General features: G+C 37.8%; 1 long non-coding RNA gene across 2 annotated transcripts; it reads left to right on the plus strand.

Moving 5' to 3' along the window:
* The first annotated feature begins 6,927 nt into the window (after positions 1–6,927).
* LOC101674778 lies at positions 6,928–95,886 on the plus strand. Of its 2 annotated transcripts, none has more exons than XR_001178731.2 (3): positions 6,928–7,168; positions 93,157–93,222; positions 95,698–95,886. It is a non-coding gene; the product is annotated as an uncharacterized LOC101674778 (long non-coding RNA). The 2 variants fall into 2 exon arrangements; XR_006602625.1 differs by lacking the exon at positions 6,928–7,168 and adding an exon at positions 77,204–77,438.
* Positions 95,887–144,179: the final 48,293 nt, after the last annotated feature.

Raw genomic sequence — 144,179 nt, forward strand, 5'->3', positions numbered from 1 at the left:
GGCTTGGTTCATGAGACCTACCTAACAACGTCACAGGTATGTCTCAGATACTTCCCACTATAGGAAAGATTCATGTTCCACCTCTAGAAACCATTTGCCTAATCACTAAAATGCACACCGGCCTCTTTATTCTCTGACACTATTTCATTTGTGCATCTCACTGGACAGAATGCACAGTTCCGCATTCAGTTACACTATCATTATTCACCTTTCTATATGGTTCTCTTAATCTCTATGGCAGGCAGCCCATGAGCCAAATAACGGCCTATTTACTTTTGTAGTTTTATTAAATGCAGACATGCTTATTTACTCACATATTTGTCTATGGCCGCTTTTACACTTACTGGTACAGAAATCATATGACCTCATTTCAAAATTATTTACTATCTGCCCCTTTATAAAAAAAGAACTTGTCACCCTCTGGTCTACAGGTCTGTAAATTTCTCCACTTGATCTTAGCCAAAAGGCCGAGAAGCGATACAGGTCTGTAAATTTCTCAAAGGCAAGGTCACACCCTGTATTTCTCTTGCATCTCCATGAGCACAACTCTAGGGACATAGGGGGTGCTCAACAAATACCTTCTGTCGGGCAGAAATGAAAATCAAAGGAGAGCTCAACTCTAATAGTTAAACTCTGATATAAGTGCCACATATTTGGTGTTTCATTAATGTTTGCTGAATTGATCTAGGAATTAATCAAGTAATTGACTACTTAAGGAAAAATGCCTTACTACTGAGAGTGCGGGCTCTGGCTGCAGACTTCCTGTGTTTAAAATGCTGTGTGTCCTAGGCAACAAACTTAACCTTTCTGTTTCCTTTTGCATAAAATAGAAGTAATAAGATTCAATAGCTTGGAAGGTCCTTAAAACAATACATATCACATAGTAAGTTCTCAAAAAAAATGGTTATTAGTAATGCTGTGAAGGAGAGTCTTTAAAATATAGAATGTCATTTTAATGCGCTGTGGGATCTTCAAACCCATTCCATAAAAAAAAGAGGGACAGGATCAAGAAAAGCTGCAGCTTTTCCTGGCACCACTAACCCACGTGTGAATCAAACGGAAATCTGATGTAGGTGTTGCGGGGACGTCCAAGGAAGTATTTGCTAGTAGCAGGGTCAGAGAATAAACTAGCACATGCTGAGGGGGGTGACCAAAAAGTCACGAGCGTGTCAACACAGAAAGCCTGAACTCTGCTTCTGCGGATGAGAAGCATCATTGTCCCAGACGTGAGGTGAATGGCAGGAGAGCGCTTTCATTGAACTGTCAGCTAATGAAGTGGTGAGAAATTAGCAGGCCCTGTGATTTACACGCTAATGTCCCCTAACGCCACCTGGGGGCTTCCTGCAGGCAGAGGCACAGAGGAGGGGAAATGGTGTCCTCCATCCAGCAGCCAGCCTGCGCTGCTATTCTCTCTTTGCCAAGCAACACAGCAGCCCAGCTTGTTCCCATTCACTATTCAGCAAGCGGTTGGCAGACTTCCCTCAGAGCATGGGCAAGCCGCAGCTCTAAGAGCAAAATGAAGACAATGAAAGGAATTTTAAAAGGCTTCCACCTTTTTGCACTTTCTGTATGCTCTCTAAAAGTTGACTCAGCAGGCAGTCCTCTACCTTTTCTGCAGTCCTGCCAACCTCTCCCTCACCGCAAGAATAGGCCAGTGGGAATGGTCACTGTAATCAAGGCGCTCTGTGAAACACGACTCAGAAATAGGATTGGTGAGACATAGCCCCCAGAAGCTGTTCTCGCTGCATTTATCATCATTACTTAAAAGAGAGGAGTTTCTTTTTGTGAAGCTGCGGCACGTATTCCTCTACCCCGACTGCAGCTCTGCCCACCCGCCGGAGCCCTAGACTCTCCCGTTATGAAAGAAGTAACAGTTCTCACCCCAAAAACACATGCCAGGGAAAAGCAGGAAAGGACTGTCTTAGTCTACTGGCATCTTTCAGGCAAGAGGCCAAGTCAGAACTGAGGAAACAGTGTGTGATTGTGTATAGAACAGCCTCCCGTATTATAATTATATATTTCCTTGGACATCCTCTGACTGTCAAATGAATAATGCTGCATTTTAGCTCCCCCTGGTAAGCAAGGCCTGATTTTAAGACCATTAGGAAGGGGGAAGAATGCTATAGTCTTCTCGGTTTCTCTAGGGTCACAGTGTAATTGTGTGGCGGGAGGAACAGGGCCCTAGAGATGGTGTGACAGTCACTTCTCATTACCTCCCACTTGGTTCATTACATCTGTAGACAGCGATTGCCCATGTGTGGATACTTCCATTACACAGAAGGATGTAATGTGCCATAGACCTCAAATGGCTTTCAAAAGGGGAGAAGGCACTTTATTCCAGGCACATACCTATCTTGTTTCCAGGGGCCACGCCAAAGGAATAGAAAGTGACATAAGGAATAGATTAGTGGTGATCAATACAGAGGGACAGGCCCCGTACATGCTAATACCCAGTGGGGTATGTATACATGTGAATCCCACAAACATGTAACAGAACAACACAAAAGACAGAACCCTCACTTACCAACCTACAAATTTTACTCTTAACAAACAGACCCAATTCATTCAGATGTATGTACATAAGCTCTTCTGTGGGCCCTCTGAACTGGCATTGCTCCTCTCTCACACATTGTGTGTGTGTGTGTGTGTGTGTGTGTGAGAGAGAGAGAGAGAGAGAGAGAGAGATACATTTTTCATTTGCAAGGATGAGTCCTAGGAATAGTGAAATGCAGATATGTTATTTTACACTTTTCTCAAGGATGCAAAAATCCCCAATTAGATTACAAACTGAGGAGAATAAGCAAAAAAGAAAATTATAGAATGTTACAATCAGGAATGAATCTTAGGTGTTATCTCCAACAGCAAAGCTCAGACTTTTTCCTTAGAACAAAACAAAATCACCTCTCCCTAAAAGGTAGTAAGAGGTACCTAAAAATATACCCACAATGAAATAAAGGTGGGATGTTACATACTATATCCTGCTACTGGGAATTCACAGTGATGTCAACTTATTAAAGGATCTGAGAATTCCTATTACAAAAAAAAAAAAAAAATCTATTTAACTCAGAGTTTCCATTATTCATTCTAGGAACACTTTTTAAAAATTCCAATCTTATCAATATCTTATGGAATAACCATACTATAATAAGAGATCCTGTTCTACTACAGTCCTCATTTTCTATAGATCTATACACTAGTAATTCAGAAATTTTCATTCATCTGAAATACCTGAGGATCTACGAGTAATCTCTCAGAGATTATTCAGTAAACTAGGTAAGGTTCAGGAACCTTAATATTAATCAAGCAACTCTAATGCAGAGGGACTCAGACCCCACTTTGGAAAAATACCAGACTCCACACGTGCTCTGTGTGTGTTCATCAGGGATTGAACTACATGTTAACAAGAGTTAAGACTTTAATAGTTAATAGGTTGGATGTCTGCAGCTTGGACTCTGAAAGTTGGCCAAGTTCATCATGAATTACAAGAGATTCTGAATATGAAAATAAATGTTTGCCTCTATAAATTGACCACAACTGACGGTTCACCTTCATAGCTGGCTTGAAAGGTGTATCCTTTTCACTTTCCGACTCATCTATTTACTGGATTCATTAATCCACTTTTATTAATCATTCAACAATTATTTACAGAGCATTCTCTATGTGTCGGGCACTGGATGGAATGCTAGTGATATTAGTGACCAAAAAAAAGACAAAAATCTTTGCCCTTGTAGTCTAATGCCTTAGGAAAAGAGACACAAACAGCAAAACATCAAAGTAATAATTAAGTGAATGATATAGCAGGTTAAAGTCAGAAGGTGGTAAGTGCTAGGTAAGACCAGGCTGAGGAAGCTCAAAGGTACAGGTGGGCAGGGGACAAGGGAGGACAAGAACAATGGAAATAGGACAATAAAAAAATGACACTTGGGCAGAGTCTTGAAGGAAGTAAAGCTGGTGGCCTTTCAGGGATGTAGAGTAAGGGCCCAGGCCTAAAGAACAGCCGAGGGTCACAGAAAAGGAGTAGAAGGAGGGTACATGGGGAGAGAAGGGGGAATGGAGACGAGCACCATAGTGTCTCAGGCAGCAGGCAGCAAATCACCTGGCTTAGGGCTTCGACTTGAACTCAGAGTGGAACGAGAAGCCATGGCAACATACTGAGCAGAGAATGGAGATTGTTTGGGTCCTTGTTAAAGGCTGAATGTATTCCACGGGATTCACCACTGAGTGGATTTCTAGTGCTGTGCCAGGCACTGAGGATGGTGCTGTTTGCGAAGATGAACACACAGCTCCTGCTTTCAGAGTGCCGCAGTCTCTGGGCCTGAGGAGCTGCTTGTTGCAGTCAACACGTGAAGACTTAAAACCTAGTATCCTTGGCCCTTGCATCACGAGCCCTCAGCACAGTATTGGCTCTGTGATCTGGGCATTGCATGCTGCCCTGTCCTGGGCTAGCACAGGAAGAGCTCCAGCAGATCAGTCCAGAGGGGCAGGTGCCCAGCCTCGCCCTAAAGACACTGTGTGGACTTTGACCAGACATTAATCCCCCCTTTTCTTGGCTCTTCTATCTGTTTACATAATTTTCTGCAGAAATATATTTGTGAGGTCTGATGAGATAACCGGCACTGAGAGCTTTCGTATGTAATGGAAAACTGGCAATTTTAATTTTCCCTCAAATTATCATACTCTAAAATAAATAGAGAGTCGAGGAGATTCTCCAGCTCTTCATTCTGGCAGCGCTGCCTCAGCTGAAGATCGTCGACAAGCTGGCAGCCCAGAAGCGAAGAGAGACTTCGTTCCTGGAGATAAAACCTGCTCGTTTTCAACAACCGAAATTCTGAGAGAGGGTCTTCTGGGGAAGAGCCATTTGTAGCGACAACCTCTTTTTAGAATTTTAACTTGCTTGCCTCCTGCTAGCTAACTCCTTTCTGTTGGGAAAGGATGTGAAAAGTCTCATTTAATTTCAGCCTCAAACATAATTCTAAAGGATCAGACTAGCTCACCTCACCTGTCACTCATCAAGAGACACGTCAGAAACAAAACCTCCATTCCAAGGAGGTGGGAAGTGAAAGGACAGGTTTCAAGAAAGCCAGAAGAATTAGCATGATGGTTGTGTTTGCCTTAAGCATGCATATGCAGCCTCTATGAACAGCAACATGATTTTTAATCAAATGCTTATGATGTAACCTCCCTGAAATCAGGAAAATTCAGGGACTTGGCAGGCAACTGGGGAAAGAGGCACCCAATGCAACACTACTTCAAACCACACTCTGCTTCGGAGCTAGCTACTCCAGATGTTTTTCTTTTGTCTTCATTTAATAGTTTCCCTAAATACAATGTCTTACTAGCAGCCAAGGCAGCAAAATATACAACATATTAATTAATAGCAAGATGCTTAGCTAAGCAATTCTGTCTCTGAGTATGTGATTATATTTTTAGAGATTTTTTTTTTCTTTTACCTTTCTTCTGTGAGATTTTACTAGAGGAATAAGTAAGGGGCTATCAGGAACCCATAAAATCTTCTGTGGCTGTAGCACGATTACTCCTACTCAAGCAGTAAGAAATAAGCTATACTGCTTACTCTTAACCATACTGGTTCTAGATGTTACATCAGTTATGAATTCACGACAAAACCAAGTTGTCCTGGGAATGACAACCACAACTCACAACGAGCAATTAGAGGTGCAAAGGGGTTTCTCGCCATTATAGACCAGCTTAATTTAAACTTCTTTTTCTTTTTTTTAAGATTTATTTATTTGTTTATTTGACAGATCACAAGTAGGCAGAGAGGGAGGCAGAGAGAGAGAGAGAGAGAGAGAGAGGAGGAAGCAGGCTCCCTGTTGAGCAGAGAGCCCAATTCGGAACTGGATCCCAGGACCCTGAGATCATGACCTGAGCTGAAGGCAGAGGTTTTAACCCCTTGAGCCACCCAGGCGCCCCCAGACCAGCTTAATTTAAAAAATTAAAAGTTAAATTAGTCTTTTCTGCCTGTTCAGAGATCCTTGAACTTCCTATTATCAGCAGAACATGTTGCCACACCTGCTCTGCCAATCCCCAGCCCCAGATCCAATCCAACCATCAACTTTCTCAGCTTCTGCTTCCAGGCAGCTGAGCATGGATACGGAAAAATCCCGTAACTCTGTGTACTGGCACCACACCAAATCTATGTTCTCCAACATCAGCCGGACCCTCAGTGCTGCTGGCAGTCCTTTCATTTGTCCCCAGTCAGCTCCGTTTCAGATTTCCCCTACAGCTGTTCCGAATTGTCAACATACTCCACGATCTCCTCAGTGTAAGTAGCTGCCCTTGTCCATCTATCAGACAAAATAGCGGTCCTCTCTTTCCCCTCCCCCTGCAGCCTGAGCTGTGGGAGTATCGTCCTTTCCCTACTCCCGCTCCCCTTTCCTCCTTAATTCCATCGGGGAATTAGCTGATCCCCAGAGCTAACACTTGTAGAGAATATTGGATACCTTCTCCTCAGACATCTTCTGGGGCTTCAGTCACTTCCCCTAACCCTTTGGGGTCTTTAATCCGCTGCTTTCTGCTCTCTGCCTTCCACTCTTTGATCTATGAATTTGCTCAATGTCTGCCTTATCACCACACACACACTTGCGTGCACCTAACAAATGTGCACACAACGCACGTGCACACATCCCCACTCACAACATTTTAATCATTTCAGCCTTTCACTCATGCTGCAAATTGCCTTGTATAGCAATTATCTGTTTACATGACAGTTTTCAACTGGTCCAGCGGTTTTTAATCATTGTTGTGTCACGGATTCCTTTGAGAATCTGATTAAAGCAATAGACCTTTTCCCTGAAGACGCGCACCCCCTCACCACTTGTACATGCAATACCAGGTCATTCACTGACCCACACAGGGAACATTATTACTTCCGCTCATCAATACTTCTAGCTCTACTCGTCTCCCAGGCACGCTGGAGAGCCACACTCCCTTCCTGACTTGAGATTAGTCACTGCTTTGGCCAATGAAATGCAAGTGGAAGCGACGTTTGCTAAGCTTTAAGAGGCTGCCCTGGATGTGCCGGGCTTGCTTTTTACTCTGCACCGTAACGGCTGTGTTCCCGGTCATGACTGCCGGGTCAGCGAGGGTCCTGGAGTGAGGAGCACGCCGAGCAGAGCACGTGGCCGACGGCAATGGACAGATGGAGTGGGTGAGAGAGAAATCTAGTTGTTCGAAGTGGCTGCAATTGGGGATGGTTGATTACTGTACTGCAACCCAGGCTCTGCGGCTTGACAGCGGAGCATTCTCCATTGGATATGAAATCACCTAAGTCAGAAAGATTCTTTCCAGTGGAGCATAAATTACCCTCCTTCCTGTTCCTAACCAACGCGCTCCTTTCACTGCCTATTTCTGCACTACTAGTTCTGCCTGCCGGCAACATTCTTTCCCCCAGGGCTCCTCATCCTTTGGACCTCAAGTTAGGTGTTGCCTCCTTGGAGAGCCTCTTTTTGACTTCCTTCCCACCCCCTCCAGCCCATTACCATCATTCGCATCACCCATTTCTGTCTTTCACGGAACATGTCACAGCCTATGGGGATCTTAGCTATTGTCTGTCCCTCAGGTTCTGAATTCACAACATCTGCATTCTTGCTATCAACAATGAGGCATAAATAACTAATGCCAACCAACTTGAGCCCCACATGAACTTAAGGGAATGCATTCAAAATATGGACTGCTTTCATTTGTTTCATATAATGATAAAAATAGTATCATAAATGTTCAGCTCCTACTTTACACTTTCCTAAACTGCGTTAATAGAAGAGAAAGCTCTAACTAAAAATGCTGGACAGACATCCAAATGTTTGGATGCACATCAAGAACAAACCACTGAACCTTGGTAATTACCCAGTCACCATTAAGAGGTCAGCTTGACATTTTGGGCTCTTTTCAGATAGTTGTGGCCAACAGCACTAACAACCTTTGTCCCAACCCAGTTAAATAGTAGTTTTTGTAATTCATCAGTATACTTTTGTTTTGTTTGCTCCTTTTTTCCCTTTTACTCAGGACCTGCACCAAATGATCTTACTACACAGTGATAGTAAGAATTAGTCCTCAGGTTTCAGAAAGTATCGAGTAGCTAAACTTTTGTTATGTATCCAGAGATATAGGTAGAATATCTTGTCACAGAGTAAATAATTCATACATGTTCAATGAATTAGTGAATACATTTAGTATGAAATTACAAAGTTTTTGTTTTACTTGCTTTTATTATATGTAACTAATACCATACAAGACAACTATTCTAATTTTAAAACCCCAGGGGTGCCTGGTTGGGTCAATGGGTTAAAGCCTCTGCCTCTGGCTCACATCCTGATCCCTGGGTCCTGGGATCAAGCCCCGAAGCAAGCCCCACAGAGAGCCCTGCATCAGGTTGTCTGCTCATCAGGGAACCTGCTTCCTCCTCTCTCTCTCTCTCTGCCTCTCTGCCTGCTTGTGATCTCTGTCTTTCAAATAATTAAATAAAATCTTAAAAAAAACAATTTTAGCCTTGTTTCACCTAAATACAAAACATGTTTTAAAATGTTAAAAATACAAAATTTAGTTAATATATAATTTTTCTATTTTTATTGCTTTTATGAAATGTGTTAAGCAGTCTTAACATTTGATAAGAGACTTAGAAATTGCAATGTTATCCTTCCAGCATACAACAGATTCTGAAAAACAGTCATTAGAAATCTAAATCTTGTCAGATCTCAATCTCATAAGCAAAAATTTTCTGAACCTTCTGAATTAATTGTCTGAATAAGATAAATTTAGTCCTGATGAGAACAACTGAATAAAATGTTTTACAATTGCTAAAAAATAAGCTTAGTTTAGAAATAAAAATAAACTTAGTTTAATTTTGTTCTTTCATAAACCATTTTATGTTTCCTTTGAATTTCCCATGTGGCAGTGTGCATTGCATAATAGTATCCCTTAAAACATGGAACACATCCATTACCCTATCTCTTATGTAACATGTAATTGGCATGTGATAGCTACATTTTTCTATTTATAATTTTACAAAAATCCACATGGGTAACTTAAAAATAAGATGAGTTTTGGGGTTTTTTTTTTAGATGAGACTGAATATCTCTGCTCTCTGAATTGTTTCCTATCAACTAATTTTTAAAAGGGAGATTGTCATCTGCCACCCCATTTTAAGTGAATATGAATAATCAGTTGAGGTTTATGGTCTTTAAAATGAGACACACATCCAGTGTGTGTTTGCACACACATTTAAACACATATAAAGAGATTTTTTTTTTTTTTTAATTGCTTTGCAAACAAGCCCGGTCCTTTCTCAATTCCTCATCACTACATTCAGCCTTCAGAAAAATTTTACAAAAGCTTCTTTTTTGTTCTACTGGGACATTTCAACCAAACACATAAATTCCACAGAAATAGTTGCTATAGAAATGCAAAGGGGATAAACAAGAATGAATTATGCAATCAAAAATTGCAACTGAAGTAGGGCAGTAGCAAGGTTTATGTTTAATAATGCTGACTGTATTTATTCTTGACTTTATATATACTCCAAATTGAATGTTCTGAGTCCTAAATTGGAAGGTCCTTTACTACTTAAAATAACACATCTTAATGAAAATATTTTAGCAGGCATTCCAGATTAGGAAATCAGTATATACCAAGCCAAAAATAGTTAAATTTAATGAATAATGAATTCAAGTGATGCCAATTACTCTCCTTTATTTCACACAAAATGGTCTTTATATGAAATGAAAGAAAGAGAGGTTTCCTCCACAAGTTCTGCAGACACCTTGGCTCTGAAGCATAAATGCTTCTTCAGGTTTCTACATGTCTTTCATTTATTTTGCTAAGGGGCTTATTTTGAAATAGTGCTCTATAACAGCACTTAAGATTTTCCATTAGGTTTATTGAAGTAAAAAATCATAAGTTAAATCTCCTAAAAAAAATTTGTTTCTGTTTTTTACTTGTTTAGGGATTATATTCTAAAAGCTAAATTACTAACCAGGCATCTGGTAAATGTGACTGTGGCTATTAAGCTCTTCTAGTCTTTGATCTTACTAATTAAGTTTTATACAACTTTAGAGAAAAAAGTTCTATCAATCATCTTATTTAGACATAGTTTTAGGGAAAAAGTTTACTTCAGCAGACTAATACAACCTGTGTTCTAAAACCAACATAATCCTATTAAAAGTGTATAACAGTGACACACCCATTCATGTTATAAAATTTAACTCCACATTACCAACAAAATCCATAGAATCAGCTTAAGGTAAAGAAAGCAGGGAAGGAGGAATGAGAGGGGAATCATCTCAGAAAATATAGAAAAGTCACCGATACCTTTCTCTCTGAAAATATTGACCTTTACAGTTTCTGTAAGCCTTCTATTTTATACTGCTTTAGCAAAATGATAATCAAAATTATATCTGAATAGCATCTTTCTGTGTTTGGAAGAGTGGAGGAGCACAGGTTGTAGTCTTGGATAGGCAAGCGTTCCAAGCCAAGTTCCAATATGTACCATGGACCTTGGTCAAGATTTAACACCTTCAGTCTGTTTATTCATCCATAAAATCATGAGGCATTTATCCCACAATGATTTGAATTTTACATCAAAGCTGTATTAAAATTATCCTGATGAAGGTCACCAATACCCTCTTAAATTTAAAATTAGAACTCTTTGCAATATTTGACTCTAATATTTAATAATTCTTTGAACTGTTTTTTCTTCAAAATGGACTAGCCTTTTGCTACCATTTTGCTTCCCTTCTGGGAGTTTGCCCTTTCTGGGAGTATTCTCTTTTATGCATTCTACTCTTAATTAGATGGTCTCTGTACTCTTCTCCCTCTCAGTAGTCATCCCAACAAATTCCATCCACCACTGCTCCTTCCCATGGCTTCAGCCATCACCTATACCTTGATGATTGTCTTGTATGTTCCTCCTTTTGAGACCTCTGCCCTTGGCTCTTAGCCTCCATATTACTACTGCCTATTGGACAACTTCACTGGATTGTTCTATTGGTACCATTCAAAACTTCCACCCACTTAGACATAGAGAGCTAGAACTCATCCCACAGCCCTTGCTGTCCCTTTTGCTCAAATCTCCTCAGTCTCCAGAAGCTTACCGAGTCTACCTCTTTACTATGTATTCTGATTCTGCCACTGCCTCAGTTCATTTTCTCATGTTTCAATCAATGGAAGAGACTCTACTTTCTTCAGAGTCGTTGAAATGCTGTAACAGAGAACATTTGTAACAAGTGTGGTAACAAAAATCTCTGGCTTAGCACAATAAAATTTTCTCCCTGCTCATGTCACAATCCAATTCAAGGTGTAGGGCAAGATTATGCTCTGTTGACTAATCAGGATTCCTCCATCCAGCGGCCACACCACCTCCTTATGGCGTGGAGTCCCGGCTCAGACCTTTGTACGTGGCAGGCAGGTAAGGAAGAGAGTGGTGTTGTTATGAGCCTAGTCTATGTACAGTGGTGGATCATGAACAGAATAAATGCAATTAGAACTTCTATTCCAAAAGGGGAATAATGGGAATTACAGTATTCACTGGCCTATTGCAATTCTGAAATCCTGCTTGGTAGGTTTTATTAAAGCCCTTATCCTAGGGAGAAGGTGAGTTATTTAATTAAGCTTTAATTCTGCTACTTGGGAACAATTCTCTTTCCCTCTTTACTCCTTGGACTCAGCTTTTAGGAGTTCTTATTGTGTATTTACTCCCTTTGGTAACAGCTGAAATGAGTGTTACCAAAAGTCTGAGAACCCAAAATGTGATTTTACAGCTCAGCCAGTGAGTTTTTTAGTCTGATATTTTGGATTTCTTGACAATAAAATTTTCATCAAAAACATGCTAGGCTTCTGTTGCATTTGCTCCAATCTGTAAGTCTCAGGTCTTTCTCTTTCCTCCCTCTCCTTAACAGCTACTTTTATTATGGTTTCATATCACAAGGCTTCACTCTTAATCAGATCCTTGACCTAAAACTAATTCATGATAACCAACTAAAAAGTTTTACCTGACTTTCATGGCTCTATTTAGGATCTGGAGGCAGTTGGCTTCCCAACCACTTTTTACCCCAAGTCTTTGACTGTCTATTGTTTTCTGGTCAGCTTGAAAACTGAGTAACCCTGTCTGAACACATCTCTTTTTTGAAACACCTTACCAGAGGAAGCCAACACACTGATGAACATGACCTAAAACAAGGGTTCTCAAAGTATGGTTTACACAAACCTAGGAATCCTGGAGATTCTTTTAGTGGATCCACAAGTCAAAATTACTTTTATAAAAACTCTAAGAGGTTGTTTGCCTTTTTCACAGTGTTGACAACACTTGCACAGATGCCACACCAGCAGTGGTGGGTGAAACTGCTGGTGCCTTAGCACAAATCAAGGCACTTTCAGCAAACTGCATCACTGTATCATTGGACTTTGGGTCCTATTTGTCACCATAAACTTGCTGCAAAAAAACCCAAAAAACAAAAAACAAAACAAACAAACAAACAAACAAAAAAAACACCTTTCACTTAAGAATGCCCCTGCTGAAACAGGAAAAATTATTCACTTTATTAAATCTCAACCCTCGAGTACAAGTCTTTTCAATATTCTGTGGGATCAAAAGGAAAGAACACGTAAAGCGCTTCTGCTGCATACCAAAATACAATGGTTGTCTTGGAGGAAAAGCAATATGTGATTGTTTGAGTTGCAAACTGAACTCATCTCTTTTTCATGGGACACCATTTTTACTTGAGAGAACAAGTGATAAACAAAATATGGTTATTCAGACTTGGGTATTTGGCAGTCATTTTCTTGAAAATAAATGAAGTGAGCCTGTCACTTGAAGGCGAACAACCTGACAGTATCTGTTGCCAATGATAAAACTCAAGCTTTCAAGTAAGAATTAGAATTTTGGAAAAATCATCTCTGACACCATGCGCCTGACAGTTCTGAATCTTTAAAGACTTTTCTGAAGATATCAGTACTGATATTAACAAATGTGATTTTTAGAAATATTATATAATGAGGTGTGTCAATGTGTAAATCAGTGAAACAATATTTTCTAAGAAACCGATGAAAGATATCACAAAATTATTCATGGGTAAAAAAATCCCTTTGAAGTACAGTAAACTAATAGATTTTAATGTAATAATGTGCAAAAAGTTCCTTGATATGATTTCAGAATCTACATTGTAATCAATTTAAATTATCACCTATTTTGAATTATTACAAAAACTATCCATAGTTATTTGAAAAGGCTATTCAAATACTCTGACAAAAGAAGATTGCCCTTCTCACAGAAAATATGTCCACATCTGTGTCAGGCCACGTTTTCCTCATATACTTCAACATATCATAACAGAGCAAATGGGAAGGCAAATGAGAATCTCTATGCCTATTAAACTGGACAGTATAGAGTTTTACAAAAAATGTGAAACATTGTCATCCTTTAATAAAGTGCTTTTGAAAATTATTTATTTTAACATAATGGATTTATGATTATTTTCAGCTCATTAGTATCTTTAACTTCTCAGTTTTCATGTGGTAATTTTTCCTAAATATAGCTCATAAACAAAATCTTTTTGTAATTCTCAGTAGTTTTTAAAAAGATAAATCAGTCCCAAGAAGAAAGTTTTTGAGAATCACAGGCCTAGAGAAAGGATCAGCAAACAAGTGCCCACAGGTAAAATCCAGCTGTTTTGCCTGTTTTGTAAACAAATTTTACTGGAACACAGGCTACCCATTTGCTTACATATTGTCATGGCTGCCTTCATGCTATATCAGCAGAGTTGAATATGTGCAACAAAGATGATAGTGCTCTCAGAGCCCAAAATATTTACAATTTTGACCTTTACAAAAAAGCCAATTGCTGATCTCTGCCTTGAGCTTTGGTTCTCAAGCTTGGCTGCATATCAGAACTACCTGGAAAACTGTTAAAATGCTACTAATGATCTTCCCCTTCTCCAACACATACACACACGTTAAGTCAGAATCTCTGGGGGTGGGGACAGAGCATAGATAGTTTTTACAGTTCTTCAAGTGATTCTAATATGTACCCACGGTTAAGAATCACTGTCCTAAAGCTATAAGATTTTCAAGTATAAATCATGCCTTCTGGATTCCCAGACAACATCCAAGGTTCTTCCCATTCATGACCATATTTTCAGCTTCTAATATCACAGTCCTCGCTGCCCACTGGCAAACACTAAATCAGTGCCACATTTGTTGTTATACCGGTGCCCCACTGGTAGGTACAAATTTCAAAATCAGTTAGGATAAGCTATCTGCTGTAGCAAACACTTCTCAAATTTCAAAGACTAACACAATAAAGGTTTATTTCTCAAGCAAATCATGGTGCAATATGCTTTGGTAGGGGTCTCTGCTCCACAAAGGAACCCAGCTGCTTCTAGCTAGAGACTCTACCATTCCTCAGGGCCTCAGAGTACATTGCTGGATCCTCCTACATCTAGCCAGGTGAGGAGAAAAAGAGCATGGAAGATTGAGTGAGAGGTGTTTTATGGGCCATGCCTGGAGAAGGCATTAGTAACTCCTCTTGGCCAGAACTTAGTCTTCCTGGTCACAAGTAAGTGCAAAGAAGGTGCAAAACATAGCCAACCTTTCTGCCAAAGAGGTTAAGCAAAATCGTTTTGGTGAACTAGCTTATCCCTGTGGCAACTGCTTCCTTACCAGTCTTAAAGTCCAGTGCTGTGAAGTACCTTCAGGACCCCTGTGATAGGTAGAATGGCCTCTAGACTCCCTCCTTTATTTTTTACTGCTAATTTGATATATCCAATTTAGTACTTAGCTCACTGACTTCATCTGCCCCTTCCTCTGCTTTTAACAGATTTGGAGAGAAATTCCTAGCAAAAAGACTAAGAGTTTGTTCTTTCATGCATTCATTCTCTGAAAATAAGTTCGTCGTGACACAGACTTCATCAGAACTTAATTCTGTGGGAAGGTGTTCAGTATCACAAAAACAACAAAATAGGAAAAACAGACAAGCTTCTAAACATCTTTTGCAGTATCTTTCCTGGGATGGATCTCCTATTCATTTCAAAGAGCTTCTTTCCTGAAGAAATGCAAAACAGGAAGGAAGTCTGAGAAGCCTACATAATGACAATCCTACCGAAGAGGATTACCATGAAACTTATATTCTGCATGTTCCTCTTTCAGTGAATTTCTCCAGTTTACTCAAATTTCATGAAGGTGTATAGCGCCTATAATTTCAACACATACCTATAGCCAATAACCCTTCAGGGGGCTGTTTGTATGAATCCTTTCATTTGGATGGATTTATTTCATCTGCCTATATAAGAACTGGAAGAAAAACTCAGACTTTTAAAATATTCTGAGTATAGAATATTAAACTTATATTGTGAAACAGTTTTGTTGTGGATTAGGGTTGAGTTTTTCTTGAAAAAGACACTGGTCAGCTTCATGCACTGACACATTTTTCTGGTAGAGTCAAGCACTCCATGCAAGATTCACATTCTATTTAATTAAGTGGACAAGGATCTTCCTCATCAATTACTCAATTTCCTTGCATCTGGATAGTATAGGTTCACCACAATGAACATTAATATATTTTACTCAGTAATATAACTGTAATATAGGAATTGTGACCTGCTAATTGATTTACCATTTATAGAGAATATTTTGATAAACTATAGTCATTATTGCAGAGCCATTCTGCAGAGCCAAATTCTAATGGACTTTCAACCATTTCTTGAACTATTTTGCACCTACTATGTATAAAGGCAGATAAGAAACACCTGTGGAATAATTATCATTTGGTGGATTGAGTCAAATTTATTCTAACCATAGACACATAATTTTCAATATGAGTCCTAAATGTCAGTACATCAAGTTTCTCTGAACATCATCCCTTATCTTTTATTAAAACCTCTCATTCAGAATCTGGAAGACATTGAATTCCTACTGGCCCCTGTGGTTTAGTGTTCTTGCACACTAGATATTAATAGTAATTAGCTATTGGGGCACCTGGGTTGCTCAGTCATTAAGCATCACGCTCCCTGCTCCTTGCTCCCTCTCCCTCTTCTACTAACCCTACTTGTGTTCCCTCTCTCGCTATGTCTCGCTCTGTCAAATAAATAAATTTAATCTTTAAAAAAAAATAGTAATTAGCTGTTGTCCTCATCCTCATCTCTCAACACAGTATCAGTTTTCCAGTGGCCATTGATTCTGTACTAGGAGCTCTAAACTGCTAACCACAGTGGTAGAGAGTAACCATGGAATTCTCCTTCTCGGAGGATAAGAGGTCTTTCTACCCTTTAGTCAGTGATCATTAAAGCCAACTAATACACTGTTAAGCTTAACAAATCACAATGCCTGTAGGGACCCATTGGGACTTCACCACTGAAACTGCAACAGTGAAGTCACAATTATCCAGCAATTAGGTTTACAGCTGTATTCACCTTTTAATAGTCAAGTCTACAAAAATGTGCCCACACTTCTTTCCATTGAACTTAATCTGGAAGGTTTATAAAGCCTTCATTTTTATGTAGGTTTCTGAAACCAAGGAAGCAATTGCATCTGAATGAAGTAATGACAAATTTTATGAAGCAGAAAAAACAATTTTTCCACCTAACATAAGCCTTATTTTAAAAAAATGGGGTATTTCCAAGTTATATTTCCAAATGGAATATGCTCTGAGCCATCATAAAAATCTGGCTGCCAGAAAAGTATCTAGTTTAGTAAATATGAACATGGATACCTAATGTTTTAGGAATGCTTTCAAATATAGGTAACAAACAGCCTAACTAGAGTGACTTTTTTCCTTAAATTAGGGAGTTATTTTTCCCCCTACAGTGAGAAATCCAATTACTAATGCTTGATTGGTTCAGCAGAGCAGTCATGCCAAAGACTGAGATTTCCTTGATCTTCCTCATTATTACAAAAAAAAGACTGCTGCACCTTCTATAAATACATCCTCTTTCCCCCAAGCAGGAAGATAGGCCAGCAAGAAGGGATGGTGCCAATACGTTTTAATAGGTAAAATCCAATTTTAACGGAAAGATCCCAGAACATGTTTGTATCTCTTTGGCCAGAATTTTGTCCCAGAGTCACTGCTGGCCTAAAAGTGGCAAGAGAGAAGATAACACAGATAAAAAGGAAAGCAGCTTCTTACATTCAGAAACTGGCCTAACACAGCCAGACGTTAGCAGTGTTAAGAGCTAATGCATCACTCACAATAGGCCTTGATATTCTACAGTTGATCATAAATAAGCTTCTAAATCACCACCAATGCCTGTGACGAAGAAAGACAAAACTATTCCATAATTTCTTTAAGCACAGAAACAAGGTCATTGTGCAAACCATAGAAATACCAAACATCCCCATGTACTGGCTAATATGGAAACTTGCTGCTCTTTTCCCAACTGCCGCTTTGGGCTTACTTTACTTTTCCCATCTTATACACAGGATTTTTAAAAATGTCCAGTCTTAGTCCAGACTTAAGTCTTAGTCCAGTTGGGTACTGGGTGTCTCAGTCAGATAAGTGGCCAACTCTTGATTTCGGCTCAGGTTATGATCTCAAGATCCTCAGACAGAGCCCCATATTGGGCTCTGCACTCAGTTTGGAGTCTGCTTCTCTCCTTCCTCTCCCTCTGCCCCTCCTCATGCTATCTCTTTCTCTCTCTCAAATAAATCTTTTTTTAAAAATGTCTAATCATAGAATTATCCCCAACTATGGATAACATCCTAATGAGGGCAAAGCCACTTCCTTAAACCATCCCCCCAAGTCATTTCACATTTGTCTTGATCCTGTGATAAGTCCTTCAAAAACTTCTGAAATGTCTCACATTGCCCAATGAAATTCTCCCTTCCTTGCACCCAGGAATAAATCTAGCTTGTCCAGTCATAGGTATGTCATATTGTCCAGTGCTTTCCCTGGACGGCACTGAGAGATTAGGTCAACTAAACAAGTGTATTCACCACACCTTTGTTTCATTCTAGTATATTTTCAGTTAAGATGCTATAGCTTGATATGCCATGCTTCGAGATCCTTAATTAAGAAAGAGAACTGGGGTACAGTGAACTGAGCATGGGATGAATAATTAAGAGATAAGGATTCTAGTCTGTTTTGTCCGGTTAATTAGTAAAGTGACCCCAGGTAAGTCATTAGAGTACGGGAAAGCGACTGACCTCACAATAGTCTAATGAACCAGTTAACATTAACCATGTTTGAGAGATGGCAAAACCAATGTTCCAAGAGGTTGAGTACATTTTCCTATTTACTTTCGGTAAGTGACAGAACTAGGATTTGAACAAGGGTTCTAACTCTAAAGTCTAGAGGTTCTCCACCTTCTTCCTCTGTGAACCAACCAAATTGTTGAACTAGAGCTTTAAAGGTCCTTTCCATTCAACATTCTAAGACTTTGAGTGATGTGTCATAATATTTGCATTGACTCTTTTTTAATCCCATCTGATCTGTAGGTGAAAGGTACAGGAATAATGTGAGATGATGTATGTTTATAGAGTTCTGAATTTAAGCAAGCCCTTTTTTAAAGGGCATAAATCATAAATTTGATCTACCATTTGAAGTTCCAAGTCGAATCAATTTTCAGTTCCTTTTAAGTCAAAATAGGACCACTTCACTTAAGGAACTGTGAGACCCAGTACAAAAAGGGCTGAGAACAGCAAAGCAAGAAATGAGAAAAAGCAGGAAAGCAAATAAGCATGTTCCTTTTTTATATTCAGATCTCAACTTTAACACCTTAACATTTACATATTCATGTGGCATACCTTTACAAATCAGTAATAGACAAATACAAGAAAATATAATCACATAATTGAATAAGGACAAAGTAAAATCATATGCATTTTAGTCTTACTGATTTAATAAAAAAATTTTTAATAGAAATAATCGAGGCTTTGGGAAAATAAACACTGAAGGACTGGAAGAAGTGATGTCCTTTTGTACTTGCTTTTGAAAGGCAATTTGAGATATATATCCAACAGTTCTAATATTTTTACATATCACATTTGACCCATAATTTACTTTGAACAAAACCACAGAAGTATGCAGAGTTAGCCACAAAAATGTCTGTGGAAGTACGATGTAAAATTGAAGAAAATTAGTAAAAAGTTAAAAGGTTAATGATAGAAGATTGATTAAATTGGGGTTTATTCATGCAATGGAAGTCTTTGGATGTTAAAAATATAAAGGAAAAACTATATGGACAAACATGCAAAACACATTGCTAGGCAGATAAATGTAAATTCCAGATGTGTGATTGTGTTGTTTTAAATAGATGTAGATACAAGAGTGATTATGGATTAAGTATTTATGTGCCCCAAAACTCACCCATCGAAATCTAATTCTCCATGTGATGGTATTTGGGAGGTAATCAGGTCATGAGGGTGGAGTCTTCATGAATGGGATTAACCCAACTTTAAGAAGTGGCCAGAGGGCTAGTGCGCTCCTTCCACCCCTGTGAAGATATAATGAGAACTCAGCAGTCTGCAACCCGGAAGGGAGCCTTCACCAGAACCCAACCACACTGGAACGTTGATCTTGAAATTCCAGCCTTCAGAGCTACAGGAAATAAACATCCGTTTTTACAGCCACCTGGTCATTGGTACTTTTTATAGCTGCCAAAACTGAGTAAAATGGTATAAATGAATTTTTAAAAGACTCGAAGATATCCAGTAATTATCTCTGACTGATAGGATTACCGGTAGTTTTGTCTTTTTATTTATCTACATTTTCCAGATTTTCTATGAGAAATATAAATGTTTTTATAATAATTTTTTTAATGTATTAATTCTTAAAACAAATACTAATATATATTAATAAAAATATACTGTTTGGATGTTAGCTACACTTGTGAGCATAGCTTAACACAGAGAAGTTGAATCACTATGTTGTACACCTGAAACTAATGTAACTTGGTACATCAGCTATACTCAAAAAAGAATTTCTTTAAATATAGTCTTCAGTATCTCAACTGCCACATTCACTTGTCCTTGAAAAAAAAAAAAAAAATCAAAGATAAGCCCTTAACATCATGACCATCAGATCACAGTCCCCATGGTTGTAGATACCAAGCCATTTCTATTCTAAGAAACACAAATACACTTAGCTCAAGGAGGCTTTTCAAATAATTATATTAATTCTCTTTCAAACTTGGAAATCCAGCTTGAAAGGAATACTGTGTATACAAACTGAAATTTTTAAAAAGCAAAATTATTTTTAAAAAGTGTTATTTATTTTGTAAGGTTTTCCATTGTGGTATTAGCCACATTGACTTTGGAATTATAAAAGAAATTTATTTACTTGGAATATTTGCTTTAACAAATATTGCATTTCTTTTTTTTAAGCCAATGCAATGTTGCAAACCAACAGTTGTGCAATGATATTTGGCAAGAGTTAGTATCACAGCAGAAACTTGTATTTAGTTGTTTTCCTTTGGGCATTTTTTCTTTTAACAGAAAGGACTTTTAAAAACAAAAGTATGTGCTTTATTAAACAGCAATATTAATGGCATAAATTTACACCCTATTAAAAAAAGTTGAAGAATTAGTTTGCCTTTATAGAAAATAGTGCAATAGCTACCTTGTATTTGTTGCCTATTGTTATTTAGGTTCTTAAATAAACGCTATCTTATTTTATCCTCACAGCCACCCTGTGAAGGAGATATGATTACCCCCATTTTGCAGATGAAGAAGTTGAGGCACAGAAAGTTTTGAATAATTTGAAACTTTAAATTACTTGAGCAAAATCATACAGCCAAAAGGAGGAGAATCAGGATCTGAACTCAAGTCTCTGACACTAGTTTTTGTTCTGTTCACTAAGTAGGTTGTTCACAATACACTACTTTTCTTTGGGATTACATTGTATTGTTTGGCTATTTTTCTTCTTTGGAAAGATACCTGGGTGGGTCAGTCCATTAAACATGCAACTTTTGATTTTGGCTCAAGTCATGATCCCAGGGTCCTGGGACTGAGCCCCACATCAGGCTCCATGCTCAACAGGGGTCTGTTTGAAGATTCTCTCTCCCTCTCCTTCTGCCCCTCCCACCATTCCTGCTTATTCTCTCTCTCTCAATTAAATAAATCTTTAAAAAAAATCTTTAATAAAAAGCTTAAATAAATCTTTGGGGAAAAAATGATGCCACACTTATTCTTCTGTCTGTGACTTGATTTTTCTCTCTTCCCTTGTGAAACAAATACCAGAGGATAGCCCATGGGGGATGAGTTACCTTAGGAACCCATGTGTACTTTGAAAGCTCATAAAGAAAGACTTCTGACAGCTAAGTGAACTTCCCAGGGTAGAAAACATGGGTAGGTTATACACCATACTGGGCAGACAGTATACCAATCTTGGGCCAGGACTTGTGGGAGCTACAGTACTTTCAAAGAAAATTGATACAGGGAGTCAGGTTGCTGGGTGCTAGGAACTGTAAACCTGGGGCTCCAAGGAAAAGCAACCTGGATTGAAAGTAACACTCAGCTACCTCATGTGCTCATGCCGTGAACAAGGCCAGAAAGATTAACACTCTCCTGCAGTGTCAACGAAGGGTGGTCATCTGAAGAGAGATGATCAGTTTACAGAGCGGCAGGGGTACAGCAGGAAAAATGCCAGCAGCAAAATAACCCCAGATGGATTTAACACCAGGACTCTTCCTGTTTGGGTGTGGAAATCTAATGGACTCCTCCTGGGAGAGAGAACCTCAATCAAGATACTAAATCAGCATATGGATGCTTTGATCCCCTTTTAGCTTAATTTGGGGAAATAAGGGGTATGAAAACTGGCATAGCCATTGTTTCTCCATGCCTTTCTCTCTCTTCCAAGTTAACTGCAAGGGGCATGCATTACCTTTTCAACTTAGCATTATTCCCTTAAAATCATTAACCAGACAAATTGTATTAATTAGTTATGTATTATCTTGCATGTTAGTTCAGTGTTTTAAAAATATACTATTGGTTTAAAAAAAAAAATTCATTGTACTGTCAAGCCACAAAGCTATCATACAGAAAGTTTTACCTCAATGTGCTAGAAGATAAGAAATGTTACTAGAACACACAGTGAACTAAACAGGCAAAGAGCCCTTAGGACAAACGCTTCTCACAGACATAATGGCCCTCATGTTACACATTCCCTCATCTCCTACAGGAAAGTTTTAGGCAGAGAGAATGTAAATATTTTGCTTATTAAATGTTGGGTCCTGTTTTATGTAATTCTGAAGATTTCTTCCTAAGAACAGTCATAACAATAAAAACCTCCCTTCTTTTTCTTTGGGTCACTTTGGATATACAGCTCATTCATCCTTGTGCCAGAGAGAAACTTTGGGTTTTTTGTTTTTTGTTTTTGTTTTTAATTAAAAAATATATTCCTCAAGTGTCCAACTCTTGGTTTTGCCAAAAGTATATATATATTTTTTTTTCTTGTCAACTTTACCCTATATCTTCTTATGTACGTTGGCCATGTCTACTCATAAAATGTATTGCCAATGACTGATTATTGTTATGCAAAATAACCAAGGAGAAATTTAAACACATACACCCACACGAAGTTTGCACTTAGACTCTCTGAAATAGTACATTCAACTGTACTTTGACTTCCTTAAAACTATCTAATGATTTATTTTAACTCTTTTTCTTTAAGAATTTTTTTTTATTTATTTGACATAGAGAGTGAGAGAGCACAGCAGGGAGAGGGAGTGGGAGAGGGAGAAGCAGGCTCCCCTCTGAGCAGGCAGGGAGCCCAATGCAGGGCTTGATCCCAGGACCCTGGGATCATGAACTGAGCCAAAGGCAGATGCTTAACCAACTGAGCCACCCAGGCACCCATATTTTAACCTCTTGTATATAGAAGACATTCTGGCAACGAAGTGTATGAATTATTTCAGAGAAGGAATATATAATGTTATTTTAAGAGAAATCTGATTTCTGGAATAAAGTAGAATTAAAATTTACCACTTCTTACTTTACTTATATTTTAATTGCTTTTGACAGAAACTTTCTGTTTGTAAACTAACACACTGGGAAGAAATAAGGAGAAATAGCAATTATTTACTCTCACAGTGCAAGCTTTCAAGGACTGTGGTAAAACTACTCATCAGTTGCTGAATCTCAGTAGCAAAATATCAGTCAATCAAAACCAAAACACTTTGGCTAGACTCTATAAAATCAGAATTTCCTGAAAGACCCTCATTGCTTCTTTTTAGTTTAAACTCATCTACTTCATCTACCATCGACTCCCACCCACCGTGGTTGTATAGAACAGTAGAACTGCAATTTAAAGTAAAAAATTAATATATTACAATGGATTTCAGAGTGAAGCATTGGAACTAGTCAGACAACTTTCTGTGATGAAAACCCACAACTAAGAAAATTAAACTTCCTATAATTTTGTAAATTATAGCAGGAATACCTGTAATTACCCACATAAATGATGACAAAAAAATTTGCCCTTAAGGGGTTGGATTACATTTGAAGGGAGGCTGCCTTATTTGCTATGCTCAAGAAAGAAGGCATGTTGACACACAGAATAATAGCTAATGTGTTTTGGGCACTGAGAAGAAAAGGATTTTTAAAGAAACCTGATAAACAGGACATGGCTCTTTTCTATAAGGAGATTCAGCAAGCCCAACAAAACAAGAAGCCACCTATGGTAGCCAAAACTATCCCTAAATCTACACGCACACACACACGCGCACACACACACACACACGCACACACACACATTTTCAGCTACCTCTATCGACACAACATTAACTGGCAGATTGTAATCAGAAGTGAATCCAGATCTAATGTTTGTTTTCCTTTTTGTATCTGGCTGCCAAGCCTAACTCCCCTCAAATAGGACAGAGTACTATGTGCTCAGGAAACTACAGAATTCCTGCCCCTGGGTGACTGACAAAGACCGCAAATGTTAATCCCATCACAAAAAAAAAAAAAAATCACTTTACTCCTGCTAAATTAGACATATAAGATAATGAAAATGGCATGCAATATCCCTATAACCAGTCATCTAAAATACATGGGCTCATTTATAGATAGATTTGCAACTTAAGAGATATTTGAAGGCAGACAAGCTCCAAGTTAGAACATGTTATGTTCTAATGTGGAGAATGTGGAGAATCCCATAACTCATGTTAATTTTTTCCCTCCACATACAGTTCCCATTCATCATTCCAGATAGAAGGTCCATCAGTATCCTCCAGCACATTATGAAATCCTGGTATAAGTGTCTTCCATCTATAAGCAAGGTATTTCTCCTCCTTAACTGTACACAACACATGAATTGTGGAGAGCAAATTTCCTCTAACACTTTATTCCCAAGAAGGCTCTTTCCACCACTCTTCCCACAAAGTAAGCACCGATCTTTGTGCAAGGTTTTGACATTTACCGACTTAAATACAAAGATGGTTTGAAAATTCTTGTTAGGTTTGTTATATAATTCTAATGTGCCAACACCCTTCATAAACAATCCAGTGTTCTTCAAAACAGAAGTAGCTTATTTAGCACAGCCAAACACATGTGGGAAGTATCACCAAATGGAGCTATTCTCTAAACCACCAGCTACAGTCCTCTCTAGTTCATTATTCATAGAAACACATCTATGTTTAAAATTTTAACCAATCCATAGAAAACTGAAAGGAGCAAACTATAAACTGCTTTATTAGAGATAAAAAAGGTAATTATATATGTATGTGTGTGTAATATTAAAGATCTTAATATAAGAAATAAAGTTATACACACAACCTAGATATGCAGGGGTTTTGAGCTGACCAACAGAACACATCTAGAGCTACAGTCTTTATAGCCACATCCTTCTACATTTGGTCCAAAAATGTAGTCTGGACTTTTGCTGCATTAGCTTGCCCCAAACTATCAAAGTTCCTAATTTCCAATGGACGGAGCATAACCTCTGTTAGGCTGACAGTACAGGAATCCTAGCAAAATGCTTCTGGATGGCCTTTTAAGGTCGTTTAGACATCACCAGATGTTTTTGATTACATTGTCACCAGAACTTATATCTCTGTTTATCTGTCATTGCCTCAAGTCTTGGTTCCTGCTGATTAAATCTGTCTTAGCAACAGTTACGTAATTTTGCTTCTAGATATGAAATGGCCATTGGGACTCTACTTCCTGGTTAACCTGTCTTAATGAAACATCACATTTTCATATCTTCCCACAGGAAAGGAACAGGGTATAATAGAAATGAGTTAAGATATAATGATCTCTCCCCCACCTTTTCCCTGCACAAGTCTCTGAATATTCTTGTATCCTTTCATTCATAAATAAGGAAACCAATATGGATTTTAGCTTTTAAAAAGCAATGCTAACAGTGGTCACATTTCCTACAAAGACCTAGAACCTATTACAAACTTTTTAAAATGAACAACAAAAAAGGAACTGATTCTCCAAAAGGTCAAAGTTTCAGCTAATTTACATAATCACTAAAAATCAGCACCAAGTGATACTGAAAAAGTTAGAAAGCACCTCACCCCTAAATCTGTCATTCCTAGACCATACACATACATATTCACTAAATAGGAAAATACCTGGCACAACTCTCAGATTTTCTTTGTAACACTTCAAAGTATTTTGCCAGAATTACATAAATCATGGTCTCTTAAAACTCCTCGTATCTGCTGTATAAGGTCAAAAATTATTGGTATTTAATGGTAAGTAAAGTATATACGCTGGCAAATTCTTTGTATACAGATAACATTCCAGAAGCATCCCATTGTTATTTTCACGTCCTATTTAGACAAAAGGTACTGAGAATGAATGTGTTGAGAGAGTATTCACAAAACCTCTTAAGGGCAGGCTGTCCACACGTTGGAGGAAAAACAGCCTGCCAGGCACTTAACACTGTCAGGTTTTAGGGGACCCCATATCTCTATGGAATTCTGAGACCATATAGGCTGCTCCAGGATAAATCTGGCTTCTGGTGGATCAATGATAGATGCATCTTTTGTTATATTTTCCTGCTTATTTTGCTAAATAGGTTGCAAAACTCTCCTTCTGTAAGGCCTATTTGGCAAGCATTTTTTTTCTAGGAGATAAAACTGGGATACCAAGAAAATTCTCAATCACAATAAAACATAAAATCCTAGCAATGTTCCAAGGTTTATGACAGTCAAGCACCTAATCCATTTATAGGAGACTCCTATCAAATACTAGGTATTTGTTGAGAAAGCCTAACCTCTTAAACTTGCCTAGAGACCTCAGAGATTTTGCCACCAACTTCATTTTCCTCCTCCTATGTGGAATACTGTAGACTGACTTCAAACTGCCAATATGCCTTATTTCTACTGGTAGAAGCCCAGTCTGCATGTGCTCCTTACAATCATTCTAGGACAAAAATCACAATGTTTCCCTTTGCCAGAAAGTCATTCTTGCACCTACTTTTGCAACTAGGAGTGATTGCATTTCCTGATAAAGGGAACAGATGTGGCTGGAAACTTCTCTTGCCTCTTCTTCCTTTTTAAAAATATTTTATTTATTTATTTGAGTGAGAGTGAGAGAGAGAAAATGAGCTAGGGAGGAGCAGAGGGAGAGGGACAAGCAGACTTCCTGCTGAGCATGGAGCCTGATGTGGGGCTCAAAATCAGGACTCCGAGATCATGACCTGAACTGAAATCAAGGGTCAGACACTTAACCAACTGAGCCACCTAGGCATCCCTTGCTTCTTCCTCCCATATGGAAATGACACTTGGTGCTATGGTAGCCATATTAAAAATCAGGGAGCATCAAGCAGAGGAGGAGAGAGCCAGCAGATGAAGAAAAACGGAATGAAAATCTAGAGTCTATATGCTTGCTAGTGAAAACAACAATGGAAACAAGACCAGCAATCACCCATCATCTTGCTTCTTGCTATGTGAGAGGGGAAAAACAAACAAACAAACAAAAAAAAAAAACCCTATTTACTTAGACCACTATTAGTCCAATTTTCTGTTACTTGTAGCCAAAATCATCCTATGTAATAACTTCTGCTTCATGGCTTCTGTGCAGTCCTGTCAGTCAATATGTCTCACCCCAAACATCACACGCTTTCCTACCTTCACCTCTTTTCTCCACTTGGCTTTGCATTTGGTGAGGATTTAATAAATATTATAAAATGAATGATGTGAACTGATTGATGAAATTTTAAGTTTAAATTAGTGGCCCATGTTTAGATAAATAATAATTATTCACTAACTATGGTATGTAAGGCATGGTGCTATAGTTATTTTACATTTTGAGCTTTCATTTATTCAGAATTATTTCATACATTCCAAATGAAAACTTTTGTGCTTTGCTTTTATAAAGAAACAAAAGGCCTCAATATATATATATATATATATATATATATATATATATATATATATATATATATACAGGGTGGTTGTCTAGAGGACAGGAACTAGCTCTCATGCAGTGTTTTATAGAAAGTCTAGCTCACTGCTGGCACTCAATGAATATTAAATTATAATAATACTGCTATGGGTATCATTCAGATTCTGACATTGTTATAACTTTCGACTCTGTTTCTGAAGTGTATGAGATCCTGTAATAAAAATGTTTTATAGAAGTGAATGCACATTACATACAGTTTGTCAGTCATCTTAGCCAGGTTGTATTAGGAACGTGTTGGGCTCAAATAAAAATGTGCTTTAAAATTCTATGTCTAAAATGTTGATGTGATTCAACTGCTAGGGTGTAAGTTTTCTAATTTACTATAATAAATTTCTTTTCAAAAACATTCTAAGATTGCAAGTATCTTCAGTATCTACCCTTTTCTACAGGAAAACTGAAATAGGGCAAAAAAAGATTTTTAAAGTATAAAATCTTGGGACACCTGTGTGGCTCAGTCAGTTAAGTGTCTGCCTTTGGCTCAGGTCATGATCCTAGGATTCTGGGATCAAGTCCCACATTGGGCTCCCTGTTCTGTGGGGAGTCTGCATCTCCCTCTGCCTGCCACTCCCCCTGTTTTATGCCCTCTGTATATGTCTGACAAATAAATAAAATTATATATATGTGTGTGTGTGTGTGTGTGTACATATATATATAAGTTTAAGTCATACTTCTTTTTTTTAAATATTTTATTTATTTATTTGACAGAGATCATAGATAGGCAGAGAGACAGGCATAGAGAGAAGGGGGAAGCAGGCTCCCTGCTGAGCAGAGAGCCCGACTCGGGGCTTGATCCCAGGACCCTGAGATCATGACCTGAGTGAAGGCAGAGGCTTAACCCACTGAGCCACCCAGGGACCCAAGTCATACTTCTATTTAAAAGAATTCCTGCGTGATTTTGTTTTAATAATTTTAAAACTATTGCATTTAGAAGAAGCATATAATTATTAAAGAAAAAATTTCAAACTCATTCATATAACTACCACTTAAATAATACAGTCAAAGTCCTGAGATGGTTCAGATGGCATTCGCCATATGTCAAAACTTCCAAAGATATCTTAATGCTTTATGGAATTTTGCTTGAAATTGTCCTTGCTTATCAACCTAAGGAATTATTATGATGATCCACTGTATTTTTGATGATCCACTGTCTTTTTAACTATTTGTTCATCCACTCCATTTCTGAAACTCTAGCTAACAAACTTTCTCTTTGCTTACTTACCTCTGTTTTCATAATCAGCCCTTCTTCTGAAGGACACCATTGAAAAAAATATTTAAACTTTAAAGTAGTTCCTTAATATGGAATAATCTTCATTTTAAAACCACATTTATTTTACTTCTGGGCATTTACCCTAAAGAAATGAAAATCTGAGCTCATACAAAAACCTGTATACTAATGTTCATAACAACTTTATGTACAATAGCCAAAAATTGGCAACAACCCAGGTGTTCTTCAACAGGTGACCAGTTAAACAAACTGCAGCATATCCATACCATGGAACACTACTCAGCTATAAAAAGAATATTGATACATGTAAAAACCTAAATCAACTAGAGAACTGTGCTGAGTAAAAAAAAAAAAAAAAAGCCAATTCCAAAAGGTTACGAAGGGTAGGATTTCATTTACATAACATTCTTGAAATGACAAATTTATAGAAATGGAGAACAGATTAGTGGTTACCAGGGTTAGCATGGTAGAAGGGCAGAAGAGAAGCGGGTGTGGTTGTAGGATGGCAACCTAAGGGATCCCGAGCTGATGGAAACAGTCTGTATTTTGACTACACTAATTTCAGTATCTTGATTGAGATATTATCCTATAATTTTGCAAAATGTGACCATTAGGGAAAATTGGGTTAAAAGATCTCTATTTCTTACAACTGCATCTGAATCTTTATCTCAAAGTAAACTCTAAATTTTTGCCTAGCTTCCATTCCATCTCCTTATAACAACTTATTGATGTTTCTTGGAGATACCTGTCTTATTTTTTAGTCCACATGGTTCAGATGGTCTAATCCAGCCTAAATTTCATGGCATTTAAATGATCAACCAGCACAGTCCATCTCATTTCTAGCAATTGGTTGAGGATTAGTCACTGCAGTGGTATTCAACTGAACTGTGGAGGAAGAGAAACTTTCTTTACTGCAGTTGCTTAATTTGGAAGATGAAAAGTTAGAACCAACAGGCTGACCTCGACACTGAGCCAGTGCAGGGGAAGCAGAGCCAACACATGGAGTCTTGGGTCCTAACAACAGTTTGCGCCCCTGAATCCAATTATGCCTAAAACTTGTATACCTTCTAGACTTTCCAATTATGTGAGCCAGTATATACATTTTAAAAAACCTTTATTTTAAAAGATCTTCAGTGAAGATTAGAATCACATTCAGTATATGACAAATATTTCTATATATTAGATATATATATCTAGTGAAGTTAGAAATACTTCCCACTGTAAGGAAAACATTTTATTATTCCATTAGTAAAAATTCATTTCTGTACTTTTATTTCAGGTTTAATGTCAGTTGTCCTCTTCTGATCTTAGTCTGCCACTAATTTTCTTGAACGAAGTTTCTGGGATATACTATATTTTTGTGTTTTGCACATATTCTTATCAATTTCTAAGATTTTTGTATATTAAGGATAGTAGACCTCTGTCTCGTGCCCATGTAAAATACTTCTGTGTACTGGCCATTTGTCTTTCAATCTCACATGGCGTGTTCATTCCATAGAGAAGCATTTAATTTTTATAGTTAAATTCATCAATCTTCTTCTTTTATTGTTCCTGGCTTTCATATCATACTTAGAAGAGCTTCTCTACGCCAATATCATCTTTAAAATCTACCCATACTTTCTTCTACTAGTTTTATAGTTTCCCAAATGGTTACATATTAAACATTTATTCACTAATGCATTTTTTCCTCACTGGTTTAAGACTCTTTCTCAAATGCTAAATCCCTATACAGAAAAGAGTCTAAGGATGGGTGTTCATTTGTTTCTTAACCATCTATTTCTCAGTTCATATTATTTCAATTTCATCAGCTTTATGATACATAATATCTGGTTAGGCAGTGTTCCTTTTTAGTATTTTGTGTTTTTTAGAACCCTTTCAGCTATACCTGCACATTTATTCTTCCAACTGAAAGTAGAGTCTTAACTCTGTTAAGATTAACATTTTGTCAAGTTCCACCACACGTCCCCACAACACATCAGAATTTTGGCTGATGACCACCTTGTGTATAGCATAAATTTAAACCAGGTTGACCTCTTCAAAAAAATTAAGCCTACTTTTCCTAAGGCATGTCTGTCCATTTATTCAAATCTTCTGTCATGTTCTCAAATCTTATTGTCATGCCATTCCATATGTTTTAATTTTATTCATCTAGTTTCTGTACATTTCTTAAGAATTTTCCAGATACGGGTCCCTGGGTGGCTCAGTGGGTTAAGCCTCTGCCTTTGGCTCAGGTCATGATTTCAGGGCCCTGGGATCAAGCCTCATATCAGGCTCTCTGCTCAGCAGGAAGCCTGCTTCCCCCTCTATCTCTGCCTGCCTTCCTGCCTACTTGTGATCTCTCTCTGTGTGTCAAATAAATAAATAAAGTCTTAAAAAAAAAAAGAGTTTTCCAGATATTAAATGCTATACAGCTGTAGAAGTAAATGCAATGTTTCCCTTTATATTTTCTTTATAAGAATGTGATATATCAGAAAACTATTGGTACTTGTTTGTAGCCATTTACCTTAATGAACATCCTTGTTTTCTTAAAACTTTAACAAGTCTGGAAGATGGATCATTTTTTCAATATTTTCAAAGATCATATCACTTAAAATAGATCAAGAAACAACTGGGTCATCAGAATAACTTAAAATGAAAAAAAGCGATGCTGGTTTAAAATATACACACACACATGTCCTACACAAATATATACAGATGAATCCTCTAGATTGGGACATGCTTTCTTCTAGAATTTAAATATTAGCAAAAGCAAGGATTTCAGTATTTTTATAAAGCACTCACACTGTTCAGAGAGCTCTTCCTGTTATACCATACTATTTCTCCAATGAGAAAGATTGCCCTAAAGAACTATTTTTTCTGTGATTCTCAAAAATCAAATATTGCAATTTTAAAATTGGTATAAGAGAAACATCTCATCTGATGCTTTTGCTACTTTAAAAAAAAAAAAAAAACAGGTTCACAACATGTGATTAACAATGCACATAAACTTGCCTCTGTGATTTTGTGTTGAGATAATGGTTAAAATCCATTAAAGTATCCTTTTATGGTTGATGATCTGTCAGCTGAACATCCAGCAGTTTCTTTTTATAGAAATATGATTTGATCTGCAATGTCCTGGAACATGTTTTTCCTGCTATTTGGCTTCAAGTTTATGCTAATTAATGGGCTTTATCTCACAATTTCCGTGGTACATTAAAACCCCCTCCCTCTAGAAGCATTATTTGAAAGACCAATGGAATTTCTGCAGCATTTTCTGTAGGTACTACTCAAATGATAAGACTTTTTTTCTTTAAATCCTTTGTTGTACTAAATTTTTACTTTCTGTATGTCTTCTTTCTCTATACCACTTACAAATTCCTTGAGAGAAGAAGAAATTAATAGTTTTTGAACTCCTAAGTGCCAGAGTAGTCTAATTGTTTTAAATACACTTTTTCATGGTAAATATTGGTTCCTATTAACTGTTCTATCTCCTAAGAGAATCTAATGCCCAGTAAATAATAGATGGCTGTTACTTATATAATTGTTACTTAAACAATTATTAGTATTTCTTTCTTAAGTAATTTCCACCTAAGTGAAATAATAGTTTCCTTATTGGCCTGATATTACTGTAAGTTGCTGGTATTAACAATCAAAGTTCATTGCCAGTCCAGAAATGTAAGGAATTTGAGGCTTTAATTATGAAGAAAATAGGTTTCTATTAGAGAATTATATTTTCTCAAAGAAACACCCTGAGCTGTAACAAAGGCTGTGGAAAGCTAGAAGATTCATTTGTCCTTTTGTTACTAATCTTTTGTCCAATAATTACATTGTAATTTTAGTTAACTCCTACTACATTTTTTTTCCTCACTGATTGAGCTAATGATCCATGGATTAGCTTGTATCTGAATCCCAAAAGTATAGATGAAACTCCTTCATATATACATGAAATGAGACTAATAACAACCATTTATTGAGTGACTATTATGTGTCAGGTACTGAACTAAGGGTTCTACATGCTTAATTTGATTTAGTTATCATGACAAACCATGCAGTTGATATTATTATCCTGATTTTAGTGCTTAGAAAAATGCTTAGAGGAATAACTTCAAATAGAATGCAAAGCCTGAATTCATCCATTTTCATGCACAATAAAAGAGTCTAAGACTTGAATCCCCACTAGCATCGGGAATGAACTGTCTACCTTCTCCATGAACTCTAAAAAAGCAGGGAATGTCTATCTGACAGATACTATGACTGGAAACAGAAGCTAGGATAGTGAGAATGAATTCCCACTGGAAATATTTTCAAAAATATTTTCTCACTGAAACTTCATGACCATTCTATTAAATTAGTGTTGCTCCCATTTACAGATGGGAATACTTCAAAGTCACATACCTAGGAAATGACAGAGACAAATCTATGTCTGGGTCTTATAGATCCAAGACCAATACTCCCACCATTTAACTCTAGTTCAAACATGACAGAAGAGATGGCAAAACCTGTCCCTCACAGTGGTATCACAAAGTTCAGATCACCTTCAGTCTAGACACTGTCTCAAGCATGCATCAACTAAAGTAACTGCTGATCTCTAACTTTATAAAAGAAAATACATCTCTTAACAGTATATTTACTTTAACACCCTGTTTTTCTTCTTCTGGGGTATCAATAATGTTCAGTTCAAATTCTGTAAATAACTTGTAGTCCAATTGATGCTATACAGATTGACTATATTTTATCAAAGTATCTATTTGAAAATCATGTATGTAAATTATTTTAGCTTAACTATTGTGTACAATTCCAACATGCCACTCACCATGGACATTTTTAAAATCTTCCAGTTGCTTTCCAAATTCTCCTACATACTCTGGGCCCTATCTACCTATGGCCAAGCTAGCTGTGCAGCCCCCTCCACCTCAGTCTCTCAAGCAGTTAGACTGAGGACATAAGACCAGGTTGAGCTGGTGAACTACTTACATATTAAATCATCAAATGTCACAATAAGGTAGGTATTATGTGTTTTATTAGATTCAGTCTGTGTCTATTTGACATCCATGATTATATGTCCAATTATATTAACTATATTTTCTGTATGTCTGATGCTCTGGTATTTGGTTACCTCACAGAACTGGAGAGAGATGCCCTCCCAGGACTAGCCAATTCTTAGAGATAGTAAAAAGTTTGTCTGGGAGCAAATCTCCTACATGCAAACCAGCCAATCCTGAGTCTGTACCTCCAACCACCTCTTTATCTCATATACAGCAAGCTTATATTTCCCTGCCTGAAATTACCTCAGGGCCAGATAACAGGCCACATGAAACCACCCCTTTAGCCTGAAGCCCATGAGAATTATTCAAACTGGCCAATACTAAACTGTTTACCCTACCCTTCCTTACCTTTTTTGTGGAAACCCCGAGAAAAGCCCTGGTGCAGATTTTCCCTTCCCCCCTATTTTTTGCCACCTGACCAAGACCTGGCACTTTCCATATGACCCCTCTTTGGGACCTGTGAGTCTCATAAACTTCTTCCTTCCAAGCCCCTTTCCCTTGGCGGTATCATCTTTACCATACCACATTCAACAGTCACATTATTGGAGCTGTAGTTACTATCTTTAACCTCATTTTAGAGATGATGAAACTGAGGTACAGAGTGTTTAAACAATTTGCCAGAGATAACATGATGAACCAATATTCTAAACCAGACAGGCGGGTTCCAGATAGCACTAAATCAAGGCTTTGTCTCCTTTGTTGTCCTCTCCCCCTCTGCCATACCTGGAATAGTTCCTGGCCTTATGGTTTTTGTTTGCACTCAACTGATGGAATATAAAGCCACTCATATTTTTGGTGTTCTCAAAAAGCAATAGCCATAGGGAGGAGCAAGATGGCAGAGGAGTAGGAAACCTAAATATTATCGGGTCCTAGGAATTCAGCTAAATAGTTATCAAACCATCCTGAACACCTGCAAACTCAACAAGATATCAAAGAGAAAAATAGTAGCAATTCTAGTAACAGAAAAGCAACCACTTTCTGGAATGTAGGATTTATAGAGAAGTGAATCTGATATAATATACAGGAAGATAGACTGTGGGGTGAAGGGCGGGCTCCCAGCAAGTGGTAGAGCAGCAGAGCACAAAAATCAAAATTTTAGAAGTCTGCTCCACTAAAGGATGTTGTTCCAGAGGCTAAGCAGGGGGTGGAGCACACACTGAGACACTGGGGTCTCAGAACCTGTGGGGTCACAGAAAACCAGAGGTATCTGAGAGTGTCAGGCTACTAGGTATTGGAGTGGGGAAGCTGACTCAAGAGACAGAGCTGAGGAGGGGGCTCTCAGCTCAGAGTTACCTTAAACTGTGAGCTGAGTCACAGTCAGGCCACCACTCTTCGAGCAGGAAACCTACAAGCTGAAGATATGGGGATACCCCCCATCCTCCTCTGGGAGGAGCAGCACAGGAGTATGCAGCAGGAATCTGCTGGGTTTGGAGACTCCAAATGGGGCTGTGTGCCAGAGATAGAAATGTTCAATCACAGGCCACATCGGCACAAAGCACAGCTGAAGACCAGGGAGATGGAAGTGATTGCATTTTCTGAGGGTGCGCTGAGGAGTGGGGCCCTGAGCTCTTGGCTTCTACAGGGCCGAAGATTGGGAGGCCTCCATCTTCATTCCTGTCCTCCAAAGCTGTATGGAAAGCATTCAGAGAACAAAAGATGCCAAGAGCAAACCAAACAGATTACTCAGCCTGATCCCTGGCAAAGGCGGTGCAAGTCCACCTCAGGCAAAGACATTTGAGACTCACTAAAATAGGCCCTTCCCCCAGAAGATCAACAGGAACAGCAAGCCAAGACCAAGTTCACCAATCAATGAAAAGTGCAAAACTTCAGAGCTATGGGAATACAGCACATAGAATGCATGGCTTTTTTCCCATGATTCTTCAGTCCTTCAAATTAATTTATTTTATTTTTTTTTCTTCTATTTTTATTTATTCCTCTTTCCTATTTTAACATTTTTAAACTATTTTATCTTATCAATACCTTTTTAAAAATCTTTTTAATTTTTCATTGTTACAGTCATAGTCTATCCCTTCATTGTATTTAACCTTATTTTTGTAGACATCTAGGTTTTTCTTTCTTTAAAATTTTGGTATACAGTTTTCTCTAACAGATCAAAATATACCCTAATTCTGGCACATGACTTTATTATAGTCTCCAGCCTGATCACATTCTTTCTATTTTATTGCCTTTTTTCAAACAACTTCTTATTAATTCCCTTTTTAGAATCATTTTAATTTTCATCTTTACAATCATACATCCCATATATAAATATATGTATACACACACACACACACACACATATATATGATTTTTTTTCTCCTTTCTTCTCCCCCTGCTTTCAGATCTCTTCTGACTTCATTAGTGAATGTTTTTCTGGGGTCATTGATACCTACTATTAGTATTTTGTACTCTCATTCATCAGTTCTTACCTGGATAAAAAGACATGGTAGAAAAACTCACCTCAAAAAAAAAAAAAAAAAAGAGGCAATAGTGATGACTAAGGACCTAATCAATATGGATATAAGTAAGATGTCAGAACCAGAGTTCACAATGATGATTATCAAGCTGCTAGCTGGACTCAAAAAAACCATGGAAAACAATAGATAATCCCTTTCTGGAAAAATAAAAGGACTAAAATCTAACTAAGTTGAAATCAAAAAAGTTCTTAATGAGGTGCAATAAAAAATGGAGGCTCTTAATACTAGGATAAATGAGGCAGAAGAGAAAATTAGTGATAGAGAAGACCAAATGATGCAGAATAAAGAAGCTGAGAAAAAGAGAGATAAACTACCAGACCATGAGGGGAGAATTTGAGAAATAAGTGACACCAGAAGATGAAACAATATTGGAATATCTGGAATCCCAGAAGAAGAAGAAAGAGAGAGGGGGGCAGAAGGCATATTGGAACAAATAGCAGCAGAGAAATTCCCTAATTTGGTGAAGGGAACATCTAAGAGTATAACTTTTAAGTCTCAGTGACAAAGAAAATCCTGAAAGCAGTTCAGGACGAGAGGTTGGTAACATGCAATGGTAGAAATATTAGATGGTCAGCAAACCTATCCACAGAGACCTGATAGGTCAGAAAGAACTGGCATGATATATTCAGGGCACTAAACAGGAAAAATATGCAACCAAGAATACTATTTCCAGCTAGGTTGTCACTGAAAATAGAAGGAGAGATAAAAAGCTTACAGAACAAACAAAAACTAAAAGAATTTGAAAACACCAAGCCAGCCCTACAGGAAATATTGCAAGTGGTTCTCTAAGCAAAGAGGGAGCCTAAAAGTAAGAGACCAGAAAGGAGCAGAGACAATATACAGTAACAATCACCTTATAGGCAATACAATAGCACTAAATTCCTATCTCTAAATAGTTACCCTGAATGAAAATGGGCTAAATGCCCCAATCAAAAGACACAGGATATCAGAATGAATAAAAAAAAGACTCATCAATATGCTTTCAGCAAGAAACTCATTTTAACCCAAAGACACATTCAGATGTAAAGTGAGGGGGTGGAAAACAATTTATCATGCCAATGGTCATCAAAAGAAAGCTGGAGTGGCAATCCTGACATCAGATAAATTAGATTATAAGCCAAAGACTATAATAAGAGATGAGGACGGACACTATATCATACTCAAAGGGTCTGCCCAACAAGAAGATCTAACAATTTTAAATATCTATGCCCCTAACATGGGAGCAGCCAATTATATAAGCAAGTTAATAACAAAATCAAAGAAACACATTGACAACAATACAGTAATAGTAGGGGGCTTTAACACCCCACTCACTGAAATGGACAGATCATCTAAGCAAAAGATCAACAAGGAAATAAAGGCCTTAAATGACACACAGGACCAGATGGACATCACAGATATACTCAGAACATTCCATCCCAAAGCAACAGAATACACATTCTTTTCTAGTGTGCATGGAACATTCTCCAGAACAGATCACATCCTGGGTCATAAATCAAGTCTCAACCAGTACCAAAAGATTGGGATCCTTCCCTGAATATTTTTAGACCTCAATGCTCTGAAACTAGAACTCAGTCACAAGAGGAAAATTGGAAAGAATTCAAATACATGGAGACTAAAGAGTGTCCTACTAAAGAATGAAAGGGTCAACCAAGAAATTAAAGAAGAGTTGAAAAAACCATAGAACCATAGAAGAGATCAATGAAACCAGGAGCTATTTCTTTGAAAGAATTAATAAGACTGATAAACCTCTGGCCAGACTTATCAAAAAGAAAAGTAAAAGGACCCAAATTAATAAAATCGTGAACGAAAGAGAAGAGATCACCACCAACACCAAAGAAATATAAACAATTATAAGAACACATTATGAGCAACTATATACCAGCACATTTGACAATCTGGAAGAAATGGATGACTCCTAGAGACATATGAACTACCAAAAATGAACCAAGAAGAAATAGAAAACCTGAACAGACCCATAACCAGTAAAGATATGGAAGCAGTCATCAAGAATCTCCCAACAAACCAGAGCCCAGGGACAGACGGCTTCTCAGGGGAATTCTAACAAACATTTAAAGAAGAATTAATTCCTACTCTCCTGAAAACATTCCAAAATATATATATAAATGGGAGGAAAACTCCCAAATACATTTTATGAGACCAGCATTACCTTCATCCCCAAACCAGACAAAGACACCATCATTTACAGAGCAATATCCTTGATGAACATGGCTTCAAAAATTCTCAGCAAAACACTAGCCAATAGGAACCAGCAGTACATAAAAAGGATTATTCACCGCCACCAAGTGGAACTTAATCCTGGGCTGCAAGGTTGGGTCAACATCCACAAGTCAATCATTGTGATATAATACATTAACAAAAGAAAGAATAAGAACCATATGGTACTCCCAATAGGTGCTGAAAAAGCATTTGACAAAGTACAGCATCCTTTCTTGATCAAAACTCTTTACCGTGTAGGGATAGAGGGTACACATGTCAATATCATCAAAGCCATCTATGAAAAACACACGGCAAATTTCATTATCAATGGGGAGAGGCTGAGAGCTTTCCCCCTAAGGTCAGGAACATGGCAGGGATGGCAACTATCACCACTGCTATTCAACATAGTTCTAGCCTCAGCAATCAGACTACAAAAAGAAGTAAAAAGCATCTGAATTGGCAAAGAAGAAGTCAAACTCTCACTCGTCATGGATGATAGGATACTTTGTGTGGAAAACCCAAAGGAGTCCACCCCAAAACTGCTAGAACTCATACAGGAATTCAGCAAAGTGTCAGGATATAAAATCAATGCACAGAAATCAGTTGCATTTCTAAACACCAACATCAAGACAGAAGAAAAAGAAATTAAGGAGTCAATCCCATTTACAATTGCACCCAAAACCATAAGATACCTAGGAGTAAACCTAACCAAAGAGGCAAAGACTCCGTACTCAGAAAACCAGAAAGCACTCATGAAAGAAATGGAGGAAGACACAAAGAAATGGAAAAACGTTCCATGCTTATGGATTGGAAGAACAAATATTGTGAAAATGTCTATGCTACCTAAAGCAATTTACACATTTAACGCAATCTCTATCAAAATACCATCAATGTTGTTCAAAGAAATGGAACAAATAATCCTAAAATTTATGTGGAACCAGAAAAGACCCTGAATAGCCAGAGGAATATTGAAAAAGAAAACCAAGGTTGGTGGCATCCCCAACCCGAACTTCAAGCTCTATTACAAAGCTGTCATCATCAAGGCATTATGGTACGGGCACAAAAACAGACACATGGATCAATGCAACAGAATACAGAGCCCAAAAATAGACCCTCAGCTCTACGTCCAACTAATCTTCAACAAATCAAGAAAGAATGTCCAATGGAAAAAAGACAGTTTCTTCAACAAATGGTGTTGGGAAAATTGGGACCGCCACAGGCAGAAGAGTGAAACTAGACTATTTCCTTACACCACACACACAAATAGACTCCAAATGGATAAAGGATCTCAATGTGAGAAAGGAATCCATCAAAGTGTTTGAGGAAAACACAGGCAGCAACCTCTTCAACCTCAGCCACAGCAGCTTCTTCCTAGAAACATCGCCAAAGGCAATGGAGGCAAGGGCAAAAATGAACTATTGGGACTTCATCAAGATGAAAAGCTCTTGTACAGCATAGGAAACAGTCAACAAAACCAAAAGACAGCTGACAGAATGGGAGAAGATATTTGGAAGTGACATATCAGTATAAAGGCTAGTATCCAAAATCTATAAAGAACTTATGAAACTCTACACCCAAAGAACAAATAATCCAATCAAGATATGGCCAGAAGACATAAACAAACGTTTCTGCACAGAAGACATCCAGATGGCGAACAGACACATGAAAAAGTACTCAACATCACTTGGCATCAGGGAAATGCAAATCAAAACCACAATGAGATACCACCTCACACCAGTCAGAATGGCTAAAATTAACATGTCAGGAAACCACAGATTCTGGCAAGGATGCTGAGAAAGGAGAACTCTCCTACACTGTTGTTGGGAATGTAATCTGGTGCAACCATTCTGAAAAACAACATAGAGGTTCCTCAAAAAGTTGAAAAGGTAGCTACCCTACAACCCAGCAAGTGCTCTACTAGATATTTACCTTAAAGATACAAATGTAGTGATCCGAAGAGGCACCTGCACCCCAATGTTTATAGCAGCAATGCCCACAATAGTCAAACTATGGAAAGAAACTAGATGTCCAAGAGCAGATGAATGGATAAAGAAGATGTGATTTTACACACACACACACACACACACACACACTTACATATACAATGGAATACTATGCAGCCAGCAAAAAAACCCTGAAATCTTGTCATTTGCAACAACACGGATGGAAGTAGAGAGTATTATACTGGGCAAAATAAATCAGAGAAAGACAATTATCATATGATCTCTCTGATTTGAGGAATTTGAGAGGCAAGTCAGGAGGTCTTGGGGAGGGCAGGAAGGGAAAATTATGAAACAAGATGGGACTGGGGAGGGAGACAAACCATAAGAGACTCTTAATCTCACAAAACAATCTGAGGGTTGCTGGAGGGTTGAGGGGAGGGAGAGGATGGCTGGGTTATGGGCTCTGGAGAGGGTATGTACTATGGTGAGTGCTATGAATTGTGTAAGACTGATGATTCACATACCTGTACCCCAGAAACAAATAATACATTATATGTTTAAAAAACAAAAAAAGCAATAGCCTTTACTTCAACTGGCAGTCTGTTATCATGAATACTAGCCTTTTTTTTTTTTTTTAATTTTACTCCATTTTCTCAGTTTCAGCTTGACATGTCTAGATACCTTTCTATTCCATTGTCTTCACCACCTCCTGGCCACAAATCTTTCTCAGTATTCTTGCCCAGCTCTGACAAAAATCTGGTCCCATTATTTCTGAAATACATAGGGGGAGGAAGACAACAAAGTCTGGAAGTTTATTCATAAAGTATATTCACAAAGACAGGTAAAATAGCATATAGGAGGATGAGAGCTGCCCTTTTTCTAGGTTAAACTATATCCAAGTCACCTCTACATCAAGGTATCAATATTTTCACCAGTCTCATCAAAGCTCCCAGGATTTCTGCTATACTCAAGCAAGCTAATCTAGCATGATTGGATGTAAAACCAGATACTATAGCCCCAAGCTTTGGTGGAGAAAGAAGCAGGGCAAAAGTGATTAACAATGTATTAAGTTAGTTCCTCCCAAGAAATACGATCTCAAGACATCTAAAAAATTCCTTGACCTCCATGAGTAAAGCTTATATTAACTCATCCCCCCAAGGGTCCTTTGGGAAAAGGCCAAAATACTTATATGGAATTCTTAGGCAAAAATTCATGCGTTCATATTAGATCAAGGCCAAGAGCAGGGAAGAAAGGTTTCATAATAATCAATGTACAATTATTTATAAACAGCAGTTTTTCCTTGTATATATTCAGCTTTAGTGTTAAAATCTTTTTTAGTGGGGGTAAAAAGAATTTTTAATAAATATTGTCAACACAAGTAGAAAGATAAAGCTTTTGTTAGAGAAAATTACCAATACCCTAATCTCCTGTTTCTAAGAAAGAGCTTCTAGAATAACACTTCCTCCAGCTTCTCTACATTCCCTTCTGTGTTCCCCAGACAAGAAGAAAAGACACAGCTGATGGGGTAGATTAGAACAAGGAGCTGTGTAAGCATGGCTCAGCCTTTCTACCTTCAATCTTTCAGGACTACAGAGAATAGAGAATTTTCTGTAGGATGATAGAGAACAGCGCAGTCCTGGAAAAAAATATTTTGATCGCTTCTCGGCCTTTTGGCTAAGATCAAGTGGAGAAAAATATTTTGGAGGTCCCCAAAAAGGGGTAGACTAACAAAACTCCTCATGGGATTCCAAATGCAGACCCACATCCTTTTCAGACCAGCAGCCCCAGGAGCTTCTACTGGCTTCTTCCCCCTTTCACTGACACTGGCCTTCTTCTCCAGATCTTAAATTTTTTGTGGTGAATATTCATAGGTCAGGGTCCCAAATTCTTTCTTAAAGAACCATCTCCCTCCTTGTCATCTACTATAGTTCAGCAGATGTGAGGCGGGAAATCAAAGTACATCTTCTTTAGAGAATTCTAGCAGATCACCCCAAAGCCTATACTTACAGGAAAATAGTCAGAAACAGTAAAATTTTCCACTACTAAGGGAATATCTAAGAAATACACCCAAATCTGGCCTTGTGAGTCTATCATTTGATCCTGATCTATCTGGCTTTACTTATTTCTCATTCGGGTCCAAACTCGGGATTTATGGGATAGAAACAATGATCCTCTACCTCTTCAAACTTCAACAAAGTTGTGCCAAAGGTAATCTGAAAAGCTCTAAAATGTTTAACACCTAGCCTGTATTGAAGAAAAAAGAAATAATCAAATCTGTCTCCCTCAGTCCCAAGTTCACTTCCTCATAACATCAGGTATAGGTGTATGCTTTCATTCTGACTTGGACTTCCCTGTTGAACTCCCAGAATCTTGGAACTGAAAACGACTGTATGGACTACTGGAGTAAGGATCTCACTCCAGGTCACAAAGCTAGTTGTAGACAGAGTTAAAAACTGAGACCCAAATTCTCCAGTTCCTGGTTGGGTTCTCTTTCTGTCATACTAGACCTCCTTCTCAAGTTTTCTTCATAAGCTGATACTATGAGTGCCATCATTCCTTAATTAACATCAAAGATGTCTTGCAGTGGCAAGTAGAGAATGTGAGAACCACTTGCTTCAGAACTTGAAGCAAAATTAGAGAAAAATACCAGCCCTCTTTTCATTTTACAGATGAGGCAAGAGAGGGCCATAGAAATGGCCCTGCTCAACTAGACCATGCATCACCTGCCTCTCAGCTCACTTCTCTTTTCTACACAGAAATGCCCACTTTAATTATTGCAAGCTAAAACCCAAGTGTCCTTTCTCTCTGCTTGGTCAGTATCAGAGAAAAAAAGTAGGTATTTAACCTCCTAAGTAAAAAAGTAGGCAGTACATTATTATAATTTTCATGTAATGCTCTAAAGAGACTGTTTTATTGATTGATTTAAGTTAGTTTCCTCCTAAAACTTACTATGCACCTTCTTGGTAATAAGATCCCTATTCCTAGCATAGACCCCATTTGGAAAACAAACCCCATGTCTTAGGTGAAAAACAATTCCATGATAAATGCTGATGAAAACCATTAATTGTGCAAAGCCATATTAAGTTGTTTCAGTAATGAGACAGGAACTGTTTAATGAAGCATGTCTCAACAATAAATAACAACAATAATAAAGGGAAATTTACTGCTTTTAGCTTCATTGGACATTTGTCTCACATCCCAGAGCACTGTAAATTAAAATTGGAAATACTTAATTCCGGGTATAAGTAAAGAGGTAGAAAATGTTTAAAAGAGGTCAAATTATACTTTGGTCACCACAGTTTTAAAAAATAGGTTCATTTCTAAGGCAAATATATGAACTAAATAACCATCACATTTATTATACATGCATTTATTATATCTGCTGAATAATAATGTAAACATTGACACTCTTACCTAGTTGTTACAGTTTTGGAAGGATTTGTTCAAAGACTGATTTATTATTTTCACAGAAAATGCGAGAATGAACGAAGTGGTGACCTAAGAACAGCCACATTGTGTGCATCTCAGGCCTGAGGTCTCTGTTTCTAGAGAAATAGACCAAAAGAGCTCACAATCTACAATGAGATCACCACATAGAAATGGCAAATAAATAAATAAATAAATAAATAAATTAAAATAAAATAAAGAAAGAAAGGGGTCAGCTCCCAAGGTTTGAATCCTAGGCAGAACCAATCAACACTCTTTAAAGTATGGCTCACCCACCTGGACTAGAGGCTTTTTATGAGCTGGGATGGCATATCATTAACCACTATGCCCCAGGACCAACCTGGACCAAACTGCCACATCCCAGCCACTGTTCAGAAGCATCCCATCTCTTTCCCCTCTGACCTAGAGCAACTTCTGAGTAGATTCACTCCTTTCCTACCTTTTCTACTTTCTAGCTCTGCCAAACATTATGCTCAATATAACCTCTGGAAGGGAAGGACTGTGCCAGTCTTATTCTTTGTAGTATCTGCAGCATCCAATGCTAAGAAATCTGTAACATCATTGAAAATTGGTTGTGTGTCTATTTGAACACCTTTAGGAAAGAAGTATTTGAGATGGTCCCACAAATCCATCTTAACACAATCCTAAAAGATAAAACCTTCTTGAGAAACCTCAGATGTGTGGTGTCTTATGGGTGGAAAAGGGTAAGGGTAGAATTATTTTTCCTAAAGGTAGATTTTCTATTATATTTGAACAAAAATGTTCCTATTTTTTCTTCCCTTTAGAGCTATACAAGAATAACTATAAGCCTCATCCCCAATATTCAGTTAACTGACAATAAATAACATGTCCCCAACTCCCCAGTATGGTTCAGATTAGATATGGCCAATTTTTTGTACAGACCCTCATATTAACTTCTACCCAACCACCTCACCACCATTGTATGTTTATAGCTCCACTACTTTAGTCCAGCTGTATTGCTTACTAACAACACTGGATAGGTTTCTTAACCACTCTGATCATCAGTCTTTTAGTTGTAAAATGGAGACAACATCACTTAACTCAGACTTGAGGATTGAAATCCAGGACATACACTCAAATTGTGGTTATCACATAAATTCACTACATAAAAATATGCACTCAAAGTGTTTTGAGTCCTGGTGTAACTTTTTAAATTGCCTCTCAGATACAGGACACTGGCTACCCTTTTGGAGAGAACAGAACTAGTAGAGAAAGGAAAAGGAAACAGAGAAAGAATAGATCAAATATAGAGAAAGGAATATCCATCAGGATTAGATCACTGACATTTTTTTATAAGATTTTATTTATTTATTTGACAGAGAGAGATCACAAATAGGCAGAGAGGCAGGCAGAGAGAGAGGAAGGGAAGCAGGCTCCCTGCTGAGCAGAGAGCCTGATGCAGGACTCGATCCCAGGACCCTGAGATCATGACCTGAGCCAAAGGCAGCGGCTTAACCCACTGAGCCACCCAGGCGTCTGATCACTGACATTTCTGAAGGAGAAAAATAAGTAGGAAAATATATCAATAGGTAAACACTTTGAGGAGATTCTCAAAAGAAACCAGCATGATTGAATAAAGTCCTGTCAGACTCGCCTAATCTCCTCTGACAAAGTAAAAGATCAGATTTCAAATTTTAAATTCTGATCTTGGAGCATACTTCCCAACAAAGGTAAATTCCACCTATCAAATAACAATTATGGTGACATAAAGCTGATTGGAGAGCTGCACCAACAGTGTGGTTGATACTATCTTAACTGAGGAACATAACAACCATGCTCCACAGACTGGAGTCATGCAGTAATTAGAACCAAGTCTAGTGAAATCACATGATTTTATCTATTTGAATCTTGCACATGCATTTTCTGAACTCTATCTGATTGCACACTCCCCTTTACACACTTAAACCTTACACACAAGAATGAGAAAAGCAGAAAAAATAAGGATACATCTCACATTTACACAAAGGTCTCAAGTTAGAAAAATATGGCCCCTTTCTAAATCAGAAGGGGGGAAAAAATGAGGTTAAGTTTTTTTTCCAATTACCAAGCTCTCAGAACGCATTTTTAAAGCGCACAAAAAGTACAATTAAGGGTATGTAATACAAGGTTCTTTTGAGTGTTTTACCCACATTGACATTAACAAGTAAGTCAAAAGTCAAAATTTCAATTCCTAAAACTAAACCAACAATCTTAGCTACCAAGGATTTACTTTAAAATTCTCTATTTGTAGGCCAACCTACTATTGCTAAAGTGTCAAGTTGTTGCTGTTGGTCAGAAACACTCTAGTCTTCTGTGTTGCTGTTTTTAACATGTCTATAATGGGGAAGAAAAGGAGGGTACACAGAGCTCTTGTAAAGCTCTTGACCTTGTAGCTTCAGAGGGGGTTCATACAAGAGGGAGGCAAATATTCATTATTGTGAGATCCTGGAGGAATAGGTCCATCTTTGCAAAAAGATACATTAGGAATACTAAATTAGAAATTATTCACTCCAACAATGCCCACCTCCTCATTCACATTCTATACAGAAAAAGTTTCCATCATTCCTAGGAGCTGCAGTTAATAAGAAGAGACTTGGACTCAAAATAAGAACAAGCTTTCATAAATGAAACAAGATGTATTAAAGAGCTGAGTAACAGATCAATGGCAAAGAGGATATAAATTTGAAGTGTTATAACTAATCATTCAAGTTGTCTAAAAATGGAAAAGTCTGCCTGAAAAATTCTGCATGTCCCATAACTAAAAGAGTTCAAGTAGTTCCCCTAAGGCCAGTGGCAGAGGGAATCCCCACACCACATGTTCTGATGAAATTTTAAAAGTTTCTCCCAATAGCAAAGAGATGACCATACCAGAACCTAACTTACTACTCCAAACCCATCCACTGTTTTTGTAAATTATAAATGCATGTTTATGGCCTGTTCTAATTGTGTTCTGAGTGAACTCCAAAAAAAAAAAATCATTTTTAATGAGAACTTGAAAGCAGATATCTGTTCTTTAAACAATTATAAAATTCCTTGCAAATGGGCAAAAAAGGAATTCTTTAAGAAAATCCAAGTAGTATAATAAGGTTGTAAACTTTGTTAAGAAGGCAAGAGTTTATTAGCTGTGTGAACTTGGACAGGGTAATTAAACTGTTGGAGTCATTTCATCATCTGCTAAACAAGAATCACAATCCAGTGGGCTTGTTAGAAGGACTGTATGAGTTAATACAGCAAATTCCTAGGGCTCACTGTCTGCCCAACAAATGATATCCATTATTATTGCTGTTCTTGAAATGGAGTAAAACAAAGATTTTGTGATGTTCATTTGTGGAAGTACTGAACACCTTGAAAAGAAAAATTATTATCCTGGACTTACAGGAATTTTTCTTCCTAACTATTTTTCATTAAAAATCTTCCCTGGAAGAAGGATATGATACAGGAGATAGAATACTTCTTTGGAGCCAGACTGTTAGACAGTGCTATTTATTGTTGAAGCCTTTTAATCCCATTCCTGGGAAAATGATGGGTGGTCTTGGCATGAGGGCAGGGATAGTCTGTTGTAAAGAGATCTGTTAGGAATGATCATTCTTAGAGCTCTTGCAACATTCAGGTTCCCAAGAACAAGGAGTTACTAGAGAGTACCTCTCATGCTAAAACAGAAAATATAGGAAAAAATTAAAAGTGACACATTAAAATCTTTCAGCATAATTCTAACCCATCAGGTGCATAAGCGGAAAAACCATCCAGAATATTCCTTTGTTAAATGCCAAACTTTCCTATGAAAATGAAGACTTGCAAACTTTAACACACACACACACACACACACACACCCCAATAGTATATAATCAGAGTGTTCTTCATCTCCCTAGAAAACACAATACACATTTAAAGTATGTCAGCACTCTCTAGAAATGGAACAGTCGGATGTATAATGTATAATATTATGAGCTCTCAAACACCAGAAGAATTTAGCAGGAGGTGGAGCTTCACATGTTAAGATACAAAGTTTTCCCTGAGGCAGAAGAATAAACTGCCATATTTCTTCAGATCGCCAGAAATGTCCAATTGGTTGTGTTTCAATCTCTCAAAGACCATCTGTGGAGCACTATTATTCCTTAACCAAGTTTGATATCCTTGTTTTGGTTATCAAGCAGCCTACCTTCAGGTTTCAAAACATCGTTTCATCTCCTAGTCCCAATTTCTCAGAACATTCATGACTTCTTATTCAAACCAGGAGCTGATAAAACTAGTTACTTTTCTCCCCTCAATATCCAGAATGCTGTCAGAAGTTGGATTAAGCCTAACCACCTGCCTCTTAAGAGTTTTTACATGAGTTGATAAACTTGATTCCAGTGTATCTGCCAGTGAGACCACAGAAGATTTAAGAAAGTACAGGGAAATACTCTAATAAAACTTAAGAGAAAAGCATTCTTCACTGTGACTGAACTGGGATTAAACTTGAGGTGTTCTAATCCCACACTTCATGTTACTGATGAGGAAATGAGTTGCACACACCCAGCTTGTTAAAGGCAGATCTAAAATTAAAACCTGACACCCAACCCATAGTTCAGTTTTTACTAATGCACCTACATACCTGCATGCACACAAACACACACACACACTCAACTTCACTTGAATTTCTTCCTTGTTTGATAAAGAGTGAAACCACTAAAAAATTATTGTGAAAAACTGGTTTCACAGTTGAATGATTTAGTTCCGGGGGAGAGGAAGGGATACCTCAAAGATGCCATGATTACTGGACTCTCATCTAGTCAGGCACATTCATGGCAGACGTGGGAGTGTAGGAGATCCCTGAGGGAGAAAATATAGGAAAAGAAAAACAAACATCCTATGATTTAACCATGATTCAACCATGGGAAAAACCTCTATTTGTGGCATGGGGGAGGATGAATAACATTAATTGCCACCTTGGGCTTCTTCCCCAAAGTACTCTAGGACTGGTTTTTCAAGCATAAAGGAACCAGACAAGCTACAACAGCCCACAGCATGTTTTCTCACCTCCCATATCTGTGCCTCACACCCTTCCTTCCCAAGACTAGTTCCTGGTCCCTGGTCTCCATTTGGAATGCACACCAGGGCAGGATTTCTATAGAAGAGGGAAAAGAGGTGGTTCACAAGAAGACAAAATGTATGGCAAGACTACAGTTCTGGTGTTTCTCAGTATGCATTTGTTGATTTTTTAGGAGTTGCCTGCATGCTCAACTAGGTCTCACCTTTAGTACTGATTCTAGCTTTATTTTTTTATTTTTTTTGTCCCTTTGCCACTCAAATGAGTAGGCCATCTGGAGCTATCACATCAGCTCCCTGTTCAAGAAAACTTTGCATTCAGACATTAATAGAGTTCTGGGTCAAAACCAATGGTTTTTGTTTTTCTTTATCCTTCTATATATTTCCAGCAGGTTTGCCATGGTTGACTTTATGAAGATTTCTGAAGTTAAATTAGGCCTGAAGGAATGGGTAGAATCTGTTCCACCATATTCCAGAAAGTGAAAATAACATAAATCACTATTTTTATGGATGTCAGCTATTCATGTATTACCTTCAGTTTTTCCCATATTACATATTTAACATCTTATTTAAATTGATCCTTTAAAAAACTTGAATATTTACTTTAGTCTCAGTCTAAGTCACAAAAATCTGTCAAATCATTGATTTGAAGTACATGTGCACTTTTCTGGTTTACATTAAACTTAAATATATAACTAAACACTCTTGAAGTGTATTCATATACCACCCAAAATCATTTCAAGTGCCATCAGTTAGAAGCATCAACTTTGGGAAACACTGAATTAATCAAAGCATGCTGAGTAGCATACATGACAGACGTCCCAGACAAAAAGAACAGCATTAAACAATGTTAGGTGGAAAGTCTTAGGTCAAATTATCCAGACCTTTGACATGAGAAAATAAATAAATAAAATAGGAATCAATGCCAAGTGGGAATGAAATTAAAGCAATGCTGAAATTCACCTGCTAATCATACAGAGGATACATCAAAGGTCAGAAGGCCTACATTTGGGAAGGCTAGAAAGCTGTTACAAATAACCATGCCAGCTGGTGAGAGCCTTGGATAAAGGTACAGACTCCAGGCAGAAAAGTCTGAAGAGCTATACTTAAAGGAAGCAATCAGAAGGAAAGGAAAGGAATTTGGGAGGAAGAGATAAGGGCAAAGATGATTGCAGACTTTCACAGGGGGGACTGATAATGCTGTGGAAATGATAATGGGATGTTTGAGGGGAAAAATTTAAATAAAAATGTCCAATAAGCATTTGGTGATACCATTCAAGACCTCAGATAAGAGACAGGATTGCAGTGATTTTGAGTCACAGCAGAGATTTGACAAATTCATGAAATAGATATGTACCCCAAGACATAGAGTAAGAAACAGTGCAGTTCTGTTTAGGAAACCAAGCCTCACCAGCTGAGAAGGTGGTTGTTAATCAATAACAACAAAAACCTACACTAGAACAGCTTTCTCAACCTTGGGAGAATATTAGAAAAACTGGGGAACTCTAAGAATTACCAGGATCAAGGGTATGTACTATGGTGAGTGCTGTAAATTGTGTAAGACTAATGAATCACAGAGCTTTACCCCCCAAAATTGTACATTATATGTAAATTTTAAAATTCAAAAATTAGAAGGAAGCAAAATGGCAGAGAAGTAGGAGACTGAAATATCATTAGGTCCCAGGAGTTCAGCTAGATAGTTATCAAACTATTCTGAACACCTACAAACTCAACAGGAGATAGAAGAGAAGAAAAGCAGCAATTCTTGAAACAGAAAAATCAACCACTTTCTAGAAGGTAGAACATGAAGATAAGTGAATCCCAAGCAATGGGAAGATAGGCCTGTCTCCTGGCAAGTGATGGAGCAGCTAAGCAAAAAATCAGAACTTTTAGAAGTCTGCTCCACTGATGGAGATCACTTCAGAGGCTAAGTGGGAGTGGAGCTCTCATAGAGACAGTGTGGTCTCAGAACCCACTGGGTCACAGAAAGACTGGGGGTGTCTGAGTGCAGCAAAGTTGCCAGGTATTAGGGTAGGGAAGCCAGCTACAGAGACAGGGCTAAGGAGAGTGCTCTCAGCTCAGTGTTACCTGAAACCATGATCTGAGGCACAGTTAAACCACTGCTCTTTGAGCAGGGACCCCAAAAGTGAGAGATCCAGAGAGATTCACCTTCCTCCTCTGAGAGGAGCAGAGCAGGAGCATATGGCAGGAATCTGATGGCTTTGGAGACTCAAAACAGGGCAACAGAGATAAAAACACCCAGTCACAAGACAGGTGAGCACAGAATGCAGCCAGAGACCAGGGAAATGTGAGTAATCAATGGCTTTTCTCTGAGGGAACTCTGAGGAGGGGGGCCCTGAGCTCTCAACACCTCTGGGCAGGAGATTGGGAAGCTGCCATTTTCATTTCCATCCTCCAAAACTGTACAGAAAGTGTTCATGGGAAAAAAAAAAAAAAACTACCAAGAGCAAACCCAAATAGAGTGAACCAAGCAGATTACTTAGCCCGGCCCCCAGCAATGGAAGTGCAATTCTGCCTCGGGCAAAAACATTTGAGAATCACTATAACAGGCCCCTCTCCAGAAGATCAGCAAGAACATCCAGGCAAGACCAAGTACACTGATCAATGAGAACTGTGGAACTCCACAGCTATGGGAAAGCAACACATACAATTCATGGCTTTTTAACCATGATACTTGTCTTTCAAAGTGAAATTTTTAAAAATTTTTTTATTTTTTTAACTCTTCATCTTTCCTCCATTAACATTTTCAACTATTTTATCTTATCAATACCATTTTTTAAAAATATTTTTAAATTTTCATTGTTATATTCATATTTTAGCCTTTTATTGTATTTAACCATTTTTTGTAAACACATAAGGTTTTTTTCTTTAAAAATTTGGGTTACAATTTTTCCTAATAGATAAAAAAATAACCTAAACTTAGCAGATGACTTTGTTCTCACCTCCACACTGATCACATTCTTTCCTAATTTTTTTGTCTTTTTTTTACCAACTGCTTATCAATTTCATTTTTTGAATTTTGTAAACTTTCCTCATTACAGACATATTTCATCCCTTCATTGTGTATAAATTTATTCTTGCATATATAGAAGTTTTTCTTTCTTTAAAATTTTGAGAGGTAGTTTCTTCTAAGACACCAGAATAGACTCAAAAAAAGTGCGAGGCTCTGTTCTACTAATAACTTATATATATATATGTGTATATATATACACATATATATATATAATATATTCTATATTATACACCATATTATATATTTATATTTATATATACATATAGATAAATAAATGTATATATAAATATATATCTTACATATAATTATATTAAATCTATATATTTATACTATGTAAATAGAATGTAGAATATATTATAAATAGAAAATATACATATATGGAATTAAGGGGAGGTTATATATAGATAACCACCCCTTTATTCTCTCACCCCTAGGTTTGGGTCTCTTCTGATTTGGTTAGCACACATTTTTCTGGGGTCATTGCCTCCCTTTTAATATTTTATTTGCTCATTCATATATTCTTATCTGGATAAAGAGACAAGGCAGAAGAACTCACATAAACAAAACAAAACAAAACAAAACAAAAAGAACAAGAGGCAGTACCAAGGCTAGGGACCTAATCAATACAGACATTGGTAATATGTCAGATCTAGAGTTCAGAATGATGATTCTCAAGGTGCTAGCTGGGCTCAAAAAAGGCATAGAATATATTAGAGAAACACTGTCAGGAGAAATAAAAGCCCTTTCTGCAGAAATAAAAGAGCTAATATCTAACCAAGGTGAAATTAAAAAAAGCTACCAATGAGGTGCAATAAAAAATAGAGGTTCTTAATGCTACGATAAATGAGGCAGAAGAGAAAATTAGTGATAGAGAAGACCAAAAGATGCAGAATAAAGAAGGTGATGAAAGAGAGACAAAAAACTACCAGACCACAAGGGGAGAATTTGAGAGATAAGTGACACCAGAAGATGAAACAATATTAGAATAATTGGGATCCCAGAAGAAGAAGAAAGAGAGAGAGGGGCAGAAGGTATACTGAAACAAATAGCAGCAGAGAAATTCCCTAATTTGGTGAAGGGAACAAGCTTCAAAATCCAGGAGGCACAGAGAACCCTCCCCCCCCCCCAAAAAAAAATTTGGTCCATACCCCATCATCTAAGAGTATAACTTGCAAGTCTCAGTGACAAAGAGAAAATCCTGAAAGCAGCTCAGGACAAGAGGTTGGTAACATACAATGGTAGAAATATTAGATGGGCAGCAAACCTATCCACAGAGACCAGACAGGCCAGAAAGAACTGGCATGATATATTCAGAACATTTAATGAGAAAAACGTGCAGTCAAGAATATCCAGCTAGGCTATCATTGAAAATAGAAGGAGAGATAAAAAGCTTCTAGGACAAAGAAAATCTGAAAGAATTTGCGAACCCCAAGCCAGCTCTACAGGAAATATTGAAAGGGGTCCACTAAGCAAAGAGGGAGCCTAAAAGTAAGAGACCAGAAAGGAGCGGAGACAATATACAGTAACAGTCACCTTACAGGCAATACAATGGCACTAAATTTCTCTCTCTCAACAGTTACCCTGAATGAAAATGGGCTAAATGCCCCAATCAAAAGACACAGGATATCAGAATATATAAAAAAACAAAACCCATCAATATTCTGCCTACAAGAAACCCATTTTAGACCCAAAGACACCTCCAGCTTTAAAGTGAGGGGGTGGAAAACAACTTACCATGCTAATAATGGGCATCAAAGAAAGGTGGGTGACAATCTTTATATCAGATAAATTAGATTTTAAGCCAAAGACTATAATAAGAGATGAGGAAGGACACTAGCTCATGCTCAAAGGGTCTGTCCAACAAAAAGATCTAACAATTTTAAATATCTATGCCCCTAACATGGGAGCAGCCAACTACATAAACCAATTAATAACAAAATCGAAGAAACACATCAAAAATAATTCAATAATAGTAGGGGACTTTAACAGCCCCCTCGCTGAAATAGGCAGATCATCTTAGCAAAAGATCAACAAGGAAATAAAGGCCTTAAATGACACACTGGGCCAGACGGACATCACAGATATACTCAGAACATTCCATCCCAAAGCAACAGAATACACATTCTTTTCTAGTGCACATGGAACATTCTCCAGAACAGATCACATCCTGGGTCATAAATCAGGTCTCGACCAGTACCAAAAGATTGGGATCATTCCCTGCATATTTTTAGACCTCAATGCTCTGAAACTAGAACTCAGTCACAAGAAGAAAGTTGGAAAGAATTCAAATACACGGAGACTAAAGAGTGTCCTACTAAAGAATGAAAGGGTCAACCAAGAAATTAAAGAAGAGTTGAAAAAATTCATGGAAACAAATGAAAATGAAAACACAACTGTTCGAAATCTGTGGGGCACAGCAAAGGCAGTCCTGAGAGGAAAATACATAGCGGCACAAGCCTTTCTCAAGAATCAAGAAAGGTCCAAATACACAACCTAACCCTACACCTAAAGGAGCTGGAGAAAGAACAGCAAAGAAAGCCTAAACCCAGCAGGAGAAAAGAAATAATAAATATCAGAGCAGAAATCAATGCAATAGAAACTGAAAGAACCATAGAACAGATCAATGAAACTAGGAGCTAGTTCTCTGAAAGAATTAATAAGATTGATAAACCCCTGGCCAGACTTACCAAAAAGAAAAGAAAAAGGACCCAAGTTAATAAACCCATGAATGAAAGAGGAGAGATCACAACCAACACCAAAGAAATACAAACAATTATAGGAACACATTATGAGCAACTATACACCAGCACATTTGACTATCTGGAAGAAATGGATGATTCCTAGAGACATATGAACTACCAAAAATGAACCAAGAAGAAACAGAAAACCCGAACAGACCTATAACCAGTAAAGATATGAAAGCAATCATCAAGAATCTCCCAACAAATCAGAGCCCAGGGCTAGGCGACTTCCCAGGGGAATTCTAACAAACATTTAAAGAAGATTAATTCCTATTCTCCTGAAACTATTCCAAAAAATAGAAATGGAAGGACAACTCCCAAATACATTTTATGAGGCCAGCATTACCTCATCCCCGAACCAGACAAAGACACCATCATTTACAGAGCAATATCCTTGATGAACATGGATGCAAAATTCTCACCAAAATACTAGGCAATAGGAACCAGCAGTACATAAAAAGGATTATTCACCGCCACCAAGTGGGATTTATTACTGGGCTGCAAGGGTCAACATCCACAAGTCAATCATTGTGATATAATACATTAACAAAAGAAAGAATAAGAACCATATGGTACTCCCAATAGGTGCTGAAAAAGCATTTGACAAAGTACAGCATCCTTTCTTGATCAAAACTCTTTACCGTGTAGGGATAGAGGGTACACATGTCAATATCATCAAAGCCATCTATGAAAAACACACGGCAAATTTCATTATCAATGGGGAGAGGCTGAGAGCTTTCCCCCTAAGGTCAGGAACATGGCAGGGATGGCAACTATCACCACTGCTATTCAACATAGTTCTAGCCTCAGCAATCAGACTACAAAAAGAAGTAAAAAGCATCTGAATTGGCAAAGAAGAAGTCAAACTCTCACTCGTCATGGATGATAGGATACTTTGTGTGGAAAACCCAAAGGAGTCCACCCCAAAACTGCTAGAACTCATACAGGAATTCAGCAAAGTGTCAGGATATAAAATCAATGCACAGAAATCAGTTGCATTTCTAAACACCAACATCAAGACAGAAGAAAAAGAAATTAAGGAGTCAATCCCATTTACAATTGCACCCAAAACCATAAGATACCTAGGAGTAAACCTAACCAAAGAGGCAAAGACTCCGTACTCAGAAAACCAGAAAGCACTCATGAAAGAAATGGAGGAAGACACAAAGAAATGGAATGGAAAAAACGTTCCATGCTTATGGATTGGAAGAACAAATATTGTGAAAATGTCTATGCTACCTAAAGCAATTTACACATTTAACGCAATCTCTATCAAAATACCATCAATGTTGTTCAAAGAAATGGAACAAATAATCCTAAAATTTATGTGGAACCAGAAAAGACCCTGAATAGCCAGAGGAATATTGAAAAAGAAAACCAAGGTTGGTGGCATCCCCAACCCGAACTTCAAGCTCTATTACAAAGCTGTCATCATCAAGGCATTATGGTACGGGCACAAAAACAGACACATGGATCAATGCAACAGAATACAGAGCCCAAAAATAGACCCTCAGCTCTACGTCCAACTAATCTTCAACAAAGCAAGAAAGAATGTCCAATGGAAAAAAGACAGTTTCTTCAACAAATGGTGTTGGGAAAATTGGGACCGCCACAGGCAGAAGAGTGAAACTAGACTATTTCCTTACACCACACACACAAATAGACTCCAAATGGATAAAGGATCTCAATGTGAGAAAGGAATCCATCAAAGTGTTTGAGGAAAACACAGGCAGCAACCTCTTCAACCTCAGCCACAGCAACTTCTTCCTAGAAACATCGCCAAAGGCAATGGAGGCAAGGGCAAAAATGAACTATTGGGACTTCATCAGGATGAAAAGCTCTTGTACAGCAAAGGAAACAGTCAACAAAACCAAAATACAACTGACACATGGGAGAAGATATTTGCAAATGACATATCAGATAAAGGACTAGTATCCAAAATCTATAACAAACTTATGATAGTCCACAACCAAAGAACAAATAATTCAATCAAGTAATGGGCAAATGGTTGCCTGGGTGGCTCATTGGTTTAAGCCTCTGCCCTCTGCTCAGGTCATGATCTTAGGGTCCTGGGATTGAGTCCCACATTGGGCTCTCTTCTCAGCAGGGAGCCTGCTTCTCCCTCTCTCTCTGCCTGCCTTTCTGCCTACTTGTGATCTCTGTGTGTCAAATAAATAAGTAAATAGCTCTTTTAAAAAATGGGCAGAAGACATAAACAGACATTCTGCAAAGAAGACATCCAGATGGCCAACAGACACCGAAAAAGTGCTCCACATCACTCAGCATCAGGGAAATACAAATCAAAACCACAGTGAGATTCCACATCACACCAGTCAGAATGGCTAAAGTTAACATGTATGGAAACCACAGATTCTGGCGAGGATGTGGAGAAAGGGGAACCATCCTACACTGTTGGTGGGAATGCAAGCTGGTGCAACCACTCTGGAAACAACAGAGAGGTTCCTCAAAAGCTTGAAAATAGACCCAGCAATCACACCACTGGGTATTTACCCTAAAGATACAAATGTAGTGATCTGAAGGGGCAAGTGTGCTGGAATGTTTATAGTAGCAATGTCCACAATAGCCAAACTATGGAAAGAACTTAGATGTCCATCAACAGATGAATGCATAAGGAAGATGTGGTATATATACACAATGGAATACTATGCAGCCATCAAAAGTAATGAAATCTTGCCTTTTGCAATGACATGGATGGAACTAGAGGGTATTATTCTGAGTGAAATAAGTCAATCAGAGAAAGATAATTATCATATGATCTCCCTGATATGAAGAATTTAAGAATCAATTTGGGGGTTTGGGGGTAGGGAAGGAAAAATGAAACAAGATAGGATCGAGAAGAAGACAAACCAAAAGGGACTCTTAATATCACAAAACAAACTGAGGATTGCTGGGAGGAGGGGAGTAGGAAGAGGGTGGTTGGGTTACGGACATTGGGGAGGGTATGTGCTATGGTGAGTGTTGTGAAGTGTGTAAACATCACGATTCACAGACCTGTACCCCTGGGGCTAATAATACACTATATATTAATAAAACATTAATTTTTAAAAAAGAAAAATCTCAGCAGGAAATGTACATTAAGAGTATAAAAAATGAAGCAGGTGATATTTTTCTCCCTGTAAGTTTTGATTGAACTTCACTCAGTAGCACATTTGCTTTTGCAAGGCACTAAGTTCAGGAGATGCAAACATCTTTAGGAGTTCAGGGGAGAGTAACCAGGAGGAGGAGATCTCAAGAGGAACAAGTCAATGAATGTGGCTGTTTGGCTGGCAAAAGAGAGAGTTTACAAGGGGACACAATCAATGTTTTCAAATATTTGAAGGGCTCATGTGTGGAAGCTCCACCCAACTTGTTCTGCAGATGCTAAGGGGGAGAGGCTAGGGGCAAAGGGTTCATTTAAAGGATGTGAAGAATTCATGATATAAAATATCATGATCTCCAAGAGAACATTTCTGATTCTAGGATATACACGACTCTCCTACACATTGATTTCTTAGTGAATTGTCTCCAAGTTAATTTAGAATTTAACAATGGGCTATTTATTTCTTCTTTAGAACACGTCTGTAATCTTAGGCTAAATTATCTTGGACTCTTTTCCTCATCTTAACCACCTAGTAAGCTCTATATACCCTGATTATCATCGTTGCTTAGAAAGACATTTTAAAAAGTGTTAAATCCTTAACATGATTTGGTCTGTACAGAAAAGAAAAATGATTTTGATGATCTGAAACAAGTTGTTTTGATAAGTGAGTAACGAGGTTGACTTTCCAATATCCTAGCCTTATCTGTACATATAATTTGAGTAAATTACCTCTACCCATTGAAATGCACATCTGAGGGGCACCTGGGTGGCTCAGTGGGTTTAAGCCTCTGCCTTCGGCTTAGGTCATGATCCCAGGGTCCTGGGATCAAGCCCCGCATTGGGCTCTCTGCTCAGCGGGGATCCTGCTTCCCCCTCTCTCTCTGCCTACCTCTCTACTGCTTGTGATCTCTGTCAAATAAATAAATAAAATCTTAAAAAAAAAAAAGAAATGCACATCAGAAAATATTGTAGATGAGTATCAAGTATCATTGCTCAGGGCAAATGGAGGAACAGAGGCATGGTTATTTCCCCTGATGAGTGAAAGTGAAGTAAGGATGGACATCTTCTTTTGAAAATTTACTCCTATCCTATAGAGTGTGAGATAATCAGGAAATAAAAATTGAAAAAAAATGTTTGAACTTTTCATTGCTTAATTTTTTATTTTAAAAGTCTTGAAAAAATGAGTAAATACCAAGATTCCCTTAAGAATGTTTCTGAAAGCACTAGGTGTGGGCAACATTCAAATGGGTGTAAAGAAAACATTAAAACATAAAGAAAAAAATCTCTTATGAGGCCTTAGAACTTCAGAAGTTATTAGCAACTGAGGGATGCCTGGGTGGCTCAGTTAGGTAAGCATCTTCCTCTGATCCCAGGGTCCTGGGATTGAGTCCTACATCGGAATCCCTGCTCAACTGGGAGCCTATTTCTCCCTCTCCTGATCCCCCTGCTTGTGTTTTCTCACTCTCTGTTAAAATCTTAAGAGAAGTATTGACAACTGAGATATAACCTGGCAATGTGCACATAGAATAATAACACTTTTTTCTTATTAAAAGACTGGATACTCTAGTCCTTCTAACTGAAACAACTAATATGAAAATAAATTGAAAAAAAGTCATAAAAATTTCAGAATAAATGAAAATAATTGAAATCCTATGCAGATAAAATCACTATAAATATATTCAAGTACTTTGTTTATGTAGAAAGCACTCTAGAAAACTAGCATGCTTCTTATAGAGAAGATTAAGAGACATGACTTAAAGTTTTTTGTTTTTCTAGAATTTTCCATACTTATTAGGTATGGAAAGTATTAGGTAATACTTTACCTAAGGTAAAAATATTACCGTTTTGGTCCCAGAGACCTGTAATTAGTTTGGGGTGGGATCCAGATCCTTTTAATTATTTTTTCTTTTAAATTAATTAATTATTTTAGAAGTTTTTATTTACTTATTTTTTATTGACATATATTAGTTGCCACAAGTGTGTAGGTCTGTGAATCATTAGGCTTACACATGTCACAGTACTCACCATAGAACATACCCTCCCCAGTGTCCATAATCCAGCCACCCTATCCCTATTCCCTCATTCCCCAGCAAACCTCACTTTGTTTTGTGACATTGAGACTCTTATGATTTGACTCCCTCCCGATCTGATGAATTTTTTTTCCCTGTTCAGGGTTTCTGTTTCTTCCTGGTTCGTTTTTGATAGTTCATATGTCTCTAGGAATCATCCATTTCTTCCAGATAGTCAAATGTGCTGGTGTATAGTTGCTCATAATGTGTTCCTATAATTGTTTGTATTTCTTTGGTGTTGGTTGTGATCTCTCCTCTTTCATTCATGAGTTTATTAACTTGGGTCCTTTTTCTTTTCTTTTTGGTAAGTCTGGCCAGGGGTTTATCAATCTTATTAATTCTTTCAGAGAACTAGCTCCTAGTTTCATTGATCTGTTCTATGGTTCTTTCAGTTTCTATTGCATTGATTTCTGCTCTGATATTTATTATTTCTTTTCTCCTGCTGGGTTTAGGCTTTCTTTGCTGTTCTTTCTCCAGCTCCTTTAGGTGTAGGGTTAGGTTGTGTATTTGGACCTTTCTTGATTCTTGAGAAAGGCTTGTGCCGCTATGTATTTTCCTCTCAGGACTGCCTTTGCTGTGCCCCACAGATTTCGAACAGTTGTGTTTTCATTTTCATTTGTTTCCATGAATTTTTTCAACTCTTCTTTAATTTCTTGGTTGACCCTTTCATTCTTTAGTAGGACACTCTTTAGTCTCCGTGTATTTGAATTCTTTCCAACTTTCTTCTTGTGACTGAGTTCTAGTTTCAGAGCATTGAGGTCTAAAAATATGCAGGGAATGATCCCAATCTTTTGGTACTGGTCGAGACCTGATTTATGACCCAGGATGTGATCTGTTCTGGAGAATGTTCCATGTGCACTAGAAAAGAATGTGTATTCTGTTGCTTTGGGATGGAATGTTCTGAGTATATCTGTGATGTCCGTCTGGCCCAGTGTGTCATTTAAGGCCTTTATTTCCTTGTTGATCTTTTGCTAAGATGATCTGCCTATTTCAGCGAGGGGGCTGTTAAAGTCCCCTACTATTATTAAATTATTTTTGATGTGTTTCTTCGATTTTGTTATTAATTGGTTTATGTAGTTGGCTGCTCCCATGTTAGGGGCATAGATATTTAAAATTGTTAGATCTTTTTGTTGGTTGGACAGACCCTTTGAGCATGAGCTAGTGTCCTTCCTCATCTCTTATTATAGTCTTTGGCTTAAAATCTAATTTATCTGATATAAAGATTGTCACCCACCTTTCTTTGATGCCCATTATTAGCATGGTAAGTTGTTTTCCACCCCCTCACTTTAAAGCTGGAGGTGTCTTTGGGTCTAAAATGGGTTTCTTGTAGGCAGAATATTGATGGGTTTTGTTTTTTTATATATTCTGATATCCTGTGTCTTTTGATTGGGGCATTTAGCCCATTTTCATTCAGGGTAACTGTTGAGAGAGAGAAATTTAGTGCCATTGTATTGCCTGTAAGGTGACTGTTACTGTATATTGTCTCCGCTCCTTTCTGGTCTCTTACTTTTAGGCTCCCTCTTTGCTTAGTGGACCCCTTTCAATATTTCCTGTAGAGCTGGCTTGGGGTTCGCAAATTCTTTCAGATTTTCTTTGTCCTAGAAGCTTTTTATCTCTCCTTCTATTTTCAATGATAGCCTAGCTGGATATTCTTGACTGCACGTTTTTCTCATTAAATGTTCTGAATATATCATGCCAGTTCTTTCTGGCCTGTCTGGTCTCTGTGGATAGGTTTGCTGCCCATCTAATATTTCTACCATTGTATGTTACCAACCTCTTGTCCTGAGCTGCTTTCAGGATTTTCTCTTTGTCACTGAGACTTGCAAGTTATACTCTTAGATGATGGGGGTATGGACAAATTTTTTTTTTTTGGGGGGGGGGAGGGTTCTCTGTGCCTCCTGGATTTTGAAGCTTGTTCCCTTCACCAAATTAGGGAATTTCTCTGCTGCTATTTGTTTCAGTATACCTTCTGCCCCTCTCTCTCTTTCTTCTTTCTTCTGGGATCCCAATTATTCTAATATTGTTTCATCTTCTGGTGTCACTTATCTCTCAAATTCTCCCCTTGTGGTCTGGTAGTTTTTTGTCTCTCTTTCATCACCTTCTTTATTCTGCATCTTTTGGTCTTCTCTATCACTAATTTTCTCTTCTGCCTCATTTATCGTAGCATTAAGAACCTCTATTTTTTATTGCACCTCATTGGTAGCTTTTTTTAATTTCACCTTGGTTAGATATTAGCTCTTTTATTTCTGCAGAAAGGGCTTTTATTTCTCCTGACAGTGTTTCTCTAATATATTCTATGCCTTTTTTGAGCCCAGCTAGCACCTTGAGAATCATCATTCTGAACTCTAGATCTGACATATTACCAATGTCTGTATTGATTAGGTCCCTAGCCTTGGTACTGCCTCTTGTTCTTTTTGTTTTGTTTTGTTTTGTTTTGTTTATGTGAGTTCTTCTGCCTTGTCTCTTTATCCAGATAAGAATATATGAATGAGCAAATAAAATATTAAAAGGGAGGCAAAGACCCCAGAAAAATGTGTGCTAACCACATCAGAAGAGATCCCAAATTGTCAGAAGAAAGGGGGTAAAAAAAGTTCAAAAACTTTTTAAATTAAATTATATATATATATACACACATACATACACATATATGTATGTATATATTAGACTGGTGAATAGAACAGCTGCCCACTTGATTTTGGATGTATTTTGGTCTCTGAGAAGGAACTACCTCCCAAAATTTTAAAGAAAGGAAGAAAAACTTATATATACACAAAAATAAGGGTAAACACAATGAAGGGATGGAATATGACTATAAAGATAAAAATTTTTTTTAATAAATTCTAAGAAAGGATTTGATAAATTGGTTGGGAAAAGAAAGAAAAAGTGGAGAGAATTTTCTCAGGCTGGAGAATAGAACAAAGCCATGTGCTAGATTTGTATATTTTGATCTATTAGAAGAAGTTGTATCCCAACAATTTTTAGAAGAAAAAACCCTATATGTATGCAAAAAATAAAATTAGATACAATGAAGTGTAAAATATGACTATAATAATGAACGTTCAAATGGATTTTTTTAAAGAAAGGTATTGTTAAGATAAACAAGTTAAAAATGTTAAAAGAGGAAAGAGTAAAAGTTAAAAAGTTAGAATAAGAAAAAAATCAAAAATAAAATTTAAAAAATTTAATTAACTTTGCAAGTCTAAAGAATCATGGGCAGAAAGCCATGAATTCCATGCTTTGCTTTCCCATCCTCTGGAATTCCACTGTTCTCCTTGATCAGTAAGCCTCGTCTTGGATGGATATTCTTGCTCATCTTCTGGGGACAGGGGCCTATTGTGCTGATTCTCAAGTGTTTTTGCCCAAAGCAGAATTTCCCCACCCTTGCCAGTGGATTGTGCTAAGTAATCTGCTGAGGCTTGCTCTTGGGAGCTTTTGTTCCCTGAATACTTTCTATAGAGCTCTGGAGGATGGGAGTGAAAATGGTGCCTCCCAATCTCTGGCCCAGAGGAGCCAACAGCTCAGAACCCCACTTCTCAGTGTGCCCTTGGAGAAAAATGCTCAATCACTCCCATCTCCCCAGTCTCCAGCCATGCTATGACCAAACATTTCTGTCTCTGGCACACAGCCCCATTTGGAGTCTCCAAATCTGGAAGATCCTGCTGCTCTGCTCTTCCAGTGGCTCTCCCAGATCTGCCTCTTGTGGGGTCCCTGTTCAAAGAGCAATGGCCTGATTGTGCCAGAGATCACAGTTAAGGTAACCCGGAGCTGAGAGTTCACTCATCAGTTCCATCTCTGTAGCTGGCTTCTCCACTCTGATACATGTGAGGTTTGCTACACTCAGACACCCCTGATCCTTTATTGACCCTTCGGGACCTGAGACCACACTGTCCCCAAGAGGGCTCCACCCCCATTTAACCTCTGGAGCAATGTCCCTCTGTGGAGCAGACTTTTAAAAGTTCTAATTGTGTGCTCTGCTGCACCACCACTTGCCTTGAGCTGGCCCTTCCCCCTATAGTCTATCTTCCTGTCACTTCAGATTCACTTCTCCACACATCCTGTTTTCAGAAAGTGGTCAATTTTCTGTTTCTAGAATTACTGCTCTTCTAATCTTCGATCTCCTGTTGGATTTGTAGTTGTTGGGAATGGTTTGATAACTAACTGAACTCCTGCAACCTGATGTCATCTCAGCCTGCTATTCCTCTCCCATCTTGACTTCTCCTCTGCATTCCTTTTGGGATTTTTCATACTGAAGTCCCATTCTGGATTCATTGCTGATGTGCTCTGTGAATAACCACAAGTTTTTCCCTCACAGGTGCTGAAGCCATGCCGTATGACGTACTTGTATGCTTATAAGTTGTTTCTTTTTATAGACATTAGAGGACATTAAAGTCCCTTTAACTCACCATAAGAGTAGCCTAGACATGGCAAGAGAAAAAAGATATAGAACCAAACCCTACATAAAATTCACTGAAGAAAATGTAATACCAGTTGTCAAATACTAAATTTTTAGAGTATTTATCTTATTTGAAGATTTCAGAACATTTTTATTATGATTTTTATAGCAAATGATACGTTCAAGTGCTTTTTTTCTCCCTGGAGGATTTCTAAAATTATCATTGGGGTACCCTTACAAAATTGACAAAACCAGGCCATATTCTCTAGAAACATGTCCTTTAAGGTTTTAAGACTGGTTTTCATTTGACTGGGGCAAGGTAACTAGTATTGCTATCATTTCATCAGGAAACAAAATCCACACTCCATTTTAAATGTAGAAAGGGATATGGCAGGATTAATAAAAGAATGAAAGTTTCTTCAAGCAGGAGCCAAGCCTTCACAATCTCCAATAGCAGCTCTCACTGTCTGACTACTCAGTGGGCAGAACAGAAGCCTGTGTGATGGCAATGGGTCAGAGCTGCTTAACAAAGAGAGTGAAGACTACCAAAGTTGAAATAGGAGCCAAAAGTAAAGATAAAGGAGGAGAAGTAGCATATTGAGGTGAGGAAAGTAATAGTTGTCAAAATGATGAAGTTAGAGAGTCAAGAGTTAGGAAGCAATGAGAAGTAATAGAGGATGATTTACAGAAGAGGTAGAGAAATTCACAGAAAATTGCTAGAATAGAACAGAACAATCAAGGGCACAGTAGCTAAAAATCCCAGCTTCCCAGGAGAAGAATTTTTAATATAGATGTTTTCTAATATTGGCTTGATATGAAATTAAGAAATGTTTTACTTTCAGGAATCCTGGCTAAGTGAGCCAAAGAGAAGGTCGTGTGTCAAAAGAAAAGCAGAATTTCTTAACTTTGACAGGATATTAGAATCATCTGTGGAACTTTAAAAAAGTGGTTTAAATTGTGTTTCATTTCATTTATTGTCTTTAAACTTTAAGTAAAACAAACAAACAAAAAACCAAAGAACAAAAAACAAGATCCACAAAACAGTAATACTTCCTTTTCAAGTTTAAAGCTTAACAAGGAGATATTACTAAAGCTATGGAAAATTACTTTTCTAGTTTTATTGAATTTTTCTTGAGGGTTTGAACCTTAAGACATCCTCCTTCCCTTGCAACTTCCTTGTAATTTTCATTTTGAATGTTTTATGATGTCACACTGCACTGCTTCTTCAGTATTTCTATACTGAGTCAACAGTTTGATTCCCTACTCAAATCATGTCCCCACTGAGAAAGACATACTAATTTCAAGATTTGCATGACTAAACAGGGTCAAGTTCAAATTCCCCATCACTATCAACAGATTGTGGAAAAGAGAAAAATACTGATTAAAATACTAAAATGAAATTACTGCTTGCTGGAAAAAGCATGACTTTCAGAGAAAAATAAGATGCTTTACATGAAAATATTCCTGTTAAAACATATTTTTAAGAAAATTACACCTTTTTGCCATAGGACTTGATGGTCTAGAATTCACATTTTTTCCTGAACCAAAATTAAGTATCAAAGTTTTCTTTGCAGTTCTAAGATTGAGATAATCTTAGAATATTCCAGCTTTCAGAAAAAAAGGGGGGGGGGCAAAAGACCAGGAATTCTACTTTTTATATTTAAGTACATTTTTAAAGATTCTCCTTTTGATACTTGTAAAACACTCCCATGTGTCCAACTATACTTTCTGATTAGTTGTATTGAATGTTGACCTGAAAGTTTAAAATAAATACATTTCAACACTGTAGTGTCACAAAAAGGGGAACTATTATAATATTGAGGTGTAAAAATAGCAAAAAAAAAAATCAGCTTAATAAATGTGAAACATGTAATTGTTTTCTATATCACTAAGTTTTGCCAAACTGTCTTTGCTGTCACTTTACACTACATAGATTGGTGGCTTGTGTATCTTTGGTGACTTTTAAGAAACAAAACAAAAACTCACAAAGGTTTGATCAATTTCATTCAGTGGAGTGTTTTCCTTTATCCCCCAAGGATGAGCTCTCCCTTTCTCACAAGAATTTGATCATGACACATCTCTTGGATTTTGTTTGTGTTTTTATCTTTGATTGGGTTATTACAGTATTTCTCTAAACCCAACTATCCTTCCTTCAAGTAGCACATCTTCCATGATAGCTTTCAAAACACCAGGCTCACCTTTCCCCTCTTACTAGAATCATAAAACCACAGCCAGTGAAAAACAAAAGTGAATAAGACACTTCACTGGTGTGTTAGATATAGTCATTCTCTTATAATAATCATCATGGCAATCAGATTTAATGACAACTCAAATGCGGTCTAGGAGTTAGTGCCTTGGGAAGTAAAAGGGGATTCACATTCACTGTGCATTGACTATGTGCAGGTACTTTCTACATGTCTTAATCTCCACACCTCTCCACTAGATACCATGCCTGAAAGGATATCTTTACATTATCCCTTATTGAGCATTCCTTCATGAACCTGGTGTAGACCTCGATCTGCTGCAGGAGAGAAAGGGTAGACATACCCTAAATCATGGTCATTGACAAACTTCATCAAAACTCACTTGATCACTATAGGGTCATACCATGTAGCAAAACAGTTACTAGAAATTATTATAGCATAAGCATGTCTGAACAGCATAATTCTTAGAATCAGAATTTTCCAGTCCTACAGATATGTTTTCTAGGTCAAAAGTAAATTTAAAGCATCTGCTTTAAAAATCCTTTCAGATTAAAATATCATATGTCCTACTCCATACTTGTTCCTTGTACAAATCTGTAAGAGTTAACAGATACAGGACAACTAATAGATATGCAAACCATTCACACTCTAGGAATCTAGTGCATATCCCTGAATCTTACACACTAGAAAGTTGTATATTCAGTCCTTACAACCTCTGACATTAAATTTACATTTTATTGTATAGTCCTTAACTTCTCAAAACACCCTTAAGAAATCATCCTTGAAAGCACTGTCATAATTGCTATAATGTGTTAAGGTTGATAAGTCTAACACTCTGTGCACCAGTCATAAAAAGCTCCAATGTGATTCAAGATTGGAAGATATTCCTTCTGAAGAAGTAGTTCCTTCTCCCCTACATTCCTCTTTCTAGTTGGGAAACTGGACATCCTGGGAATAAGCTTAAAGCTGAATCAAAGAAACCATCCACTTACTTTTGCAGAGAGATTTTTTTTTCCCTTGGCCTCAATTTTCTACTTACATTTAGCCAAGTTGTTTAAAGTCATCTGGAATTAAAAATTCTCTTATATCATTAGGACAGAGGAGTTTGAACATATGTAAATTTAATAAATAAAGGCTAAGCACTTACCAGGATATGTAATTGAAGTAACTGTAGATGTTTGACAATTTTATGAAAGTAAACATTCTAAAATGTAAACCTAGGTCACTCCTTGATTACAAGTCCTTCCATATCTGTCACAGGTTTCAGAATAAAGTCAAAGTTCCTAAGTGTCCAAGTTCCTACAGCCACGGTCAGCCCTTAGTTCCTGCCATCTAAAAAATGTTCTACCTCCTGCAGGCTTGTTTTGGGTCTTTTGGGATGTCAGATCCAGTGGTAGTCAAAGAAATGGCCAGAGAAGGAGAAAGACTCAAATAACTAAAGAAAACTGAACAAGGAGATGAGAAAGGAGGTGGGCAGTGGGGTGTTGGGGGAAGGCAGGGAGAAGAGAGAGATGAAGGTTGGTGCCAAGAAAAAACTGGAGAATGAGAGACACAAGGCCAGTCTTGAGGTGTTCGAAAGTAAGATGTGATTGGGAGGGAGACAAACCATAAGAGACTCTTAATCTCACAGAACAAACTGAGGGTTGCAGGGGGTAGGGGGTAAGGATAGGGTGTCTGGGTTATGGACATTGGGGAGGGTATGTGCTATGGTGAGTACTATGAAACGTGTAAGCCTGATGATTTCCAGACCTGTACCCCAGGGCAAATAATACATTATATGTTAATAATTTTAAAAAATAATAAAAATAAAGTTAAATACCCTGTAAAAAAAGGAATTCAGATTGGGGACAGATGAGGATTTTAGTGTTCTGAGAAACACAAGTAGAAATCAGAACTACTTGATCCCCTTCTGTGATTAGACTGAGCTTTCTTACATGCCACTACATAAAGAAATTGGGCTGTGTGGGACTCTGGGTTCTGTTCACACTAGAAGTAAAACACACTAACCTTCTATTTATTTGACCACTAGGATTTCCCCTGACTCCAGCACCACACTCACCCTGACTCTAAGAGTTCTATAAACATGGGTTTATAGAACCCATGTTTTTCTTGCATCAGAGTCTCTAAACTTCTAAAACATTGCTCTATCTAGAGCATTCACTGTCACCCCTCTTTTATACTAGGCTAAAGCCTGCAGCTTCCTCAAAATCAGTTTAAATATTCATCCTACAGGAAGCCTTCCTTCCCACCCCATCTCAAATCAGAGATGCATACACAGAGAAAGCACATCTGCTCCATCAGTCTGTTTCCTTCAATTTCTCCCATTGCACTAAGCTCCATGAGGGTAAGACAGTGAGAGCAAGAAAATGAACAACATTTAAAGTGAAAGCAGGAAAAACAAAAACACTTGGCATCAAGAACTCAGAATGGTTATAAAATTAAGCCTTCTTTCACAAAATATACTATCAGAAAATGACTCATACAGAGGTTTTCTGGTTTATAGTAAAATACTACCATTGAGGCTTTGAAGATATGGGGCACTTATGAAATCTCCAAAAAATTATCTTACTTCTTAAGCAAAATTCCAAAGATACAAATGAGAGTAAACACAGAGGCTGATTTGATTAAATATCTGGAATTTTAAAACTGATCTGAAATAAAGACGACTCAAAAAGACATACATAAAAATGTTTTAAAAGACTTTCAGACAAGATGGTAGTATGGTAGCAGATATCTAAAATCCTTCCTAGAAATTGAGCTAAGTTCTAAAGGAAAAATAAGAATAGCGAAAAATCCTACCTTGAAGTTCACATTGGTCAAACTCTAAGAGACAGTTAGTGAATTTAATTAACTTTAGCAGCAAGAGTTCACACAGTCTATTAGATGACTATCCAAATCATTAGAAAACTGAATCAGCAGGCAAGTTTTCAGAAATGACAGAGAATAGCACTGTAGAACTGAGCTAGGAAGGAAATGGCAGCTCTGCCATCAGACTCTGACCTGCAAACCTTGGAAGCTGAGACCCCCTCCCCTCCGCAATCAAGCACCACAAAACTGGATACCCCAGCATGGTATTTGCCAGCAGAACCTAGAACAGCCAGCACCTCACTCTTCTCTTCCAAGTAACATGCAAGTGCATATGAATGAGAAACCTAAGTCCCATTTAGAACTCCAGCTAACAGTATCTAGGAAATGTATTTATTTTTTCAGCTCTTGCACACAAAAAGGCACACTAGAAATAGGGGGATACAGATCCTGAAAGTCTGTCCCCCAGGTCACACACAAACATGTGGGTGTCTCCTCAATACATCATGGCAAAAACCTCAAGGGTTTTTGCTGCCTATAAAGAAGGTATTAGCTTGAAGGGCTCCACATACTCATAATTCCCCCTCCCCAAGAGTAGTGCTGTGACATAGGGAAGAGCTAAGGAAATCCTTGGGGAGTGAGGGGCAAAACCAAAAACAAATACTTCTAAATTTGAGGTGATAGGGCTAGAGGTGAGACTGGCACTTCTCCACTTAATGTCCTATCACCAGCACAAACAAGGGCCAGGATATCTCATTCAGAGAGGGCCCTGGTCATATCAAATAAAAACCTGCAATGGAAGGTTCTCTGATCTTGCTTCTCACCAATGTAGCAGAATTTTTCAACTAGAAATACGCTCTCCTAAACTATAAGAGCATTCTAGATTTCTACCAACAAGATATAGCTGGCTCTGGTACCATTATATTCCTGGATTATAAGAAATGTGACTTTTGGCCCTACTAGAAGAGTTTCAAGTAATGAAACTGTAAAAATCATGTTTCCTGTAGATGTATTTATCTTTCTCTGCACACCCCTCAGACTGATAAATCAATGAAAATTTAAAAGAATTCAGTTAAACACCTTAACTTCTGAAAGGAGAAGGCCACCAATAGCCTTGTAAATACTATTTGGAGGAAATGGGATTCAGCAACAGATCTGCTCCAGCTCAGTAATGAACACATGAGGAGAAGCAGCCATACTGAGGGGGGTGGGGGTGGGGGTAGTCAACCATTTATATCACCTGCAGTGAAATTAAAGAAAATTAATGGGACCAAGGAAGGATACAGAGAGAATGCACAAGACTAGAGATAAAAATACTAACATTAAGTTAAAAAAAAATGTAATAGTACAGTGACATTTTAAATGGCACTAGAAATAGCCAAGATCAGATCCAACTACAGAAAATAAACTGCAGGGACTCTTTCACAGTTAGATTAAAAAGATAACAGCAAATGAGGCACGTAAAATATATGAAAAACAGCTTACATATTTAAAATGTGAATGAGTATTAGTTTAATACACGTTTTTGGACATCTTTGTACCTGGCTTAAAATGAAATGTAGGACATACAAAGATAGAATATTTTCCTAACCTGAGGAAAGATTCAAGCAGATCAAAAGGGCTCACAATCTACTAAAAAAAGTAGCAAAATAATAAACACTTGGTTATATCATGAGGAGATATTGGTTCAGGGGGCTGGGTGGGAGGGATGAGGCTGTCCCTGAGGTGTTTTTTGTTCTGTTTTGTTTTTTAGAATTTTTATTTATTTAAGAGAGTGTGAATGAGTGAGCCAGTGAGAGGTAGAGGGGGAGAGAGAGAGAGAGCAGGAGCCAACACACACATAAGAATGGTGGGGAGGGGCAGAGGGAGAGGGAGAATCAAGCTCTCCAATGAGAAGGAAACCGACTCTGGGGTCTATCCCACGACCCTATGATCATGACCTGAGCCAAAGGCAGATGCTTAACCGACTGAGACACCCAGGTGCCCCATCCCTGAGCTTTTTAATGTGCACAATAGATACAGGAAACAATGGAGGAAATTTGTATGAAAATTTCAGGGAAAATATTGGGAGCCACAAATGTGGAATCTTAAAAAACAGAACAACAAAAATCAGAAGCAGATTCAAATCCAGAGAACTGGTATTTGTCAGAAGGGTGGGGGCAAAGGATGGACAGAATAGGTGAAGGACATTAAGAGTACAAACTTTCAGTTACAATGTAAGTAAGTCACAGGGATGAAGAGTACAGCAAGGAGACTATAGTCAATAACATTGTAATAATGTTGTCTGGTGACAGATGTTAACCATTTATCTTAGTGAGCTTCCTATAATGTATAGAATTATCAAATCACTATGTTGTACACTTACAACTAATGTGACATTGTAGGTCAATTACACTTAAAAGAATTCTGAAATGAACTGAAATGAATTTTTCACACAAAAAAGGCAAAAAATATTCCCAGATATACTTCCTGAAATTTTTTGTATACCACTCTTGCAATCTTCCTGGAAAAAAAAAATCTTAAATATTCCAGTCAACCCACCAACACAGCAAGATATAGATTTCAAAAATAAACTGTGATATTAAAAAGAGGCAACTCAGAGAATACTTCTCCAAAAAACTAGCTCCAAACATAGAGCTTTTATAGCCACACAGGAATATGAAGGTACACGATCCTTAATTTTCTTTTCAGTAAACTGAGGAAATATTTTCCTTAAAGTCTTAGATATTTTCAACCCATTAACTCCTCATCCTAGGCAGGTTGGAATTCATCTTCATAACTGCCACCTTGTGAAAAAATGCTTTCTACCAGGACAGACATCACTCCTTACACATCCGTGAAGGACAAAAGGGCTAAAAAAAGACCTTTCTGACCTATAGGTCCCTCCTTTTAATCAAAAATTCTTGGGGTGCCCAGGTGGCTCAGTCAGTTGAGCATGTGACTTGATTTCAGCCTAGATCATAATTTCAGGGTTGTGAGATGGACCCCCCATCTCGGGCTCTGTGCTGGGCGAGGAGCTTAGGCTCCCTCCACCCTTCCCCCTCTCACTCTAAAAAAATAAACTTTCTCAGGAGTTCCCCAATAATATCTTTTTATATCTTACTGGTCAGAACTAGGCTATATGTCCTTTGTAATGGAATAGAAGCTAAGAAAATATTTGCCACTTTCAGGCTTTCTCATAATTGATCTCAGAGTTGAAAAGAAGACTGTGAGCCAAGACTATAGTGTCCATCATCAGGTAAATATTATAGTCATGGTAAAGTTCTGCAAAACATTTCTATGTTAGTTCTTGAGAGTTGTGTTTTTTTTTTTTTTTCCAATTACATCCAGGCAAAACTCAGGATATGCCAACAATAATAAAAGAAAAAGGCTGGGGGGGGGGCGTGCTTACAGGGGTGGGTGGGAAAATGTGGAGATCATGGCAAATGCTAAAACTTAAAAGTAAAATAGTGTCTCTGTCTTGGGGAGTCCCTCTCCTTTGTTGATGGGAAACCTACATACATAAGAAGGTGTAATCCTCACCCCTGGGCATGGTTAAGGGACAGGACCATTATTTACACCATATACCAAGACCCCTCTTGTTAGCTTGGCATTCCCCTCACTCCCCACCTTCACACTTCCCTCAGGCAACACCAAATCAAAATCCCCACTTATTTAAGAACTTCAGACACTGAGTTTACACGGTCAGTTTTTCACAAATTCCACAAGCAAGTTTCTATGGAAGGGGAGGTGGTATAGATTAGGAAAGAAGAGAAGACACTGACTGCCTTCAGCACAAATGACCCTTCAAGCAGGCAGTTTTGGAGGACACAACCTGAAGTCTTCTAGAAAGTGGACTTCTTTCCCAGCTGACTCCTCTTAAGCAGGGTAATTTTCTGGAGATAACACTACCCTCACACTCTCACCGCCACCTCCCTTGCCTTGAGCCCTTAAAAACCATCGGTTTATCCATTGGTAGCCTGACCCAAGGTTTATTCCTCTCTTTCCACTGCATGAAAACTCAGTGAGAATGCCCCAAGGGCAGCCCAAAAACTCAAACACATCCCTGTCTAGCATGGTCAGCAACTGCGTGAGTTCCTCATTTTCCCTGAGAACTACTGCCTCCTGCTTCTCAATGATTTTCACCACCTGTGAAACAAACCTCTCTCTTTTCTACAAGATACAACAGGACAGAAAGAGAAACAAGAGTTCAAAACCCATCAAAGCATTCCTGCTCAATTCTGCCAAAAGCCTTTATACCCTTACCTTCCCGCCTGCTATTTATTAGCTTTGCCAATTTTCCATATGGTCTGCCTCCCATCTGACCACTTCAGGTTGTTGAGAATGTCAGTTTCTGGTGGAGAAAGGGAAGGTGCATGGGTGCTATAGATTTCTGAGGAGCTTTCTTCTAAGAACACTTCCCTTCACCTCCAGAAACTTGCTTCCTTAGTGGTTTCACCATTCCCCAGTATCTGCCACACCTGCTCCAGGAGCTTCCCCAGCTCCTTCCCCTTCCTTTACACCTCATACACTGCACCTTCTACTGGTCATCAACTGCTAGCATTTTTTTTCTAGATGTCATTGTCTAGATGTCATCTAGAGGATGGGACCACCAGTTGACCTACAAACTAAATGCAGTCAATAGGAGGCTCCTAACCCCCCCCATCCTTGAAATACACATTGTGCCCAGTGTTCCGACCATGGGAATGGCTTCAAGGATGTGGTCTTGAGAGAACAATGTGTTGTTGATATTATCTGAAGACTACAGGCTACTGAACACTATGAGAGCCTTTATAAACTTTTAAGATTTGGAGGGAGACAGTGGAGATCTACCCCTGCTGCAGCCACCGACAATCCTGTGACTTTTCTTGACTACCAATCTCTGTGCTCTCCCTCTTTCTTCTGTCTCCCCTTGTCCTATGTTAAAAGGGACCAGTTTGTGAACCAGCAGCAACTGTTGCAGTTTCTTCACCTGGTGGGACAGAGGGGACCAGTGAGCATGAAAGGCACACAGGACTCCCAGATCCACCAACCAGTAGAAATATATCAGATCCTACACAAATGGAGAAAAAGAATAGGACTTTCCCCTTGTAAATGTGTAGGACACAGATATGAGAAACATGCCATACACGCGCTCCCCCACCCCCCACCGCTGAAGCCAAAGCCTGGTATTCAACCTCCTGCCCAGCCTGGCCCAAGTCACAATAGCCCCTGGTTCCATTCTTCAAACTCCAGTTAGGAATCCTTCACAGCAGTAATCCACTTAGGTGTCTCCACCTAGGCCTGGATTGGGGTAGGAGAGGCAAGCTGTCCTTTTAAGACAGTGGTTTTCAGACATTAGTGGATAGCAGCATCTCCTGGAGAACTTGTCAAGCCTGATGACCAAATCCACCCCCAGAGTTTCTGATAAAATGGGTCTGGGTAGGGGCCCAGAATTTGCATTTCTAATAAGCCTCCAGGTGATGCTGTTGTGATGATGAAGAAAACACACTTTGAGAACCACTGCTGTAAGCTACCCTGACTTCTTTTGACTTCCTATTTTCCTCCTTCCAGATTCTAAGCACCTTTCATTGTCAGGAAATGATTCTAAGTACTTTAACTCCTCTCTGTACCCACTCTATCTGATTCTAAACCATAAGCAAGTGATAAGACATATACTCAACGCCCTTGAAGGTTGCTTTGTAGAGCAGTTAAGAATGAGCAAACTCTCAGGATGCCAGGGTGGCTCAGTCTGTTAAGCATCTACCTTTGGGTCTTGGGGTCCTAGGATCAAGTCCCATATCAGGCTCTCTGCTCAGTGGGGAGTCTGCATCTCCCTCTCCCTCTGACCCCTCTCACTGTCTCTCTTAAACAAACAACAACAACAAAAAAAAACAATGAATGAAGTCTGATAACTGCATTGAGTCTTGTTTCTGCTGTGTACAAACTAGGACCTCAGCCAGTGACTTCTGAGCTTCTCCATTCCAAGTGCTTTATCTAGTGCCCTATATACAATGTGTGCCTCATCATTGTTTTTAGCATTATTGTCAGAAAAATCTTTTCAGATAAAATCTGCTTCCACCAATCTTCTTTTCATTACACATCCTAATTTAATCTAATAGTCCCATTGGAGTCAGTCAACTGTATGGTTTTCGAAGATGCCCAGGTGATTTCAATGCATAAGTTTTCGAAACCACAAGGTAGACTAATTATTTCCCACCTTCGCCAGGTGAAGAGAATCACTGCCACTTGCCCCTCCTTGAGCACCTACCACAACATGGAGCTTCAGAGACTACATGCCCACAGGATCCACCATACCTCCTCTGTGCTCTCCAATGTGGAGCACACCCTGTCCAAACTTCTCCTCCTATTCTGTTCTGAGATCCTGAGAGTTCAAAGTGGGGTCCATCCCCCTCCCCAGAGCCACCCCTTCCCAATAAAGTGCAGAAGGCCCGGGGAGAAGGGAATATCATACCCTTTGCTGAGTCATGACCACGTTATGTCCATGAGAGATAGGAATAGAGAAGTGGCCAAGGTTATTAGTTACAAAGAACACCACCAGCCTTTCAGCCCCTTCACCTCAATGGAAAGAACTCTCTATTCATTCCCTGGATTCAGGAAAAACATCTCATTGGGGTAAGCTCGACCTAGCTGAGCACCAGCAGTAGTTGAGCAGGAAAGTGTAGGTATCTGGTAGTGGGGGGAAAAAATGCCACCTAGATACAAGGTCAGGGCTCCTCTAGGGTTAGGTTATCAAGGAGGTACAGGAATCATACCTCCAGAGCAGAAAGTCCATGTCACCCATGGTAAAGTGTCAGGGAGATGGAAACTAAGTAATGGGAAAGCCCCAGGTACTACCTGGGATCAGAAACTCTTCCTTACGATGTTTCACGATGCTTTCTGAAAGGAGCCAAATGTTGGATGAAGCTGGATTGCCTCCAGCTTTCTGAAAGCCAATATAATTCCACAAAGGGGCCAGAGACTACCCAAGCACTGCTTCCTGAAATTCAGGTAGAGTTTCCCTCCTCTTCTCTAATGAAGCTTTTTTTTTAAACCAGGAAATACTTCAAGGATCAAAGAGTCAGATCTTTTCTTTGGCCAATAAGGAAAAAGAATCAGTCACAATAAGTGGAAAAGCCAGGAATGAATTCCATGTTTTAATTTCAAGTTAATTTTTCTCACTGTACCATATTTCCTTAGTCTCTAATTCATCTTTCACCATCTCTAATCTACTTGTTTCCCAGCCAGTCAGCCAAGCCAAAACATGAATTCTTATTCAGGATAGCCAGTCTCAAAAAGCCCGATTTCCCAAAACACTTTGAGTCCCATTCTCTTTCTTATTGGACCATCTCAGTTTCTTCAAAAAGAAAAAGAAAAAGAAAGGAAAGAAAGGAAGAAAGAAAGGAAGGAAGGAAGAAGGAAAGAAGGAAAGAAAGAAAGAAAGAAAGAAAGAAAGAAAGAAAGAAACTGAAGAAATCACATAAGAGGAAAATAGCAGGAGTAGCTACTAGTTAGTGTCATTTTACCTGACAAATTCCAAGGATTTCAGCGTAGAGCCTCCTAGGGCTGGCCTAGTTGCTCACTAGTTCTCAATTTTGGCTCCACATTAGAAATGCTTGGCGAGGTTTTAAGATCCCCTGTACCCAGACCAATTAAATCAGAATCTCTGAGCAGGAAACCCAGATAGCAGAATTGTTAAGGTTTCCCAGGTGATTCCAATGTGTAGAATCACTTCTCTAACAAGCCATGTGTTGGCTCCTGATCCAGATTCTAAGGCTGCCCAGCTGGGGTATAAGCTTTCTGGGTGAGAAACAGCTGTGGATGAGAGAGGGCAGTTCTTTGGCAGCAATATAAATTGTTAAGCAGCCACCTAGCAGAGAATAAAGTCACACTAAAATTTTAAAATAAAGCCTCTAATTTTATTGGATCAAACTTTACTGCTCTTCTAGACTTTTTTTCTCCTTTCATTTCATAAAATTATAGAGCTAAAGCAATAATGCTAAAGAGATCAATACTGTTCATCATCAGGGGTGGATGTCATGCCTTTTCTTAACAGTCTTCAGTGAACCCGCAGAGCTAAAAATAAGTTAAATTAAGTTTTAGACCTCCATCTGTCTGCTAAGGTGACTGCCTGACCTACTGGTTGTTTTTTTTTTTTTTCCTACTCCCCCAGACCAGCTCTTCCTCCTATCGAGTACTACCTAAGAGATCATCTGTAGGGAAGAAATTGGGAAGACTTTCTAAGAGAAGTATTTACCTGGTTAGCATTTAGGTATTACCACCTCAAAAAAACAAACAAACAAACAAAAAAAAACAACAAAAAAAACAGCTTCTATGCATATTGGCTGGCCAGGACCTGGATAGTAGAAAAGAGTTGGCAAAGCAGTTCCCAGGAAGGAGAATACACAGAGGTAAGGTAAGACACATTAATGTATGTTCCGGATGCCCATGATATTACTCTACAATTACTCAAATATATTGCTGAGAATTTCTCTTTGATTCCAGGTAAGCAAATGAGACTGTGACTCAGATATGTCTTTATAAATGAGTTAGAGGCAGCATGATGTAATGAAGATAGCAGAACATGACATCGGATTCATATCTGATCTCTGTCACTAATTAGTCCTATTTATGTCCACAGGAGAAACTTTTCAATCTCCCTTAGCCTCAACCTACTACTCACCTGTAAAATAGGGATAATAATATCTCCCTCACATCATTTTTTTTAAAGATTTTTTTTTTTAAATTTGACAGACAGAGATCACAAGTAGGCAGAAAGGCAGACAGAGAGGGGGGAGCAGTCTCCCTGCTGAGCAGAAAGCCCAATGCGGGGCTTGATCCCAGGATCCTGGGATCATGACCTGAACTGAAGGCAGAGGTTTTAACCCACTGAGCCACCCTGGTGCCCCCACATCATTGTTTTAAAGATGAGTATTCTTTTATGTAAGTATCCAGTATGGTGAATGGAAATAATAGGCATTCAATAAATAATTGTGGCAACAAATAGAATAATGATAGCAATCGTATTTGCAGTCATTATTGTTAGCTGTTGTTATCTGTACATACCAACAGAGAAATTATTAGCTTATATCCCAAATCAAAAGCTCTCACTTTATGTTTCTGAAGTATTTGTGACATGGGAAATATTCCTAGTCATGCAACTGAGGCTTACAGTTATTTTGCACAAAATTTCTTTAATAAGGTCCTTTTAATTTTTAGTTCTAAGGTACTGGAATGATAACATTTCTCAGTCCTTAAAACAATAAGACCAGGTTAACCAAATGGTCTCTGGTTTTAAAAACAATGAGAAAATAAGAGATAAATTCTATAAAAAAGACAGTGTACAGAAATGGATAAATAAGTGTAAAATGAAAGATTTTGAAATCAAGAGAGACATCTTGCCAAATATATGAATAACTCATTCCTTAGCAGAGTATTTATTAGGGAAAATAATGACAAACACAATCTTGGCAAGACAAACTTACTAATTGGGAGTGTATTGGGCAAATTTCCAAGAAATGCATAAATCATTTTCTAGATCAAAGAAAACTATTAAATACTTGTGTGGCCTTAGGAATGTTTCTTAATCTCACTGAGCATCAGTTTCCTCACCAGTAAAATTGTGGTGATAATAATAAGTCGCTTTGTGCATGGAATTAATTAGCTGGTGGTATACATAAGTCACTTCATATAGTGCCTATTGCTGTGTTGGCTATCATTTTTATCTCTGAAGCTAGGATTAAAGTGATTTAGTAGAAGAATTTGAAGACCTATCAGAAAATAATGATTTGGCTAATTTCCAATACCTGAGCCTCCCACAGGATTAGAGTGAGGTTTTGGGCATATCACATGGGATCCTCACTTATTCTTAGTTTGTCAAGTAGGAATTACTAAATGTAGGAGGGTATCCAAAAGGAGTTTTGGGGTTTAATCAAGCAGACTAATTATGGTAAGGGATGACACCTCTTACCACTTGTATTTTTCCTACAAAATTTTGATCAGAAAGCTGTGTTAACAAAGGATTTTTAATTCCTAACAGTGGGAGATCCCTTTCTAATTGGTTACAAGTTAGTTTTGTCATATCTCTGAGCAACATTTGGCATATGTAAAGGGGAAGAAGCACACAAAGAATATGCTGGAATGGAGTCTGCCTATATGGGCATTCATCCTTAGGCAATGACACAGCAGTCTTTGCAAAGAGCATGACAAGCCTCTTTCTTATTCATTTATTCATCAATTATTTCGTAAGCACTTAGGACCAACAAGCAACCCCTAATTTCATTTGTTTTTACACTACATGAATTACTTCTCATACACAGTCTGATCAGATATTCCTGGTCAGCAACTTAAACTCAAGTGAGGTCAAAATCCCACAAATTTCCCTTAGTGACTCTGCCTTGTCCTAGAATCTCTTCAGAACCTTCGGCTGGATGCTCTACCTGCAGCCAGACAACAGGCAAAAAGAAAGAGACCTTGGAAAATGGAGTGCCTTTCACTTAATAACCTCAACTCAGAATAGAAACACATCACTTCTGTCCACAGTGTGTTGGGAAGAACTAGTTACATTGTCCCACCTAGATGCAAGGGAAGCTGGGGAAAGTAGCTAGGTAGCCACTTCCCAGTTACAATTCCAGGCTATGGAAGGCGATTCTGTTGCTCAGCAAGCTATCACTGCCCTAAGTACCCAGGTGCTGATGAAATTCCTTTCATCATGGAACTTAGAGTCTAGTTCACTCTTACTCTGATAAGAGCTTCCTCCTAAAGTTTCAGTGCACTAAATCATCTTTCATCAATTTTACCCTCATCTCGGTCTACTCTATAGAACTACAGTTCCCAGAATCCCTTTCTAGTATCAGTCAGGGTTTGATTCTGCCAATGAGGCATTCACAAAGATTTTTTAAAAGGAGCCATTTTTCTCAGCAGCAGCTGTTTGCAGACCGATGAGATCATTGTTGGCAGCACTCCTTAGCTTTCAGCACTTCTCCCAGGAATCACTTGCTATAAGCAAGCAGCTGAAATCATCAGAAGCTTCCAGTGCTCGGCCATCCTCTTGAGAATAAGTACTCCATGCCACTAGGATCACTGATAGTGGCTCTCCTGCAATTCTTTCAAATTTGCTGAAAATAATCTTCCAGACCTCTCCCAAAGCAATTCCAATGCTTTGAATTAATTTTCTTCCTACCCAAAATACTAGAATGACTTCTATTTTCTGGAAAAATCTGAACACACTCAGGATTAAAATGTTCAGTACGTTTAATCAGTAATTCAAAGAATTATTTTCCTGTGCCTGTTATATGCTAGGTCTTATGCTAGATACTAGGGAATACAATTTGACAAGCTAAGTAGATTAACTTCTGCCTTCATTGGGCTTATTTTCTTTAAAGATTTTATTTATTTATATTTAATATTTATTTGACAGACAGAGATCACAAGTAGGCAGAGAGGCAGGCAGAGAGAGAGTGGGAAGCAGGCTCCCTGCTGAGCAGAGAGCCCGATTCGGGGCTTGATCCCAGGACCCTGGGATCATGACCTGAGCTGAAGGCAGAGGCTTTAACCCACTGTGCCACCCAGGCACCCATTTTGTGCTTATTTTTAATAAATAAATATTATTAAATATAGTAAATATTAATATTATCAAATGTATTAAATATATATTTTTATATAAATATATTAAATAATAAATGAAGATTTTAATAAACTCATTAAAAACATATAAAACATTTTAAGCCTGTAAGTATAAGTGTGTATGTGTGTATATATATATATATACACACACTTAAGTGTATATACACGCGCACACACACATACACACACACCATCAAGTTTGAAAGGAAAAAGAAAATCAAGAGTAACTCAATGCTGCTTTACTCATCAAAAGAAATTTGGCAAAATTCTTGGAAGTATGTCACTAATTAAATATCTTTATTGCCTCTGAGTTGTAATGAAATGACATATCACACAACAGGGGCCACAATTTGTCAAGGTCATAATAAGTATCTTCCAAAGGCAAGAAACCCTACCTTGTTTTAATGTGCAGGATGAAATATTGCATATTGGTTATGCTGCTAGAGGATTTGGATCATCAGTAAAATGGAAAACACTTGGCTGCAAATGCAGTTTTTTTTTTTTTTTTATCTGTAAATGTTGGAATTTTACAGTAAAATTCTTTAGAGAAGCAGTACCAAGTAAAGCAGAATAGATCACTGTTAGGGATAATTCTGATCAAGATAATATGGTGTCTGTGCTCTTCCCACATATTAATTTGTTAGTCAATGGTAAAAATGCTTATTTTCTATTCTTTATACTAATCTAGGTTAGAGAAAGACCATCAATTTTCACTATTAGGGTGTGTAATAATTGTATGAAGATTATAAAGTATAACTATCATGCTCCCCTTTTCCTCAGTGTCAGTACTAATGTGAACATAGCTAACAATAATTAATATTCTATTAGTGGCTTGTAAGAGAAAAAAAAAAACCATGTGTAGGAAACCATCAGGCTCCATCCTAGCCACAACTAAGACAAGCAAAATGTTTATAAGAATCTGCATCTGCTTAGCTCTTTGTATCTATTCACTCCTCAGAAGTAGGACTCATAATTTACCATTCCCAACCTCTGAATACAATCAAGGAGATCTCTTGTAAACTCTGTTCAGTACTTCAAGCCTCAGCATTTGGCTAGTCTTATTGCTTACCCTATATTAAAGCTCAGAATCAAAGACCAGCCATGTTCTTTATAAACAAGCTTCTACCATACATTTATTCACTCAACAAATATTGATTGAACATATAATGTGTGTTGGGCCCTGGAGATATAACCAAAGATGACATAGATGATCCCTAACCTGATTGTATTTGGGGGTGAGTGATGAAGTTACAAAGAGGAGGTAGACTGTTCATAGAAGGAAGTATAAGGGCAACTAAATCAAACTTGACAGTTTTGAGACCACTTCCTAAAGAAATGCCTTTAACCACAATCTAAATGAGGCTTAAAAGTTATCCTGGCACAGAAGAGAGGTAAAATTATCTGGCAGAAGGAAGAACGTTGAGAAACCCGGAAGTGAGAGAGACCATGGCAGATATTCTATTGGAGGAACTGGAAAGAGTTTAATATAGCTGGATTTTAAATTACAGTGTTGAGTGGTGAGTTCAGAGAATTAAGGAATATATTTTATAGGAACTGGTAGACCACATAAGAGAGTTTGAAGTTTAGGAGCAATTTGGAGCTCTTGAAAGGCATAAACTAGGAGAACAGTCGGCTCACTTTGGCATTTTGGAAGTTTTATTCTGGCTGTCCTATGAAGAATGGAAAGGAAGGGAAGAAAGACGGAAGGAGGAGGAGGAGCCATATAGGAGATGATTGCCGTAATTCAAGTATGAAAGTATGGTAGTTTAATCTATGGCATTGAGTTTTTCTCTGGATTGACCGACTAATACACTGTTTCATTTAGAATTGGTTTCCTGCCTTACTTCTCACAGTCCCTTCCAGATGTTAAATTTCTACCCCATGTTAGTCTTAATAGCAGCACTTCTACACGATATCAAATATGCTTGATAGTAATTGATTGCCAGGGTGCCCCTCTACTGATTGTCTTAATCATGTGTTCCCCAACTATGATATGCTATACTCACCTACTGGGAAATGTAGTTCTTGCTACCACCTAAACAACTCCTATTAACCACTTCCTGTTTTCTGATGCTGAGACCTTTCAATTTGCTGTCTTTCCTCTGTGAAAGCATATTCTTTACCATGGCTTTACTATGTTGTCCTAGTTTTCCTATGATCTAAGCTCCAATTGAAACACTGGCAATATCATGGACTCTAAGATAAACTGACACAGATTTTAGGATTTTGAACTTGTAGCCTCCTATAGTCCTTGTACTGCTCTCTAGTATCACAGAAATTTCTTCAGCTTGTATTGAATAGCTATTTAATCTGAATAGGCATATTTTTTTAAAGTTTGTATTTAAATTCCAGTTAGTTAACACCCAGTGTAATGTTGGTTTCAGGTATACAATGTACTTATTCAACAATTTCATACACCTGGTGTTCATCCCAACAAGTCACTCCTTAATCCCCACCACCTTTTTAACCCATCCCCCATCTACCTCCCCTCAGGTATCTATCAGTTTGTTCTCTATAGGTAACAGTCTGTTTTTTGGTTTGCCTCTCTGTGTCTCTTTTTCCCATTGTTCATTTGTTTCTTAAATTGCACATATGAGTGAAATCATATGGTATTTGTCCTTTTCTGACTGACTTATTTAGCTTAATGTAATACTCTATAGCCCCATTCATGGCATTGCAAATGTTAAGATTTCATTTTTGTGTGTGGTTGAGTAATATTCCATTATATATACCACATCTTTATCCATTCGTTAGTTTATGAACACTTAGGCTGTTTCCATATTTTGGCTACTGTAGATAATGCTGCTATAAACATCAGGATGCATGTGTCCCTTTGAATTGGTATTTTTGTATTCTGTAGATAAATACATAGTAGTAAGATATCTGGATAACAGGGTGGTTCTATTTCTAACTTTGTGAGGAAGCTCCATATTGTTTTCCAAAGCAGCTACACCAGTTTGCATTCCCACCAACACTGCAAGAGTGTTCCCCTTTTTCCACATCCTTGCCAACACCTATTCTTTCTTTCTTGTGTTGTTGATTTTAGCCATTTTGATGGCTGTGAAGTGATATCTCAGCGTGGTTTTGGTTTGCATTTCTCTGATGATAAGTGATGTTGAGCATCTTTTCATGTGTCTGTTGGCCATCTGTATATCCTCTTTGGAAAATGTCTTTTCATGTCTTCTGCCCATTTTTAATTGGATTACTAATTTCAGTTAGTAATTACTAATTTCAGTTACTAATTTGAGTTTTATAAATTCTTTATATATTTTGGATACTAACCATTTATCAGGTAAGGCATATTTATCTTTAAATATTATGAGAGCATTATAACTTTACAGGTACACTGATTCATTCATTCAGTAGTCATTGAAGTTCAGCCCTATGGTTAGAATCTGGCTGACTCCAAGAAAGGATACAAAATGTTGAATGACACATAATTCTTCTTTCCAAGAAACTAAAAAGTTAGTAGGGAATCCAAAAAATTGTATAGTCAACATTTCTGTAATACTATAAGATATTTAATTCTCTCAAGATGATAGATATCAATTTAATTTGAATGCTTACTATGTGCCAGACTCTACCAAACACATGATATGTCCTGCGTTTTTCAATTATTATAATAATCCTTCAAAGCAGATGTTATTCCAATTTTTTTTAAGTTAGGAAATAAGACTCAGGGAAGTTAGGTGACTTGCCCAAGATTACATAGAGGGTAAGTGGTAAAAGTGGATTCAATCCCAAGCTTGTTTTATGAACAGAGATTTGCTTTTTACTCATATGCTATAGATACTTGCCTTCTAATGTCCACGAATCATAATATATCCCATTCTAAAACCCATTACATCCATTTAAAATATCTTCTGGAAAGGAATACGATGGAATAAAGCAAGAAAAGAATGACAGAATGCTTTCAACTTTTATGTTAACTTCGATATATTTATTGTGGCTGACTGAAACTCTGTCTAAAGAGGACTTATATGGGTTGAAATAACCTATAAAAGTATTCTGAGGCTGCACTTGAGCTCTGTGGGAAAGAGCACCATCTTTAATTTGTGATGTCTGCCCTGAAGTCAGAATAGAGAAGTTGTGATTATCGTACCAAGTTAGTAGCCATCCTGTGCAAGGAAGTCTATGAGAAATCAACCATATGATTGCCTAGTTACAGTGAAGACTCAAATGAATTCTGCTTTCTTATATCTGTCCTGACCAGCATCTACAGCTTTATCACATTTGTATACAGCAATCCGGGATGGGGGTGGGGGGAGTGAAAGAAAACTGGGAAAGAATTATAGACCAAACCTGCTTTTTCTAAAATGGTAACTGCCAGCTAGATAAGGCTTTTAAGCACTTAAAATCTACTGAGAATGACTGAGAAACTGAAATTTTAATTTCACGTAACTTGAACTAATTTCAATTTAAACTAAAATACTGGACACTATATTTGGTTATTGGAAATGTTTAAATAAGTTTAGGATAACTTGGAGATGTGACTCTACTTTTTAACCATTTTATAAAATCTAGAAACAGATCAAGTAATTTCAATGAATATTGAAATATGCTATAAGTACAAAATACACACTGGATTTTGAAGATTAATCCCACACAAAAAAAGAATGTGAGCTATTTAATTGATAATTATTATACTTGCTATCTCTTAAATCTTTTGGATATATTAAGTTAAGTCAAATATATTTAAATCAATGTCACCTGTTTCTTTTTACTTCCTTAATGCAGTTAGTAGAAAATTTGAAATTGCATGTGAGACTCACATTTTATTTCTATTAGACAATATTGGACACTACAGAAGATCACAAGGACAGGGAAAGAGAGGGTGAAAGTAAGTAGGTATTGAATTAATTGAATATTCAGGTAGGTGGTTGTTCTAGAAAGTGTTTCTTGGCCTTTCTTTTTCTTTTATAATTATTTAAGGTGTCTTTTTAGACCATGTTGTTGTTGTTGTTGTCAGTCCTCCATGAAATTTAAACCAAAAATATACTATATATCTGTTTATGTACCATGGCAGATCCCAAATCACTCAAATATGCAAGATGTTCTTGCCCAGCTTATATTTAACAGCTTGTCCCTTTGAGAGTGATACTTCTCCCACAGAGTTTTAGGAGTTGGGAAGGGTTAAGGGAATAGAAGTCCCAGTGAGGAGAGAATGAATCTTCAGACAGTGTGAGGCAATGACAAATAAGGTATCATGAGTTAACTAAAGAACTATGTTGAAGAACAATGAGGCAGAGGTACCAAAATGAGGATCTGGGGCAGGGTATGAATTATTAGGAACCATGGTGATCCAACACATTTTTTTTGTACCTTTAGACTGTAGATTTTTCTAGACATGTGAAATGTTGGGGCTACATCTAACTCACTTATACAAACTTATATGGTTTGTAGAACGACTGCATATCACCAGTATAACAGGTGTTAAGTTATATCACTCATTCCTTCCATAAGTGTAGATGTCAAATCTATATTTCAAATCTTTCTTTCTAAATATTTTATTTATTTATTTATTTATTTATTTGACAGACAGAGATGACCAGTAGACAGAGAGGCAGGCAGAGAGAGGAAGAAGCAGGCTCCCCGCTGAGCAGAGAGCCCCACGTGGGGCTCCATCCCAGGACCCTGGGATCATGACCTGAGCCAAAGGCAGAGGCTTCTGAGCCACCCAGGCACCCCTGTCAAATATATATTTCAGATGAAATGAAGAAATTAGTGCACATAACGTGTAATAGCTTTATTTCCAGGCTTTGGAATCTAATAGAAGAAAACATGGATTCCTCCTTGATTTTTGCTGTCCTTTGGTCTCCATTACTCATGTATCTGTATTAGATGGCGAACCAAGGATAATGACAGTAAAAGAAGATGTAGGCCAGAATGTGGGGTGAATGTCAATTGATGCCATTTTCTGTAAATAAAGATTTATGTGAATAATATTTATTTCCATAGTAATCTATCTCATAAGGCTATTTCATATAGTTTATCTTATGAGGCAAAAGGGCAAATCCTTTGATACTGTCAAAACATAACTTTCTTAAATATATAGAGTATAAGCTTGAAATTTATAACATGTCCTGAAATGATTACGTAAGACAAAAAAATAGGGACTCTGTGTTGGGTCTTGGGGATAAAAACAGAGGTATTTTCCAGATTTTTGCTCTGACCAACTGGAAACCCATTCAAGTTTTCTTGGTGATTTGTCATTGTAGTCAAAATGAGTGTCACAGCTTCATGATAATTAAAAAGCACTATTTAACTAACTTATCCTGACTCAAGCAAATTTTCAATTTTAATTTGGTTTCATGAACAACTCTTCCAAGCAGAAAAATTCTTCAGATGCCCAACTGTTTTAAGTTTTCCTGCCTATTAGTAGTAATATTTTTATTGAAAGTTTTTTAGCATTCTAGATTTTTCAGTAAGTACATTATATGCACTTGGAATATAGTATGTTACATTAAATTCTTCCCACTTTCCACCTCTCCCTTTATTCCCTAGCTCCATAAGTAGCTTCACTATCTTCCTATATCACCCAAACCAAATGTTAACAAGTTCATCTGAGGATCCTTTTTCTCCTTGGTTCTTGCATTATACTCGTCATTTTAGCCTGCCATTATTCCATGTAACATTTGTACATCTCCATTGCTACTATCTTAGTCTCTCATCAATTCTCCCAACTTCTATAAAGTTCTCTTTACTCTTCAAATCAATTATTGTCTTAAACAGAACTGTTTCAACCCTGACTGACATGGCTCAAGTGGCTAGGTCAGAAAAGGGAATTGACTGGCTCAAGTAATTAAGAATGACAAGGGTAGTTCTGCCTTCAGGTGCAACTGGGTCCATATACTCAAGCCTAAGATTAAATTTCTTTTTCCATCCCTCAGCAGTGGTTTTGTCCATGTTCTGGCCCCGTTATCACCTATTGCAGTCAGATTTTCTCCATATGGTGGGTATTATAGACATGGAGACATACTGGCCAAATCCCTCTTCCAGAAAGACTTGCTGTTAACTGTGGGAAATGCAAAGAGCCAACAGCCTCTAGTTGTCAGTTCCCTTAGTATCTTTATCAGCTACAGAGAGCCACCTCACCCAAAGTCACGCATGCATCTGGTGACTGAATGAAGCTGACCAGCCATCTGGAACCTATGCAGGACACTGCTGGGCTTTCCTCACACCAGAGCTTCTTGCCAGGTTGGCTGAAGCCTTGTCAAGCCTGCATCTCAATCTACTCCTCTCTTTGCCCAACTATGTGTCTTCAATCCTTTTTCTGGGGTTGATCCCTAATAGACATTTGCATTACAAACTCTATCTGTGTCTGCCTCCTCACCCTATAATAGTGAATTAGATGGCCTGAGTGACTAGGACTTTCTTGTCCCAGAACTGGAGCTAAGCCTTCTCCCTAGTGCTGACTAGAACAATCCTAATGATGGATTCTGATTGACCTTCCTTGGTTCACATTTCATTCCCTGGGCTAATTACTAGGGCCATGCAGTCAGGAGGGGTGTTTGACCCTCACCAAGACCACATAGAATGAGAAAGGAAGAGTTATGTAGGAAGGAAAATGTTGTCCTCTTTAAACTTCCATATATCCAACTCCGATCTCTTTCTATAATACAGATCTAAAGTGGTTTTTCCTTTGTTTAAACATCAACTTTCACCATTGCTTATAGCAGAAAACATTCAGAACAGCACAAAACACTGTAAAGGACACAGATTCATCAAAGCTCCCATCATTCTTACTCGGGCATAATACTTAGGAATGTTCTCTGCCTTGATTGGGGATTGCATTTTGCATGAAAAGATATCCAAAGGAATGCAGTTGCTACCTTTGCTTCAGCTGCTCCAGTGTATCCACGCTGACCTGCATCTGGACAGTTCTTTCTCGTGGTTTTTCATTCATGGTTGAATCATGGCTGCCAAGGCTTTAGCCATCATAGACTCATTAATGTCAGGACAAAGGGGTGGGTGGAGATTTCCCAAAACCATCGCCTTTACCCACACTTGCCCCACCAGGTTTTCTATTAACAGTTTATGGGACAGAAATGAGTCACATGAAAACCCCTACCTGCAAGGGAGATGACTGAGAAAATCAGGCTCTGCAGGAGTCATCAAGGGAAAGGGGGTTAGAATTTAAGTTAAATAAGAGGGAAAGTGAGAATGTGAGGGGGCTAAGAATTGACAGTGAAACTGTTGTAGATTATAGGTTCTGATGAGGCAAAGGAACATCTGAAGTCAAGGTTCTGAACAGAGGAAACTAGAATGATCGGAGCTGGTGAGCAGAGCAGGAAAAGCTCGAAATTGAGATTGTGGAGTTAGTTGAAGTTATTTGTAATGACACAGAAGTCAGGGGCTAAGTGGAGGAGTGAATGGAGGGCAGGAGACAAACCAGCATTGACAGTCCCAGCAGGTGCTTGGCACTCAGCAAGTGGTAGATAAACAAACGATAGGCTGACTTTCCTGTCAATATTTATCTGCAATCTCTGCATCTCTCCTGAAAGAGACTCTCTTGTCAAACGCTTTCTCCTCTCTGATGTCCTATAGGGGCCTATATGTCAACATATTCAAAGGTCAAACCGTAACTTCTCAGTTTTGACATCCCATCTCTTTATTATGTTCTCTGGTTAGCTACGTATATTCACTTACCTCAGCCAGTGATCTAGAAGGTGCCCTGACTCTTCTTTCTCATGGCCGCCTCTTACCAGTTACAAGGTTTAAACATGGTAACTTAGAATCATCTTCTTTATTCTTTCTTCTCTTCCTCCAATACCTTGGTCAGATAGGCATCATTTCTTATGTGGACTATTGTAGTAGTCTTTAAAGGAATCTTCCTATATAGAAATATGATTTTTCCTAATTAAAAATTTCTCAGAAATCTCAAAAGTAACATGTTTAACCCAATCTGTGAATGTAGGGGAAAATGTACATAGTATCATCTCTTCATCCTGCCAACACTGTGAATAAATTGGTAACCATCTTTCACCTGGTCAACAACACAATTAGTCACCTATAGGATTATTTTTAACAACATAATTAGTCATCTATAAGATTTACTTTACAAAATGGAATAGATTCATACACCCTGTACTCTAATTTAGAAATTCCAAAAGCCAGTATCGAACACAGTAATGTATCTCAGTAATTTGTGGGTTATGCTTTGATTACTTTGTTACTCCTGCTTATTCTAGTAGTTATCTAGTTATAATTACATACGTAATTCCCTGTTAGGTTCTTAGCACTGTGAGGATAGAAGCCAGGGCTGTCATGCTCATTGATTATGTTCTTACTAAGTGGAGCAAGGTCTAGTGTCAAATGAAACTTTTTGAGTGAATGCATGGATAGTTAAATAGCAGTATTAAATAGTGTGTCACTAAAACAAGAGAGGAAATTTATTAAGAATGTGCTATGGGCTAATACCATGAGGACAAACTATGTGCATTATTTCTTTTACTACTCAAAAGATGTAGATATTATTATTACTCTATAGACGAGGGAATTAAAGCTTAGAGAAATTGTTACTTCCCAGAGGTCATGGTTACTAGGGAAAGGATCTAGGACTTTAATCATGATCTGATTTCATGCTGTTAATGACTATAGAGGTTCCAAATGAATTACTGTTTTATATTATTATTTTTAAATTTTATTTTATTCTATTTTATTTGTGTTCCAAAATTCATTGTTTATGCACCACATCCAGTGCTCCATGTAATACACGCCCTCCGTGATCCCCACCACCAGACAAACCCACCCCCCCACCCCCTACCCTCCAAAACCCTCAGTTTATTTCTCAGAGTCCACAGTATCTTATGGTTTGTCTCCCCTTCCTATTTCCCCCAACTCGCTTCTCCTCTCCATTTCCCAACGTCCTCCATGTTACTGTTTTAAAAGTATAAATTTATCGGGGCACCTGGGTGACTCAGTTTTTGGGCACCTGCCTTCGGCTCAAGTCATGATCCCGGGGTCCTGGGATCAAGCACCACATTGGGCTCCCTGCTGAGTCGGAAGCCTGCTTCTCCCTCTCCCACTCCTCCTGCTTGTGTTCCCTCTTTTGCTGCGTCAAACAAATAAATAAAATATTTTTAAAAAGTATAAATTTATACAAAGTATAAAATATAAAAATATTTCGAAATTTACTCAAAACACATATTATTACTCATATCTTATTAATTTCATTTTTCTAGTTTTCAGCTTTTTTATTGAGGTATAATTGACATAAAATATATTTTAGGTGTACAATATAATCATTTGGCTTTTGTATATATTGCAAAATTATCATAAGTCTAGTTAACATCTGTCATCATACAGTTACAATCTTTTTCTTGTGATGAGAACTTTTCTCATAGCAACTTTCAAATACGCAATAAACTATTAACTATACTCACTGTGCTGTACATTATATATATATATACATATATAAAAATAATTTCTTTAGCCGTTATTCATTCATAACAGACACTTACATTGTTTCCATTCTTGGCTATTCTAAATAATGAAGGTAGGAGTGCACATATCTTTTTGAATTAGTGTTTTCCTTTTCTTCAGACAAATACCCAGATACAGAATTGCTGGATCATATAGTAGTTCTATTTTTAATTTTTTGAGGAATTTCCACATATTATTTTCCATAGTGGCTGTATGAATTTATATCCCCACCGCTAGTGTACCAGTATTCTCTTTCCTCCACATCTTCACCATTACTTGTTAATTCTTGTCTTTTTTATAATAGCCATTCTGACAGGTATAAAGTGGTATTTCACTGTGGTTTTTGATTTACACCTACCTGAGCAGTGACATTGAGCATCTGTTCAAGTACCTGTTGGCCATCTGTGTATCTCCTTTGGAAAAATGCCTATTCAAATCCTCTGTCCATTTTTTAATCAGACTGGGGTTTCTTGCTATTGAGTTGTATGAATTTTTCATATATTTTGGATATTAACCCCTTATCAGATATATGATTTGTAAATATTTCCCCCCACTAGGTAGGTTGTCTTTTTCATTTTGTTAATGGCTTCCTTGGCTGTGCGGAAGCATTTTAGTAGAACTACATATTAATTTTTATTAGAGCTTCTTTAAGAGGGTATTTTAATTGAGCAAGGGGAGTCAGAGAGCAGCTTGGCATTTCTCATTCCTACAGCCTCTCTGTTCTCTGCTGTGGTCTATAGGGAGTAACCTTTAATAAAAAACAACAACAACAAAAAATTCTTCATACTTATGAAGATTATAAATTAGCATATGGATTATTTCTTTTTTTGAGACAGAGCTTTAAGTAATTGGACAACTTTTTAAAAATCTGGTCAACAGATCAAACAGCTAGTGATGATATTGTTGCTACAGTAAGCCCTGTTTTCAAGAAAAAGTTTATTCTATTAAGTGTATTTTGCTCTAATACTGAAGCAGCTATGACAGAGTATACAAAAGGTTGCTTAAAGATTACACAAATAAAAGCCCCTCTTTTTTTTTTCCAGTAGGAATTAATATGGAAAATACTTTGTTTTCCTGACAGTTTGAAGGTAGTATTAGAGAATTTTGGATCTCCTGACATCATTCCTTATAAAAAATAAATGATCCTGAAAAGCTTCCTAATGAAATAGGGGAATGCAGGGCTGTGTGATGTTGTATCAGAGACTTCTTTTTTTTATTTTTTTTTCCAAATTGGCATTAAAAAAAAAAGGTGGAAAATGAGGAACTTGGACAGGGGATTAGGAATTTTGAAAACAGGGATTAAGTGGAAATTGTATTGTTTCTCTATGGGATATGTAATATAAATCAGAGCAGCAGAGTTAAAATGGCAGATCTGACTTCTAGCCTTTGAAAGTAAGAGATCTGTTACAACAAGGTTGACCCTTGATCTTGTCTGAGAACTTGGATTTTGGGGTATAGGGTTCCCACCATTCCTAGAACTGATGAAAGTGGCTCACTGTGCCTAAATTGTGCAATCAATATGGTTTACCCTAAACACCTTTTTTCACTCTGAGAGTCTGATATCTATGTGCCGCTCAGAGGATGCCTACATGACCAGCTAACAAAACCCTGAGCACTGAGTTTCAAACAAACTTTTTTGGATGACAGCCACTACCAAAAAGAGTTGTCACAACTTGTTGCTGGGGGAATTTAGTGCAACCCGTGTGACTCCACTGGGAGAGGATTCTTTGAAACTTATACCTGGTTTCCCCCAGACTTTGCCCCACATGCCTTTTCCCTCTGCTGATTGCAGTTTGTGCCATTTGTAGTAATCATAGCCATGAATATGATTATATGTTGACTCTTATGAGTTCTCCTATCAAATCACCAAACCTAGAGGTGATCTTGGATAACTTCAACACAGTACCTTACTCACTATTACTAAAAGTCTTCAGGATATCACACAACTGTTGAGTTTTCATTATGTATCCAAGTATTTTTTTAAACACTGGGAATATAATAATGAGTAAGATATAAACTATGTGAAAGATTCTATTGCTCAGGATTTTGGATGATTCTCATCCAAAACTAATTTTGTCTTCCAGGAGACATTTGGTAATGTCTGGAGACATTTTTGATTATCACCACTGGGACAGTGCTACTGGCATCAAGTGAGTAGAACCCAGGTACATTGCTAAACATCCTACAATATAAACAGAACAGTTCCCCTCAAGCCTCCAAAAATCATCCAGTTCAAAATGTCAATAGTGCCAAGGTTGAGAAACTCTAATATAGTGAGAGAAAGACACACACACAGGTAATTTTAACAGAATGTGAAAACTGGTCATTGACCTCCTGCCTTCCAGGGACCTTATCCTTTCACTTACCTTAACCACTCATTCCTACAACCAGGGCCCCCCACCTATCACCTTTGTATTTCTTTTACTCCCTCATGGCCTCTGATGAGGTTAAGTTCCATTGTCAATTAACAGTAACCATTCCTTTTAATACCCCCTATTTCCCCATATCTAGCTCTCTCTCTCTAGGCCCTCTTGACCAACCTCAATAATAGTAACCTGAATTTATATTGACTCCAGACCCATGATGCAGCTGACCTTGACTGATTTCACTTTAAATTCATAGTCCTCGACCATCACATGGATCCTGCATGCTATGCTGCCACCACATATCTGCAGAGCCTTCCTTCTTTCACCCATTTCATACTTGCTCTCTCTCTCCAAATTCCCTACACCTGCTAGCCTTTCTTTATGCTCAAGTTGCTTGCCCTGTTTGCAGTTTCGCTGAGAAAATAAAAGCAACCAGAAGAGAACTTCCACAAGCTCTCATTGCCACAGCCATTGAAGTTGACACAACTGGCACACATTGTCTGCCTTCTTTCTGGGACAAAGGATGAACTACATTTATCAACCAGCTCTAGAAACTCCTCTCACTTGTTCAAGGAAATCACAACTCCAGGACTCCATCTCTTTTCTCCCACATAATTGTTTCCCTCTCTATGGAATCCTCATTACCAACATCAAAATATGCTTCTTTCCCCATCTTAAAAAAACTTCCTCTCCGGACTCCACTTTTCCCTCTCATCACTATACCATTTCTCTCCCCTCACATCAAAACTACTTAAAATAGTCGATTATATTTACTGCTTTAAATTTCCCTTCTATTCTTTCCTGAACCAGTTAAGGTGTTCACTATTTTTCCAAATCCGTTCTCACCATCCTGCACTGGTAAGTCATCTTTCAAAATCAGATGCATGAGGGGTACCCAAGGAACTCCCTGCACCGCAACATGTGTGGGAGCCCTCAGCTTCTCTATTAAACTGATTCCCCTACTTCTGTTTATTTCATGAACTGCACAGTCCCTTCTCAATGCTCTGAATTGTGACTTCACTTTGCTTCCCCATGCTAATCACTTTGTTCTCTTAGTGGCTCTAAACTCAATTCCATTGAAAAAATGAACCTAGGGGTAAATTTGTATTTTTAGGTCAGACTGCATCATATATTATCTACCAGGTTATAGGCTAAGTGATTTGTTTCTGGGATACACTGTAAGTCCAAACACTGGCCACACCAACAAAAAAGCCTTTTATTGCTTCTCTGACTTGGCAGTTGAGGGCAAGGCAACCTTATCAAGAAAGGAACAGTGGGTATTGAAGACAATGGGATATAGCCAGTGTAGTGAGAGTAAATTTTCATTGCCTATCCAATGGCATGGGTCACATACTATCTTGTAATATGGTGGTCCATGCGTATTTCATGTAGTACAACCTGAATTTAAGAACCTGTACTCCAGGACTATGCCTTAGCTATAATCTCTGTCTTTCAGCCATTGACTGTGTGTCCTCAGCTTCATAAGACCACATTGTATAAAGGAAACATTGACACTTAAGAGGGCCTTGAACCTGAAGCATATTTTCCCAATTCTTATCATGCTTCATTCTGTCTTTGTGACCAACCATATTTGCCACTACTCCTGCTACCTCCTCCTAGGTTCCCAGCTCTCTACTACACAATAAACTGGGTGGAAGGTACAGTAATCTCATATTTATTGCTGGTCCCCGGAACCTTGTTCCACAGCCTAGGCTTCGTAGGTGATTGGCAAATGTTGATGAATAATGGCAACTGAGCATTGGTCCCAGTTCAGTCCCTTTGGCTCCATTATTATGGCTTTCTGGAAGGCCCTTTGTGATCCAGTATTTTTGTAGCTTTATCTATTAATCATAAGCTTTCCTCCCTATCATTCCATACCCTATCCCAAAATCTATGCCGGGAAGCCTTGCAAGGTAGAGTGCGTTGAAAGGCGTGGAATATATTTTTAGCAGATTATATTCCTAAAACTGCAACCTACCACCTTATAGGCCCAATGCTATTAATATGTCTATCTGCTTTTCTTCAGCCCAACATTCCCATGCACAATAGAAAAGAAGCCCTTTAACAATCATGTAAATGTTACTACTAATAAAAATAAGCACTACGTTGAAGCCAAATTACATGTCTTTTACTGGGAAATTTTAATATGGTTCCATGTCCAAGTGCTTATTGTTCAGAGAGGGATTTTTGGTGTATATGGTCGCTGAATTATTTTTTTCTTCTTTACCCATTAATACTCATATTTTGGTCATTTCACAGATCATTCGTGTCTCTACTAGAGAAGAAGAAATATAAATAGAAAGGAACTAAAATTCAATTTATAAACTGAGTTGTTTGTGCATAACTCTAATAGTTTAAAAAATAGGAAGAAGAAAAAGCTGTATAAGGGGTAAGAATCTGAAATCAGTGATTAAAAATGAAGTATGAACTTTTGGGACTTCATCAAAATCAAAAGCTTCTACACAGCAAAGGAAACAGTCAAGAAAACAAAGAGGCAACCCACAGAATGGGAGAAGATATTTGCAAATGACAGTACAGACAAAAGGTTGATATCCAGGATCTATAAAGAACTCTTCAAACTCAACACACACAAAACAGACAAGCATATCAAAAAATGGGCAGAAGATATGAATAGACACTTCTCCAATGAAGACATACAAATGGCTATCAGACACATGAAAAAATGTTCATCATCACTAGCCCTCAGGGAGATTCAAATTAAAACCACATTGAGATACCACCTTACATCAGTTAGAATGGCCAGAATTAGTAAGACAGGAAACAACATTTGTTGGAGGGGGTGTGGAGAAAGGGAGATCCTTCTTACACTGTTGGTGGGAATGCAAGTTGGTGCACTCTTTGGAGAACAGTGTGGAGATTCCTCAAGAAATTAAAAATAGAGCTTCCCTATGACCCTGCCATTGCACTACTGGGTATTTACTCCAAAGATACAGATGTAGTGAAAAGAAGGGCCATCTGTACCCCAATGTTTATAGCAGCAATGGCCACAGTCACCAAACTGGAAAGAACCAAGATGCCCTTCAATGGATAAATGGATAAGGAAGATGTGGTCCACATACACTATGGAGTATTATGCCTCCATCAGAAAGGAGGAATACCCAACTTTTGTATCAACATGGACGGGACTGGAAGAGATTATGCTGAGTGAAATAAGTCAAGCAGAGAGAGTCAATTATCATATGGTTTCAGTTATTTGTGGAGCATAACAAATAGCATGGAGGACATGGGGAATTAGAGAGGAGAAGGGAGTTGGGGGAAATTGGAAGGGGAGGTGAACCATGAGAGACTATGGACTCTGAAAAACAATCTGAGGGGTTTGAAGTGGTGGGGTGGGAGGTTGGGGGAACCAGGTGGTGGGTATTAGAGAGGGCACGGATTGCATGGAGCACTGGGTGTGGTGCAAAAATAATGAATACTGTTATGCTGAAAATAAAAAAATTTTAAAAAAACCATTACTTTTCGTGGAGGGAAGAGTTGAGGGACAGTGAAGAATTAACTCTTTCTTCTACATATATTTTTGTTGAATTTTTCACAATAAAGATATATTCACAGGTTAAAAGAACAAACCATAAGTGACTCTTAATCTCACAAAACAAACTGAGGGTTGCTGGGGGGAGGGGAGTTGGGAGAAGGGGGTCGGATTATGGACATTGGGGAGGGTGTGTGCTTTGGTGAGTGCTGTGAAGTGTGTAAACCTGGTGATTCACAGACCTGTACCCCTGGGGATAAAAATATATGTTTATAAAAAATAAAAAATTAAAAAAAAAGAAAGAAATGAAGTATGAAACCTATCCTATGGCATTCTTTTTGGTATTCTTTACATGATAGGTCACTTTTTCTGGGAAAGGGGCACATATTCTCAGCATGGAGCATATCACTTGTGTAAAAGAGTCTGGATTGAGAGTGTTGATGTGATGGAAATAGGCCAGATGAGTAAATTACACACATGTTTGAGTTGAAGCTGCTCCTGGCAAGATGTAAATTATGACACATTTATAAAAGAGTCCACAATTGCTGGAGGAATTTCTGTGTTAATCATCAGGAGACAGATTAAATAAAATAAAATTTTTTTTAAAAAATCAGTGCCAACTTATATAATATTCTCCTTCCCTTCCGAAATCAATTATTGGCTCTTCTCTGTCAATGACTGAGAATTGATAGCAACTTAATTAGCTATTTTTCCACTGAAGAAAATCACATTTTTTTTTATTCAAATACACCCATACAAGTTATCCAGGAGGTATGTGGCTACCATGTAGATTCCAAAGAATCACAGAGCCAACACCTGAGTTCAAATAAAGTGACATTTTAAAATATAATTCTAGCTCCTATTTGAGAAGATTAAATTCTATTTTAATATAAAATGCCCTTTTTTTCTACAGTTGCTATATTAGACCAAAACTTCATGTCAAAGAAAGTCAGTAAGTATTTTCTCCAGAAAAGGTGTCTTTTAATAATTTTAAGGTGGCTAATATTTTCTGTCAACTTGATTACCTAGCGCTGTAAAATAGTCCTATGGATTTTGAAACCAGTTTTTGAGTCCCCACTCTTCACCAATAAAGTGGCAGTGATGTCAATGAAAATATTTCTATAATTCTTTCTAATCATGATATAAAACTGGAGGCCCTAAAAAAAGGATTGATACATTTGACTTCATAAAACCATAGAATTTGTATATGAAAATAATACTTTTATGTAAACAAAGGTAAAAGATACCACAAAGTGGAAGAAAATATTTTCAGCATATGTGGTAGAGGGTAATTATCATTTTAGAGAGAGAGCTATTACAAATAGATTAAAAAAAAAACTGCTAAGCATATGAAACTGTTCCCAACCTCACCAATAAGTCCAACTTAAACAAGAAGAAATTAATTTTACTTACAAGACAGGCCAAGATGAAGAATAATAATTACATTCAGTATTGGTGAGAGTAAGGGAAAATCAGCACAATTGTACCCTTTTGTCGAAGTATAAATCACTACATTTCAGCAAGTTCTTTAACAATGTTTCTCAAAATTAAAGTACATCATCACTTTAACACAGCAATTCACTTCTATGAAGCTATCCTATGGTAATACAGAAACATGAAACATATGAACATGGTCACCTTAAGGCATTTGTCATTGCAAAAAAAATTAAAACCATGTAAAAATGTGTCAGTAGGAACTGATTAAGTAAATCACCATAGAATCTTACAACAGGCATGTATCCATTTTGCAATTTCAAGAAAACCTTCAGGTATGACAGGACAGGATAGTGAAGAAAGAACAAAATTGCTTAACATGTTAACTTTTAAAAATTAACTTTAGAATAAAGTACAAAATATGTGACGTCAACCCCACTCCCACAGGCTGGGCTGTCAATAGCTTACTATGTATCCTTTCAGAAACAGACTCGTGTATATTTTGAAGCCATGGCCAACTCTGCTCTTACTAAACAAAGTTATAGTTAAATATTAGTTTTTTAAATCTCATAAGATACAAAAGGAAACAGTGCCAAAATAATTACATGTCTCAGGTCTACAGTATCCCAAAGGACTGAAATCCCAGCAGAGGCATCAGGCATCACTATAGCTATGCTTGCTAAAGAGAAGAGTTTAATTTTTGCACTTCCTCTGTGGTGTCTTAAATGTCTTCACTAACACAGGCAGTGCAGCTTCTCTAAGCCCTCATATTTGTCTTCCAAACTTCCTGGTTTCACCTTATCTGTTACAGGTGATTTGCTTCCTTATTTTAGAGCAATGATGTTTTAACATTGCCATCATCTCTCTTTGCAGTGGCTCCTTTTTATTCTTGGCAGCCCGACCTTTTCTCCCTCCTCCTCTCCCCTGTAAAACAAATGTTTATTTAAATGATTTTTTTTAAGAATTTATTTGTTTATTTGATAGAAAAAGAAAGACAGAGAGAGAATAATCAGGGAAAGCAGCAGGCAGAAGGAGAAGCAGGCTTCCCACTGAGCAAGGAGCCCTACATGGGGCTCTTGATCCCAGAACCCTGGGATCACGAGCTGAGCTGAAGGCAGATGCTTAACCAACTGAGCTACCCAGGTGCCCCATATTTAAATGATTTTAATTCAACAAATATTCCACAATGATTAGAATAATTGCTATAAAGAGTGTTTAGAACCCTGGCTGACCCACATGTCTCATTTAAACCAGTCAACAATTGGAATTAGTTCAATTTATTATTTTTTTTAGAGCTGATCTATCTTCTTTCACTGCCTTACAGACTTTCCCGAGTTCCCTCTTCCTCCTCCTCTTGTTTGCTGCTTCCTCCTCCCTTCTCTTTCCCTTCCTACCATTCCTGTCCCTCCTCACATCACCACCAGCCTTAGTTCCTCTTTCCATAAGGTTTCAGCCACAATATTTGTTAAAACAGAACTTGAGGGTTGATCCGGGAACTAAAGCATGATGTATACTATGGTTTCTTCTATGGGCTTTAGCAAGAAAAGGTCATGAGTACACTTGGTCCTCATCCTCCTCCTGGCTATAGTCTACACTGGGACAGGAAAGGAACCTGGTCACTGGAGGGGAAAACGAATCTTTTACTGCAGAACATAGGCCTGTGTAGGTTGCCTTCTGCACACAGGGACCTCTTCGCTTTGATCATTATCTTCTATTAAATTTTTTGAGACATCCTGTTGCTCTCAGTTCTACCAACCCTATCTCATTATCTATGACTCCTATCCCCATGCTTGTTTTACCTCTTCAGTCATCTGCATCTGTCTAATTGTTATCCTAACCTCACTTCTGCTTTCATTCATTTATTTAGCAATGTAATGGCAACTTGCACAGTGAAGATACTCCTCAACTGATCAAGAGATACTTTAAAGTTCTGTTTTAACATTCTTACTAATTAGGCAATTTTTAATGCTTTCTAATAATATGAAAAGGTGATATAGAAGGGAATAATGTCACAAACGAACCTTAGCCCATGAAAGCTAACAAAGGTTTAACTGTTGGTTCTTAATATTTGGCAGTCAAAAGAGTCAGGTCTGCTTTAAGATGTTGTACTTGTGAGTTTGCAAAAGGAACATAGGAGTTGTGGGAAGAGAGGTTACTATAGCCACTTAAAATACTAAATTTACTAAGAGAAACACCACAATGTTAGCTGGCTTCTTTGCCTTGTGGTTTATTCTCATCCACTCTCTCCTTTCCAGAAAGATCTTTATAATAATCTAATCTCTTCTTCAAATTCTCAACCCCTTCATGTGACATCCACCTACCTTGTTGTGACATCCATCTACCCTCTACCTAGAACCCTTTTCCCACTCCTTTGCTTGTCTACTTCCCACTCTTCCCACTCCTCAGCTCTGGAGTCCTGACTCTGTGAAAGAGCCTGATTCCTAAGACAAGCACAGGCACACATTTCTCTATTCCTCTTGTCCCCCACTCTTTACAAACACCTCCATTATAGTTCTTATGCATATTATTATACATGTATACATGCTCTTGTCAAACTTTTGCTTAGTATATCCAGCTTGTTACTAGAGTGTACTTTTCAGCATTCAGAAACCACACCTTTTTCTGTCTATGACCTCCATATCTAAAATTGTACCTGGCATTTAGAAGGTACCTGTATCAGTGAGAGTTCTTGTTCATAGGCTACTATGGCTAAATTGATCAGAAAAGAGATTCATTGATAAAAAATATTTGGTGGATTACAGATAGGCTCAGAAGATAAGTAGCAACCAGTTGCTTCAGGGCAGCAGAGCCAAATCTAAAGCCATAACACAAGAAAGTCTAGAGACCTTGGTATCACTGGTGCCTCCGTCCCTATCAGACATGTGTGTGGTGCTACCAGCACTGGACTCTTTTAATACTTTCAAATTATTTCTAGTACTTGGCTTCACTGCCTCCGCATTCAAAATTCTTTTTTTTTTTTAAAGATTTTATTTATTTATTTGACAGAGAGAAATCACAAGTAGACTGAGAGACAGGCAGAGAGAGAGAGAGGGAAGCAGGCCCCCTGCTGAGCAGAGAGCCCGATTCGGGACTCGATCCCAGGACCCTGAGATCATGACCTGAGCCGAAGGCAGCAGCTTAACCCACTGAGCCACCCAGGCGCCCTGCATTCAAAATTCTAAGTAGAAGCATCCAGAGCCTACTTCATGAACCTATACTTTGACTTATAAGTAGTGGTAATAGGGAGAGTATAGAGAAGTAGACTTCACATCTTAACAATCTGTGCAATGGAGAATCCCCCACAAAAGGAAGGAAAATTGTATACTCAGCAGTCACCAAAAAATTACAAATGCCCATGAGAGTTACCAAGTATTATCATGCTGTCACCTTGAACTACAACAATGAACAGAAATCATTTAAAGTACATTTAATGATTTTGAACCCAGCTTTAAAGATAATGAAATGATATTTTTATTACCTTTGTTTATTACACAACTCTTCTATAGCTCAAATTTTTATTTGGAAATTGTAGATAACAAGTATATTAACTTTTTTCACTGTTGTAACAAATTACTACAAACTTACCAGCATAAAAGAACACAAACTTCTTATCTGAGTTCTGTAGGTCGAAAGTCTAGGTGGGCTTGGCTGGCTTCCGTCTTCCGTATCCCATAAAGCGGAAATCAAAGGGTCAGCAGGGCGGCAACTCTTTCCAGAGTCTCCCAGGGAGAATCCATTTCCTTGTTTATACAGTATATCAGCAGAATTCGGTTTCTTGTGGTTATAGGTCTGGGGTCCCATTTCTAAGCCATCGGCTGAGGGCACTCCCAACCTCAAGAGGTCTTGTGTATTCCTTGCCTTGTGCCTCCACCCCCTTTCTCCATCTTCAAAGCCTATTCCTGCAAAGCAATTTGCCTTGTTTTTTCTTTTTTGTTTTCTTCTTTTAATTAGCCATAACAGTAATAACAGATAACATGTTACTCTTTATCAAGCACTGAGATCAGAGTTTTACTAATGAATCCCCAGTAATCTTCCTTTACCGCCTCTCAGGGGTGTGAGGGAACCTGCTCCTGTCAGTTTTATGGGCAGGACAGCTTCATAATTTGCAGGGCTTCATGCATAATGAAAAATGTGGACATAGCAGGGACAGGAAAGTCAATCTTCCCTTCCCACAGGCCTATACCCTAACCCATGGCAGATGAACATTCCCAGAAGAAACATGCAGTAACTTGATGAGGAGTGGGTGAAAGGCCCCAACAGAGTTGCCACTAAAAATACGGTGGCAAACTAGCCCAGAGCTAGGCAGACCAAATCTTTGCCCTGTTGTGAGATGCTACATGGTGCTCACCTCCAGACACCATGTGGTCAGCTGGTCTCTTCAAAGTATATCCATATTAGAGGTCGGTGTTGATATATGTTGCTACAGGTTGAACATTTGGTGGTGATATTAGAAAGAATAGTCTTAAAAAGGGGGAATTCCCCCACAGAGCCTCCATCCCTATCACAATGGTGGCTTGGTTCTCATGCCTATTGTTCTAGCACTGAAGTAGTTGTTCACACTTTGTTAACATTAATAAGCCAAGTTATTTGAGCTACTTTTGTTTTGAGTGACTATTCTGTGATAATTACTCTGACAGAGATTAATAATGAATTAATAATTAAAGAATGCAAATGTTTTAAACTTTGTGTGCATTCCTGTATATCCATCCATATGCTTCTACCACATACTTCTTGGTCTCTAGCCACCCAATGTTACTCCCTACAAGCCACTGTGCAATGGCCTTTATACTCCTTTATTTTTTTTTTTAAAGATTTTATTTATTTGTCAGAGAGAGCGAGCGAGAGCGAGCACAGGCAGACAGAGTGGAAGGCAGAGCCAGACGGAGAAGCAGGCTCCCTGTGGAGCAAGGAGCCCGATATGGGACTCGATCCCAGGACGCTGGGATCATGACCTGAGCCGAAGGCAGCTGCCCAACCAACTGAGCCACCCAGGCGTCCCTATACTCCTTTATTGAAAATATATGACTAGATACCACGCAAAGCTCTGTCTCTTGGTAGGAAGCAGTGGTGGTTTCTCTCACCATTGTCTTAAAAAGCCACTCAGTATGGTTGTAGTGAATTTGCAGTCCATTGTGAGCATCAACATACCAAGCTGACATTCATACACCAAGCTTGGGCTTTGTTTTTCTCAGTCATCTTATTATAACTAAATTATAAGTGAAATTATGAACTAAGTGGTTGCTGATGCACTAATAGCAGATTAAATGGGAGCCAGCTTACTTTTGCCCTTTGTTTATCCCTGATTCTAGATGTACTACTTTTATTTTACAATGTATTATTGGATTATTGCTGTGCATCTCAATTGTGCATCTCAAAGATTCTGACAGACCCCAGCTTTTGATGGGCAGTTATAATACATGGTCATGCATTCCTTTTCTACCATTGTCCAATAGTGTCAAAAATTGTTTTCAAAAGGCATAAAATTCTCTGGATGATTTTGATGTTCTTCAATTGTACTATGCTATACTGAGGTGTGAATTTAAAATTTTCTTGGAATTTGTTGGATTTGTTGAATGATATTGGTATCTTTCATTATTTCTGGAAAGTTCTAAACTATAATACCTTATGCCTCAGTCTTTCTCTTTATTCAAACAAAAACCTTAACCCTATATATATATATATATATTTTATATATATATATACACATATATATGTGTGTGTATATATATACATATATAGTTAATATCTGTTATATATAAAAATATATTATATATCAAAAATATTATATATCAAAGATAAGTCAAAGTATAAGGAAAATACGTATATGTATTCTACATTTTCTGTTCATTTTCCCTATGCTTTGACCTATCTTTGATATTTACTATCTCTCTATCTCTTTGGGTTACTAAGGTTATCTCTTCAGTTGTTCTTTTTTCTAATATACTATTTCTTTTATTAGATGAGTATAATCTGTTATTCAACTAATCAATTGAGTTTTTCATTTTTAACAATCATAGTTTATGATTCTAGTTCTGTTTTATGCTTTTTTGAATTTGTTCATATTTTATTTTACTTATTAAAATATATTCATACACTTTTATATTCTATGTCCTGTAATTCCAAAATATGAAGTTTGAAAACCTGCTTCTGTTTCCTTTTTCACATAGTGTAGTTTATGTGTTTGTATTTAATGATCTTTTTTAATTATATGCTGCTCTTATGCCTTAGAACTTTATCTGTAGAAACATGTTATTGCCTTGCATGAAGGAAGGTTATTCTAGAAAAAAATTGTCTTTGTTCCCTTCAGGGACCTGGGGATTTTGGGCTCTCCAGGTAGCATATATTTGGGTCAAAAAATTGAATTGTGTTTGCAAATATCAAAGGATAATGTTTAGTTTTTCCTACTAAATACCAAGTTTTGAGACTGGCAGTTTTCCTGATAGTTTCCTGAAGAGTAAAAGGAGGCAGATTTATTTCTAGTCAATACACACTATGAGTGTAAAGTTCTTTGTGATCCCAGCTTTCTGTGAGGGATTTCTTATTAGACTCACTTTGTATGCCTTCCAGAATGTTTTTTTTTTCCCTTCCTTAAATTTCACAATCTCACCAAACCAGTGTTCAAGTTCTCATGGTGTAGTTAATGCCCTCAAGAAACAAACAAAATCTGTTTCCAGTGCTATCCATGCTCTTCTCTTGGTACCTAGGTACACCACAAATTCTGGCCTGCATATTCCGTATTTCTTGCCATTAATGAAAGCAATTAAGGAGTATTTTTCTGTATTTTACACAGCATTTTGTTCTCAGAGCGTTTAGAGGCCTAGTCTGCCATTGCTCCAGAAATCTCTTCTGGCCTTTTCTCACTCAACCTGTTAGTATCCTGTTGTTAGAACTGCTCATAATCTAAGTCTGGTATGAGATATTTGACTTTGAGTAACAACAAAAACAAAAATGACCAAAGAAATGCTAAAATAGTTGCTTTTTTCTCATAAAACAAGAAGCCTGGAAGCAGGCATTCCAAGTCAGCACCTGCTCAGCAGCAATATTGAGGACAAAGATGATATAGCTAATCCTTGAGGAATTAGTCCATTTTACAAGCAAAATAAAAGGAAAAATCAAAAGGAGAAAAGCTTGGGCCAACAAAGTTTTTTATTTAATTAAGAAATTTTTATTAAGAAATAATAATTTCATTGGCAGAACTGAAATACATGTTTACCTCAAACCAATCAAAAACCATGGCAAAGGGGCACCTGGGTGGCTCAGTGGGTTAAAGCCTCTGCTGTCGGCTCAGGTCATGATCTCAGGGCCCTAGGATTGAGCCCCGCACCTGGCTCTCGGCTCAGCAGGGAGTCTGCTTCCTCCTCTCTCTCTGCCTGCCTCTCTGCCTACTTGTGATCTCTGTCTGTCAAATAAATAAATAAAATCTTAAAAAAAAAAAAAAAAACTATGGCAAAAGTGCATGAGAATACCATCTCTAACGTAGACCAATCACATTACCTGAAGCTAGGATAAGAGGCTGCTCCACTGGAACTCAGAAGTTCTCCATTGCTACCTGAATAAGTAGGGATTCTGTGAGCAGAAAATAAGGTGTTGGAAAATGATTACTGGGGAGGCATTAGATTATGTCTGTCAAAACACTTAATGCTCTCTTCAGCATCTAGAGTTTCCTGCCTAGAATGCCTTCTCTTCTCCTTTCATCTGTTTATGTAAGTCCTCATGTCCTCAAGTCCAAGCGTGGGCCTACCTTTTGTTAAGCCTTTGCCATCTCTTTCCATGTATCAATTGTTAATAACTATTACAGAGTGCATCTTTCTTCTGAGTGTGATCACTTGCTACATTAAGTTATTCTTCCCATCTCCCAAACCAGAATGTCAGCTTTTTGAGAGTATGACTCCTATCTCATGTCCCCTAGCCTAGCACTTGAATATACTCTATATTCAGTAAGTCAAAGCTCCTTGTTTACTAACAAACTAATTGATTATTTAATTGCTTATGTTCTCCGTAACTCCTTCTGCTTAGTGACACATCTTTGATATTTACCCTAAACCCTAATCCATTGACCTTCTTTTATATCTTAATTTTATTGACCTCTCTGTTTTTTAAATTCTAATTAACTATTCTCACGTAGAAAACCTGTTCTGTCTCACTCCTGACTATCCTGGTGATTTATTATAGACTACGATCTCTGCTATTCTACATTCTAGTTATTCTCCTAGGTTTCAGTCTTTTTCCTGCCTCTTTCTCTGGTTTCTTTTCACCTTATTTCTCTCTTCCTTTCACTCTAATCTCCTGAGGTTCATATTTAAACCTTCTTTACTCCTCAACCCTTTTCTTTGGGCAGATCCATTGGATTTAGATGATTCCCCAAACTAATGAAAGCAGTCCTGATGATTTCTGTACCTGTATTTATTGCATTGTTGTCATTTCAGGCTCAAAGTTTTTAACACTAAATTTATCATCTTTGTTCAAATATACTTTGTATTCCAATATCCCTACTTCTTCCAATGGTGCCACCACTTTTCTAGTCCTACAGCATGAAATACTTGAGGCAGTTCTAACTGTTCCTGTCATGTTGATTCCATCTTTGAAATGTCTCTAATACCTATTGATTCACTTTTTTCCTTCTTCAAAATTCAGAAATCTATACCTCAATTAACTAAATAACATCAAGCAATTCTCTCACAAATACCTCTTTTCTCCAATCTCCTAAATGGATTAATCTTTCTTAAAAATTTACCTTAAATGAAGTCCTAATTCTGAGCCACAAAACTTCACTGATTCTCAACTACCCAATTTAGTGAATTTTCTCTTGCTTCTCCCACAGAGGATTTCTGAAAATCACCTTTAAGGAACAAAAGAATCTTTTTTCTAATGTTCAGAAGTCAATAAAACATCTCTTCTGCTTTCAGTAGATTTGCTTCCCAGATGAATGTACAAAAGAACAGATCACATGTACTATGGGTTCTTTCAGCAACCATTCTTCTCATGTCTTTCTTGTAGTTTGTTTGGGGTTTTGCTCTTGCTGTCACTGTGACAGTCTCTTGAGCTGCCCTCACTTTTTTAAAGTTATGCAGGTTGTGAAATTTGAGAATGAAAAGAAATTGCTTGAAATCACTTAGCTGACTAGGGACTTGTACATATTTACATAACTCTAGTTTTGCTTTTGTTTTTTATTTAAGATTGTATTTATTTATTTGACAGAGCGAGCAAGAGAGAGAGAGAGAGATAAGCAGAGAGGCAGGCAAAGAGAAAGAGGGAAACAGGCTCCCCACTGAGCAGAGAGCCCAATGCGGGGTTCAATCCCAGGACCCTGAGATCATGACCTGAGCTGAAGGCAGAGGCTTAACCCACTGAGCCACCCAGGCGCCCCTCTAGTTTTTGTTTTTAAATAGAACAATTCCAACTGGATACTGGCCTTTGGAGGGACTTTGTGCAGGTGGCAGGCCAGTTAACATGGTGGAGACTTCCTTTTAATTACGTTCAGGTTGAGTGGCTCCCACAAAGTAGGTAATTTGGACTGATTTCTTTTTTCCATTGTAAATTAATTTCATACTAATATTTTGTCTTTCTTTAGAAGATTGTTGATGAGCAAAAGCAGTTTTGATTTTCAAGAATCTGATGCATTTGATCTTAATGTATTTTCTTTCCCCATAGAGCAGAGATATTTTGAAAATGTTTTACTTTAATGGTTTCTTATCTAGACTAATTCCTTGTAAAAGAGCAAACTGTCTGCATGTTAAAACAAATGTGCATTTGAATGCACAATTGATTAACCAATTTTCAAATAATTAACTTTTAGATTTTGCATGTGCATTTGTTGCTCATTTGACCATATAATAATTAATTAGCCTTAATTATAATGGATTGCACCTTCAAATCATGCTTGCATATTCTAATAGAATGACAGCATTTGTTACCACTTTGTTTTTTATATTTTAGTCAAACAGACAAGCACTCACAAGCAAAGGAAGAGAATTTTAAAAGTGGGGGACATTTTACATCTGCAGAAGTTGACATTTTGATTAATGAAGTGTTACAGTTGTTTTTAATGTATTTATTTGGTGGTGCATTCAGCAAAATTAATCCTGATAGATGAAATGTGTTTAAAGCACTGCTTACAAAATGAATGGTGTCTCCAAGCTAATAGAGTTATAAATGAACAGAAAAAAATGAAGAAGACTTTAAAAATGAGTCAAGTGAAAATAAATGCCAGATTAAAAAACAATTTATTCTGTGTGTCTAGGAGAACCAAAGGGAACTCAAGTGCAAAGAATTTGACTTATGGACTAAGTGAGGAACTGAAATATTTATTTATTTATTTGTTTGTTTGTTTGTTTTTCCAGCTGAAATATTTAAATACCAGTCTAATGTTATTCAGTCATGACTGAAAGAAGATGCACAGGTTGAGCTTCTTATCTTCACCTGTGATATGCAGAGCTGAAAGGCAAAAACCAAGATTACATCCTGAGGAACATAATAAGAGTCAAGCAGAGAAGTACAATCATACCATTCATCAGTGATTTCGAGAGCCATGATGTAGCTTGAGCATCAGGGAAAACAAGAATCAGAATTAGATGGCTCAGGCATCCAAAAAAACATTGGGGGATGAGTATTACAAACTAAAGCCAGCTTCCTCCCAGGAATGTTTCCCCATCTCACTTTTTTGATTTTGAAAGTAGAGTACGTCTATTTGAAATGATAAAAATAGGATGCTCAGGTAGCTCAGTTGGTTAGCCTCTGCCTTCAGTTCAGGTCATGATCTCAAAGCCCTTAGATTAAGCCCCACATCAGGCCCTCCAACAGGCCTCCATTCTGCCTCTGCGCTCAGCAGAGAACCTGCTTCCCCTCTCCCTCTGCCCCTCCTCCCTGATTGCACTATCTCTCTCTCTCAAATAAATAAATAAAATCTTTTTTAAAAAAATAAAATAAAATATAAGAACAATAAAATAAGAAACTTATCTATGAAAATTCGCCATAAGAGAGAGTTCCTATTTTATGAATAATAATTTCAGTCCATATAGGCAATTCTCCAAAGATTTTCAGAATACATAAATAGCCAAGTTTTTCACTCTTGGGAAAGGTCAAATAGGTGTGCATACTCTGTACAGGATAGAGTAGGCCTTCAGAGAGAGCCACACACATGCCAACTCTAACTTTATCACTCATTAACTATTGGGTCCCAAGCAAGTTTAAAAATTTCTCTGTGTCTTGGCTTTATCCTGTCAACAAAGATGAATAATATCTATTTTTTTATCTTTAATGTCACAAGAATTGAATGTGTATGAGGACAGTCATTTTGCTGGTATTGTTCACCGATCTAGCCCATGTGCTTAAAAAGTACTGAGCACTTAGTAGGTGCTCAATAAATACTTAATGAATGAATGGTTATAAAGGTATTTTTCATAGTTCCTGGAACTTAAGCATTCATTAAGTAAATGTTAAACAAAACATAATTTGGTAGCACTTCTACACCTAGATATAATGGAGTACTAGAGCAGACTCCCCCTTCAGCTGAAAGAAACTAAGAATTCCACGTCTTTGTCTAACCAACATTTTCAAAATGAATTTGTCCACATAAGTCTTTTTTTCACATCATGACATTCCTTCATTTATTCAAATGTTTATAGAATTTCTATATATGCCAAACACTATTTTCCATGTCTAGAAAGTCGTGAACCAGTCCCTCTCCTTCAGGAGTTTATACTTTTTTGTGAGGAAGGCAGAAAGTAAAGACTAAAGTGACATGTGAGTTCAGGTAGTAATAAGCACCATGAAGAAAAATTAAACAGGATATAAAGATAAACAATGATTTTTGAGGCTGGAATATATGTGGTACAGGAATCAGAATATATTTTGGGAAATTCTGGCCTTAGATTTATACCCATATGCAAGCCAAGGTGAAAAAGACCTATAAAAGGAGAAGGCTTAAGAAAATCCTAACACTTTATCTTCACTCACATTGATGAGTGCTCTCTTGAAGATACTTAGTCCTTGAGTTTGAAGGCAAGTGCTATTGATGGAGATCACAACACCAGACACAAAGGAAGGCTATGTCATGGGAGGCATCCAAGGGTCTCTGAATTAGAGGCCCTCATATTGTACTTTGTAGATAGTACTTACTTAATGCATTCCGTAGGCAAATTTCCCTTCTTGAAAAATTGGAAAAATGTAATATTTACACATTTTGTTGAACTTAAAAATCTCAGATGTTCAGGGCCACCTGCATGACTCAGCCAGTTGAGCGTCCAACTCTTGGTTGCAGCTCAGGTCATGATCTCGCGGTTTTAGGGTCAAGCCCTGCATTGGGCTCCATGCTCAGTGGAGAGTCTGCTTGAGATTCTCCCTCTCTCTCTCTCTCCTGTTTTTCCCCTTCCCACATCAAACATATAAATAAATCTTTTTAAAACCCTTTGACCAATTCTATGTGGCTGCGATAATGAAATCATTCCCTAAAAGCCAGAGCATAGCCCACTCCATAGGGGAAACTATGGACTTGTGGAGATAATGGATGGCCCCACTTTCCTTACAATTGGATTGGATGATGTACTTGGGGATGACGTTATCTCTTGACAAGTTTTCTCCCACTTGCCAGTGATTCCTTATAATTAGGACATTGTTAAGGCTGGACCTCAAACAAAATGGGCTTCTTAATTGTATCTTCCCTTGTAGTCATATTTATCCTAGAAGTCACCTCTTGATGTACAATTGCAAACAAAGGCTTTAGATAAGCATACAATAGTCATGTAGGTAGGAGCCTCAAAGCTCACTGTGGGATAGTCCCTGACTATAGTGACTTCACATCAGGTCCAGAGTCTTAGAGACCAAAAGCTACCAACAGATTATGGGAAGCCAACTTAGTAAACACCAGATGATGCTTATATATATGCCTGAAATATACGTAAAAGCTGTCAAACTTTAAACCCAGCTACCTTAGGCCTGTACCTGACCATCGTATCTCTATAGCATAGAACATAACTGTTCAGAGGTTATTGATCTTGTTTATTCTAGCTGACCAGATTTAAGATACCCCTATTAAAATTGCAGATGATGGCTGGTTTACCAATGGCAGTAACTTCATGAAAGAGGGGAAAGAAAAGCTGGGCATGCTATAGACAGTCTAACAGACTGTCAGCAAATACATCTGCCCCAGAAGCTGAGTTAATAGAACCCACATGTGCTTTGCAGTTGGCAAAAGCCTTAAAAATTGATGTTTATACTGACTCCAAATATGCCTTCCTAGTCCTATATGCCCATGGAGCAATGTAAAGAAAAGGGGATTATTATCAAATCCCCAATCAAATATGGGCCTGAAACTATTACACAAATTCAAAGGATAACCCTTCAAAACCAAATAGTCCTTGATATCCTGACTCTACTTCAAAGAGGACCAGTATTAGATGACTGGCTCCTGCCTAGGATCAAACTGTTTTGCAGCTCTAACCATATGTTGGTGGCTTCCCCCAGGCTGGATAGGCCACTGTACTCTGGGTTTTGCCTGGATCCATGGACATATTATTAAAACAATCACCAACACAGACAAGTTTAAAATGGTGGACATGTTCTATATCTCATCGGTATGACCACCTAGCATCCATCTTTATTCCCTCCTTGAGACTGGAAGATGTTGTTTGCACATGGAAACTCTTAAGTAAATGGTCAAAGCCCTAAATAACACTTAAAATGTCATTTCTCTATTAAATGCTAAAGTAATACATATGTGTGAAGATGTTTTACAAAACTTATGCTATCATAAAAACAATGCTGTGTATACATTCCGATTACCACAAAAATATTTCTGTGTTTCTAACAGACATGAATACTCAAATTGGCACTTGAAACGATCTTTTTCCATTAATGATTGGTTTAGTTCCTGGCTTAGAGGAAGATTATGGTCAACTATTAGGGGTCACTTTATTGGACTGCTCATTCTTAGAGCCATACTGATTTTAATGTATTGCCTTTTTCAATCTTTTGCTTGGTGCTTAGACTCCTTACAATAACTTCCTTACAATCCTTACAATAACTTCACATCAGCAGATGATCCTTACTTACCTGTAGAGATAATTCCTTAATGTCAGCATTGGATTCAGCTGCCTCCCTCTTTGTAACTCTCCTATATGTTCCACCAACTGACCGATACTGACCCCCAGGTAGGGACATCTCTATGCCCTTATTCAGCAGGAATATGTTACAGAAGATGAGATCTTCTACCTTCAACAACCTTAAAGATTCAAGGGTCAAAATTGTTCAGGAGGAAAATGATGAAGGAACAGAAGGCTAGCTGAAGACAAAGCATCAGCTGATACCCTCTGACCTCCCCCCACCCCCACTCTTGGGTGGGATATTGGCGACATTCTTCCAGGAATCTCCCAACTATCTTAATGTTAATACCTTGCTAACGGGGAAAACAACCTTAACTTGAAAATGGCAAGGCCTCTGATATTTGTAGGCATCTTGTAGGTCAGTCCTCTTTAGCATATGAAAGTTCTTTTGAAACTTCTTTTTTCCTTATTTACTTCCCCCAACTCCCAAGTATATAATCCTCACTCCTCAAGACACTGGCAGCAGCAGTGTCATGAGCAGCAGCTCATTCTGCCCATGGATTCTTTCCCCGTGCTTTAATAAAACCACCATTTTGTGCACGCACACACACACACATACAAAGTCTCAGCTGTTCAATTGATCCTACAACATTTCTCATTAGTAGATAACTGACTGGCATAATTTTTCTTTCTTCTAGACAGAGAAATTGAATTGCCAGTTTCCATCTTGCTCCTCACCTCAGATGGCTAAGTGGGACAATCCATGCTTTTTTTTATTTACCAGTTCACAACATCTGTTAGATATCATATTGTATGTGCAGCCCTGTGTTAGGAGCTAGGTATGCAAAAATGAATTTGATGTAGAGGAACTTACTAGCACACTGGTGCTAGTGAGATGGTTAGACAAATGGTTAGGTACTTCCCCTTGTGTTTCCCAGCCTCTGTCTTAAGAAACGAGTAAAAGCTTCACAAAGAAGGGATGTAACTCATTTGTTTCTCACTTTTCAAAGCCACAGAGAACACAATAAATAGGGCTAGATGCCTAAAATGTATTTTATCTTGACTCATGAAGTTTTTTAAGAATAATGATCAGTACAACCATCTTTTGTCAATCAATTAGAATAAGATATCACAAACACAGAACTTCTCCCCATTATTTTCATTAGGGAGAGTCTATTTGGTAGCAAAACTTCTAAACACTCACTAGTCTTAAAGTGGATACTCAGAACTGGTTAGGGCAGAGAACACAGTGGTTCTAATCCTCCACCTGAAGTCATATGACTCATTTGAAGCAGAAGTGGGAAGAAGCAGATAGGCCAGAAATCTGAAATTATGAGCAGCAAAGAAAGTCATAATGATTGTACTGATGAGTCATCTGCCATCTGCTTCTCATTCAGAAAAGTCAAGGTACAGATAACCAAGAGTAAAGCAATACCAAGAAAAAGCAAAATGGACTGTTTTTCTGGAATGATACAAAGAAAGATGAAGTACATGAGAAGCTGTCACAGGGAGACCAATGTATTCAGAACCCTTCTGAGCAGGCTGGGCAGAAACAGGCTTTGTGAAACCCCAAACCTGCAGTAACTGATAGAGAAAAGGAAAGGAGTCTTACACTCTACCTAACCAGAGAACTGGAAGCCAAGAAACTCAATAGGTGAGCCTCTTCCAGCTCCACTGGTTGGCTCAACTTGCAATACCAGAGGCAGGAAAAGGCCCTCATGAGGACCCCATTCCAATGAGGGAAGAGAGTCTAACAACACACAGATCTCTTTAAGCCTTCATAAATTCAGACCTCTCTGAAGATCCACTGTGGCTACCTTTCCCAGAACAAAGAACTATTCTATGGAAAAGTTCTATGTTCAGTGGAACTTCTCATTCCATTGCTATTGGTTTATACTGCTGTTTTAGAACTGATCACACTGTATTATGTGCCTTTGTATCTGTCTCACTAACAGATGGTAAACTCTTCAAGAATAGAAGTAATCACTTATTTATTGCTATCTCTCTCCAGTGCCCAGTAAAGTTCTTGGACCAGAATAGGTACTGAAAATATCTTAGTAAACTGAAGTTAACTGGTCTTCCCCCTTATATTTCACTCGTGACCTATCATCCTAGATGAGTGTATTATGGAACTTTGGTTACAATTCCTATACAGAATCTTATGAAGTGCCATTGAGATTTTAGCTGCCCCACTCAAAAACTTAGATAAAGGAGGGCAGTGGATTATTATTCATTGATTCTATAAATTTTTGTGGAGCATCTATTGTGTGCTATATATAATACTTGGGCTTGGGATACATTAGTAAACTAAGATCCTTGACCTTTTGGAGCTTACATTCAAGTGGGAGGAAGAAAGAGAAAATAAATATAAAAGACATGCTAGTATGTTAGATGATAAGAGAAAAGAGAAAAAGTAAAGTAAGAAATATTAGTAGTTCCAAGATATAGGGTTGGGGGTTAGACAGTTTAAAATACTCAATAGACCAGTCAAAGTGTGCCTCACTGAGAAGGTAAGATCTGACCAGACTTGAAGGAGGTGGTGGAGTTAGCCAAGATGATATTTGAGAAAAAATGTATCATACTTTCTTTTTCCAGCTGCAGAGAGAGCTTTGAGCCAGTGCTGCCTTGAGACTCAGAAGACGTGGTAAGTTTGCCAAATGGCCAAAACACTTGCTTTTGGCCCACACAGTATATTCAGTGAGTAAGGTTTTAGTCATTTTGTTACTGTTGTGTGACATGGGAGACTGAGAACAGGAACAGAGAAAGGAGAAGCACAGGACTCAAGAATGAGGTGGGGTTGGGAAAGAGAGGGAGCTCTACTCTGAGAACAGGGAAGGTTCTGGAAATCTTGTGGGCGGTATGAAGTTAAAAAGTTTGCTATTTCCATAATGTTCTTCTCTATAATGAGTTTAAGTTATCTAATTCTGGCATTTTAAACTCAGACCTTCTTTGCTGCCTCTAAAGACTTCTTTTAACTGGCTTTTCTCATTCATTGTATATTTCTGTGGCAACCAAAGGACAGCAATCGAAACTATAACTTCTGGCCTAGAAAAAGGAATTCTAGTTTTGTTGTCCTAATCCTTGTAGTATTATCTCATTATATCTCTCTGTTCTTTGGGGATTTTCAACACAACTAATCCAAACAGAGTTGAAAATTTATTCATTCAATTAAATATGTTTGTTAGGTTAAGATTAAGAGGTTTCAGGTTCTGTCTATGTATGAAAGACACAAAGATAAGGAAGAGACGATTCTATCACTAGTGAGAAGCCATCCTTAATAACTTGTTGATGTATTACTAGAGAACATAATCACCTCAAGTCACAGAAAAACAATATGTTTGTCATACTCTAGAAATAATTCAGTCAAAAATAATAAACATTTTTTCAATGGATTCTAAAGGAGTAAAACTTAAAAATTAATTCATGGTCTTAACAACGATTAACTACTGTCATTGTCTTTCCCATAAAACTCTGAAACCCTAACAACATTCAGCCACTACTTATGATTCCTGTTAATAAGTCTGTGTTTGACTGAAAGGGCTTAATCACCCACATTTACCATATTTTCACTTCACCACAAGAAAGAAAGAGGACGGAAGCTTCAAAAAAGTCAATTAGAAAGAATCGGGAACAGTGTAATGAGGTGAAGCCCTGAGTCAGGGACTGAGGACAACCTATAAGCACAGACAGTAATGGTGGTCAGGTTGTCAGAGACCAAAGATTTCTTGGAGTGGTTTATTCCAAGAGCGTGCCATCTCTGTTGTTGACTCTACAGTGAGATCTCCCCCTTTTGTGTTGGTGGCATGATTTATGTAAGGTGGAGCTCAGTTGTCAGGGAAATAAGTTTTCTTCAGCCTTATAGGTCTTAAGTAAAGAATATCCCAAAATTCATAGTAAAATATGTTGACCACAGGCACGACATTTGGCATCATAAAGAATGTCTTTGCATTGATGAGTTGGTTCCTGACTTGAAAAGGGATTTCCCTTCTGCAGTGGGAATTGCAGGTAGGGGAAAAGAGGAAAAAATAAGCCTATCCTTCCCAGACCGCTCTTTTCTTTATTCATTCAGGAGAATTATCATTCTCAGGGGGATTTTATGCTGCTTCTGTTTTGTTGCTGGACCTCTCCCATTTCCATACCCAGATGAAGTATTCCTGGAATTTAAGGAGTCATTTAACCATCCTGACCACAAGTTCCATGTTGTTTCCTCTGCTCCACTCTTACCCTTAAATAATAATTTTTGATACTAAATTCAGTGTCCCTGTCCAAGACCCAGAGAAGAATACAGAGTCCTCTACCCCTGCATATCTTCAAAAAAGTAAGACAGTAAGACAGACAGGCAAAGCAGTAAAATGACAGGCCCATTGTTTGAGGCCAATGCTGGAACTTCCTCTTTTGTATAAGCTGAGTCACATTTTTCCTGTTGTCAACTTGAAGCCTGTCCGTTGATGTACGATAGGGCTATCTTGCTGATGTATAAAGCTGGGCAGACAGGTTCCCTGCATTTGTTTGTGTTACCTTGGACCCCTACCAATTAGAAGCTGTCCACTGGGCAAAGGAGATAAGACACAGTTTATTAAAGCTCAGATACTAGACAGAACAAACTAATTTCTGACAATTTTCTTCTGTTACAATACTATCCGAGGTTCCTGCCTTGTGCAATCTTTCTGATTTTGACACAAGTCTTTTGGGATGTATATGTGCATTTTATTCTTGATATCTGTTCAGTTGACACATGCTTTAAAACCACAGATATCTTTGATTGGCTGGTAAATTGTGAAAACAGGAAGTCAAAGGATGGAATCAACTGTGAAACAACCAGAACAAGTGAAGCTTTCTGCTTAATTACCAAGATGGGAATGCTGTTATGAGAAACAAACAAACAAAAATGAAGTGAAAGTATCAGTATAACTCCAACAGGAAGAGTGAGCATCCAGAATGCTCTAACTACCATATTTCCAGGATCTGAAAACCACCAAAACGGACTGTAGATCTTAATCCACAATTTCGTTGCTAGGCATGATAAAATCTCGAAAATTAGGAGAGTAGTGTGATGACATTTGTTGGATAGGAAATAGTTGAAATAATATATTTTTTGCCTGATAGTCACTATCTGCATTGAGCTTAAAAGAAAAAAAGCTTGCTGTGCTCATTTAATACCTTCATTTATTAGCAATAGCTGCTAAGTGCTCACTCTAGGACAATTTCTATTGTGAACATTAAGGTTATGAAGGTCATAACATATTACCTTATTGCCTACAGCCTTTGCACATTAACCGAGATTCTCTTGTAATTCCTCAAGGTTGCCAAGCGTCAGTCCTCCTGTGATACGGTTCTTCCATGATGAATTCTCAAAACAAAGGTTATTTATCAGCAGTGTAAAGAATAAAAAATATCTTCAAGTCAGTTGATATGAGGAACATTGGCAAATATCAGATGAAACAAAGGAGGATTTTTTAGACAAATTCCATAATTACTGCTTCACTAGTATGTAATGAGTTTATGAAATTTACTACTTTAAAAAATTTAGAAATGTAAACAGATGTAAAAACCACTGGGATAATCTTTGAGACAGGAATACTGTTGGCAATAGAACAGGGAAAGGGCAGAGACTGGATAACATACATGGTAAATCTTATTCATCCATCTTTTGAGAATTTCTGTATGAAATACATTATATAAATGAAGTCATGTGCCATCTATTCAGATAACTGTTTCTTTTTTAAAGTATGATCAATATCTCTCAAGGTCTAACTCTGCCAGAAAATAATTTAAAATATTGCAATGAGACATTTTAATGTCATCTTGTTGGAGGGAGAATAAAGAAACGTGAGGACTTAGCACAATTGATTATTAGTTAGAAGATTAAGTCACAATGCATACATTAATCTGTTTAACCTTCAAACATCACTTTAATAGACTGTTTAGGAAGGATACTTTGGGGTAGTGGGCAGTTGGTTATTCATTGTGATCAGCCAAAAATCAAATTCTAGGAATTGAAAATCAAAGCTGGAAGAAAAATCAAAGCTGGAAGGAATTGAAAATCAAACCTGGAAGGAAATCTAACCTCTCCATCTTACTGATAAGGAAACTGAGGCACAAACAAATTAAGTGACTTCTGCAGGTCACGCCAATCCAGATGTAGGTGACCCAAATACAAGAGCTTCTTTCACATCACTGTGCTGATGGAGATAAAATAAAATCACATTCTGGAATTATCCAACTATCTTCTATTCCATATTGTGCAATGATTCCATTTGGGGACAGAGTTGGTCACTAACTGGAAAGACACTACAGTGACTTTAAACTCATAAATCTACCTTCGGAGGTGTTAACTTGTCATAATTCTGTCACATCCATGGAGCATTCCAGAGCTGTTACCAACCCTGCACTAACAAAACAGTCTTTTTTATTGTTTAATAGATAAATGAAAAGTGAAGAAAAACTAAGTATAAAGGCCCTCCCAAAGAGAAATCCAAAGAAAATAGCAGTAATAATGCAAAATATTCAACTATATAATTTCCAAGACTTAAATTTAACTGCATAGTCAAATAACACTATTATTCATTTCACAGCTATAGATCAATTTGTTCATGTGTGAAACCTATGAAATAACAACCATTTTCTCTTCAGATGAGTGATCCTGGTTTGAGTTACCCATACAATTTGATAAAAATATAGTCTTCCAGATGGACTCCAGTTGTTGGGCAGATGGAAATGTTTAAGTTAAAGACTAAAAACTTTATTATCATAAATTAGGTGGTCAGAAACATATGAGAATATAATTATAACCCAAATAATTTATAAGTTTCCTGAATTTTTAAGAAGTTCTTTAAGAAAAAACTTTAGAAAAGAAAAAATTGATACATTTATAAAATTTGACACGTATTTAAGTTAAAAACTGTCTACTTTTGCAGCCAAATGTTTATCCATAAGTTGTAGCTCTGCTAAATATCCTTATAATACAGTCAGTTTCCATTTTTCACACAGTGAGTCAACTCATCTATAATCCAAGCTCAGGTGCTTCTACTCTTCTTCAGTTGACTGTAGAGTACCTGCCCCTACCCCACCATAAGCAATGGTACCAGCTAAGGGAGTATCACTGGTGTGACTGTCAAGTGACATGGGGATCTGGGCTACCTGCTCATGCAGTTTACTTGTACTCTTATTACTTGTGACATTCCTTGATATATAGCTCTAATGATAAATTTCGGCTGGGCCCATCCATAATTACAGCTTGGCCAGTCCAAAAGAAATTAGCTCATCATGGGTTGCTCAACTGACTTCCCATGGTCAAGATTTCCACCTCCAGTAGGACCCAATGTCACTTCAGGAGCTATTTTTCAAAAAGCTTGTCATTTTCCACTACAGATGGCATGAGCTTGCTGAAGATGGCATGACATTTCTTGCCCAAAGGCCTGTCTTGAGTTTCTTCTCCTAGAGATTGCCATAAACTCCAAACCATACCTTTTCCCAACACTGACACTTCCAACACCATAGAGTCTGATGGTTCAAATAGTCCAAGGACCTATACCCTGCTGCAGGCTAAACCTATTGCAAAACCCTTTCCAGCACAGGTGCCCACTCAAAACAGGAAGCCCTCTATGTAACCAAGTCTATGGACTTAAGCATTCCTAGCTAGAGCATGTATTGCCTCTAAAACCTGAGGAGATCTACCAGGTACAATGATTCTTTTCTTGCTGTGGTGATGTAAGATGCAGCAACTTTGGCATAAGAGGACGTATTGCACCATGTTCCTGGCCACTGGATATCTACACACTTCACATAAGTGCAGTTCCCAATTTTACCTCCCATACTCAGGGACTGCCAACTCTTAGCTATAGAGGAGTGGAGTATCTTTGTAAATTTTAAACATCCAGGGAGGTCTACAGAGACAAAAGCCTCTAGCAATATCTACCTAGATAACTCTATTCCATATTTCAAGATCCCAGGTTTTCCCAATCAGGGCCTGGAAGAGACAGGCCTTGGCTGAGAATCCAAATATCTCTGGAGCTTCTAGAACTGTATTAAGTTCTGATTCTGCTCTCCAGCTCTTCCCTACTCCATGGCAGGAGATAAGGGCCTCTTTTTAAGATAACAAGCAGGCTCCCTGGCTCTCACTCTTGGCATTTGTGTGTTAATGGCTCTCAGTTTCTTATTATCCTACTGCAGTGGATCAGTATACAGCATTGCTAGTCAACCCTGCTGTCCTTGCACACCTATCCCCGTATCTCTCAAAGGGGGAATCATCACACCTGCAAGGGTGTTCTCCATTGAGATATTTCTGCAAGTCACCAGTGGTGAAATGTTCAGCAACTTGGCTGTCATTTTGTGTCAGGGACTGTGTGGGCCCTATAAATGAGGTTCTCTGGCCTGATGGGCAGTGAGTGAGCCAAGCTCCAAACCCACCTTATCACCTGTTTTATCAGAACACTTTTGGTGTCAAACATATCAATTCAGGTCAAGCCAGAAGCAGACACTAAGGCAAGGTTACACATGCAAGATGTTGACTGGGAGTAACTCCTGTGAATGATAGAGGGGGGCAGGAGAGGCTTCAGACCACAGTGAGGAACTGACACCCGTAAAAAGAGAAATAGAAAGTTTGTAATCCTGGCTCAGATGATCTCTAAGTCTGTAACTCTCCCAGATCTGTATCTTTTGCTCATAAAGGTGTTAGAGAACTAATGGTAAATGTACGTGGAAAGGCTTAGCTCAGAATCCATACAGTGAGGGTACTTAACAATTCAATTTTTATGTTCATTGCAAAAACAAAACAAAACAAAAAAACCCAGCAACAAATAAAAAGAGGAATAATGGGACACCTGGGTGGCTCAGGAGGATAAAGCCTCTGCCTTCGGCTCAGGTCATGATCTCAGGGTCCTGAGATTGAGTCCCACATCAGGCTCTCTGCTCAGCAGGAAGCCTCCTTCCTCCTCTCTCTCTACCTGCCTCTCGCCTGCTTGTGATCTCTGTCTGTCAAAAAATAAATAAATAAAATCTTTTAAAAAAATAAAATAATAAAATAAAAAGAGGAATAATAAGCAGAACCCCTGAATGTCTTTCCAAGAAATACAGTGTGCCTGATCCCATGTGCAAGACAGGTAGACTCGGAGGCTGCCTCTCTGCCTTCACAACCCCTATGCCTTATTAAAAGCATTGTAAGAACTTTTTATTTTAAACAACACCAGAAAGAAAACAGGATGCACTTACCTCTTATGGATATGACCTTAGAAGGTATTCTGTTTTATAATCATTATTATTAAATAAAATGTACTTCTCCTATTGCTTAATCAGGAAAAAAAAAAAAAGTCCTTTTGGCTTATAACATATATTAAGTGCTGATTTTTGCCAGGGACTACTTTAGTCACTTCACAGATTATTTTCTTACTTCATCCTTACAACAGCACTCTGGAATAGGAATTATTATCCACTTTCTAAGTGAAAATTGAGGCTTATAGAAGTTAAATAACTTGTCTATAGTAACTCAGTTAATTATCAGAAATGATCAATAATAGACTTCAGAGCCTTGTATATGTCATTAAAATAATTTATCTGCAAAATAGACCTTATGTAAGAATGACAGAAAATTTTTAGCTTAAGTAATTTTATTTCCAATATCAAAAAAAAAAGATTTTTCTACCACTACTTTGATATAACACATTAGAATATTAGGAAAACACATCTGCTTTTTATGGATCCCTTTGTGGGACCTACATCCTTATGGAAGGGCTTTCTCAAAATCCTTAAAATTATTCTATTTGTTGAGAACTCAAAGTCATTTAGCTTTCTTCTTGGCTAAAAGGGGTATGTGGGTCACAGAAATCGACAAAGTTCCCATCCCTGGAATTCATCCCCTGAGTTTCTCCACTACGTGGAGAGATGATCTGTCAGAAGCATAAAAGTAAAGATCACATGGGATGTGGAGAGCAGATTCTGAAAGGCAACTTCAGAAAATGGGGCCTTGGCAGTGGCTTTCTAAGTTCCCCTCGTGGTGAAGAGCACAGACAAGAAACAGAGCAGTCTGAGTCTGAATCCTATCTGTGAGACGGAGCTGTGTGACCTTGGACAAGTTGCTAAGCCTCTCTAACCACAGTTTCCTTGTGTGTAAAACAGAGATAATAATAGTGTTACCGTGAGAATGAAAAGGAAGAGCAAATGTGAAGCACTTAGCACATGGCCAGCACATGATAAACACTCATTAAATAGGAATTTATACTCATTATTACTTTCACTATGCATGCAACTAGCTGCTTCATGTGTCTGAGCCGAATGATAACAACATTTGGAACCCATGATTTTAATAGGTCTTTGCATTTCCACAGCACCTTTCATCTCAGAGGACCAAAGCCCTGGGAAATATTAATTCTTGTCTACTTTATGTGAGTAGAGGCAGGAGCACATACAATGGCCTAGTTATTAAAAAGAATTGTAGTTTCGAAAGCTAACTCCATATGCACAAAGTAAAACCAAGATAACCCTTAGCAGTATCTAGGTCTCTCAACTCTGGGATTCCTCTTTAATTGGATCAGGTTATTTGTTTCCAGTGGCTAAATATTATTTATTGGCAGTGTAAGTCGATGCTGCTGATACATTACTCTTTCGGGGAGTGTTTGTTTTTTGAGAACTGCTCTCAAATTTCCTAAATGTGAATTTAAAAGTCTGTCAGTCTATGTGCTGATAACGGAAAACAGATTGTAAATGTAACGGGATGCAATCAAGTCCAACAAATCCAACGAGAGCGCCAGAAGGCTTAATATTAGGACTGCTCCTGTTCACAGGCTTCTGCTAATGACGGAACAATTGTTTGTGCTGATTTGTAGCTGGCATTGATATGCAGACAGTAACACTTTTATCTAAAATCCAGCTCCAAATTTTTTTAATCCTGTCAATGAATTTGCTGTGTCTGCAAAGAGCAACTCCAAAGAACCTTCCTAAATCGTAAGAAATGGGAATACACAAGCATAGTCTTTCATTCTACATCCAGGGTTTCAGTTGAAATACACAATGATTTTTCTCTTTGTCATTGTCTTGTCATCTACTGGGATGCCTGCATCTGAACAACTTGTATGAATTAACAACTAGACACAGCTTTAAAATATTGGAATTGGCCAATGTGGAAGGAAGGAGGGTGCTTAACTGCAGGAGGCTGGTGCAAGATTCCAAACTCATCTAGCATTTGCTTCAGAAAATAAAAAAATATAAATGTACTCTGACTGCAGTTCACATTTACTGTGGGGACGAGGTTTTTTCCTTTTTCTTTTTCTTTTTCCTTTTTTTTTTTTTTTTTTTTTTTTTTATCAAACAGCACCTGCCTCTCTATTCAGAGATGTCTGCGTGTGAGGATAAGTGCAAACAACAAAGGCTTCGACTGTGGCAGCGGCTGCATCATTTTCTTGGAACTTGCCATTATGTTTCAGGTCAGAGATTGAGGTTTGGTGCAGGGAACGGAGCTTTTAATATCAGGTGAATGGATTTTTATATAAGAGGTTGGGAAGCTTTGCGTCTTAAAAAGAAAAATGGTGCTTTAAAAATAGTCACATTTCTTTTGTACTGTAATTATCAGTGCATGACGAATCATTTTTTGCTCTGTTCTGTGTGGGCAAAAGGAAATATCCCCTACCCATCTCCATGGGCTGGCCATTTTAAGGAGTCAAAATGTTCCCATATTTAATCAATTCCTTGAGAATATGTAATTTACCTGGAAGATTGATCCCAAAACATCACTTTTAAGGGAGGATGAACAAATGGTACAAATTCATCAGTTTGTTCAGGAAGCTACTGTCACATGTGTTCACTCTTTAAACAGGTAATATTGAGTAAATTGGTGATTTGTCCATAATTGTTACTGCAAAATAAGGCTCACATTGTATAAGATCTTAGAAATAAGAAAATGTTAGAAATAAGAAAAATCAGCCTTGTTAAAAATAGAAAGAATGATAAAAAAAAAAAAAATAGGAGGGAGTAGAACAATAGAATGAGTTGAGCCCAGCTCTGACCTTGACGGTAAAAGCCCAAGCAAATCATTTCATGTCTCCAAGCTTCCGTTTCCCCATCTATAAAGTGGAAATAGTATAATGTTCCCTTCCAGGGCTCTTGTAAGCAGGAAATGGGGACATGTTTGTGAAAGCTTTATAAATGGTAAAACATTTTAAGGCCATCAAGAAGGAAAACAGAAGAGCAATGATTATGGTAATAATTTTAACAAATATATAACAATCCTAATATTATTAAATATAATATAACTATTATTATTATTATTATTATTGGAAATAGTGAAACTTGCCCAGAAGTGCTGAAAATTGGTAGATGGTACAGCTCAAACTATGTTCTTATTCTCTGAACTACAAGAAAAGAGACCTACAGACCCTATAATCCCATACAAAAAAAGTGAAATCTATTCTGACTGAAGTAGACTTTAGACACATTAATATGCATTCTGTGAAAGAAACTCTGCAGGCTTTAAATTAAAGTCACATCTTTCTTGGAGCCTTTTTCAAAAGCAAAGTGTAGGCTGATAGAGGATCCTATTTTTCAAAGAACTTGCAGGGTTTCAAATGACCTTTGCCCATAGAAGACAAGGGTCACATTAACTTGCCAAGGTCATATTTCCCCCTCACTAGATCAGTTGCCCACATGTTTTATTTTTTTTTTCAAAGATTTTATTTATTTACTTGACGGAGACATAGAGAGAGAGCACAAGTAAACAGAGCAGTAGGCAGAGGGAGAGAGAGAAGCAGGCTCTCCGCTGAGCAGGGAGCTGGATGTGGGGCTCGGATCCCAAGACCTGGGAATCATGACCTGAGGGGAAAGCCCCTCATTAACCAACTGAGCCACCCAGGCACCCCCCCACATGTTTTATAGTCTCACGTGAAGTCAGTAGTGGCAAGCATTCATTACTATATCTCTGCTTCAAAATTCATAGCTTTCCATTATTATAGAGACTCAAGATTTTTAAATAGTAAACAAGTTGCAGAAATTATGGCTAGAAAACTATTGTATATTTTTGTTTCTGAAACCAAAACCCCCAAAAAATAAATACACTTTTAACACTAGATGCAAGAGATATGCAGCTTCCCACGCTTGCTCTCAGGGTGATAAGTTGTGTGGTGAGAAGCTAAGGCAGCTGGTGGCCACTATGAAAAGTCTGTGAGCACTAAGGTTCCTCAAGCTAGAGGCAGGAGAAAGAAAGGTTCCTCTAGCCAGAGGCAGGAGAAAGAAGTGACTAGTCTATGTAGGTCACCAATCTTTTCCCCTCCTTTGGTGGTTGTACGCTATGTCCACTTAGATAAGCTGGAACTACATTTCCCAGAATCCCCTTCCCTCCATACCCTCACCCCCCATCCCCATCTAGTGCTGGGCACAGGAGATTTGGGAGGTGAAATAAAGCAGCACCCATTATGCTCAGAAGATCATGGCTACTCAAGGCAGAGAGAGACAGACAAAAAGGTTTCCAGTTTGCCCTGGTCTCTTCTGATCTATGCCCAGCTCCCTTACTGGCTACCTGCTCTGTGGACAAATGGCAAAACCAGGCTACCATCTAACTTTTTATGGTGAACTGACAGAGGCATTGGCCACAAAGAACCAACAATCTTCCATAGACTTCTATCCCAATCCCATTTCTGATTCCACTCTAGCAGTTAGATGCAACTGGCTTCCCTCATGATCTAACTTGTTTACCCATACAAGAGCAGATTTAAGTCCGGTTCATACAACAACACAAGTTTGAAGATATTTGTATAAAGAGATAGCATGGGCTCCAAAGTCCTGCAAAATATATGTAGTCATCTTAAGCCCCTTTCAAGCTATGTGACCTTACTCCTCTTAAGCCTCCATTTCCTCCTTTGGGAGAAATGGTAAGAAATCCTGCCTTTACCCTGCATGAAGGAAACAAAAGTTCTCATGTGAGAATACTTAATCATAAGCTAGTATTCATGTAGACTGGGGACTCATGTACTCTACCTGTGTAAACCATAAAATCTCAAACTGAGCATTTAGTTTAGCAGCCTGTGGTTGTAAGTGCCTTCAAGGCATTTGGAAAGAGCAAATACAGAAACTTTCCAAAGGAAAGCACCTTAAACCCAGGACACAAAGTTTTCCCAAATAAAATTCCAAGAAACATGAGCTCAGAAGAAAAAAAAAAATCACAAAATATCTAAGGAATTAAGCTGTCATTAGCAAGACTCAGCAGAAACAATGAACATCTAACCAGCAAAGATGGCAAATTAATAATTTAAAACAAATATTTATAGATTTCCTACTTTGTGCCTAACTATTTTTGGTGCTTGGGATCAGGCACATCAATGAGTAAAACTGAATTTCTGCCATTTTGGTGGGATTTAATTTGTGTTTAAAATGTAAAGAATGTCTGGAAGGTTTTTTAAAGAAATACAAGAGGATGTCAAAATTACCGAGCAGTTTTGATAAACAGATCTTGGAGAAATAAACAAGTAATGATTAAAATTAGAAACTCAGTGGATAGGATGAGCCACATAGTAATGACCGAAGGAGAACTCGAGTTTTATCCAGAATGCAATACAATGAGACAAAGGTGTAGAGATTTTGAACAAGAGGTGACAGAACATGAAGAATAGAGCAGCTCTAACATATCCAGTCAGTGTTTCAGAAGGAGAAAATGAAGGAGAGGTGCATTATTCCAGGAAATAATGGCTGAGACTTTTCCAGAGTGAAATGCAGAAATCCTTACACTAAAGAAGCCCAACAAATCACACAGCATTTATTTTTTTTAATTTTTTTGGAGACAAATAAAATGTAATGGCAGCATATTTTATAACATCTGGTTCAGGTACCAAACTTTTTAAAAATATTTTATTTATTTATTTGACAGAGAGATAGAGCCAGAGAGCACAAGCTGGGAGGAATGGCAGAGAGAGAGAGGGAAAAGCAGGCTCCCGACTAAGAGGGAGTCCGAGGTGGGGCTCCAACCCAGGACCCTGAGATCATGACCTGAGCAGAAAACAGATGCTTAACCGACTGAGTGACCTAGGCACTCCTTGGTTCAGGTACCAAATGTATATTAAAAGATGTAATAAAATTTTTATTTCTGTTAAGTCATCAAAAACAGTGAGGTAAGTGAGACATCCAGTGTGCAAAATTTGAGGGAAAATCTAAGGATGTGCAAGTGCAGGGTTGCCCCCTGAAGAAATCTGGCAGTGAGTACTTCCTTCCATTTTGTGTCCTGAATGCCTCACTTGCCCTAGCCCAGTCCTGGACTTAATAGAAAAAAAAAAAATCTACTTTTTTGACCTTCTATTTGGAGTTTTCTAATTGAATATTTAAAAGTTGAGTAATTTTCAAGAAATTTATATGTTTTTTAATCTACTATGTTGTGATCTAATTTATTCAATATCATGCATCCATTGTAAATGTACAGTTCGTTGCATTTGGCGGAATAACTATTTCCACAACCAAGATACAGAACATTTCCATCATCCCCAAAAGCTCCGTTCTGCTCCTTTGCCTTTATCCACACCTACTCCTGGTCCTAGAAAGCCACTGATCTGCTTTCTATTATTATAGTTTAGATTTGATTTTTCACAATTTTATATAAATGAATGATACAGTATCTTTCATTTTTCAATAATAAGAAAAATATCTAAGGCAACACTTCTTTAACATGTAGATATGGGTTATCTTGATTTGCAGTAAGTAAAAAAATTAAATAAGATATATTTGTCTTTCTGCACATTTTTTTCTTTTTATAGTGGTTTTGGAAGTGCTAGAGATTTCAGCGTGCTATATAAAAATTGTGGTTAAATTGATTGAATCTTGTGCAGGACATCTTGGAGCAAATTAGAGAATTACTGTCATTTTTACACCCTTAATTAACTTATATTTAACTTCAGTGTTCATTTTCGTTTTTGTCTTTATCAAAAGTCCCATCATGGGTATAAATTAAATTTAAAAGATACTTAAGAATAAAAAGAATACTTAACTCTATAGTAATCAAAATCAACACAACAGCTACGGGTATCCAACTGGGTGACCTGAGCACAAATTCAATCCTTTTATATCTAATGATTGGTGTGCATAGCCTCTCAATTCACCCTACAGGACCCTCAAAGCGTTCAGTTCTGGAAGAAAAAAAAAAATCACATCATTTAGAGATTTTTTAAAACAGAAATTAGAGATCAACTTAATTGTTCATGCATCTCTATTTTTAATAGAGGTATAATACATTTGAAAATCTTTTATAAATTTACAAAGTAAATAAAGAATTTTTCAAACACGCCAGAAATCAAGATAGATGTAATTACTACTTTTAATGATGACTCCCCTATGACACTTTCACAAACCTTTGAGGATTTTCAAATCACAAGGTGGGAAGGAAAAATGAACATTTACAGGCTACTCATGGGTCACTAATTATTGCACATCAGCAAATAAATTTGTCTCTTCTGCCAGTCACCCTCTTTGAAGTCTGCATTATTTTCCAGAATTTATCAGACTCCTTCTTCCTTATAATTTCTCATTTCCTAATTCTGGCCAACATCATATTATTGCTTCTCCAACTTGTCTGGCTGGTCCATCTCCACTTCTTTATGAGTTCCTCTCTCTTTTCCATGGACACAACAGAACTAACCCCTCTGCTTTTCTCCCTCTCCCACTTCATACTTGTTTTTCTTTGCTTCATCTCTGTGCTAATCCTGGGCTTGTTTCCCAGCTCTACTTCATGTTGTGGGCTGCATTTCCCCGGGTCCCCTATCAGCTTGTATCATTTAGTTAGACCAAGTTCAGGCACTGAAGGGAATAGGGAGGCACTGAGAATGATAGCGTGAAGGACAAGAGCACCAGGGTATTGTTTTCCCTCCTCTTTCTACCTTGGATAGGATCTCTGATGTCTTGACTGCAGCTGAATGGTTCAAAATGGCTTCATTTACATATCTGACAATGGGTTTTGATGCTTAGCTGGTCCTCCTCTGTGTGACTTCTCATGTTTCAGGTAACTAAACTGGGCTTCTTCACAGCATTGTTTTCTGAAGGTTTCAAGAGGGCAAGACTGGAACCACAGGACCTCTTAAGGTCTAGAGTTTCCAGAATTCATACAATGTCACAACTACCACATTCCATTGGTGAAAGCAAGTCACAAGGCCCAGCCCTGTCAAAGGGATAGAAAAATAGACTTTGCTTCTTGGTTGAAAAAAACAGTAATATACCATTGCAAACAGCCTAGACACAAGAAGTGTTCACTAGAAGCCATTATTATAACAATACTCCTCACTCAGTCCTAAGCTCCAGAAACACCATCTCCATCCTACCCACAGTTTAGGACCCTAGCCACATGCTGCTCCCAATCTCTGCATAGTTCTCTATAGGTCTTCTCATCTCCTTTATCACCTCTTTTATCTGCTCTTTGCAACAGATTGCTCCTTGTTTCCTTATTCTTCATTGACCAGAAATGCACATCTATTTCTTTCTTTCACATCCATAATGAATAACTAAAATCTGAATCCAAACTTAATCTCTCACCCTAAATCCAATCCTAAATTATTTCCACCTAGATTTCCCTTTTACCACCTAAACCTAGCATATCCAAAACTTAAGTTCATCCTCTCCTCTGGACAATGACTCTTGTCCTGGTCTCAACTCTCCAAACTCGAGGTCAAGTAATTACAGCCAGGGGGCCAAACCCACCACCACCAGTTTTACTGAAACACAGTCAGTCTCATTTACTTCTGTACGGTCTCTGGCTGCTGCTTTCCTGCTACTACAGAATGGAACAGTTGCCACAGAGATCATGTGACCTGCAAAGCTAAAAAGATTTACTATCCGGCTTTTGAGAAAATACAGAAAATTCAGGAAACTTGTCAATATATTTTCTAAATCTCTAATTCCTTTTACTTCTTCATATACAATCAGTTTAAATTTTCATTTAAACTGATCATTGCAAAATGCCATTTTAATTCAGTCACCTATTAACAATTCAATAGTGATTTCCAGTTACCTATCTGATAACAAACTCTACATCCTTCCACTAAATTACCTCAATTTACCCAACAAAATTGAATTGCCCTTTTCTCAAACCATCTTCTCCAATCTAGTATATTTTCTCTTAAAGGATTTCAGAGTCTAGCAATGTAGGAATTCTGTCTTATGCTCTAGAAATATAGGAATTAAGTCTTATGCTTATTCTTGTGCTCTGGAACAAACAAAGCACAATGTCCAGCATATAGCAACCAGGAATGTGTGTTAAATGAATTCTCCTCCTGAATACTACTGATTTTATTTACACTTTAAAAAAATATTTATTTATTTATTTATTTATTTACTTACTTACTTACTTACTTATTAGAAAGGGGGAAGGGATGAGGGAGAGAGAGAGTCTTTTAAGCAGGCTCCACATTCATCAGGGCTTGATCTCAGGACCCTGAGATCATGACCTGAGCTGAAACCAAGGTTGGATGCTCAACTGGCTGTACCACCCAGGCGCCCCTTATTTCTACTTTCATTACTTTTGTTTACATACTTCTACCTAGGACACCCTCTGCATTCTTTTATATCTATCCAAACTATTTTCACTCATTATAGCCTCTCTCTAAACTGTCTTAATCTTAAATGATCTGTTCTTTTATTCAAATTGTGACACTAAAAATCTATACCATATATCTACCCACTGCCTCCTTGCACAAGAGGATATGAAATTAGCCACAGTATTGATGGTTGAGACAATAAGAGCATGCCATATATTTAAATATGTACATTTTATAACATCCTTTCACACACCTCACAGTTATCCTTTGAGATTTTTTTGTAATTTTTTATTATGTTATGTTAGTCACCATACAGTATGTCATTAGTAGTTTTTTTTTTAATTCACTTTTTTTCAGTGTTCCAAGATTCATTGTTTGTGTATAAATCCCAACGCTCCATGCAATCCATCCCCTCCTTAGTACCCATAAATGGTTTAATCTATCCCCCTTCCCCTTTAAAACCGTCAGTTTGATTCCCAGAGTCCATAGTCTCTCATGGTTTGTCTCTCCCTCTGATTTCCCCCACTTCACTTTCCCTTCCTTCTCCTAATGTTCTCCATGTTATTCCTTATGTTCCACAAATAAGTGAAACCATATGATAATTGTCTTTCTTTGTTTGGCTTATTTCACTTAGCATAATCCCCTCCAGTTCCATCCACATTGATGCAAATGTTGGGTATTCATTCTTTCTGAAGGCTGAGTAATATTTCATTGTATATATGGATCATATCTTCTTAATCCATTCATCTGCTGAAGGGCATCTCAGCTCTTTCTGTAGTTCGGCTATTGTGGACATTGCTACTATGAACACTGGGGTGCATATGGCCCTTCTTTTTACTATATTTGTATCTTTGGGGTAAATATCTAGTAGTGCAATTACTACTGGGTCATAGGGTAGCTTTATTTTTAACTTTTTGAGGGACCTCCACAATGTTTCCCAAAGTAGCTGTACCAACTTGCATTCCTACCAACAGTGTAAGAAGGTTTCCCTTTCTCCACAACTTCTCCAACACTTGTTGTTTCTTGTCTTGTCAATTTTTGTCATTCTAACTGGTGTAAGGTGGTATATCAATGTGGTTTTGTTTGCGTTTCCCTGATGGCTAATGATGTTGAACATTTTCTCACACGTCTATCAGCCATTTGTCTTCTTTGGTGAAGTGTCTGTTCATGGCTTTTGCCCATTTTTTGACTTGGTTATTTGTTTTTTGGGTGTTGAGTTTGAGAAGTTCTTGGATACCAGCCCTTCATCTCTAGTATCATTTGCAAATATCTTCTCCCATTCTGTGGGTTGCCTCTTTGTTTTGTTGACTGTTTCCTTTGGTGTGCAGAAGCTTTTGATCTTGATGAAGTCCCAAAAGTTCATTTTTTCTTTTGTTTCCCTTGCCTTTGGAGACGTGTCTTGAAAGAATTTGTTGTGGCTGATGTTGAAAAGGTTGCCAACTATTTTCTTCTCTAGGATTTTGATAGATTCCTGTCTCACATTGACATCTTTCATCCATTTAGAGTTTATCTTTGTGTATGGTGTAAGAAAGTGGCTGAGTGTCATTCTTCTGTATATAGCTGTCCAATTTTCCCAGCACCATTTATTGAAAGGCTGTCTTTTTTTCCATTGTATATTTTTTCCTTCTTTGTTGAAGATTAGTTGACCATAGAGTCGAGGGTCCATATCTGGGCTCTCTATTCTGTTTCATTGATTTATCTGTTTTTGTGCCAGTATCATGCTGTCTTGGTGATCACAGCTTTGAAATATAGCTTGAAATCAGGCAATGTGATGCCCCCAGCTTTGTTTTTCTTTTTCAACATTTCCTTGGTAATTCGGAGTCTTTCTAATTCCATACAATTTTTAGGATTGTTTGTTCCAGCACTTTGAAAAATGCCATTGATATTTTGATTGTGATGGCATTAAACGTATAGATTGCTCTGGGCAGCATAGACATTTTGGCAATGTTTATTCTTCCCATCTTCATAGATTGGAATGCTTTCACATCTTTTAGTGTCTTCTTCAATTTCTTTCATTAGCATTCTGTAGTTTCTAGAACATAGATCCTTTATCTCTTTGGTTAGGTTTGTTCCAAGTTACCTTAAGGTTTTTGGTGCTATTGTAAATGGAATTGATTCTCTAATTTCTCTTCCTACCATTACATTGTTAGTGTATAGGAAAGCAATTGATTTTTGTGCATTGATATTGTATCCTGCCACATTACTGTATTGCTGTATGAGTTCTAGTAATTTGGGGGTGGGGTCTTTTGAGTTTTCCATATAAAGTATGATGTCATCTTCAAAGAGAGAGAGTTTGACTTTTTTGACAATTTTAATACCCCTTTTATTTCTTTTAGTTGTCTGATTGCTGTTGCTAAGACTTCCAGTACTATGTTAAACAATAGTGGCAAGGGTGGGCATCCTTGTCATGTTCCTAGTCTTAAGGGAAAGTCTCTCAGCTTTTCCCCATTGAAAATGATATTCACTGTGGGCTTTTCATAGATGGTTTTTATGGTTTTTATGAAATTGAGGAATGCTCCTTCTATCCCTATACTCTGACCATTTTAATCAGGAAAGGATGCTGTATTTTGTCGAATGCTTTTTCTGCATGAATTGAGAGGACCATGTGTTTTTTGTCTCTCTCCTTATTTAATGCTCTCTATCACATTGATTGATTTGTGAATGTTGAACCAACCTTGCATTCCAGGGATAAATCCCACCTGGTCTTAATGGATAATCGTTTTCATATAATGGTGGATCCCATTAGCTAGGATCTTGTTGAGGATTTTTGCATCCATGTTCATCAGGGATATTGGTCTGTAATTGTCCTTCTTGATGAGGTCTTTGCCTGGTTTGTGGATCAAGGTAATTCTGGCCTCATAGGATGACTTTGGAAGTTTTCCTTCTGTTTCTATTTTTTGAAACAGCTTCAGGAGAATAGGTATTATTTCTTCTTTGAATGTTTGGTAGAATTCCCCAGGGAATCCATCAGGTCCTGGACTCTTTTTTTTGGGAGGTTTTTGTTCACTGTTTTAATTTTGTTACTGATTATTGGTCTATTCAGGCTGTCAATTTCTTCCTGTTTCAGTCTTGGTAGTTTATAGGTTTCCAGGAAGGCATCCATTTCTTCCAGGTTGCTTAATCTATTGGCATATAGTTGTTGATAATAATTTCTAATAATTGTTGTGATTTCCTTGGTGTTAGTCGTAATCTCTCACCTTTCATTCATAGTTTTATTCATTTGGGTCCTTTCTATTTTCTTATGGATAAATCTGGCCTGTGGTTTATTGATCTTATTAATTCTTTCAAAGAATCAGCTTCTAGTTTCATTGATCTGCTCTAGTGTACTTCTGGCTTCTAATTCATTGATCTCTGCTCTAATCTTAATTATTTCTCTTCCTCTTCATATGTGTGGCTTAGACTTTATTTGTTGTTCTTTCTCCAGTTCTTTAAGGTGTAAGGTTAATTTGTGTATTCAGGATTTTTCCATTTTTTTGTGAGGCTTGGATGGCTATATATTTCCCCCCTCAGGGCTGCCTTTGCAATATCCCATAGGTTTTGGATTGATGTGTTTTCTTTCTCATTGGTTTCCATGAATTGTTTAAGTTTTTCATTGATTTACTGGTTGGCCCAAACATTCTTAAGCAGGATGATCTTTAGCTTCCAAGTGTTTGAATTTCTTTCAAATTTTTCCTTGTGATTGAGTTCCAGTTTCAACATAATGTGGTCTGAGAATATACAGGGAATAATTTGAATCTTCTGGTATCAGTTGAGAGCTGATTTGTGATCCAGTATATGGTCTGTTCTGGAGAAAGTACCATGTGAGTTCGAGAAGAATATATATTCTGTTGTTTTAGGGTGGAATGTTCTGTATATATCTATGAGTTTGATCTGGTCCTGTGTGTTATTCAAAGCTCTTGTTTCTTTGTTGATTTTCTGCTTAGATGATCTGTCTATTGCTGAGAGTGGAGTGTTTAGGTCTCCTACCATTAGAGTATTATTATCAATATGACTATTTTGGTTAACATTTGGGTTATGTACTTGGCTGCTCCCATATTGGGGGCATAGATATTTACAATTGTTAGATCCTCTTGTTGGATAGACCCTTTAAGCATGATATAGTGCCCTTCTGTATTTCTAACTACAGTCTTTAACTTAAAATCTAATTTGTCTTTTGTGAGAACTGCTATCCCAGCTTTCTTTTGAGATCTGTTGGCATGAAAAATTGTTCTCCATCTACTCATTTTCAGTCTGGATGTATCTTTAGGTTCAAAATGAGTCTCTTGTAAACAGCATATAGATGGGTCATGTTTTTTTAAACAATATGCAACCCTCTGCTGTTACATGGGAGCATTTAGGGCATTCATATTGACAGTGATTATTGAAAGATATAATTTTACTGTCATCATGTTGCATGTTAAGTCCTTGTTGCTATAGATAGTCTCTGTAAATCTCTGTTCTATATCACTCTTGGGTTCTTTCTCCTTTCATAGAACCCCCTTTAATACTTCTTGCAGGTCCAGCTTGGTGGTCACATATTCTTTCTGCTAGGAAACTGAAGCTCCTTGTCAAGGAGCTGGAAACTCCTTGACTTTCCATCCATTCTGAATGAGAGCCTTGCTGGATAAAGTTTCCTTGGTTGCATGTTCTTCACATTTAGTGTCCTGAATATGTCTCACCAGTCCTTTCTGGCTTTCCAGGTCTCTATAGAGAGGTCTGATCTTATTCTGATGTTCCTCCTTCTCTGTGTAAGAAATCTATTCCCCTGGTCACTTTTAAGATTGTTTCCTTAGATTAAGATTTGCAAATTGTACTATTATATGTTGTGATGTCCTGTTCTCATTGATCTTGCTAGGGGTCCTCTCTGCCTCTTGGACATGAATGCTTGTTAAGCTCCTTAATGCTTCCCCAGATTAAGGAAGTTCTCAATTATAATTTGCTCAAATATATATTCTAGGCCTCTCTTTCTCTCCACGCCCTCACATTCCTAATAATTCTGATATTGGAATGTCTCATTGAGTCACTAATCTCTCTCAGTTTGATTCCTTGGGTTTTAATTTATTTTTCCCGTGCCACCTTGATTTCCTTCTTTTCTATCATCTTATCCTCTGTCTCACTAATTTGTTCTATCTTATTTACCCTGGCAGTCAGAGTAACTGCAGTAAACTGGCAATCCAGCTTAGAGTGCATTTCATTCATAACATTTTTAAGTTCAGCCTGATTAGATCTCATTTCTGCCCTTAGAGATTCTATATTGTCATTAGTAGTTTTCTCAAGCATAGATATCACCTAAAGTAATTGTTACTCTGAAGTCAATTTCTGACATATTGGTTATATCCATACCCATTAGTTCTGTGCCAGAGGCCATAGTCTCTGAATCTTTTCTTTGTTGGGTGTTCCTCCTCTTAAGAATATACAGAATCCAAACAAGATGCACCTGTTTCATAGGGACCTAGGGTTGTCAGCCTATTGTTCTTCCAACCAGTCTTCTGGGGAAGGGGCCTGCCATACCATTACTCAGACAACCCTGTTTGGGCAGAGTTGCCCTGTTCCCTGGGTGGGGGGGGGGTAGGTTATGGTTCAGTGAAAACTGGTTTGGGGGGGCTTTTGTTTTCTGGTGGTTTTTCCTTAAAGCTTTCCCCATCTCTTCTAAGAGAGCAGTAGTGACCATATCCAAACCTCTGTCTCAGAACAGAGAGATCACAGTTTGTTCTTCACTGATTTGCAAATTGTACTATTATATGTTGTGATGTGGCCACACTTCTGTCTATAAAGCCAAAAACTGCAGCATCCTGGGTTGTGCGCCCCACAGTAGCACTCCCAGTCCTTGCTTCCAGGTCCAGACACATCTCTGCTTTGTGCTTTAAAACTTCAAGCTGCCCCCAGTTCACATGCATGCCCCCAAAGCTCCAGGTTTCAGTCTGAGTGGCTGCCCGAAAGTCCTTTCCGTGCCACTATTGGTCTTCCAGTCTGTTCTCAGTCCCCAGCAGGAGGCTTTTGCAATCTGATGCAAGATCCTGGAGGCCCTCTCCCCCTTCTGTTTATCTTCTGATATCTGCCTGCAGAATCATGGCTTCCATCTTCTTACCTCAAGACCAACTGCCAGAGATGTTCTGTTTGTAGAGATCAAGACATATTTTCTTACATTTCAGGCTGATTTCATGGCTATTCAGGATGGTCTGGTGGATATCCAGCTCCATTCAGGGGACCATCTTCTCTCTTCCTCATGAGATATTTCTTATTAGCCTTGATTTGGGACTGGTCCAAAATTACAAGGCTAGCAACTACTAAGGGCCAAAATGATTATTCCATTTGTAAATATATAAGCTTCAATTCTAAGTTTTAAATTTACAGTGCTTTCCAGGAAATTTCAGATGAGTTATGTATAGTAAAATTTGATTCTTTCTTTTTTTTTTTTTTTGTAAATTGAGAGTTAAAATTATTCAAATACAAAAAGAAGAAAAAGTTGTGGAAAAAGAAATAGAAAACACTTATTCATAGGTTATTCCTCAGAAGAGAAAAGTTCATTTAAACAAAGTAAAAATTGCAACCTATCCTTTTAATGTTTGTGAACAAAATCCTGAAGATGATACAGACATCCCTGGAAGCTAACTCTTACACTATGTGGTTTCAGATCTTACATTTTGGTCTTTAGTCCACTTTAAGATGTTTATCTGTTTGCATTTGTTTTTGTTTTTTATGTGGTGTGGGAAAGTGGTCCATTTTCTAGTTTCATTCTTTTGCAGTTAGCTGCCCCGTTTTCATAGCACCATTTATTGAAGGCTATCTTTTTCCCCCGGGGATAGCCCTGCCCCTTTTGTCATAAATTAACTGATAATGTTAGTGTGAATTTACTTCTGGACTCTCAATCCTGTTCCATTAATTTTGGGGCCTCTTTTATTGCATCAATAACTTACTGTTTTGGTTACTATAGCTTTGCAGTGTAATTTGAAATCTGGGATTATGATATTTCTAGTTTTGTTCTTCTTTCTCAAGATTGCTTTGGCATTCAGGGTCTTTTGTGGTTCCATAAAAACTTTAGAACATTTTTGCTCTAGTTCTATAAAAAATATTATTGCTATTTTAGTAGGGGTAGCAATCATAAAACCCCCTTAAAAAAACATAGGCAGTTAGCTCTTAAAAATCAATATAAGCTATATTTTTCTGGATCTGTCTTCTCAGTGAAGAGAAACAAAAGCAAAAGTAAATAATTAGGACTACATTAAACTAAACACCTTTTCCACAGTTAAAAAAAAATCAATAAAATAAAAAGGCAACCTACTGAATGGGAGATGATATTTGCAAATGACATACCTGGTAAGGCGTTAATACCCAAAATACATAAAGAACTCATACAACTCAGCACCAATAAAACAAACAATCTGATTAAAAATTGGGCAGAGGATCTGAATAGACATTTTTCCAAAGAAAAATACAGATGATAAATAGACACATGGAAAGATGCTCAGCCTTGTTACTCATTAGAGAAATGAAAATCAAGACCACAATAATATATCACTTCAAAATAAGTCAGAATGGCTAGTATCAAAAAAACAAGAAATAAAAAGTGTTGTTAAGGATGTGGAGGAAAAGGAACTTGCACTCTTTGTTGATAGGAATGCAAACTAGAGAAGACACTATGGAAAAATAGTATGTGGGTTCCTCAAAAAATTCGAAATATGACCCAGTAATTCCACTTCTGGCTATTTAGCTGCAGAAAATTAAAGCACTAATTCAAAAAGATGCATACATCCCTATGTTTATTGCAGCATTATTTACAATAACCAAGATATGGAAACAACCTATACAACCATCAATGAATGAATAATGTGATATTTATATATACATATACAATGTATACAAATATATAATGGAATATTATTCAACCATTAAAAAGGATGATATCTTCCCATTTACAACAATATGGATTGACCCAGAGGGTATTATGCTAAATGAAGTATGTCAGAGAAAGAAAAATACCATACGATTTTACTTGTATGTGGAATCTAAAAAAATTTTAAAAATACAGAAGGAGACCCACAAATATAGCAAACAAACTGGTGATTGCCAGAGGTTGGGGGAGAGGGGAGAAGGGGTGAGGGGATGGATAAAATGGGTGAAAGGGAGTAGAAGGTACAGACTTCCAGTTATGGAATGTTTAAGTCATAGGAGGAAAGGTACAGCATAGAAAATATATTTAATGGTATTGTAATAGCATTGTATGGTGACAGATTGCAGCTCCTCTCTTGGTGAGTATAGTATAGTGTATGGAGTTGTCAAATCACTATGTTGTACACCTGAAACTAATGTAACATTGTATGCCAACTATACTTCAACAATAGCAGAAAAAGGAAGTTGGAGAATGATAGAAGTCAAAAAAATTTTTAGAGTTTTTCAGCACATCACTGGATATATACATACATTAATAAAAGAAGAGGAAAAGAGAAACAGAAGGCAATAATAATCACAATAGTAATTAATAATGATTGATAAAAAGACCCATTAATTTAGTATTTACTCTGTTCTAAGCCATGCTCTAAACACTTAATATTTTTTCAGTAGTGTGATAAAGGCATCTAATAACAGCTTGCAAAAGCTAATTATGTACATCTTCCCAACTCTGAATTCAGTGACCTCATTTTGGTACCTTGAAATCAGACAAGGGGAGTGTCTAAACTGTGGAAATCAGCAGATACTACAGATTAGGAGTTCTTATCCAGAGAGAGCCAGTCATAAACCTTAACACATCACAGGTCTAAGTCAGATTTTACAAGGCATAATAGTCACTATTGGTTTCTTAATGTATTATTCTGTATCATTTCATCAATTGGAAACCTATGCTTAAGCAGTAGAAACGGAAGGAAAAATACTAGATTGCAAAAGTTAAGGCAAGACTTGACTACAGTACAACTAGTCTGGGACAGCAGAAGGCTGTGAAAGTCCTTGCTTCCCTTCCTTGCACCAGAGGAGCTTCTGGGAGAAGTTAGTAGCATATTCTTCCATTGACTATGCTACCTCCATCATCCTGACCCCCGCACAAAGCAGAATTGTGAACAGTTCAATCACTTCACCTTAGTTCTTTGAGAGTCACTGACTATTTCTAATCAGACAACAACACTCTTCCCATCAATCAGTAAGTACTTCCTTAGTAGACAATCAGCTATTAAACTATAACCTTAGGCAAGTTCAAAGGGATACACTAGTGCTGACCCAGTAGGGAAAAGGGTGAGCCAAGGGGGAGAAAGACAGAATAAGAACAGAAATTAAGAATGACACCTCAGGTGGGGTGAGTTCTCTAAAAGCTGAATTTCCTCTTTATTAATAGCATTCCCTTGGTAATTTGAAATGATAACAGAGTGCCTGTGTTTGCCCCTCCTCCTTCATTCCCTAATAATTCTCAGTGTATCCCTGAGAGTAATCTGTGCCAGTGTACAAAAAGAAAATTATGACAAGCTTCTTCTGTCATACCTCCACAGAAGGATAAAATATCTACACTTCTAGGGCTCCCAAGCAGAAGTTAATTTTTAATTAAAGCTTATGCTTTCCTGAAGGGGAGAGTTGTCCAGTGAATTAGATAATATTCAAAATTTTCTAGCAGAGATACAAATCCAAAAACTTGAAGGAAGAAAATGAAAATAATAACAAATGGTAAGTTATCTGTCATAAACAACAACTGCTGGGTCTTGAGAGTAGGAGAGGGAGGTGTACAGCTTAATTAGGAACTGTCCTCCCAGAATACCATGGCTTCCCAGATGCTCTACTTAGTTTGCCACGGGCCATTGTTTTCCTCCATAAATTTAAATTAGCATCTGTAGCCACTCTCCTAGAAATAAAGACTTGAGCTCTATGCTTCATTTTGAACACCCACTGGTCTTGAACTAAAATTAAATCATGAATGGAGTATTATTTAAAGGTTGATAATCTTCATGCAACATCACTTCAGCAATGAAACTAAAACCCTTGAACAAAATTCTGCTATATACCCAAGAGTGTCATGGTTAGGTTCCAGCTTAATAAAATTGCTTAGCATTTGTAAGTTTAAATGCCATTGGGCAGTTTTTTCAAGAGGACATTATAATCTATACAAAATTGAGCATGAAGTGATTAAACAATACAACCTTGAGGTGATGGGGGAGTGGGGAGGGTGATGGAATTCCATGGGAATTGTCATGGTCCTGCCCAAATTGGAAGAGAGGGAGAAATTCTTTTTTTTCTCTTTTCCCTCTAACATCAAACAAGAAGCAACTCCCCTCTCCCAAAGGGGTTCTTAAAGCCTCTATCCCAAAGAAGACACTGATTGCACTGAGAAAATTCTGTAGCAGTTAAATTACAGAACCAGAAGCACACATACTAGGGAGCAATCCAAGTGATGCCCTCAGTTAACAAATTCTTTGTTATGTTTATGACCTCTAGAAGCATCTGTAGATACATTTGTTATGTGGTAGTGTAGTTGGAAGGAGGTAACCTTATTATTATTACACAATAACAAAACTGCCAAACCCCAGAGATGGTGCAGACAACCTTTTCTATTTCCATCTATAGATAATTGTTCCTATTGCCACACCAATGGCTCCTTGTAGTGCTTGGTTCCCAAAGAAGGCTATACATTCCACAAGCTCTTCAACTAAGATGAGCACTTAAAATGTGATACTTTTGATACGGTATTATGCTTTTGTGAGGGGTAGAAGAGAAAAAATGGGATCTTTAAAAAAGAAATCTCAGCCTAGGGAAGATGAACTACCTAGAGGGGTCAAAGAGAACTTAAGAGAAAAAGAGTCTACTTCATTTTTATGTTTCCTTCCCATTTAAAAATTTAGCCAATTCAGATTCACAGACCTGTACCCCTAGAGATAAAAACACGTTATATATTTATTTAACAATAAATAAATAAATTTAAAAAAATAATTATGTAAGAAGAAAAAAAAAATTAGCCAATTCAGTAATGTTCCTGAAGCAAGAAGCAAGCATCTTGGCTCAGGGTAGATTTTGAGCTAAGAGCAATAGGCAAACAGAGTATTCACCTGATAAGTATGTGCCAAACTTCTACACAGTCCTGAGATATAAGCCTACCACAGATAGCTCAGATTGTTCACGTGGGTAATTTCAGCATCTTCCAGAAGCTCTACTAATTATCAAATAGATCAGTTTTATATCTAATATCTGAGAGTATCTAATATGCTATAAGTATATTGTATCATTTGCTGAGGCCCTGATGGCTTGCTCACTTAATGTTCAGAAACATATGAAAAGTAGCTATTGTGGTCTCAAAGACTGAGGAAAGCTTTGAGATGTTCTAACAGTTCTGGGCTTCAAGGAAATATACCAGCCCATCCTGACAGAAACAGGACACAGGCAGATCTTTTTGAGAGTATGCTAAAAATTGTAAGGGAAGAAGATAACACCAAGAAGGAAGGTCACAGTCAGACACCACAATAAATCAGTAAACAGTTTGAGGACCCATGTGATTTTGACTAATAATCCTAAACATCTATGGTAGATACAGATACACAGATATAGATAGATACAGATAGGTTTAAATGATATAGACATGACAGAGAATATACAGAGATGGAGGTTGGGATGAAGAGAGATATATACATACACTCAAAGGCTGATATAGGTAGAACTGGGATAGAAGTATGACTACTGTTATCAATCAATTACTTAAGAAACAATATCACAAGTCCTCTACTACTTCTACTTCAGTTTCAAGTGCAAGGTAAAAGAAAGAAATATTTATGCATCAATTGCTATGTTTTCATCAGTGATATCATCCTTGATTTTCCTTCCAAAATAGCACTAGAGTGATCATTCTAATCATAAAACAGTCCCATAGGGCTTTGTGAACTTTAAAATAGTTTCCTATGTGTATTTAATCTCATAATAACTCTATGAGGCAAGCAGGCTATCAGGGCATAAAGAATGAAGAGGAGGGGTAGGAAAGAAAGAAGGGAAAGACAGAAGGGGAGCATATCCCATAAAATAAGTAGTAAGAAACATTCACTGTATTTATTAATAAGTCAGTCATTTTATCCACGGTCTTCATAAGTTTCAGTAAGGTAGTAAGGACAAAAGGCAGATTACAGTGGGTTAATAATTGCCTATTCAGTTCTTCCTGTCATCAGATATCACTCTTCATCCCAATAACAGTTCCTACCATCACCATCTCCTAATAAGCATTCCAAGGATTTAGATCCACACAGTTCTTTAGACTCTCCAATAATAATTGCTTATAAATACTAAGAAGTAAAATCATCATCACCAATTTTAGCCACCACATTTGTCATACATTCCCATATGGATATGGGGAACTTCAGAAAAAAAACAATAGTAAAAGGAAGTAAAGCCAAAGTCAAGAAAGTGAGTTAAAAAAGAAAGAAAGCAGCAAGCACTCACTTTCCCTATAGGCCTCATAATCTTTCTTCATGAAGCAATCTAACCGGGCAGTAAGCTTACATTAAAAATGGGGCGTGTAAGGAGTGAGTTCTTGGAGACCAGCCTAGGAAAGGAAAATCCCTCCCATTTTGTCCTCAGTTCAACTCCCAAGATTCCCAGCCTCACCATGTGAGTCACACTGCAATTGCCTATGATATGCATCTGCACGGATGCCTTCTGCTTTAGCAGGGATTTCAAGCTTCTGCCTGCCTATAATAAGGGGAAAAATCAGTGCAACAATGTGACCGGATGCTGGAAAGCTGGCAGCCAGGGAAAACAGTAGTGCATTTGGCTAATTTTCTATTTCAGGGCTTTTTACTGTTAAGAAAATTGGCCTCCATGGATTAAGAGAAATTCAACATTTGCATCCCTTTCTTCAATTTGATCTCTTTGTTTCCATTTTAATATGTCGTGGGAAGTTTCCTGTGCATACGTAAACAAGCTTTGTGTTTATTTTAATCACTTTTTCCTCCTGTTTCCAGGCTCTAGACAACCCAGGCCCTCCCTCAAATTCTGCTGTTTCAAGCAGAACACAACCAAGTTGTAACCCAAGTCTCTCCTTGTGTAAAAGGAAGTGGTAATGGGATAGAGAAAAGGATGGCATTTCATAGAGCAGCTGAGGCTCTTATTAACTGGCTGAAGAACCAACCCCTCCGTAAAGACTTAGTCAGATGAACTAGCTCAAGAAAGAAAAGAAATCTTTGGGCTGCGTAATTTACAGCTTTGGAACATGAACAGCCACCCACAATTCTCTCCCTTTCCTGTTAATCTTGAATATTGTTCCTCTACATTGCCTCTCAGGGAATCACCTTAAAATCATTTCCGTATCCAGTGTCTCCAGGCTCTCCCTCTGATTTATTAACCCATTGTAGTCTG

This window comes from Mustela putorius, unplaced genomic scaffold (assembly GCF_011764305.1).
Source record: "Mustela putorius furo isolate JIRA1106 unplaced genomic scaffold, ASM1176430v1.1 tig00003871_pilon_pilon_pilon, whole genome shotgun sequence".
Classification (NCBI taxonomy): domain Eukaryota; kingdom Metazoa; phylum Chordata; class Mammalia; order Carnivora; family Mustelidae; genus Mustela; species Mustela putorius.